This window comes from Rhinoraja longicauda, chromosome 14 (genome assembly GCF_053455715.1).
Source record: "Rhinoraja longicauda isolate Sanriku21f chromosome 14, sRhiLon1.1, whole genome shotgun sequence".
Classification (NCBI taxonomy): Eukaryota; Metazoa; Chordata; class Chondrichthyes; order Rajiformes; family Arhynchobatidae; genus Rhinoraja; species Rhinoraja longicauda.
Window position 1 is genome coordinate 14,126,280 of NC_135966.1, and position 134,243 is coordinate 14,260,522.

Genomic DNA, 134,243 nt, shown 5'->3' on the forward strand with positions numbered 1-134,243 from the left:
TTGACAATTCCACCACTTCCTCCAGTCTGGACTTAACTTGAGGAGACATGGCGTCCACTATAGTGGTCTGAAACAAAGCGGTCATCAACTCGTTACCGTCTATTTTTTGTTCGGTTTCGAGTCTCCACTTTTTCAGTTGGTCCTCCAGATAAGCCGCTGGGTTCTCCGTGTCCCCCAGCGGGTCTCCTTTCAATGTCTTTAGGTCCACCTTCAGCGGGTAACAGTCTCTGAGGGCCTGCCATACTCTCTGCCTGACTTGATCAAATGGCTGGCCATCAATCATTGGGTTATTTGCCACGTTTTTTATCCCGGCCATTTCAAATAGTCCTGTTAATTTCGTGGTTCCTATTAATTTCACCAGTAGTGCCTTCAAATCTCCCATAGCCAATAATCGTCCTGTAGCTTCCTCCTCAAAGGCCCTAATCCATTTTCCTGCCCCGTTATATATGTTGGGCAAGGCGTTTTTCAGCCCTTCTAGGTCTCGGGTCGCCCAAGGAATATACTGGGTTTGTCCTGTCTTTTTCAAAAGTAACGGCATCATTCCACCCCTCAGCTCCTGTATCCCGTTTGCCATCTCTTGTTGTGGTTCTATCTGTATACTTTCCCACCTCATTCCTTCCTGGGCGTACCCCTGGCTTTCCTTTCTTTTTCTTTCCATATCTTTTTCCATCTCCCTCATCTCTATCTCTAAGCGCTTTATGGATGCCTCTATTTCCCTTCTACACTTCCTTGTTCTTTCCCCATCACTTTCTAAGTCTGCTTTATTATAATAATAATAATAATAATAATCATTTATTTTATATAGCGCCTTATCAGGTGCTCAAAGCGCTTTACATAAACAATCAACATAAAAACAAACGCTTTGCCCTCTCTCTGATGCCTGCTGATTACTTGCCTGTGTTTCTGTGTTGCTGACTTAGATGAAGGGATTAAAAGTACCATTAGCAAATTTGCAGATGATACTAAGCTGGGGGATAATGTGAATTGTGAGGAAGATGCAATAAGGCTGCAGGGTGACTTGGACAGGTTGTGTGAGTGGGCGGATACATGGCAGATGCAGTTTAATGTAGATAAGTGTGAGGTTATTCACTTTGGAAGTAAGAATAGAAAGGCAGATTATTATCTGAATGGTGTCAAGTTAGGAAGAGGGGATGTTCAACGAGATCTGGGTGTCCTAGTGCATCAGTCACTGAAAGGAAGCATGCAGGTACAACAGGCAGTGAAGAAAGCCAATGGAATGTTGGCCTTCATAACAAGAGGCGTTGAGTATAGGAGCAAAGAGGTCCTTCTACAGTTGTACCGAGCCCTGGTGAGACCGCACCTGGAGTACTGTGTGCAGTTTTGGTCTCCAAATTTGAGGAAGGATATTCTTGCTATTGAGGGCGTGCAGCGTAGGTTCACTAGGTTAATTCCCGGAATGACGGGACTGTCGTATGTTGAAAGGCTGGAGCAATTAGGCTTGTATACACTGGAATTTAGAAGGATGAGGGGGGATCTTATTGAAACATATAAGATAATTAGGGGATTGGACACATTAGAGGCAGGAAACATGTTCCCAATGTTGGGGGAGTCCAGAACAAGGGGCCACAGTTTAAGAATAAGGGGTAGGCCATTTAGAACGGAGATGAGGAAGAACTTTTTCAGTCAGAGAGTGGTGAAGGTGTGGAATTCACTGCCTCAGAAGGCAGTGGAGGCCAGTTCGTTGGATGCTTTCAAGAGAGAGCTGGATAGAGCTCTTAAGGATAGCGGAGTGAGGGGGTATGGGGAGAAGGCAGGAACGGGGTACTGATTAAGAGTGATCAGCCAAAAACGCATTGAATGGCGGTGCTGGCTCGAAGGGCTGAATGGCCTACTCCTGCACCTATTGTCTATTGTCTATTGCTGTCTCCCTCATACTCCTCATTTGCTGCCTGACGGGTCTCATAAATCTTTCTGTCCCTGAGGTCCTGCAGCCTTTTGATGTCTGCTTCTAGTTCCCGTGCTTCTTGCTTCATCCTTTCCTTCTCTTGCTGCCCCCTTCTCTGTCTATATTCCTTTATGTCTTGCTCATCCTTCCAAACTGCGACTTCTCCCTCTATCTCCACTATCCCTTTCACCAAAGGACACTGCTTTATTCCGTCCTGGCCGGAATAGGGAGGGGGATACCCGGGGTCCCTTAGGCTGGGGTACAGAGTTGATTTTTTTCTCCTGAAGCTCCTGACTTTCATGCTGTTTTTCGGGTTTTTCACCCTTGTTTGGGGTGGTATTCTTTTCCTGGTCTGCTTTCCTCAGCCTTTCTCCTTCTATTCTAAACAATTTAAGCACGTCTAGTTCTTTTTCCTTTTTCGTTACTCGGGTTTCTGATTTATCCTTAGGCCTATAGTTCTTAATTAACACTTCCATTTCATCACACATGTTTATATCAAACGTGCCTTCCTTGGGCCATTTCGTGACCAATTTTTTCGTCCTTTTTTCCCATTTTTCAGAATTTTTTTAATATCCTCTTTGGATACGGGGAATTTCTTACTTAGTAGTTCAACTGCAGTTATTTTATTCATTGTACTCATCTTATTTTAGTGCACTTGGTCAGTCAGTTTAAATGCAGTCCTTGTTCTCACTCCGTTCCGTCTCTATGGTCACTATACTACCTACTACGCTATTTCTATCTTCTACAGTTCTACTATATTCCTTTAATATTTTGCAATTTTATTTTTTATGTTATCCAATTATTCCAATTCTTGTTCTGCCCGTACAGACCCCTACTTACTTAGGGCGGTATCCACAGATCCTCTGATCCTGCCCGTACAGACCCCTAGCTAACCAAAATGGTATCCACAGGACGCCTTATCTTACCTGTGCAGATCCCTAGTTAACTAGAGCGGTATCCACAGGACGTTTTATCCTGCCCGTCCAGACCCCCAGCTAACCAGAGTGATCCCTAGTTAACTGGAGCGGTATCCACAGGACGTTTTATCCTGCCCGTCCAGACCCCTAGCCAACCAGAGTGGTATCCACAGGACGTCTTATCTTGCCCATGCAGATCCCTAGTTGACTAGAGCGGTATCCACAGGACGCCTCGTCTATCCAGTCCCCTATCCTCTTAGGGCGGTATCCACAAGGTCTTATTGACGTCACACAATCTTACTGGACTATTATCCACTTACCCCATTGCGCAGCCTTCTCCAGCAATCCTCCGGGTCTCCTTTTTTTTAAAGAGTAATTTAACGATAGGTTCTGTTGGATCGGAGAGGCCCTTGGACCGCCTAGGCACTCCTGTGCCACCAGTGGTCCCCGTTTTCAACAGGCTATTAGTCCAAATAAAGCGGAAAACCGCCTACCTTTTTTTTGTCCTGATGTCCCGGGGAGCCCCTGACAGGCTTGGAAGCGCCTTTAGCTTGTCGTCCGTTATTGAACGGGCCTCTTTCCGATCCTGCCGACTACGCCAATTTTGTCGTGGTTACCGGTATTCAAAATGAAGCAGATGACACGGAGAATTCTTCAAGAAGTTAAAAGCCTTTATTTGCAAACAACGGCTGGAACAATCAGGATGTCAACCATCTGACTGCCCACTTAGTACATCGGGCAATCTATGTTTATAGGATTATTCCAAACCTTATCTTCTTTACATTACCTCATACCCACACTCCTTTCTTCAGTCATTCATTTCTTTGCAGTCACCCATCTGTCCCGCCACCATTAAATCCCATTCAGTAATTTATCCTTATCTCAATGCTCACATCCCTTCATACTTCGCCTCCCTTATTTCCCTGCTATCCCTCACATCCATTCATCACCCCAAGGCCTATGTCTTTCTTTATCTGCCACCATTATCTTCTATTCTGGTTCATATGTTTCTCCTCCTCACTCCACCATTAATTATCCACCTGAGCAGAGCAGTTACAGACACGTGTCAAGGGTAAGGAATGTCTAGAGCGCCTTAATTAGTTACAGAGAGGCGCCTAATGCCTAAGTAGTTACAAACCTTAAACAACAATGTCTAATGTATAAAATAATATCGTAACAATGTTTAATGTATAAAATAATATCGTATTATCTCCCATAGTAGCAGCAATAACAAATAAAAATGTGATATGTTATTTATCAGATACAAGTTGAAACAGTTTCCTAAAATCCTAGAAAAACCTGAGGAGTGAGGGACTAATTCTATGAGAAATGCAAGTTAGATGAAGCACTCCTCTTTTGCTATTCAGGTCTTGTGCAAAAACATCACCATGGGGGATGCATATAACATGTCAGTAATACTTGTGAATTGGAAATTTAAAGGGATGGAGGAATCAGGAAAATCACAATTACTAGGGCTCGGGTAGTAAGCAATTGTTGGAGTGACAGGCTGACAATTGACTACATCCAGACAGATACATTCCTACGCTCTTAAAATAAGTGACTGCTAAAAATCACACTTAATCTGGATTTGGTGGTGCCAGACCAACAGATTTTCAGGATTGTTAAATGTGTTTCAATTAACACACCTAAACACATCTTGATCACCTGTTTTAACATGTTGCAGGATAGTAGAATACTTTTTTTCAGTGGACCCAGTGAATTTAAAGGGAGAGTGGGAAACAGAGCCCAAGTAAATTTAAAGGGAGCAGGGTAAATGGAACTTAGTAAGTTTAAAAGGCTTGTGGGGAAAGGCAGCTCCGTGAGTCAGATGCTGGAGCATTGGGATTTCTGAAAAAATGGATACCAGATACTGGAGTTTTAATGTAATGAGATAGTTGATGGGTTAATTCTAATCTTTCAAATTTCACTAGATTTGGGGAAGATTCTCTTAGGAAAAAAATAAGCCAAACTTTATTCAAAAACAGGAAGATTGAAAATAGGAAAAAATACACCAATTAGCTTGGTATCTTCCACTGGGAAAATGTTAGAAGTTATTATAGATGCTATAGCAGGGTACTAACAAAAGTCCAACATAATAGGTAAAATCAATATAGTTTTGTGAAGGGTAAATCATGCTTCATTAATTTATTTAAAGTCTTTGAAGAAGTAACATGTGTTGCAGATAAAGGCAAACTTGTGGATGCAGTGTATTAAGATTTCTAGAAGGCATGTGATAAGTTATTGTGAAAATTTAAAGTTCATTATGTAGGAAGTAAGACTTTGGCATGTCTGTAAGATTGGAAGACTGACAGGAAAAGAACCTGAAATAAATGGGACGTTTTTGGTGGCATAATGCAAAGTATGCCAATTGTTGCTCGGGCCACAACTTTTTACAATTTATATAATTGTACTAGACCAAGTGGACCCATTGAGCCCAAACCTCTCCTGCATTGGTGCAGCACCCTCTCCTCCCCCACTCCCCTCTTTCCCCTCCCTCCTTCCTCCCCTCTCCCCCTCGTGCCCCCCCCTCCTCCCCCTCCCCCCAACCCTCTTCCCCTCCCCCCACTCCATCCCCCTCCCTCCCTCCTCCCTCCCTAGGAGATAGATTTAAACTTTAAAATGTGAATAACTTTAAAAATATAACTCCGATGTCAATGAAACCTCTCCCATTAGCACCAAAGGGATGATGGTGAATAAGGTGGGCCTAAAATTGTCACGCTATTGTGTACCGTTTTGGTTGTAGTTCAGGAACAAACAAACAAACAAACGAGAGTTTTAGTATATAGATGTAAGCATTGAAGGTATGGTTGCTAAATTTGCCGATGACACAGAGTTGGGTAGAAAAGTTAGTTATGAGAAGACATAAACTACACGCTGATATAGATAGGACATGAATGGGAAAAGATCTAACAAATAGAGCATTAGTGAAACAGTCCAAAATTACCAATTTTGTCAGTAAAAATTAAAATAACATTTTATTTAAATGTTAAGAGATCACTAAGTACTGAGATGTAGAGGATCTGGGTATCCTAATACACATTTGCAGAAAACTACCACGCAGATACTAAAGTAAATGTGAAAGTGAACAGAATGTTCTTGTTTATTGCTGAGGAAATTGATATGAAAGTAAGAAGATAAAGGGGATTTATGAAAGTACATTTGAAATGATGTGAGTAGTATTGGTTTTCTTATTTAAAGATGGATTTAAATGTGCAGGAAGCTGCTAGGAGGAGGTGAACTAGACTGACACATGGGATGGGCGGGTATTCTTGCAAGGAACCATTGGATAGGCTAAGTTTGTGCACATGAGGTTAAGAAAGATGACTTAATTTAAGCATATCAGATCCTAAGAGGAGTTGATAGAGTAAATTTGCAGCGGATGTTGAGGATGTTAGATTCACTCTTGTGAGTGAATCTAAAAACTAGGGTTCATTGACAGTAAGGTATTTCCCATTTAAAACAGATGAGGTGATTTTTTCTCCTCCAAATATGTCCTTAGTCTTTTGAGCTCTGGTCCTTGAAGGATGGTGGAAGAAGGGTCTTCAATATTTTTGAGATGTCTTGATAAGTAACTAGGTTATTGTTAATTGGGGATAAGCAAGAATGCAGAATTGAGGTTATAATTTGATTTGACATCATCTTACCGATGCCGAATATCCTTCTACTGTTTCTCACCCTTTGTACTTTCAATAGAATAATTTTGGGGGACATAGGCACTGAATGAAGACAAAGAACAGAGAATCACGTACAGGGTCAGAGAATTAGAGCAAAGACCATTAAACTATACACAATGGGACAGAAAAAGCAATTACCTGAAAATTCTGCCACAACAGCCTAATTTTCTTCCTCCCTGTCTGTGAACAACATTGACGGCTTGCTGCCTTGAGTGTTGATCTGCATGCTTGACTTCTGGCGTTTTGAACTCCACTGTTTCCTCGCTACAATTAACAGGCTTAGACAATATTTCTTTCTCATGAAGAAATAAGCCTTTTATTAAAATCCTGTCCTTACTCCAGTATGTGGCTTGCTGCTGCTGAGTGGTGCAGTGCTGCAGCCAGTAGAGTGGATACTTTACATTTCCGGTGATCCAGGTTCAATCCTGACCTGTGTGGAGTTTGCACATTCTCCCTGTGACCATTTGGGTTTCCTCTGGGTGCTTTGGTTTACTGTCACATCTAAAAATGTGGAGTGGTAGGTTAATTGTCCACAGTAAATTCCCTTCAATATGGATATGGTGGGGGGAAACTATGGAATGTGGGAGAATAGGTTACAGGGCCTATGGTGAGCCAGCATAACAATAGGCCGAAATGTCTGTCTTCAATATTGTAAAGAAATATAGAAATGTAGTATCAGCTCCAATTCAAGCAGCCTACTGCAAGAATATCTCAATATAGTAATACTGAGGTTGCAGCCTTTCATGAAGAAGCCATATTATATGTTTAAAGATAATCAACCACCATGTCTTCAAGGTTGTTGCCTCCCAAAATCTGTTTTATGTGGATCCCCAGAAACTTCGGAGAATGAGGAATACATGTCGGTTCAACTGACACTCTTTTGAATAACTACACTGTCAGTAATGGGCAAGTTGGACAAGATTTTTTCTCCATATAATTTGAAGTTCTGTGCATTGAGGACAGTTTTGTCAACTCAGTAAGTTTTGTCTCCTTTTGGCAAAAGGGTGCAATGCAATTAAATAGAAGAAACATTTGTGTTGAGATAATTGGTGTGATGCAAGTGTCAAAACAAGTCAAGGACGTCATGCAGTAATGGTGGATGAATTGCTGAGAGTCACAATCTCTTAATCTCTAATAGCTTCAAACTTTATTTCTAGTACACTATCTTCTGTGGATTTAGCATGGGCCACATCTGGTTTCTCCGTGTCCCTTCTATTTTACGCCCTCTTATGCGATGAGGAACAGTACAGATCTAGGTGCTTACAACTACAATTAGAGCAACAAAACTGCAGATGCTGGAAAACCGGAACAAGAACAAAAAAGTTGTAAGCACCTAGCAGGTTACGCAGTATGAGTGAAGAAATCCAGGACAAAAACTATTCATCAGAACTGGAAAAGTGGTAAGTGTGTTTTAAGTTGCAGAGGAGGTGAAGAAAATAGAGAGAATATCTATTGAAAGGGTATAGAACAGTTATCCAGTAATAATTTTTTCAAAACCTGGCAGCTGGAACTAAATGATTATCCAAAAGATCAAAATATAAATCAATTGAAACAAAGATACAGTCATAGCTGTGGAATAAAAGGAGTGGGGGTTAACTGAAATTGTTACATTCAATATTAAGTCCCCAGGATTCCAACATGACTATTTGGAAGATAAGATATTGTTCCTTGAATTTACATTGGCTGTCCTTGGAGCAATAAAGGAGACCAAAGACAGAAAGGTCAGAGTGGGAGTGGAGAATTAAAGAAACAGGCAATTGGACGTTCAGTCACCTTTGTAGAGTACATTTAATGTCTCTAATGTTGAAGAGACCATATCAAGAGTACCCATTGCAACAAACTAAATAATAAGAAGTTCAAATGAATTGTTGCTGCACCTGGAAGGACTGCTTGGGTCTCTAATTAATAGGAAAGGAAGAAGTAAAAGGGTCGGCGTTGCACCTCCCATAGTTGCATGGAAAAGTGCTAGAAATGAAGTATTTGATGGAGATGTGAGAATGGACCAGAGCCCCACAGTGTGAACAGTCTCTTTGAAATAGTGAATAGAAAGTGGAGGGGAAGATGCAGCGAATGGCAAATCATTTTGGCAGACATCATGGAGGTTGGGGGGTGGAAAATAAAGATAAGGGGAATCATAATCCTTCTTAATCTTCTTGTGGTGGACAAAGTATACAGAAAATGCAGATCTCTAAATTTTTTTGGTAAATATTTGTTTTGATGAGCCAATTTAGTGTAAGTTTAGTACCAAATCAATATTGAATGAAGAGGGTCTGGAATGCACTAATGGGAAAGAAGTGAGACATTGTGGCAGACACGGAGCTGTCCGTCAAAGAATGAGGCAGCACACGAAGTTCATCCAACACCACTTTAATTCCCTACACCACTCCTCTCTCCTGCGCGCCAGCTTCCCATACTCCTCCGGGGCACCTCGTGACCTCTCCTGAGCCAAAGGTTATGTACTGCGCGTGGTTCACCACCAGGGGCCACTACAACATACCCAATAGTATTCAAAAGGGAACTGGATAAGTATTTGAAAATATATAATTTTCAGGTTAAGCCCCTGTCCCACTAAGGCGATTGTTTAGGCAACTAAGGTGACTAGGCTGTCGCCACACGGTCGCCAGGGTGTTGCCTGTATGGTCGTGAGTAGTCTCCAAAGAGTCGTAGCGTTTTTCTGGTCGCCGCTGGATTTTGAAATGTTTAAAAAATTTCGGCGATCGTAGCTTGACGTCTCCTGACGTAGGTGCTGTCGTAGGTTGTCGCCAGGTTGTCGTCAGGTGAAGTAGGTTGTCGCCGGTGCTGACTTCAGTGAATTCCATTGGCGACTATCTACGTCAACCTACGTCAACCGGCGACAGGCACTGGCGTCAAAACTGGAGGCCAAAATGATGTGAATTGTCTTCAGTTGTCGCCGACAACTTAGCTTGTTACGGGTGGACATAGGTTGACTTCAGTTGTCGTAGGTTGTCACCTGCGTGGTTGTAGGTTGTCATAGGTGCGGTCGTAGGTGGACGTCCTAAGTCGTGAAGATTGGGTCGCTGGTTGTTGGTAGCTTGCCATTGCTTGATGTCGACCAAGTGGTAGGTTGTTGTAGCTTATCGTAGACATTGTCGTAGGGGGGGTCCAGTCTCTGGTTTTTCTGTGACCTGCTACGACTATGACAGTCGCCGGCGATTGCCAAAAAAATCGCCTAAGTGACACAGGCCCTTTACCAGGAAATAACAGAAGAACGTGACCAGCTCAATTGCTCCTATATGGAGCCATTATGAATTCAACCAGCAGAGTGGCATACGTCAATGCTGAAACCATTCCATAATTGTAGAATCATATAGTGCCAAAGGACAAAAATTAGGTCATCATACTTGTATCAGTCAATTAAAACCACTTGTGTCAGTCAATTAAAACCTTCCCAGCCTTATAAACTTCTTCCCTTTAAGAATTTCTCCATATTTCATTTGAATGATATTATTTAATCTGTTCTCACCATTCCTTTCAGGCAGTGCATTCCACAGCAAAGCAACATATATCATAAGAATATTGTTTCCCCATGACATCTCTGTTTCTTTAGTCCAAATTCACATTTTAATTGTTCTGAACGCTGACCCTGCCTTTCTAAATTAGCATAATTTCTATTTCTTAAACAAAATCTGGTGAAAGAACCATTATCTAGGGTTAATGAGGAATAATTCTTCTAGATAAAATAAGGATATTATTTAATGGCATTTCTAAATAGATGATATAATTATGACAAATATAAACAAAACAAAATTTGGTTTCAAGAAAATTAAAGTATAAACGAATAATTTATTACAATATGACAATTAGTTAATAACACCTGCTTAGACTTTAGTGCACCGAGAATAACCTAAAAATATAAATAGCTGTATTTGAATTTTGGCTTGTGATTATATCTATGAAATGTTGATCGCATTGGTGACTTTAAAATAACTAAGATTTCATGAAGATGATACAAGGAGCTGCAGATGCTGGTTCACAAAAAATCTTTTAGAAAAAGACACAAAGTGCTGGAGTAATGCAGCAGGTTAGGCAGCATCTCTGGAGAACATAAATAAGTGATGTTTTGGGTCAGGATCCTTCTTCAGATTGAATGACATGTAACAAAAGTCTTTAACTGTCAATTTGTTTTCAGTTTTGAATATATATTGGTTTAGATTGGGGCAGACAAGGTAGGCGCAGGAAGGAACTGCAGATGCTGGTTTACATCGAAGACACAAAATGCTGGAGTAACGGCATGGTGGCGCAGCGGTAGAGTTGCTGCCTTACAGCGAATACTGAGACTCAGGTTACAGCGAAACCTGAGACTCAGGTTCGATCCTGGCTACGGGCGCCGTCTGTACGGAGTTTGTACGTTCTCCCCGTGACCTGCGTGGGTTTTCTCCGAGATCTTCGGTTTTGGTATCCTCCCACACTCCAAAGACGTACAGGTATGTAGATTAATTGACTGGGTAAAATGTAAAAATTGTCCCTAGTGTGTGTAGGATAGTGTTAATGTGCGGGGATCGCTGGGCGGCGCGGACTCGGTGGGCCGAAGGGCCTGTTTCTGCGCTGTATCTCAATCTAAAAAAAAAAAAATCAGCGGGACAGGCGGCATCTCTGGAAAGAAGGAATGGGTGACGTTTTGGGTCACCTTCAGACTGAGCTACTAAAGAAGTAGATATGCATATAAAAATTCAAGCATGGTTTTAATGGATGATAACATAGAGGCAGAATAAAAATGTGTCATTGAACACTAGGTTTTCGGCATTTCTCTTTCCCTGAAGGGATTTTGTTGTTTATTTAAACTGAGCACAGAGCCACCTGCTGGTTTACTTCGGCTCTTAAGAATCATAGCGCACAGAACTGATCCTTCAGTTCACCATCAATTACTCTGTGCTATTCCCATTTCCCAACATTCGGCTTGTGGCCTTCAATGCCACACAATTTCAACTGCTCATGTAATATTTTGATGGTGTGAGGATACCTATCCCCACTAACCCTCAAGCAGTGAGTTCCAGTTTTCAATCCCCTTTAGGTAATAATATTCTTCCTCAAATCCTCTCTCAACCTCCTATATCTTATCTTCAACTTATGTCCTTTGATGGACACCTGCTAAGTTTCTTAATGTTTCCTAATATCTACACTATCCAAGCCCTTCTTAATCTTGTGCACATCAGTCAGGTCTTCCCTCAGCTTGCTCTGCTCCAAGGAAAATAAACCGGGTCTATCCATTCCCTCCTCATTTGTATTTACCCCCCAGATGTTGCCTGAAATACCACCACACCACCAGAATCAGGGACAGTTTCTTCCCATCTGTTTTCTATACACTGAAAATGGATCGATTTTATTCATGTTTTGTCTTTCTGCTGACTGGTTAGCATGCAACAAAAGCTTTTCACTGTACACATGACAATAAATGAAACTGAAGTTCCTCCAGAAGTTTGTTTTTTGTTCCAGATTCCAGCCTCTGCAGTCTCCATACTGCTGAATTTCCTCTGCACCCTCTCCAATATAATCTCATCCTTCCTATCAGGTAATGACAGGAACCATGCACTGTACTCTAGTTGTGGCTGAACTAAATATTTATATGGTTGTTTCCTAATAACCCAAGTTTTATATTCTAAGCCCTAGCTACGGCAAGTAACCCCGATGCCTTCTTAATCACCTTATCCATCTGTGCTACTCCTTTCACGGATCCTTGGATAGGTACACCTAGGTCCCTATGTTCCTCCAGGTGCTCTGCTTTCCTCCCTCATCCTATAAATGCATGAGTTTGTAAGTCTCTGTAAATTGTGTAAATAGCTAATCTAGTTCAGTTTCTGGTTAATGATAATCCCCAGATATCTATATTGCGGATTCGGTTAAGTAAATTCCAGTGAATGTCAGGAGATGATTGTTCGATTTTCTCATTTGTTATTGTCACAGCCTGGCACTTGTGCGGGTGAATCTTACTTGCTGCCTATCAGCCTATTGTTAGACATATTTCAGGTCTTTCGGCATTTGGACGTAGAATGGGTTCAGTATCTGTGGAGTCATAAATGGTACTGAACGTTGTGCAATCATCAGCGCACATCCCTCCTTCTGACCTTATGACTGAAGAAAGGTAATTGATGAAACAGCTGAATGTGGCTGAGCCCTGGACACGAAGCTGAGGAACTCCTGAAGAGATGTTCTGTGGCTGAGATGACCTCCAGTCACCACAACCATCTTCCTTTGTGTAGGAAGGAACTGCAGATGCTGGTTTAAACCGAAGATAGAAGAAATACTCTCCACCATGATCCCAGTGGGCTCCCTGCCTAGCTAGCCTGAAACAAAGCGCATGATTGGTCAATTGGCGTCCGACTCAATGACAAACGTGCTTTGATTGGACAATGACTACTCGGAAAATTGACAAGAGTTTGGAGGGTTTTTCCATATTTTAAAAATATGTGCAGGTTTTGTTCTTGACGAGTTTCAGATATAATTTCTATAATATTTTTACACAATCTGTTATAAATACGGGCAGATATGGGATATGGGTCATGACATGAAACAAAAAGGCACCTCGGCCCACGGTTTATTACCGTGGACATTTTAACAAGTTAACACTCTACATATACACAAGAGGTGGTTCCTATGCACTTAGCAATAATCCAAATTGACGATTTTGAGATAAAACATGGTGGACCAAAGGACCCATTTTTGTGCTGCATTATTAAGACTCTTTAATGAATAGCTGATGTTCTAGTTGACAGCTTATTCAAATTAAATTTGTTGGAGAGGAATAGGTTTTGCAATTTTAAGTTAAATGTGAGGTGATTCCTTTCTCTGACCAAAGAGTACTTTTGGAACAGTCTATTTTTCATGGGGTGAACATTAATGACAGAGAAAAGATAAATTTCCCCAGTGTGGGACGTATAAAGGAATATATTATTATTATTAAAAAGACCTGTTTGTGGTACTGGGGGAAGAGGGAATATTATTCTGTGACAAAAATAAGTACCTCAACGAATTTAGAACCAGGTGATCTATCGGACAGGTTTTGATTGCCTCTATGCAAAAGTTATAAATTGCTCAGAATCTCCAACACTCGACCACAATTTCAAACATTTAAATATAAATATTAAACCAAGTGGACCCGTTGGGCCCAAACCTCTCCTGCATTCGTGCAGCACCCTCTCCTCCCTCCTTCCCTCCCCAGTTTCCAGGTCTCCATTCCCTCATCTTTACTATGGATGTCCAGTCACTCTACACCTCCATCCCCCACCCAGACGATCTTAAAGCCCTCCGTTTCTTCCTCGACTGCAGAACCAGCCAATTTCCATCTACCAATACTTTCCTCCGCCTAGCAGAGTTGGTCCTTACCCTCAACAACTTCTCCTTTGACTCCTCCCACTTCCTCCAAACCCAAGGCGCAGCTATGGGCACTCGCATGGGCCCTCGCTATGCCTGCCTCTTTGTAGGGTACGTCGAACAATCCCTGTTCCAGGAGTACACTGGCCCTATCCCCGAACTCTACCTCCGCTACTTTGACGACTACATTGGTGCTACCTCTTGTACCCATGCAGACCTTAATGACTTCATCAATTTCACCACTAATTTCCATCCTGCTCTTAAATATACTTGGACCATCTCCGACATCTCCCTACCGTTTCTGGATCTCACCATCTCCATCACAGGAAATAGTGACTGACATCTACTACAAACCCACTGACTCCCATAGGTATCTTGACTACACTTCTTCCCACCCTGTTTCCTGTAAAAACTCTATCCCCTACTCCCAATTCCTCCATCTACGCCGCATCTGCGCCCAGGATGAGGTGTTCCATACTAGGGCATCGCAGATGTCCTCATTCTTTAGGAAATAGGGGAATCCCCTCTTCCATTATAGATGAGGCTCTCACTAGGGTCTCCTCAATATCCTGCAGCTCCGGTATTGCTCCCCCTCCCCCTATTCGTAACAAGGATAGAGTCCTCCTTGTCCTCACCTTCCACCCTATCAGCCGTCGCATACAACAAATTATCCTCCAACATTTCCACCACCTCCAACGGGATCCCACTACTGGCCACATCTTCCCATCTCCATCCCTTTCTGCTTTCCGCAGAGACCGTTCCCTCCGAAACTCCCTGGTCTACTCATCCCTTCCCACCCAAACCGCCCCCTTCCCAGGTACTTTTCCCTGCAACCGCAGGAGATGCAACAACTGTCCCTTTACCTCCCCCCTCAACTCCATCCAAGGACCCAAACAGTCTTTCCATGTGAGGCAGAGGTTCACCTGCACATCCTCCAACCTCATCTATTGTATCCGCTGTTCCAGATGTCAACTTCTCTACAATAGACAATAGACAATAGGTGCAGGAGTAGGCCATTCAGCCCTTCGAGGCAGCACCGCCATTCAATGCGATCATGGCTGATCACTCTCAATCAGTACCCCGTTCCTGCCTTCTCCCCATATCCCCTCACTCCGCTATCCTTAAGAGCTCTATCCAGCTCTCTTGAAAGCATCCAACGAACTGGCCTCCACTGCCTTCTGAGGCAGAGAATTCCACAACTTCACCACCCTCTGACTGAAAAAGTTCTTCCTCATCTCCGTTCTAAATGGCCTACCCCTTATTCTTAAACTGTGGCCCCTTGTTCTGGACTCCCCCAACATTGGGAACATGTTATCTGCCTCTAATGTGTCCAATCCCCTAATTATCTTACATGTTTCAATAAGATCCCCCCTCATCCTTCTAAATTCCAGTGTATACAAGCCCAATCGCTCCAGCCTTTCAACATACGACAGTCCCGCCATTCCGGGAATTAACCTGCATCGGCGAGACCAAGTGCAGGCTCGGCGATCGTTTCGCTGAACACCTCCAAGCTGTCCGTCTCAACCAACCTGATCTTCCGGTGGCTCAGCACTTCAAGTCCCCCTCCCATTCCCAATCTGACCTTTCTGTCCTGGGCCTCCTCCATTGTCAGAGTGAGGCCCAGCGCAAATTGGAGGAATAGCACCTCATATTTCGCTTGGGCAGTTTACACCCCAGCGGTTTGAACATTGACTTCTCCCACTTCAGGTGGTCCCTGCTTCCCCTTTCTATCCCCTCCCCCTGCCCAGTTCTCCTACTCGTCTTCCTGTCTCCGACTACATCCTATCTTTGTCCCGCCTCCTGCCCTGACATCAGTCTGAAGAAGGGTCTCGACCCGAAACGTCACCCATTCCTTCTCTCTTGAGATGCTGCCTGACCCGCTGAGTTATTCCAGCATTTTGTGTCTACCGCTGATTTCAATTAAACTTCTTCCATTAGCATCAAAGGGCCGGCAGCGAGTAAGGTGGGCCTAAAATTGTCACGCTATTGTGTAACGTTTTGGCTGTAGTTCAGGAACAAACAAACAAACAAACGAGAGTTTTAGTATATAGATATATAGATATAAAATGAATGAATTATGAATAAATATTACAAATAAATATTATGAAAAAAATGCCACAATAAGGAAAAACCAAACCAGGTAAACAGAATCTTTACCTGTTCACCATTACATTGTGGAAGAATAAAATATATAAAAATAAATAGTAAGTTTTTCCATGCTATCAGATGTAGATCTTCATTTTACTTTTTAAAGCAGTTATCCAGTTGAATGTGATAGCAGTTAAAATGGAGAGAAATAATCATCTCCAAATATTTCATAATAATTTTGAAGTGGATTAATCAGTCCTTTGAATGATTAATGATGTCACTAAACAAGGAAATTAGAACCTGAGAGGAAGGTTCTGGAATACATTTCCAAGAGAATAAGACCATGGCCATGAGTTGTTTAGTTTTTTGTTCAATCTGGGTGTCCAAGCTTGTGGTTTTATGACCTGCATATGTGCATAGGGCTTGATTGCTACAGAAATAATTCTTCCTACTAATTTGTAATCATCTCAATTTACTGACATTAACAGATCTTCTCCAGAGATATCAGACTTTGACACAGCTGCACTGCAACTAGAGGAGCAGAAACTCATCCTCCATCACCAAACATCATAGGCCAGATCATACTGGTAGTGGCCAGTGGTTCTGAATGGAACAGCTGGCATCATCCACGCAAACAGTAACAGTTAAGGAATACACAGTAGATTGATGACAATTTATCCGTCTTTACTTTTATTTATAATGAATGATCTTTTGCTATCCACTTTGCTGCTGTAACACTGTAAATTTCCCCGGTGTGGGACAAATAAAGGAATATATTATTATTAAACAGAAAACACCCTTGACCTACTAATGTGCACAGAATCCAATCCCTACTGAAAGATTTGAAATAATATGTGTGGTAGGCAGGATTATGATGGATAAAATATAAAGCATTTGGATGGACAGAGGCTGGTTTTGTAAGTGAGAGATCATGTCTTATGAATTTGATTGAGTTTTGCGAAGAACTAACCAAGAAGACTGAAGATGGACATAAAATGCTAAACGCAGTCAGATGGGACTAGCTTAAATGGGTCATCCTGTCGGCATGGTCAAGTTGGGTGGAAGGACCTGTTTCCTTGCTGTGTGACTCTATGAATCTAAATATGGGGCATTTCTGTATGAGACATGATTCTGAAATGTGGGTGTGAGCCATGCAAAGGAGAATGGTAATAGCATCAGCTAGAAATTCTTGTGTCACAAAGGAAAGACGTGGAAAACTATTCTGGGGCCAAGGAGGGTTGCTGAACATACTGGACACACACATTAGGCAGAGTTGGAAATTAATGGTATTCTTTACAATGGTGGATAAAAGTCTGTGGTACAACAGCACCTATAAGATCACTTAAAAAAAAATTATTATCAAAAAAATACTTTATTCAAGAAATAAATATAGACAATAGACAATAGGTGCAGGAGTAAACATGTTCCTTCCAAAACTCCATCCTACAGTCTCGGAGGCTATACATATGTTCAATACATACATTCATTACAGCAATTACACAAAATTACCCCCCGCCCTTGGCGTGGAATCCCATCCCTTATTTTGAGGGGCGTCTCCACCACACCCTGTCCCCCATGTCCAGCAGTGGAAGGACCCTAGACTGTGGTCCTTCCCCACAGAGCCTTGGCGTGGGCTGCACCAAGCTTCAGCACGTACTCCTGCAGTCTGCAGCGGGCCAGTCGGCAACATTCCCCGACGGACATCTTGCTCTGCTGGGAGGTCAACAAAGCTTGGGCAGACCAAAGAGCGTCTTTCACCGAGATGATGACCTTCCAGCAGCACTCGATGTCAGTCTTCTAATGCGTCCCTGGGAACAGTCCATAAATCACAGAGTCTTCTGTGACGGAACTGTTCAAAATAAATCGTGACAGGGATCCTTGCAAGCCTCTCTAGACTCTCTTTGCAAATCCACACTCTGTGAAGAGGTGGGCACCAATAAGATTATTGTTATAATGAATGGTATTCCTGTGAGGATGTTCTTTGTCTCATTTGTGGGTGATTTGTTGCTGAACACTTGGTCAATGCCACACCTTTGGGGAAGCTGCAGAACTGCTTTACGGGTGTAGTCCAGTGAGGTTCTGCAAATCTTGAGGGAGGTGTCATGAACAAGGACATAACAGAAACTGAAATAACCAACTATTCTAGATGGTCAACATTGATTGGTAAGGGGTGATTTGAGGAACTTGGTACTGGCTGAGCAGAGATCCCTAACACTGACACAATGTTAATGGGTCTGGAGAAACATTTAGTGCAGCACAAGCACTAATTTTACTGATTTGACCAGTGGCGCTCCTACATACAAGGCTACATTCACATTAATTCAGTGACCAAGTTCTTATTTTCAGTTGGGACCAGTTCCTGTAAGTCACAGGTGGAGGTAGAACCGTGAAAGGTACAGATGTGCAAGTTTCTGTTCAATATAGCGAGTCACCACTCTAGCAGTGCTCCGATTAGCAGAAAAAATGTGATTATTTGGCTTTGACATGATTACTAAGAACAGAACCGTTGTGGATGAGCTGCATCCAATGCCTCCTGCCAAAGCCTGTTCATGGAACTGGGAAGATGCCAAAGTCAGGCAGGCAGTGACTAGTGGGGTGCCGCAAATCTCAGTGCTGGGACCCCAGTTATTTACAATCTATATCTATATACTAAAACTCTCGTTTGTTTGTTTGTTTGTTCCTGAACTACATCCATAACGGTACACGACAGCGCAACAATTTTAGGCCCACCTTACGCACCGTTGTCCCTTTGGTGCAAAGAAGTTTCATTGAAATTGGTGTTATATTTTTTTAATTATTCACATTTTAAAGTTTAAATCTATCTCCTAGGGAGGGAGGGAGTGGGGGAGGGAGGATAAAGGGGTAGGGGGAGGATGGAGGGGAGGGGGGTGGAGGGAAGGGGGGAGGAGGATGGGGGGAGGGGGTAAGGGGAGGGGGAGGGGGGGAGGAGAGGATGCTGCACCAATGCAGGAGAGGTTTGTGCCCAACAGGTCCACTTGGTCTAGTATATATAATACTAAATCTCTCATCTTGTTTGTTCCCCTGTTTGTTTGTTCCAGTTTGTTTGTCCCGTATGTTTGTTCCTCGTTGTTCCCCCGTTTGTTTGTCCCGTATGTTTGTTCTCCGTTGATCTCACTGCCAAAACAGTACGCGATAGCACGACAATTTTAGGCCCTCCTTACTCGCCATTGTCCTGGAGTCTGTATTACCCAAGTTTCATTCAAATTGGTCTTATATTTATAAAGTTATTGACATTTTAAAGTTAAAAAATTAACTTTTCAACTTATCCTGGCCGTCTTCAGCGTTCGAAGTCACCATGGGACCCGCCCGAGTGACGGGAGGGGCGGCCAATGAGGGAGGGGGGTACGATGGCTGCCGGGGGCAGGACACTCCAGTGATGGTAGTGGCGGCTAATGAGGGGGGTTGCTGGGCTGTCCAGCTGCCGCTGCTGCTGAATAAACTTTAATAAATGCGCTCCCCCCACCCCCCCCCCGCCGAGAGGACTGGCGCCCATCCCGGCATGCCCTGCACCTGACCTTACTCCCGTGGTGCAGCGCAGGGGCAGAGGATCAAACAAGATGGCCGTTGCCGCCGAGCTGCCTTTTCGACATCAGTCCGCGTGTGCGCAATTGGGGCCCGTCGATCTAATACAGATCTAATCCCCGACTTACGATGCTTCGACCTACAATATTACGACTTTGCGATGGTTCAAACAGCAGCGACCCATAGTGAGCCGCAGCTCACTTCCGGCCACGTGAGGGGAGATGCACTGGTTGAGTGGGTGAGGGGGGCAGGGGGAGGCGGGGATAAGGAGGGATGGAGTGGGTGAGTGGGGGGGGGGGGGGAAGGGTGCTAGACCAATGCAGGAGAGGTTTGGGGGATTGAGGGGGATGGAGTGGTTGAGTGGCTGAGGGGGGGGGAAACATAGAAAATAGGCGCAGGAGTAGGCCATTCGGCCCTTCGAGCCCGCACCGCCATTCAATATGATCATGGCTGATCATCCAGCTCAGTAACCTGTACCTGCCTTGTCTCTATACCCCCTGATCCCTTTAGCCACAAGGGCCACATCTAACTCCCTCTTAAATATAGCCAATGAACTGGCCTCAACTACCTTCTTTGGCAGAGAATTCCACAGACTCACCACTCTCTGTGTGAAGAAATGTTTTCTCATCTCGGTCCAAAAAGACTTCCCCCTTATCCTTAAGCTTTGACCCCTGGTTCTGGACTTCCCCAACATCGGGAACAATCTTCCCGCATCTAGCCTCTCCAACCCCTTAAGAATTTTATATGTTTCTATAAGATCCCCCCTCAGTCTTCTAAATTCCAGCGAGTATAAGCCTAGTCTATCCAGTCTTTCTTCATATGAAAGTTCTGCCATCCCAGGGATCAATCTGGTGAACCTTCTCTGTACTCCCTCTAAGGCTAGAATGTCCTTCCTCAGATTAGGAGACCAAAACTGTACACAATATTCCAGGTGCGGTCTCACCAAGGCCCTGTACAACTGCAGCAGAACCTCCCTGCCCCTATACTCAAATCCTCTTGCTATGAATGCTAACATACCATTCGCTTTCTTCACTGCCTGCTGCACCTGCACGCTTGCTTTCAATGACTGGTGCATCATGACACCCAGGTCACGTTGCATCTCCCCTTTTCCTAATTGGCCACCATTCAGGTAATACTCTGCTTTCCTGTTCTTGCCGCCAAAGTGGATAACCTCACATTTATCCACATTATATTGCATCTGCCATGCATTTGCCCACTCTCCTATCTATCCAAGTCACTCTGCAGCCTCCTAGCATCCTCCTTGCAGCTAACACTGCCACCCAGCTTCGTGTCATCCGCAAACTTAGAGATGTTGCATTCAATTCCCTCGTCCAAATCATTAATATATATTGTAAATAGCTGGGGTCCCAGCACTGAGCCTTGCGGTACCCCACTAGTCACTGCCTACCATTCCGAAAAGGACCCGTTTATTCCTACTCTTTGCTTCCTGTCCGCCAACCAATTCTCTATCCACCTCAACACTGAACCCCCAATACCGTGTGCTTTAAGTTTGTACACCAATCTCCTATGTGGGACCTTGTCGAAGGCCTTCTGAAAGTCCAGATATAACACATCGACTGGTTCTCCCTTATCCACTCTTACTAGTTACATCCTCGAAAAATTCTATAAGATTCGTCAGGCATGATTTGCCTTTCATAAATCCATGCTGACATGGCCGATGATTTCACCACTTTCCAAATGTGATGCTATCACATCTTTAATAACTGACTCTAGCATTTTCCCCACTACCGATGTTAGGCTAACTGGTCTATAATTCCCTGTTTTCTCTCTCCCTCCCTTTTTAAAAAGTGGGGTTACATTAGCTACCCTCCAATCCTCAGGAACTACTCCAGAATCTAAAGAGTTTTGAAAAATTATCACTGATGCATCCACTATTTCTGGGGTTACTTCCTTAAGCACTCTGGGATGCAGCCTATCTGGCCCGGGGGATTTATCGGACTTTAATCCATTTAATTTACCTAACACCACTTCCCGACTAACCTGGATTACCCTCAGTTCCTCCATCTCATTAGACCCCCGGTCCCCTGCTATTTCCGGCAGATTGTTTATGTCTTCCTTAGTGAAGACAGAACCAAAGTAGTTGTTCAATTGGTCTGCCATCTCCTTGTTCCCTATGATCAATTCACTTGTTTCCGACTGCAAGGGACCTACATTTGTCTTAACTAGTCTTTTTCTCTTCACATATCTATAAAAGCTTTTGCAGTCAGTTTTTATGTTCCTTGCCAGTTTTCTCTCATAATCTATTTTCCCTTTCCTAATTAAGCCCTTTGTCCTCCTCTGCTGGACTCTGAATTTCTCCCAGTCCTCTGGTATGATACTTTTTCTGGCTAATTTATATGCTTCATCATTTGTTTTAATACTATCCTTGATTTCCCTTGTTAGCCACGGATGCACTACCTTTCCTGGTTTGTTCTTTTGCCAAACTGGGATGAACAATTGTTGTAGTTCATCCATGCAATCTTTAAATGCCTTCCATTGCATGTCCACCGTCAACCCTTTAAGTATAAATTGCCAGTCTATCTTGGACAATTCACGCCTCATACCCTCAAAGTTACCTTTCTTTAAGTTCAGAACACTTGTTTCTGAATTGACTTCGTCACTCTCCATCCTAATGAAGAACTCCACCATATTATGGTCACTCTTGCCCAAGGGGCCTCGCACAACAAGACTGCTAACTAACCCTTCCTCATTACTCAATACCCAGTCTAGAATGGCCTGCTCTCTCGTTGGTTCCTCGACACGTTAGTTTAGAAAACCATCTCGCAAACATTCCAAGAAATCCTCTTCCTCAGCACCCCTGCCAATTTGGTTCACCCAATCTATTTCCTGTTTGATGCCATCCCCAACCTAATTCTAATTTCTAATTTCCTGTTTGATGCCATCCCCAACCTCACTACTGCTGTTAGGTGGCATGTACACAACTCCCACTAGTGTTTTCTGCCCCTTAGTGTTTCGCAGCTCTACCCATATCGATTCCACATCCTCCGAGCTAATGTCCTTCCTTTCCACTGCGTTAATCTCCTCTCTAACCAGCAACGCTACCCCACCTCCTTTTCCTTTCTGTCTATCCCGCCTGAATATAGAATATCCCTGGATATTGAGCTCCCAGCCTTTCAGCCTTGGTCACCCTGGAGCCATGTCTCCGTAATCCCAACTAAATTATATCATAATCATTAATAACTATCTCCACATTTAATTCATCCACCTTATTACGTATACTCCTTGCATTGAGACACAAAGCCTTCAGGCTTATTTTTATAACACTCTTGCCCCTTATATGATTATGTTGCAAAGTGGTCCTTTTTGATTTTTGCCCTGGATTTGTCTGCCTGCCACTTTTACTTTTCACCTTGTTACCTATTGTTTCTACCCTCATTTTATACCCCTCTGTCTCTCTGCTCTAGTTCCCATCCCCCTGCCACATTAGTTTAAATCCTCCCCGACAGCGCTAGCAAACACTCCCCCAAGGACATTGGTTCCATTCCAGCACAGATGCAGACCGTCCTGCTTGTAACGGTCCCACCTCCCCCAGAACTGGTTCCAATGTCCCAGAAATTCAACAAATTCGACAAAGGAGGGCGGGATAAGGGAGGCTGGAGTGGGGAGTTGGGGAGGAGAGGGTGCTGGATCAATGCAGGAGAGGTTTGGGCCCAACGGGTCCACTCGGTCTAGTAAATATTAACGATTTAGACAAAGGATGACACAAAGCTGGGAGGCAGTGTGAGCTGCGAGGAGGATGTTATGAAGCTGGGTGACGGGTAGGTTGGGTGGGTGGGCAGATGCAGTATAATGTGGATAAATGTGAGGTTATCCCTTCTGGTGGCAAGAACAAGGAGGCAGATTATTATCTGAATGGTGTCAGATTAGGAAAAGGGAAAGTGCAATGAGACCTGGGTGTGCTTGTACTTCAGTCACTGAAAGTAAGCATGCAGGTACAACAGGCAGTGAAGAAAGCTAATGGCATGTTGGCCTTCATTGCGAGAGGATTTGAGTTTAGGAGCAAGGAGGTCCTACTGCAGTTGTACAGGCCCCGGGGGGGCCACACCTGGAGTATTGTGTGCAGTTTTAGTCTCCTAATTTGAGGAAGGACATTATTACTATTGAGGGAGTGCAGCGTAGGTTCACCAGGTTAATTCCTGGGATGGCGGGACTGACATATGATGATGGAATGGGTTGACTGGGCTTGTATTCACTGGAATTCAGAAGGATGAGAGGGGATCTTATAGAAACATATAAAATATTTAAAGGTTTGGACAGGCTGGATGCATGAAAAATGTTCTCGATGTTGGGGGAGTCCAGAACAAGGAGTCACAGTTTAAGAAAAAGGGGTAGGCCATTTAGGACTGAGATGAGGAAAAACTTCTTCACCCAGAGTTGTGAATCTGTTGAATTCTCTGCCACAGAAGGCAGTGGAGGCCAATTCAGTGGATGTTTTCAAATGATTTAGATTTAGCTCTTAGGGCTAATGGAATCAAGGGAGATGGGGGAAAAGGCTCAAAGGGCCGAATGGCCTACTCCTGCACCTATTTTCGATCTTTCTATGAGACATTGGATTAGGATTCCTTATAGAGGTGTGTAAAATCATGATTGGGAGGGAGGGAAGGAGGCACACCACTGGTCACAGCCCCAGTCCACAAAACAACCTACCACGACCACCCTCATGAATGGAATTGATAGAGATGTATAAAATCTTGAGGGAAATTGATAGGGTGAATGAACATGGTCTTTTACCCAGGGTAGGGGAATTAAGAACAAGAGGGCATTGGTTTAAGGTTAGAGGTGGAAGATTTAATAGGAACCTGAGGGGCAACTTATTCACTCTGAGGTTGGTGGGTATATGGAATGAGCTGCCAGAGGAGACAGATACAATAACATTTAAAAGACACCTGGACAGTTACATGGATAGAAAAGGTTTGGAGGGATACTAGACAAAGTTGGGCCCAAACCTCTCCTGCATTGATGCAGCACCCTCTCCTCTCCCCCCTCCCTCCCTCCTCCCCCCTTATCCTCCCTCCCTCCACCCTCTCCCCTCCTTAGGAGATAGATTTAAACTTTAAAATGTGAATAACTTTAAAAATATTACACCGATTTCAATGAAACTTCTTCCATTAGCACCAAAGGGACGACGGTGAGTAAGGTGGGCCTAAAATTGTTGCGCTAACGTGCACCGTTTTGGCTGTAGTTCAGGAACAAACAAATAACAAACAAAAAATTTAGTATATAGATGGATCAAATGCAGGCAAATGGAACTAGCTTAAATGAGGCATCTTGGTCAGATTGGACAAGTTGGGCCGAAGTGCCTAATGCTCTATGAATATTCAAAACTTGGTATAATTTACCCTGCAGTGCAAAAATATCTGACAAACATCATCAATATTTTCTTCCGAAATTAATTACTGAAAAAGTGAACGACTTAATAGCCGAGTGTTGTTCTTTACACACATGTATTGGAAAACCTTGACCTCTCTCCCTCCCCTCCCCTCCTCCTTTGTACCATTCCCATTCTCCCTCCTTCCATCCCCCCTTATTCCCTTCCTTACTCCACTCTCTTCTTCCCACCCCTCCTTCTTTTCCTCCACCTCTCCCTTCCCTCTCCCTGCTTCCACTCCCTACCCTTCCCTTGTTAACCCACCCCCTCACCACCCCCTCCTCCCCTCTCCATCCATCCGCACTCCCCCTCTCTATCTTCTACCTCGTCCCCTCTCCCTCTCATCCCTCCATCCTGTCTCTCCCTCCACACCTCCGTCCTATCCCCACCCACCCCCCCTCCCCTATCAAGCCTTCCCTCCCCTATCACTCCTTCCCTCCACTGACTCTCCTTCCCACCTCCCTCCGTCATCCTTCTGTCACTCCACTCCGTCCTGTCACTCGTCTCCTCCCTTCCAGTCACTCCTCTGTTCCCTCTCCTCCCTCCCGTCACTTCTCCCTCCCTCAGCACTCCCTCAGCACTTCCCCACCTCTCCCGACACTCCTACCCTCCCTCCCCTACTTCCTTCACTCACTACATGCCTCCCTCTCCTCTGTCACTCCTTCCCTCGCTCCCCACTCAACTCCTCCCGACACTCCCTCTCTTCACCTTCTCCTGTCACTCCTTGGCTGCCACTCTCTCACCCACATCACTGTCCTTCCTCCCTCATTACTACCTTCCTCATCACTGTCCTTCCTTCCCTCGTCACTCCTTTCCTCCCTCCCCTTCATGCTCTCTTCCCACCATTCCTCTCCTCCCTCCCATCACTTCTCTCTTCCCTCCCCATCATTCCTCTCCTCCCTCCCCGTCACTTCTCTTCTCCCTTCTCTCATCATTCATTACCACCCTCAGCACTCCTTCCTTCCCCTCCTCTCAACTTCCCATCACTCCTTCCTTCTCTCTCTCCCTCATCATTCCATCCCTCATCACTTGGTCCTTCCATCCCTCATCACTTGGTCCTTCCTTCACTCTCTGTCATTCCTTCCCTCGTCACTCCCTTCCTCCCCTATCACCCACCCTTCCCATCACTCCCTCCCTCATCACTCCCTTCCTTCCCATCACTCCCTCCCTCATTACTCCCTTCCTCCTCCATTACTACTTCCCTCCCTCATCAGGGTCCTTCCTTCCCTCCCTCCCTCCCTCATCAGGGTCCTTCCTTCCCTCCCTCCCTCCCTCATCAGGGTCCTTCCTTCCCTCCCTCCCTCCCTCCCTCCCTCATCAGGGTCCTTCCTTCCCTCCCTCCCTCATCAGGGTCCTTCCTTCCCTCCCTCCCTCATCAGGGTCCTTCCTTCCCTCCCTCCCTCATCAGGGTCCTTCCTTCCCTCCCTCCCTGTCGGTTACTTGCGCCGGGCCACGCGCCGCCAACAGCCGCGCCTCCCGCCACCGCCGCCGCGCGCTCGCTCGCGCTCCCTCCGTTTGTTGTTGTTCTCCGCGCGAGGCCCAATGGTACGGTCCGCGCGCGCGGCCAATCAGCGCGCCTCGAGGTGGGGAAAAGTCTCCGGGAAATAATGGAAAGCGGGCGCCATGATGATTGTTTGCTTTTAGATCGGGCTCGCTGGCTTTATAGGCGAAAGCAAGAAAGCTCTAGAACTTTTGTTATGTGTTCGCAGGTACAAAAATAATGTTTTCTCACTTGCAGCCTATTGGATTAAGGTCTCATTAATTCCCCGCTTTGCTTAATCAGACGGTATTTATTGTAAGACGTGTAAACAAATGAGCTCTGGACCGAGCGGGGTTTATATATTTAAATTCAGAACTTCCAACTCAAGTTTTTTTTTAAAGATAACTTAGCTCTTTTTTTCAAGCTCGTCGTCATCATTCGTTTTGTGAGAGTGTTGTGTTTCTTTAAAAGTCTACGTGGTCTGGGTTGAATGGAAAAACTAAGTCGCTTCTTTTATGTAGTAAACGTGAGGCCTACACGTTGTTGGTACGGGGGAGGGGGGAGCTTTTATTTGAACGACAGAGTGACCTAGCTTTATGGCGGAAGTGTGTGGTTCATCTGATTGACAGGCGGGCTTGCCACTCAAAGGCAGCGGCGGGGATTTTCCGACCAATGGGCGCTGCGTTGGGGCGGGACATCCGCAATGAAGGTAGGTTGATTTCGAACGTAGTTTTTTTGTTGCGTCCCAGTTTAATAATGGTAGTACTAGGGATGCGAGATTTGGAGGCAATCAGCCAGTCAGCAAATTGCAGTATCTTTTTGTGTATTGTATTGTATTTGATATCTTCGGTTGGTAAGTGAATGTAATTAGACTTAGAAATGAAAAGGAAATGAAAATGATTGTATCTGGTTGGAAAAATAATAGTTTCCCTGTGCAATTCCCCAGCCTTTGACTTTGGCACCACGTTTTCATTATATTGCATTTGTTTTAACTTGATCTGATGTTACAGTTAAGTTTTCAAGACTACGTGTCCGCTCCATTGATGCGGGCTTCGAATGAGATAAACAACAGAAAGAAGAACTCGAGCTATATGTGTATTTTGCAGTCATACATTTTAATTGTAACTCACAATAGTCCCAAGGAACACCATACCCCCCAATGTTTATTTACCACGTGTAGTTGCTCAATATTCTTTTGAACCACCCTCACAATGTGAATTACAGTTGGAAGCAATGCTTTAGACATTAAGAATTGTACTGTGCAGGAACCCGATGAGGTGTAAACATAAAGTGACATATTTTTAAGTGATTATATCTGAAGAAGGGTCTCGACCCGAAACGTCACCCATTCCTTCTCTTCAGAGATACTGCCTGTCCCGCTGAGTTACTCCAGCATTTTGTGTCCTCCCTATCTTTTTCAGGGATTTGCTTTATAGATTGGACATTTTAGTGAAATGTTTTCTACTTCTCCATATGTATTTATAAAAGTTGAAGTTGTAGTCAGAAGTGTAGGATTTTTCACCAATCCAAATATGACATTTGAATTGTGCCTTCTCGCAAATAAACGTATTTTATTATCTCCAAGGCCCAAGAAATTTGCTGTGACACTTGTGGTTGGTGGGGAGGGGAATGGGAGCTCTACATCCAAATGTGATTTTTCTGCATGTATTGTTTTATATATTTTAGCACCATTGTTTTATTTTGCAAAGAGGCTATTTTCTTTTATCTCCACTGCATTGCTTTGCAACTTCGTAAATTTCATTTGCAATTTTTTCTGTCTGGATTATTTTACTGGGAAATATTCCTTGTTTATGAAACAGCAAGTTTTGTATGGCTGACAGAGTAAATGTCAATTTTATGCTTCCATGATCTCAATAACTTGTGTTTGGTGGAAAGCAAAAATTTGCAGATGTAAGAAATCTAGATTCACAACCAAATAGGAAATTCTAGAGGGGCAAGACCAGGAGAGAATTTTAAAATCATATTTAGTTTATCCAATAATCTGTAAGTATATGGATGATGGGATTTGGTGTGATTTAGGAAACAAGTAGTAGTGTATTTGACAACGTTCTGGTGAAATGAGCGGCGGTGAATCAAATGAGTTCGATCCACAGTTTAATAGAGTTGATTGGAAAAGTGATAGAGTTGGTTAGAGATCAGTTATGACCGATGTAGATGGTGAGATCTATAATCACAATATATAATTAGTTTATCCAGTGCTTAATTTTTGGAGACATGTTCCAGCAATTTTGGGGTATTGGAAATGGTAGAGCTTAATGCCATTGGTGTACATATGGAAATGGAAATTGTATTTTTTGGATAACTCTCGAGCAGCACACGGATGGGAAATTGGGAGCAAGGATCGGGGGAGTGGAGTTATTGGATGTAACACGTGTGAGAAGAGAACCCATTGGCTGTACCTGGCGACTCTTGTATACTGTGTCAGTGTACTACTACTATACACTTGTACTGTATCTCAGATGCTTATCTATCATGTATCTAAGTGATTATGTATCGTTGTGCTGTACTGAACTATACAAAAATGAATTTCACTGTACCTCTGTACATGTGACAATAAATAATCATTTATTACACAAATAGTACACTGATTTTTATGCATAAATAAGAGTGGAATCAGATGAAAGGTTTTGCCCAATAAGATAATAGCATTGAGGTGATGTAGGATGTCGGTGTGATCAAACAAATCGGAAGTTGCAGACAAATCATGATTGGGAATTTGTAACCTTTTCTACACTTGAAATAGGATTGAATTAGTAATTCCAAACATGATTTCAAAAGCAAAATGATGTGGATGCTGAAACTGAAATAAAAGTAGAAATTGCTATAAGTTTAAGCTTTGTTAGTATTGTGAACATAGGACTAAAAAGGAGTAGAAGTAGATTATTCAGAAATAGACACAAAATGCTGGAGTAACTTATTAACAGGCAGCATCTCTGGAGAGAAGGAATGGGTGACATTTCAGGTTGAAGCCCTTCTTCAGACTATTACTCAGGTTATTCCGCCCCTCTTGGAGGTTATATCTGATCTTTTGCCTCGTACTTTCCTGCATTTAACTTCATTTCTTGATTTCTTTAAAACTAATTGGTAGTCAAATAAATTTGAAGCTGAAATCTGATGAACATGTATAGAAAGGGAACGATGGTTGGTTGCAAGTAGGGAGATATATTTTGGGATTAGGGGTTGTGATGGTAAACATGAAGGAAAGGTGACTCGTAAAAAGAGTTAATGCTGCCTGTTACGGTGTAAACCTGGAAGGGCAGTTGAGTGGTTAACATGTTGGCGTATAAAGGCTACCAGATGAGATTTGAGAGCGTATCAAAGAAAACAGAAAGAACCCGTGCCAATGTTGGGATGATGGGGTGGTAAAGGCCTTTGGATATCATGAGCTCCTTAGACTACTTGATGTTGGGTTTGTTATCATCTGTATCAAGATATCGTGAAAAGCTTTAATTTGCATGCTTTCCAGGCATATACCAAACATGAGTACATCAAGTTCTGCAAAAGAGAAGATAAACAGAATATGGTCTTTTAGTGTTATAGCTGCAGAGAAAGTGCAGATTTTGTTTTTGGAAGTGCAAGGGCTACAACAAGGTAGATTGTAAATCGGGAATTTGTCCTAGCATTTGAGAGGTCCATTCAAGAATCTGATAACACAGGGACGAAACTGATCTTGAATCTGGTGGTATGTGCTTTGAAGCTTTTGTATCTGTCACTGATTGAAGTGGGAAGAAGAGAGAATGACTGGGATGTGAGGGGTCCTTGGTTATATTGGCTGATTTCCTGAGGCATTGCAAGGTTTTGATGGAGTGGAGGGGGAGACTGGTTTATTTGAAGGCCTGGGCTATGTTCACAGCTCTGCAAACTCTTGCAATCTTGGACAGTGCAGTTGCTGGATATATCTGAATATGTTTTCAGTGGCGCAACACTAGAAATTGGTAAGAGACATTGGACTTCTGCTGAATTTCTTTAGCCTTCTGAAGAAGTCAAGACATTGGTGTGCTTTTTTTTGCCATATCACCAAAGGGTTGGACTAAGTCAAATTGTTGGTGATAGTTAAATTTTGAAATTCTTGACAATCTCCCTTTCCCTGTTTGCTTTTGTGCAGTTAGTTATATTTTGAAATCTTGGTTATGCATGAAGCAATTTTATTTTCTCTCGCCTTTTTTTCCTTTCTCATTCCTTTCTTTCATCTCAACTGTATGTTTTCTGGTCTACAACCGGCTTCCTTTGTGTTTCTTGAAGATGCTGCAAATGAGTCTTTATGAGAAAATCTTCTGAAAAGCTGTCTATTTACTTCAACATAGTTTTGACTTGTGAAGTTTCAGCCATTTAATTGACTGAACCTAAAGGCAGGTCTGCCCTTCGATTCTGGAGAATCGGCATTCCAGGTGTGGTTTTCACAAAGCCCTGTACAAATACAGAAAGGCTATCTCACTCAGATCACTTTAAATAAAGCCTAAGGTATCATTTAGCATCCTAATTGTTTGCCATTCTCATGCTAATTAAACGGAACACCATTTTGTTTCTTGCTATTTAAAAATACTTTTTCCTATCCTTTCTAATAAAGTAAATAGTGTCACATTTTCCTACTGCGCTCCAACTGCCACCACTTGTCATGGTTCAGACTGTCTTCCTCTATCTATGACTCTCAATTTTATGCTATTGGGTCACCCTCAACCTCCATGTTCCAGGGAACTATACTCATGCTTTATTAATCTCCTCTCAAATTATACATCATATGAATAGATGATTCTTGTGATCTTTTGGTTGACTTGTATTTCTTTGGGGGTCTCAATAGGTCCCATTCTGCATCTTTGTTTTGAGCCACTGCATAACTCTTGCCGCTGACTAGACTACATTTATCAGATTATTTTGGATAACCCATCCTTGTTGCACAGCTTTTCTTTATCCTACTGTGGCCTGGTTCAATTAAGCAGAATCAATATCTTTTTAACTCTTGAAACTTGCTATGTTTTCTAATTTCTCAAATTTGATAATTTGGATCACTTGCCTTAGATTTTATCTGTCCACCTTAATATTTAATAATTTTTAAACTTGAATGGCATTTCGTTTTGATTGTTGATGTTGCTTCCAAGGAGTTTGGTTACCTCCCCTTGTGCCAAAAACTTCTTCAGACTCAATTTGATAAAGCACAGTTTCTATCCAACATTTGATTAATAATGACAGCTGCAAAGTTTTTTCCAAAATCAAATTTATAATTCTGGCCAGTAAATTATGCATAATTCAAATAATGTGTTGACTTTATAATGTTAGGCCTTGATTCACCATATTCATTACTTTGTCCTGTGTTCTGTATCAGTTATATTATTGAGTTCAGAGGATCTAAGGCAGTTAAGGACATGGTATGTGTGAAGACTTTTATCTTTCTTGCAAACCTTAATATTTTTGGAATGTTATTTGCATATCTTTATACATAGGAAACGCATGCATTTAATTTACTGCCATTTTGTTGTTTATCCTATTTTTACATATCTGTTGTACTGCTGCAAGTAAGAATTTCATTGTTCTGTTTTCTGATGTGAAAATAAAACTCTTGACTCTATTTGATGGCCTTCTAGGCTACAGCACAGCAATTTCAAAATTACCATTCTTGTGCTCAAATCCCTCTGCTTTGTGAGCCTTCTCTGTCGCTGGAACTTCCTCCAGTCTTTTGAACATTGAAGTTTCCCATTACCAGTGCTGTCAAGACCAGATTCTACCTGTTTCTCAACTTCTCTCTTATGCATGTTCCCTATTTCTTTAGCTTTGTTAGTTAGCTGAGCCATCAGCTCCATTGGCTCTGGAATTTCTCAAACTCTTCAACTCATTCCTCTTTTTAAGATTCTCCACTAAACTTATCTTTCTCACTGGATTTGTGGGCATTTGTCCTAATGTTGCTACATTTTGTTGCCTGTAGAACTTCTGAGCCACTAGTCTTTACTCTTGATCTCTGTGATCAGCTTGAATCTCCTGGTATTACCATCCTAATATTTGCTATGTGCCCAAGTTTCTTTCTATCTTTTTTCTTTTCCGAAGCCATCCAGGTGCTCTCATTTTGAATTATCATTCATTACTCCCTTGTAAGAATGTATCGAGGCTGTATGTGAATCTTCTCCTTAAAAGGCCTCAAATTTTCAATTAGTTTTATCTGTCAATTTTTATCTTTAGTTTACCTGTCCAGATCCATTATCCAGTTAGTTTTTTTAACCATAGCTGTTGAAACACTGTGTTGATTTCGGTGTGGCGATGAAAGGATATCCTGGGATCAGTGATTCAACCCGAGACCATTGATGTGCATAAAAATATCAAGAATCTATGATTTTGCTGGAAATGAATCCTAAAACCTGACTAGAATAGCTGAGTGTGAATCATTTCTTTCTCCCCGCGAAAATTATCAATTTAATCTGATGACTCCTGTCAATTCTTTTTCACAGATGAAGAAAAAAACATAATGTTCCTATGATTGACTTCTCACCTGGAAGTATTATTTTATCTGCTGATGACCAATGACAACTTTCTCTTGGCATGGGTGCCAAAATGTCATCATTTTAACTTGACTTTTCTATTAGATTGTTTTCCCAGCAAACTATTTTATGTGAACAAGGCTTTACTTTGTGCATGCATTCTTACAAATGTTTATGAATAATTTGTAAATTGGAGGAGCAGAATTGATGATAATCTGTCTCAAACTGTGGGATTTGTGAAAGCAGTGGAATCAGGGAAAATTAGAGTACATGAAATTGGAGATCTTGTACTGGCATTGTTTGAAGTTTGTTTAATGGATGGAAAAGAATAAGAATGAACACGTTTTCTGATTAGTGGGCGCCACGGGGATCGGTGCTGGGAGTCCATGTGATCAGCTTAAATTATTTGGACAAACAGACCAAGTATGACATATCCAAGTTTTGCTAAAGTACAACGATGAGTGGCAGTGTGGATCAGGAGGAGAATGCACAGAGGCTTCAAGGAATATACAGCTATGTGAATGGACAAGGACATGGCAGACTGAATGTAGTGTGGAATGTGGTAAAGTGAAAGAATTATATTTGTACCTCCCCAAAATACTAACTTTCTACTTTTTTTCTAATTTAGTGTATAATCTTATTTATAATTATATAGATTATACACCAAGTTAGAAAAAAAAAAATAGGTCAGTATTTTGGGGTAGAGGCAACACATGTCTAGGTGGTTATAGATTTGAGAATGTTGATGGTTGAAAAAATAATGGAATCCTTCCTCTAGAGAAGATTAAAGAATACCAAGAAAGGAATAATATTGAATAGTCAATATAGGCAAAACCTTGCTTGACCAATTTTGGACTTTTGAAGAGGGAACAGATAGAGCTGACAGCATGGATGTAGTTTAAATGTGCAGGGAGGAACTGCAGATACTGGTTTAAACCAAAGACAGATACAAAAGGCTGGAGTAACTCAGCAGGTCAGGCAGCATCTCTGGAGAAAAGGAAAGGTGATCCAAGTTTTCATAAAAGATACCATGACAAACTAATTATCAAGCTGGGGAATGTAAAGTAAGGGACAAGCAGCAGAAGGGATTTCTGGTGACTTCAGGGCAGAGGGAATAGTATGGGAAGAAAACATAGTTATTTCTAGTGGAAGAAATTAGTTTTCCATAAAAATCAGTTTTGGGACTATGACGTCACAATTTACATTCAACTATTTAGACTGGAATCAAAAGCAATTTCTTGAGGATAATATTGAATTTATGGGCATAGTGAACACTGAGCTGGTTTGCAGCAAATTACAATACAGCATTAATAAAAGCAGACATGAAAAATAATTGATAAGAGGTTCAACACAATCGTGATATGCAGTTGACTTGGTTATCTAGAAGGAAGGAGCAGGTCGCCTTTGTGGATATAACAGTGCACAAAGACAAAGTATTGCCCTGCACTTTCTTATGGTTATTGCTTGCTTCAATGATAGCTTGTTTTTTTCTTAATATTTATCTATTTAGCTTGCTAAAGTAGATATTTGATTGATGACATGGCATCTTGCTAACAAAGCTCTGTCTTGGTGAAGATGAAGCCTGCCTTGAGAAATCCAATAATGTTGAATCAGATCTTCATCCTCTTCAGTTACATTAGATACTGTGGTATGTCCTTGGATAATATTGAAGACTATAGGAGCAGAAGTCGGCCACCTGGCTCTTCAAGCATGTTCTGCTGTTCAATATGATTATGGCAGATTTGCCTCATGCAGATTCCCTTTCTCTGCTATTTCTCATTACCTTCAATTCCCTGATCTTTCTTTCAAAAATGTATCTACTTTCTCTTTAAATCACCTCTGGAGTGGAGAATTCTAGAAATTCAAAGGTCATTAGAATACTGATCAATTTCTTTAGCTGCTCACAATAGGATAAAAAGCACCACTTATGTTTCGTGCTAATAAATATCCAGCGCCACTGCAATATTTTCTGCATCAATGTTTTTGTATCTCGTGTGATTGCTGCACAATTTCTGCAAGGCATGCCTGACGAATCTTATAGAATTTTTCGAGGATGTAACTAGTAGAGTGGATAAGGGAGAACCAGTCGATGTGTTATATCTGGACTTTCAGAAGGCCTTCGAAAAGGTCCCACGTAGGAGATTGGGGTACAAACTTAAAGCACACGGTATTGGGCGTTCAGTGTTAGGTGGATAGAGAATTGGTTGGCGGACAGGAAGCAAAGAGTAGGAATAAACGGGTCCTTTTCGGAATGGCAGGCAGTGACTAGTGGGGTACCGCAAGGCTCAGTGCTGGGACCCCAGTTATTTACAATATATATTAATGATTTGGACGAGGGAATTGAATGCAATATCTCTAAGTTTGCGGATGACACGAAGCTGGGTGGCAGTGTTAGCTGCGAGGAGGATGCTAGGAGGCTGCAGAGTGACTTGGATAGATTAGGCGAGTGGGCGAATGCATGGCAGATGCAATATAATGTGGATAAATGTGAGGTTATCCAATTTGGTGGCAAGAACAGGAAAGCAGAGTATTACCTGAATGGTGACCGATTAGGAGAAGGGGAGATGCAACGTGACCTGGGTGCCATGGTGCACCAGTCATTGAAAGCAAGCGTGCAGGTGCAGCAGGCAGTGAAGAAAGCGAATGGTATGTTGGCATTCATAGCAAGAGGATTTGAGTTTAGGAGCAGGGAGGTTCTACTGCAGTTGTACAGGGCCTTGGTGAGACCGCACCTGGAGTATTGTGTGCAGTTTTGGTCTCCTAATCTGAGGAAAGACGTTCTTGCCTTAGAGGGAGTACAGAGAAGGTTCACCAGATTGATCCCTGGGATGGCGGGACTTTCATATGAAGAAAGACTGGATAGACTGGGCTTGTACTCGCTGGAATTTAGAAGACTGAGGGGGATCTTATAGAAACATATAAAATTCTTAAGGGGTTTGAGAGGCTAGATGCGGGAAGATTGTTCCCGATGTTGGTTGAGTCCAGAACCAGGGGTCACAGCTTAAGGATAAGGGGGAAGTCTTTTGGGACCGAGATGAGAAAACATTTCTTCGTGGTGAGTCTGTGGAATTCTCTGCCACAGAAGGTAGTTGAGGCCAGTTCATTGGCTATATTTAAGAGGGAGTTAGATGTGGCCCTTTTTGCTAAAGGGATCAGGGGGTATGGATAGAAGGCAGGTACGGGATACTGCGCTGGACGATCAGCCATGATCATATTGAATGGCGGTGCGGGCTCGAAGGGCCGAATGGCCTACTCCTGCACCTATTTTCTATGTTTCTATGCTGAAATGTCTTCCTCATTCAAGTTATTATCTTTGCTTATCTGGTGAGGTTCTGGTCCTGAATCTGGTCAGCAAGAATGATTTCACTGCATTTCAGTATTCTGGCCAGTTCAGAAATGGCTTTCAAAGTGGCCGAGTTCTTCCAAAACATTTGAAATCTATTTCTAAGCATGTTTTTGTAGCAATCTATCCTTTTAATTACTTTCCATATATTGGATTACAGAAGTCACATATGGTGACTAAATATTTAACAAATTTATTATTGTCTCTAAATGTGAGAAGGCATTTGTGAAGACAATTTGTACAGATGCACCATAAAAAGCATCCTATTGGGATGCATCACAGCTTTGTTTGCCAACAGCTCTTGTTTGCAAGAAAATGCAGAGAGTTGTTGCCCAGTCCATCTTGCAACTCAGACCCTCCACCCTTCCCATCTACTCCATCTGTACACCATATTGCCTTAGAAATGTAGCCAACATAATCAAAGAGAATTTGCAAGCCGATTGAAGGCACATACCATCAGATTTTGGAACAACTCTGCTGCCATCTTCAGTATCTGTTAACAGACTACTGAGCAGTCCTCTCAAGCTGGGTATAGTTCCATTCTCCCTACCAGCCTCATTGCAGACTGTACACTATTTTTAATCTACACTTTCTCTGTAAATGTAATAAAACTGTGACACTAAAGTCTGCACTCTGATATTTTTATTTTTGTTTTACCTGTTGTACTTGCGTATGGATTGATTGTACTGAAGATTAGTATGATTTGAATGGATAGCATGCAAAACAGGTTGCTACTGTATCTCAGTACATGTGATGACAATAAACTAATACCAAGATGCCATTCCTTGCAAGCCTTGTAAGTTGTACATAAGGTGCAATTTTGTTAAAATATGTTAAACCTCTATTTTCGATTGGCTGCTCTATTTTCAATTTTTATTTGTGGCACTCTATTGCTACGTTCATAGTTTCTGTTACTTTTATGTTTTGTTTTTACTTTGAAAATGTTACCAAGTTTGGGCTTGAGTGAGCTGCGTCTGTAAGTATAGCACATGAGCTTCAGCCTTCGTTTGCTACTCCTGCAGCTTGGAGCTCGTATGGTATCGGATATCAAAATCTTTGTCAGTAAGCATTTCCAGTAAAGTCCGATGTAGAGAACTTGGCCTGTTTAGCACTGTTAACTTAGAGATATGGTGTACTTTCCCTCTCCAGTAATTGCACCATTCCCACTTTGCACTATCCAGATCCTCCTGTATATGGTCTAATGTATTTATTTTCTCGTGGACACACCATTTAAAGAGTAAATATAGAAATTATTAGCTCCTTGCTTATTTAAATCAAATAAACTGATTCCATATTCCACTAAGAATTGTTTTAGTAGTACCTTCCAGTCCTCTCCAGTTCTTTTCAATGCTCAAAGCCACGCACTGTACAAGTTTTAACAAAAACATGCCTCCATTATATTGCAGTTTCGGCGGGTATTGTCACATTTCACAGAAGGAAATTGGGTAAATATTTGTTTCACTTGCAGAGCAGGTGATTGAGCATAACTAATGTGTTATCTTGAGATGGCACTATTTCCATTTTTAGGCGTTTACAATTATTTCCAGAATTTAAAAAAAAGATATGGTACCAAAATTGTTTAAGCACCAGGTTTATGTGCACTTGCTGTTTGCACATTGTAATCTGACAGATTGTCTAGAGTCAAGCGTTTTCAGTGACAGCACAGGCTTTGAAAACCACTTGTTAACCTGCAAACTGGTCTATCTTGATTTAATTAAGCCATACAAATTTTACGAACTATTTTCATAGAGGATGCAGAATTTCTCCACTTGTGGAGAAGAGCATGACCAGACGCCATGAGTACACAAGTCGTATGAAATCTAGTGGGGAATTCTGCAGACAATTTTGTCCTTGGAGTGGTACCAATATAGAACTTGCAAATGAAAGGAGTGCCTGAAACAATACTACAGATATATTTGGTGTGGGGTGAGGGTGGAACAAACATATGGGAAAGAAACTGAGGCTCCTCTGATGGATTTTGATGGAAGATGGAGGGAGTTCAATGGGCACCAGTTGGTTATTATGAATAAAGTCTGAAGAAGGGTCTCGACCCGAAGCGTCACCCATTGCTTCTCTCCAGAGATGTTGCCGGCCCTGCTGAGTTACTCCAGCATTTTGTGTCTATCTTAGGTTATCATGAATAACCTTTTTCTGTGCTGCATATCTTACTTAGTCCTGTGAAAGCAAAAAAAGTATTTTTGTAATCTCAAACCAATGAAATAAATAACTATTGATTTGATTGGGAACAATCTATCTATCTATATACTAAAACTCTTGTTTGTTTGTTCCTGAACTACAGCCAAAACGGTACATGATAGTGCGACAATTTTAGGCCCACCTTACTCACCGCCATCCCTTTGGTGCTAATGGAAGAAGTTTAATTGAAATCGGTGTTATATATTTAAAGTTATTCACATTTTAAAGTTTAAATCTATCTCCGAGGGAAGGACTGAGGATAGGGGGGGGGGGTTGAGGGGAGGGGGGGTTGGAGGGAGGGGAGTGGGATGGGGCAGGAAGGGTGCTGCACCAATGCAGGAGAGGCTTGGGCCCAACGGGTCCACTTGGTCTAGTATATTAATAAAAATCTTTAAAAAGTAGATTTTCTCCCTACTGAGGTGAACATTTCTTTCATCAGAGACGAAGGTGTGAGGAGATTTAATCTAGAGTTTGCTTAAAGTTGCGAACCTTGTGTCACCAGGTTGGCCTCTTATGGGTATGGAGCTATGAATGTTTATTTGTATAACCATTGTTACATGCAAGAAGTGTAACAGTGAATACTGGTGGTTTACAGCTGGCCAAGGAAATTGGATGGAATCGCCTCGTTCAGAGTTTGCTCATGGATTTCAATGTCGAACAAACATTTTGCTTGAAGAGAAATGGACAATTGATATGTTGAGTCGAGACTCTTTAATGATGGGTCCTGAGCCGAAATGTTGATCGAGTTCCTCTAGCAGATTGTTTGTGCGCAAGCATTTGAATGTTGTGCACGGTAGCGCAGCGGTAGAGTTGCTGCTTTACAGCGAATGCAGCGCCGGAGACTCAGGTTCGATCCTGACTACGGGTGCTGCACTGTAAGGAGTTTGTACGTTCTCCCCGTGACCTGCGTGGGTTTTCTCCGAGATCTTCGGTTTCCTCCCACACTCCAAAGACGTACAGGTATGTAGGTTAATTGGCTGGGTAAATGTAAAAATTGTCCCTAGTGGGTGTAGGATAGTGTTAATGTACGGGGATCGCTGGGCGGCACGGACTTGGAGGGCCGAAAAGGCCTGTTTCCGGCTGTATATATATGATATGATATGATATGATGATAATGGCAAAGATGATTTATTTGCTTTCATGAATTGGAATATGTATGAGTCTGTTAGCTTCATGGCATACTTTTACTGATATCAAGCTAATTTTAAAAGGATCATTTTAGATTTGTGAAATTTGTCAAATTGCTAAGGACAATAGACAATAGGTGCAGGCGTAGGCCATTCAGCCCTTCGAGCCAGCACCGCCATTCAATGTGATCATAGCTGATCATTCACGATCAGTGAATATCTTACCTAGGCCAGGCCTAACCTTTTCTGGGGCATTAGATCAACAGCACAACTAGTGTAATGGAATGGAATACCTTATTGTCACATGTGACCAGGCGCAGTGAAATTCTTTGCTGTATACCCAATGTATACAAATAGTAGCCACCTACAAAGCACTATGGCTTCTCTTGTTATCCACCCCCCCCCCCCCCGCCAGGCGAAACAGATAAATTGCTGTTGACCAGAAAGTTTGCAATATTTATGAAGTTAGAAACAAGGTCATGTACAGAATATTGTTGACCATCCTTTTTTTTTGTACAAAGTATCTTGATTTGCAGTCTAATCAGAAATTAGTTATAATTTTGATTGTAGGAGTGTATCAATTTACATTATTAATTTGGGATAACTTGTTGAATTCAATGTACCTTTACTGTTTACCCTTAGTTTTGGAACCAGAACTCGCCTCATCAGTAACCTATCACCTAACAGACCCATGCCACATGGGTAACTGTAGAATGTGGTATATTTAATTTCCTTTAAATTTTTACATTGGGTGACGCTGTCAGTCACGAGGGAAATTTGGCCAATTTCCTGGGATAAATAGTTCTATTTTATTGTATCACAGTGGTAGAGTTGCTGCCTTTCATTGCCAGAGACTCTGGTTCAATCCTGATTACAGGTGCTGTCTGTACGGAGTTTGTATGTTCTTGCTGTGACTGTGTTGGTATTCTCTGGGTGCTCCAGTTTGCTCCACATTCCAAAGTTGTGCCGGTTTGTTGGCTTCTGAATTGCCCCTTGTGTGTAGTATGCGAAACTGGAATAACAGAACTAGTGTGCCGGAGGTAGACACAAAATGCTGGAGTAACTCAGCGGGCGGGACAGGCAGCATCTCTGGAGAGAAGGAATGAATGATGTTTCGGGTTGAGATCCTTCTTCAGACATAATGTGCCGGAGGATGGGTTGTAGAGCATGTTTCTAAGCTGTACCTCAACTAAACTAACATTGACTCTACATGGTCTCGAAGGTTATCAGTTTTGATAAATTAGTATAATTGTATTAATCATTACATTCAGTTTTTAACTTGTGTTGCAATACCAGTAAATAAATCCAGACTAAATAGATAAAGAACTGATCCTGTTTAAAATGAGTTTACACTTGATTAGGATACATAGGTTATATAAAGCAGCAAATTGTCTTAGAGCCTACCTTGATGTTGGCTCCTGCTGGCTGCAGTGCCTGTCCATTGAGATGTTTCCTGAATTCACTGAACCAAGTGAGTTAATATTCTGCCCCAACATCTGGTAAAGTAATGAAACAAACTTTTTTGAAAAAAAGTGACTTTTTAACTGCATTTGAATGTAACATTATATAAATCATTTTTCACTTTGGGTTGGGTAACCCTATTCATATGAAAGATCTTGCTGTGCCAGCAATCCTTCTTTTCCCGTCCTATCTCATAACCTGGTATCGGGCAGAAAGGTAGATGCACAGTACATCCCAATCCTTTACTTAGTCATTACTCCACTGCTGAACTTGTCATTGAGCAATGACTATGGTATTGGTTTGAAGCATCCAGATGTGTTAGCATCTTGTCTTCATATTGTCTTGGATTTTTATGTTTGGCCACCCATGTGTCAACTGCTGGCTGTCAATCTTGTGATTTAGACCACTGTGCCTCTGGAATTATTTAGGATGAGGAAGCGGGAAGAAATGTGTTAAATATAGTGTAACAGCTTGCACGTGTTATATTTTGAAGTCCCAATATTCTCATTGTAATTGGGTTTTGTGTGTTGTATAAATTTGGAATGATACTTTTTATTTATTGGATGAAAAAATTAAAAGCAAAATGAATTTACTCTGCAGAAAGCTTCATTTTAGTTTATAGATTTATTCTTTGTATTTCGATAAAGTATGAATTGGGTTTTGAAGTCAATTACTTTTATAGCAATTGACCTAATAGTGAGTTCAATGCAGCGCAAAGACATTTTTATAGTTTACATTGTTGCACAATGTTAATTGTTGCCTCTAATTAAAGATTTGGGATAACGCAGCAACTTTTTTGCATTTTATAATGCTATTCTGCAGTATATTTGCATTCATTTAGAGGCAGGAAGATAAAATTAAAATGGATATAGGAACAAGTGTCATGCAATGGAACAATGGAGCATTAGACGAAAATGTTTCATTCAAATTGTATCATTGAAAAATTTTAAATGTGGAGAAAAGGACACCCTAGTTTAGAGGCATTTTTCAATGGAATACCCAGAACTCGACGATTTAAAAATGAGGGGTTAAGAATCTGTCGTAAGCAGCAAATGAATGATTGATGCCAACGAGGAATTTGCTGATGATGCTTTCACATTTACTTTGTTGATCAGTTTGATGTGCTATGGTAAGTTTTGTATGGTGTAAAGGTTTATATAATTCACTAGGAGTCAGTGTCAGCAAATGAAACTTTAAAGGAATCTCTCAATATGACAAAGTCACTGATCTTTGGTTTGTGCAGGAGCTGAAGTTGGAAGGAGGAAAGCATATGTAGCGAGAAGTGCGTTCAGTTTAGAGGTTGGTTCAGAATCAAACAGATTTTGGATGTTCTGGTGCTGCCTCTACATGTCTGTACTTTGGAGTAAGGGGCAAAAGATCAAATGCCTTTGGATATCCTGGTGATTAATTTTAAAGCCTTTTTTAGATATTAGTGTACACTGCAATTATCTGGCTACTGTATAGGATTTTGATTAGCAGCTACATGTGTATTTGTCAGAATTTATTTGCATTGTTGTTTCAGTGTAACCGGAATGCCCAAGGAAAAATATGATCCACCTGATCCACGGAGAATGTATACAATTATGTCTTCAGAAGAAGCTGCAAATGGAAAGAAGTCGTACTGGGCAGAGTTGGAGATTAGTGGTAAGTAATGTGCTTGAAACTAAAATCATTAGAATGGTAGTGCTTCTGTTTTTGAAATTGCATCAAAACGATTAATATCTATATACTAAAACTCGTTTGTTTGTTTGTGATCAAACTTCAGCCAAAATGGTACACGATAGTGCGACAATTTTAGGCCCACCTTACTCACCATTGTCACTTTAGTGATAATGCAAGCAGTTTTATTGAAATTGCTGTTATATCTTTAGTTATTCACATTTTAAAGTTTAAATCTATCTCCTAGGAAGGGAGGGAGAGGGGTGAAGGAGGGAGGATAAGGGGGGTTGAGGGGGATGGAGTGGGGGGAGGGCAAGAGGGGGGGGGAGGAGGTAGGGGTGGAGGGAGAGGGGGAGAGGGGACAGGGGAGGGGGGGGAGGAGGACAGGGTGCTGCACCAATGCAGGAGAGGTTCAGGCCCACTTGGTCTAGTAATTAATAACATTTTAAAACCCTTATTCAACTGAAGAGGATTTCAAGAAACATAAATTGGAATTCATGAAAGATTTTATTTGGACTGACTGAAAGATATTCCCGACAATGAAACATTAAAACTTGTGTTGCAGACTCCAACAAATGGAGAAGCATCCATTCTATTTTGCTTATTTAATTGCATTATTAATTAATTTTTATGTTTGATAATCTTGACTTCTGGCTTGATGTATTTTTGATCATGTTAAATGTCAGGAAATCTGATGTCCTGTACCTTTCACTTACGGTTTCACTTGAATACTCTGAAAGCCGACACATTGATTGCATGAATGCGCTTTGGGATCGTAGAATTTATGAAAGATGCTACATAAAGACATGTGTCTGATGTATGTAGTCAAAATGATCAGATTAAACTGTCCAATGTTGAGAAGGGTCAGAAATTAGTGAGTTTGCTTAACTGGTATCCTTATAGCTAGATTTCATATGCACTCCATCCATTGCTGGTAGCCTTTAGTGGCAGTATATAACATTTAAAAGATGCATTGGAGTAGATTGCCACAATTATGTGATAGTCCTTTGTAATGTGATTGTAATGGATTGAGTTGAGTAAAATAGTGCTCTCCTATCTGGAATCGCTGTTTATCTGCTTCTTAAACCAATATCCAAGTTCAGCTCCATCTTCCTCTGTCTATTAACTCAGGTTCATCTTAAACCGTGCTGTAACTTAATTCATGCTACCTTTCACTAGTTCTATGTTATTCCATCTCTGCCTACTGACATTCTGTGGATGCTGGTTTCCAAAAAGCATAATATTCTTATTATATTCAATTCCCACATGGCCTACTTTTATAATTTCATTCTATCACTCTATTTATGCATTCCTGCAGTTCTGGCCTTCGTTGCAACTTTGAAATCCTTAAGGATTGGACGCAGAACTACCAATGCTTTTAAAATTATTTCATGATGTTTTTATTTTCTGTTTATGGCACATGGTCTAGATTTTATTTTATATCAAGTATTATTTGATTATAATGGTGTGAAACACCTGGCATATTTCACCAAATCGAGTGCATTATTTTAGCTTGATGTTCTCCCCTGTTTTCTTTTGATAATTATCAACACAGACAAATGCACTTCACTGTCTAATTCATAAATGAAGACCTTGCTTTCAAATTTTGGATGATTTTTTGTGGTGTGCATCTTGCCGTCATTTGAATTAGTTAAAGATAGTTGTTGAGCAGTTAAGTATTGCATATAGTGTATGATAGCAACAGAATTAAATGTTTATCAAGTTAGTTACATCTTGCATTTCTTTTGTTGAGGACAGAAGAAAATCGGTATGTAGTTTTAACATTCCTTTATTTGTGTGCAGGGAGAGTTCGAAGTTTGAGTTCATCCTTGTGGTCACTAACGCACTTGACTGCCTTGCATCTTGGTGACAATTCCCTTTCACGTATTCCTCCTGATATCGCCAAACTGCATAATTTGGTTTACTTGGACCTATCCTGTAACAAAATACGAAGTTTACCGTCAGAGCTTGGAAATATCGTATCACTCAGGTAGATGTTCATTTGAGGATTTTGTTCATTTTGTTAATAAAAGATTGCATGTAAACAAGTGCTTTGTAATTTATGGATATAATAAGAATAGTTTAAAAAAGAGACACAAAATGGTGGATTAATTCTGCAGGTGAGGCAGCATCTCCGGAGAACACGGATATCTGACATTTTGGGTCAGGACCATTCTTCAGACTGATTGTAGGAGAGCATACTAGAAGTGAGGTGGGGTAGGACAAACAAGGGTTCCTACCCAAAATGTCACCTATCCATGTTCACCAGAGCTGTTGCCTGACCTGCTGAGTTACTCCAGCGCTCTTTCTTTGTAAACCAGCATCTGCAGTTCCTTGCTGCTTCAAATAAAAATAATTTGATTACATTCATGGTTCGGTTCAACTTCAGCCCTCTTTATTATGATTAAGAATATAATTAATCTCAAAATCGATATGCCACTTTAGATAATTTGGTTTGATAATATTCTACTTGGGTCTAACAAATGTTTTTTGAGCTTGGCTGCTTGATATGTCATGGAAAACCTGATTTTCTGACCTATCATTCCTGTAATGCAGTAGGCTAAAACTTAGTTATGCTTTTAGAATGCATTCTCAACTATTTTTACAATTTGGAAGATGTGGGTTCCATCTCTAATACCACTTCTATCCGATGCTTGTTGGAGCAGTCAGCCAACCTAAGTAGAGGGGATCCCGGTGTAAACATCATCACAGGTAGCTCATAGATTAAAAGAGGTGATAGTGGTTTGCTGTTTTACCTGAAAGCATTGTATTGGCTCCTGAATGATGGGAAGAGGAAATAAGATGTGGTTAAGTCGGAAAGTGCCATAAAAAAGGAGAGTGGTTGGTGAAAATTGAAATGTAATAGGGATTGACAAAGGAACTGTTACTCAAATGCTGAGTCTGTTAGAAAGTACATGTTGTTTCCTCAGTGATTGGGCCATTGCTAATGGAATACACCATTAGCAGGACTCAAGAAATTGAAATGACATATTGGAAGGAAGATGAACAGTATTAACAGTAATAACTAAATACATTTTTAATGAGTATGGAGGATAATTTATAGGAGAACTTTTCCTTTATTGAGAAGGCGATTGCAAAGAAGTTAGGGTTAACTTTTATAAAGCACTTGGTAGGTCCCATCGGGGTGCTGCAGCGACTTCTGGTCATAACTCTTGAGAGGTGTTAATTCTCTTGAAGACCTTGCAGAAGAGATTTGCTCGACCAATACAAATGAAAGGAACAAGTATATTGAGAAATTTGAGAAGAAAGCGTTCATCTTTAAAGTTGAGTGTACTGATTGACAGGCTGAAAATTATGAAGGCAATGCATGGAGACAATCACGAGAGAGTCAGTAACCAGAAGATGCATTAAAACAGTTATCAAATGTAGAATTGACATGAAGGAACGTTATTTTGCACTGAGTTATTTAAACATGGATTGTGGTGACTAGAATGGTGTTAACTAGTTTTCTGAGTAATTTTTGGAAGAGAATTTGAAAGACTTGAAATGAAATGGATTTACAAGCTTTGAGGAAAGAGTAAATGAAGGATACTAATTTTAATGGGTATCTCAAAGAGCTGGCATAAGAATCAAGGATCCTCTGGTTTTCATGCGATTACTACAGCAGCATTTTGTACAAAGTTGCAATCGTGAAAATTGCATCCAGATCCTTGTGGCTCAACAGAGTGTAAAATTGTGCCATCCACATAGAAATGTTCCAATTGTTGATCTCAATCAGCAATGTTTAGAATGCAGCAGAGTGGGATATGGGGGTAGAGCAAAATTTAAAAACCTATGCTGAATCTCAGTTCCTGAAAAAGCAGTTAGATAGAAGGTCAGTGTGACAAATGCAAAATTGTGCAAAATCAATGTTGAGTAACAGATTGTGGTCAGTTAAAGTCTGGTGAATAGATGTGCTTGTTACAGTTGATTAACTATTGCAAAAATCTTCTCAATATGATGGCAACACTTCTGCATATTTTTTACATTATTTACACATCCTCAAAATCTGTTCTCCAAGGAGTTAAGTCAAGCTAATTTGTTAACGAGTTCAAACTAAAGTTATTTTTTGTTTTTAATATATTTGCTGCATTTGATGTGCTAGCAAATCCTGAAGTCAATCTGCAAATTTAATTGAAAACCTTTACAATGCCTTGCAGTCTCTTTTTTGTGCGATTAAACAAACTGCTCAAGTTGCAAATAAGTAATATACATTCCACAATTTGAGAATAATTCACAATCTGAATAATCCAATGGTAGTTGAAAATATATTCAACCTGGTAACTTTTAGACCAGTTTCAATTTTTTTCCGCCTTGGGGTGGGGGGGGGGGGGGGGGGGGTGTAGCATCCTCAGAGAACACAAATATCTGACATGGTTCCTGAAAAAGCAGGATTTGCCAATTGCAAATATTTAAAGCAATCATTTGTTCAATTATAGAATCTGGCATTAAATTACATTATATTTTAAATAGCAAAGAATCCAAAGTGTTGTGCTCTAATTGGCAATTTGATTCATTGGATAGTTCTGCAGTTATGCAGGGAATGGAGGGATTAGATTATGCACAGGCAGATAAGATTTGTTGGCATCATGTGTGGCACATAAATTGTGGACCAAAGGGCCTGTTCCTGCACTGTGTTCTATGTTTAAAAATGTTTGGGTACATGACTGTAAATGATTGGCTCTTGTATTTAAGTGTTCATTGTTTTCCTCAGACCTATATGTTCCTCATAAAGAAAATCATCTTTTTACTTTCTCTTCCCAACGCACCTTTCGAAAATGTGGTAGTGAGTCATATTCTTGGACCACTGCTGTCCTGGGGAATGTTGTCAGGTAGAAAGTTCCAGGATTTAAACTCAACAGCACTGAAGGAACAGCATACATGGCAAAAATTTACTTGGATTTTCATCCTGCAGTCAAATTTACTTGGACCATCGACACCTCCCTCCCCTTTCTTGATCTCACAGTCTCCATCACAGGAAATAGACTGTTGACTGGCATCTATTACAAACACACTGACTCTCACAACTATGTCAACTCCACTTCTTCCGACCCTGCTTCCTGCAAAGACTCTATCCAATAATCCCAATTCCTCCATCTACGCCACATCTGCGCCCAAGGTGAGGTGTTCCACACTAGGACATCCAAGATGTCCTCATTCTTTAGGGAACGGGGATCCCCTCTCCCATCTTAGATGAGGCCCTCGCTTGTGTCTCCTCGGTACCCCACAGCTCCTCCTCCCCCTAGTTGCAACAGTCCCCCCCGTCCTTACCTTCCACCCCATCAGCCGTTGCATACAACACCTAATCCTCTGAAATTTCCGCCGCCTCCAACGGGATCTCTAGTCAACCTCTAGTCAAATTTTCCCATCCCTATCCGCCTTCCGCAGAGACCATTCCCTCTGCAACTCCCTGGTTAATTCTTCCCTTTCCACCCAAACCACCCCTCCCCAGTACCTTCCCCTGCAACCACAGAAGATGTAACACCTGTCGCTATACTTCCTCCCTCGACTCTGTCCAGGGACCTCAACAGTCCTTTCAGGTTAGGCAGAGGTTCACTTGCACATCCTCCAACCTCATCTACTGAATCCGTTGTTCAAGATGTGGACTCTTATACATCGGCGAGACCAAACGCAGACTGGGCAATCATTTCGCGGAACACCTTCACTCAGCTCTGCGTGAACCTACCTGATCTCCCGGTTGCTGGATGCTTTAATTCTTCCCATTCCTCCACAGACCTTTCGGTCCTAGGTTTCCTCCATTGTCAGAGTGAGGCTAAATGCAAATTGGAGGAACAGCATCTTATATTTCACTTGGACAGCTTACAGCCCAGTAGTATGAATATTGATTTCTCTCACTTCAGGTAGCCCTGGCATTCCCTCTCTCTCTATTGTTCCCCCATCCAAGTCGCACTAGCTTCTCATTTTCAACCTACAAACAGCTAGCAATGGCCTGTTTCCTTTATCATTGTTACTTTTTTGCATATCTTTCATTCATTGTTCTTTATCTCTGTCTATAATCTCTTGTTTCCCTTATCCCTGTCCAGTCTGAAGAAGGGTCTCGACCCGAAACGTCACCCATTCTCTCCAGAGATTCTGCCTGTCCCGCTGAGTTATTCCAGCTTTTTGTGTCTATCTTTGATGTCATGAACCTGTCCCGATTGTTATTCTTGTTAGTATAGGTCACAGGTTTGATGGATGCTGCTGCAGTAACCTTGTCAAAAAGCAGAAATACATTTGTAGGTTGTACACCCTGCAGGCCTGGTGCTTCTATGTTGAAATAATGCATTTGGCTAAAAGCTATTTTCATAGTTGTAATGGAACAGCTTGATTGGAAGTTGTGGTTATTTCATGACCATAGGTTTTTACTACTGTAATCTGAATGTTGTCTGGTCTTAAAACTTTTGCCTAGTACTCTTAACCTTTATTTTATATCACCTGAAGTGAATTGAATTAGCTGCAGACTGACTTCCATGATGGTGGAGATAGTGAGGAAGCCAAGGTGGTTTATCAGCAAAGTGCATCTGGTTTAAAATGGTGAATGTTTCAGCCAGTGTTAAGATGAAGACGTTTGTTGAACTTGCTTGTTTAATTATGTATCACCTGGGACTGGATGAGATGGTGGCTTGTGAATCAAAGTGTTTAGAGGTAGGGAGCGCATGGAAGAATTTTAAAATGAATGAATTAAAACAAACGTATTAGAGCCAGTATAGATCGGTGAATTGGGATTCATAGTTTAGATGAGGGTTCTTAAAATTTAGTCGTGAGCAAATTTTCTCTGTTTCATGTTTTGCAAAAATTGAAACCATCATTCATATTTCAATACTTTACTCAACTTCTTCCTGTCCTCCATTGAATGTTAATGGCAAATTTGTCTAAAATCATGCTGCTTTAACTCTGTCATGTACTTTCCAAATGGATTGGTAATCAAACAATATATTGATTTACACTGCCCTGTCTGCTTCCAGATAGCAGATTGAAAATCTATGTCTGTGTCTCTTGTTTTTTCCACCTGTACACCCTCTTTTTGTCTTTCTTTTTTTTTGTGGTGATTTCAACTGCTTTCTTGAAACTGAAGAAATCCATGGTCAAGGATACTTATCTCCCTTGCTACCTTGCTACTTTGATAAGCCCTATGATAGCCTTCTTTTTTTCTGTTGCTGTTCTGCATAATTATTGGCAAGTTTTGGGGTTGTTTCTTCACTGTGCAGGCAGTATGAACCAGGTGATTGTTGCACTTCATATTCACCTTTTCAGCAAGTAGCAACTGAGGATTGCAACTTGAACACAAAGTAGCAATTGTTATTTATATAAACTTGCACAATAATGATTGAACAGTGGTAGCATTTTCTTCAATTATTTAATTTGAGTTGATTGCCAACAATTGCTGCCAAAACTAAAGGTACAGGCATCTAATATGTTGGGAAAATTATGGAATTGAATGAAAACAGAAAACATATGAAACAGCCATTATGTAATGTCAGTCACTGAGTTGAGGGTAGAGCTCTGGTGAAATATTATTGTCCTGAAACACAAATGTTTTTCTTTCCATGAATGTGGTATGAATATTGTCTATTTTTCTCAATCTCCAACATTTAATATTTTGTTTTTGTGGGAGAATAGCTTATAGAAAAATGAGTGGAGAACTGGGATTGCTTAGAGCGGGTGTGGACAAGATGGGCCAAATGACCACTACTTCTGCAATAAGAAAATATGAAGTTGTAAATAAAGTTTGAGAGAATCAGAAGTTCAATGGAGGTGTTATTTGGTGTAATGATGAAGAATGAAAGATTGGATTGGATTGGATTAAAGTAAAGGAGAGAGCAAAAATACATTAAAAAAACTCTTGAGATAAATTAAAAATGTTAAATAGTTCTTGCTAAATGTTAAAATAAAACATGAACACTTCAATTGTTGCCGTTTGAGGTCTGGAAGATTGCTTGGCATGGGCTTAACAATTATATAGTTTTTAAAGGTATTGGTGATTTTAATTACTGACTAACCTTTTGTGATAATATTCGGGGGTCATTATTATGCAACTCGGGAAGTTCTTAATTGAGGATGGGGCTGTTTCTGAAGGGAAATTGTCCCAGTCCTAGATGTATGCCATGCAATAGCATGTTTTAATTCTATGCACTGAGTGATTTGTACATTTAATAACTATGCCTCTTCTCTAATCTAATGCAAAATTATTATGCTTTTAACTAGTAATCTGGCACATTCAGAAACTCATTAATAGATGTTTACCTTCCACAAGTAGATGAGAAATAGCTTTCATAACATCTTTTGTTGTTCATGTATTGAAAACTGTTGTAATCTTCTTTATTAATTCAGGGAATTGCTTTTGAACAATAACCTGTTACGGGTTCTACCATTTGAACTTGGAAAGTTGTTTCAATTACAGACCCTGGGTTTGAAAGGTAAGAAGTCCATCATTAAATTAATTAGATTTTATCCTTTTCATAAATGCATTACAATATATATTACAATTATTACAAATATTGTATTACAATATATATGTTTTGTTTTCTTCATTCTGGATATCATCGATTGCCAGTGAAGTATAATTTTACCATTGTTATTTGGCTTCTGGAATCTGTGAAATGGTTGCTTTGAAAGTGTGAGCAGTATGATTGTTGGTAGGCTACTTGATTGTATGTGTGTGTGTGTGTGGGTGGACATGATGGAGTGGCAGGAAAAGGCTGCCAAACCTGTTCTTGTAAGTGTAGAAATATAAGCACCTACCCATAGACCTACATAGTTTAATGGATTGTAAATTGAAGCTTTACTCTACTGGTTTCTATGACTCTACAACTTGATGACTTAATTGATAATTAAGTATTCATCTCACTTTTAAAACTCTATGTTTGTAAATTCTCTCAAGTAGTTTGGTTGTAAGATTGCTGTTGTTGTTTGTCACTTGTTGTCGAGTAAGACCAAGCCTTCTAGTTTAGTGTTGTGATGCAAGATTGCTAATTATAGAAGTGATGGCAAATAAGGGAACAGACCCTGAAGGTAATGATGTTTAGATTGGAAGGAGATGAAAACTTTATTTACCGCTGATTGTTAAAGATGGTAATTATTACATAATATAAGCAGAATACTGAGCAGCACAAATACATGTAAAATGAATTGCCCGATTGTATTTGAATGCATAGCTTAGAGGGATAATGACTAAGAAAATTGTGCTATATTCATTACGTTGAGTAAATTCCCAGTTAATAAAGATTTGGGAAATTAATTGATGCTGATCAGTTAAAGTTTGAAAGGAAATTTGATAGAGGTTTGCAAGATTATGATCGGTTTAGATAAGTTAAATAGAGACATTTTTTAACAGTCCTATATTAATCCTATTGACAAATGGTTCAACATCTTGGAGGCACAGTGCAACAAAGCTTCCCTATTGCCTATTTCCCTATAGTCTAAAATATAATCTGCTATTATTCTTAGCTGTTATTCAATTTGATCTAAAACAACCCTATTAGTGAAGACAAGGATGGAGTAAATCAGTGGATCGGGCAACATGGATAGATGACATTTTGGGTTGGAACCCTTCTTCAATATTCCTTGCTATTCTAGCTGCTTTTAAACAACGTCTGCATACATTTACTTGAACCTGCTTTTAAAAGTCAGTAGCAGCATTGTAATTGGACTGGAGAATTCTAGTTAAATATGTTGGAGGATCAGATTGCCCAAACTGAATTGTTGTTGTCTGCTCTTCCCTCAGTTTCCTTATTTTGATTCTTTAAACAGCAAGGAGCTGTCCTTAATTGAATGTTGTAGATAGACAAATTCCAAGGTCCAAGACTATGTGCTGAAACTTGCTGCTGCAAAGGTCCCAGAGAGAAAGGTCGCAGTTTGGCTTCCTCTTGTACACTGAGGATAGAGTCTGTAGGCAAGAGGTTGAGAAACAAAAAATGTAGATACCATGCTGAAAAGTTAATCCTGTGAATGAATGAAATCTCAAATGAAATGAGACTTGCAGTGTGAAGGGTTCCATATGCTTAAATCTTCCAAAATTTTATGAAGTAATATTTTGGGGAAACTGCCTGTTTAATCCTGAGAAAATTGCAAGATTGTCATAATTTGTGAATGTTAATTGTTAGGATCCTTCAAGTTCCACGCCACATTTTTCATTATCAAACAAATTGGCTTAAAATTGATGTTTAAACTTTAGCCTAATAATCCTTAAAACGGGCCTTCAAATTGTTTCACTGATATTCCACTGTTTTTATTAGATGAAGTACAATAGCACTCCAATATGTGGTTCTTCAGCCCACCGAGTTAATTCATTACTGAGAGAGTTTTTAAGTTTAAGTTACTTTCGAGTCCGAGTGCTTACATTTACCACAACTCTTTTAATTATTAGGGGCTATTTGGAACCGTGATAGATTTGATGAAATAGAAATAAAGTAAAAGGTGTTGTGGTTGCCTGAACTAAAGTAGCATTGATTAAATATGTATTTTGTTTAAGTGAAGAGCCTGCAAGTATATGTGGTTAAAATATTACTTGTAATGATAGCAAATAAAGTTGCTGTCCATAATTGATTTGCAAACTGGTTAGCTGAAACTTTAATATGATTTGTAGGCAACCCTCTGCAACAAGAAATCCTTAGCCTCCATCAGGAACCAGATGGAACACGTAGGCTGCTGAATTTCCTGCTTGATAATTTGGCAGGTACTTCAAAAAGAAGTAAGTAACACAACCTAGTTTTTTATTTAATTTTACAAATGACATTGAATTAATGAGATGTTTGGTTTTTGTTAATAGTTCAGTCAGACCAGCCACCACCTCGATCATGGGTTGTCATACAAGAACCGGAGAAGGCACATCCCTCAGGTGAAGTAAATTGTCTTGTCTTGATGTAAAATATTGAATTTCAGTGCAGTAAAAGCTAGCAATTGCAATACAATTAGAACCTTTTCAAAGTGGATCTTGAGATCAGAAGGTCATGAATTTAATCCTCATTATTTTAGTAATTGGTAAAATTAACATATATATATATATTTCTCTTTGCCTTCTATTTTGCAAGCAGAAAATCTGCATTGAATCGGTTGTTTTTTTCACCTCAAGATCTGGGTGTCACTGGTGAGACTAGTATGTACTGCCTTTAAGAAGGTGGTGATAAACTACCACCTTGAACTGCAGCAGTGTCTCTGGCGGAGTAACTCCCACTGTTCCTCTGGGCAGGGTTTCCAAGACTTGGACTCAATTATGATGAAGCATTAGCAATATATTTTGTTAGAATAATGCATAACTTGGAGGGGATGTGCAGCTGGCGGTTTTCAGGTACCCTAGCTGCACTTGGCCATCTTGAAGTTATATGTTGTTGTCCAGGTGAGTAACTGCTGTGCGTGTTGTGAATCGTGCACATTGTCAGCACTAAGCACCAATTGTGAAGGTATACTAGTTGAGTATTCTGCATTGTCCTGATTGGTGATGAGCTTCTTGAGTTGGTGAGCTGCACCCTTCCAGGTTATGGGGAATATTTCATCGTGCTCTTGACAGGGTGGTAGAGATGGTTTGTGGTGATGGATCTGGCTTTATTTTTTAATGTAATTGTGGAAAGTCCAATCAAGAGCAAATTTCACTGATGGTCTCATGGGGAGATGAGCAGGATGAATGGATTTCTAAAGATGGCTAGGCATTGTGTGAGTTAATTATTATTTATTATCATAACTTCGTGCTGTGATGATTATTTCAGCTGGTAATGTTGCAGCCTCCTACGCCGGAGACCTGAGTTCGATCCTGACCTCAGGTGCTGTCTGTGTGGTTTGCATGTTCTTGTGACTGGGTGGGTTTTCTCCAACTCTCCAAAGGCACATGATTTTAGTTAATTGGCTCCTGTAAAATTCCTGCTAATGTGTAGTGAGTGGATGAGAAAGTGGAAAACCGATTGATGGTCAACTTGGACTTACTGGGCCAAAGGCCATGTTGTATTGTTAAACTAAACTAAACTTGTGTTCAAATGATTGAATACCCACCGTTCACTTCAGAACCACTGGCTATTGGCAGCAAAATTTGTCCAAAAAAGTAAATAAAATGACATAGGAAATGATTGGTACATTAAAGCTAGTGTAGAACAAAAAGGTATTGTGTGGGGTTCTCGGGGATAAAATGGACATTACTAGATTGAATGCCGTCTGATGAATAAGTAATCGGTTGAAGGTAGATGCTCGTTTGATCCTAAAGGAGCCAGAGGCATGGTTGAAATGCCACACTTTCACCTCGCCTTGTTAAGCTGTGATAGCAGACATGGTGAAACAAATTAATCCCTTGTTAGATAGGATAGTGCAATATAATTACTTGTAATTTTATGACGTGGGTAGTGAGAGATGAAGAAGAATACATTTTGGACTTGATGGATAAACCAGTTCTATTGAGATCCATTTTCATAAATGAAGACCAACGAAATCAACACTTATGGGGATAATTTTATATATAGGAATGGAATACATTATTGACAAAGCTGCTGTGTCAGAAACCTGACATGAACCCCTTATTTCCCTGCTGCTGTGCTGGGAACCCAAGACCATAAGAAGTAAGAACAAGAGTAGCCTATCTGCCGGAAAAGAAAAAGGAGAGCAGCTAAAGAAACTCGTTGGGGCAGGCAGCATCTGTGGAAAGATATGGATGGTCGGCGTTTTGGATGAAGATTCTTGCAGACCGCAGGAGAAGGGGAAATATGCAATTTCAAGAGTTGAGGGAGTGGGGGCTAGAAGGTGGAGCAAGAGATAGCAAGCAATGGGTGGATACATGTGAAAGAAAGGTTAATTGGCAAGTATGGCTGGTGGGGGAGGGAAGGTGGGGGTGGCGACAGAGGGGTTATGATGAGTGAAGAACGAGATTGCAAATTCTGAAATCTAGTAGAGTTAAGGTATTCCGTGAAATTTAACAATAGATGGAGCGGTGAGCAGTCGTTTGGGAGAGGGGATACAGTGGGAGGAGTGTGTAGGGCGGGGAAAGAAATAAGGTGCTGGGCGGATAGAAGGGAAAGGTGGGAAGAAGGTGGTGGGAGTGGAGATGGGTAGAAGGGAAAAGGACAGAGGGAGCATGGATTATTTTAAATGTGAAAATTCCATGTTCGTGGTGTGGGCTTTGAGACTGTTCAGGTTGAATGAGGTGCTGTTCCACTGGTTTGAAATTGGCTACTACCTGGCTGTTGAGGAGACTGAAGATTGGCAAGTTGGTTTGGGAGGGGGAAGAATTGAATTAAAATGGCTGGCATTCGGGAGTTCCAGATAGTCACAACATGGTGCTCAGCAAAGTGATTGCCTATGTCTGTTTTATTTCATCCAATGTGGAGCAGGGCAAAACCAGATAGGAGTTGGAAGGGAATCTCTGACCCGAAAAGCTATTTAGGTCCCTGGATGGAGGTTGCAGAGGAGAGTACCTGGAGAGGCAAGGGAATGGGGTGGGGTAGGGAGGGGATGGTTGTGGGGTCGGGGGGATGTGAACCAGGAAGTCACCGAATGCAGTTCCTGCAGAAGGTGGGGGGATGGGGGGGGGGGGGGAGGGCCTGTCTCATGAAAATTGACATTTCATATGTCCTGGAGTGGAAAGTCTTATCTTGAGAATAGTTGCAATAGACGATAGGTGCAGGAGGGGGCCATTCGGCCTGTCGAGCCAGCACCGCCATTCAATGTGATCATGGCTGATCATTCTCAATCAGTACCCCGTTCCTGCCTTCTCCCCATACCCCCTGACTCCGCTATCCTTAAGAGCTCTATCTAGCTCTCTCTTGAATGCATTCAGAGAATTGGCCTCCACTGCCTTCTGAGGCAGAGAATTCCACAGATTCATAACTCTGACTGAAAAAGTTTTTCCTCGTCTCAGTTCTAAATGGCCTACCCCTTATTCTTAAACTATGGCCCCTTGTTCTGGACTCCCCCAACATTGGGAACACGTTTCCTGCCTCTAACGTGTCCAACCCCTTAATAATCTATAGTTGCAATAGTGGGAGGAACTGAGAGAATAGTATGGTGCCCTTGCAGGAGTGAGGGTGGGAAGAAGTGTAATCTAGGTAGCTGTGGGAGTTGGTGGGTTTGCAGTAGATATCAGTGGATATAATTTTAGTTCCAAAATGAATAATTTCTCATTCTCTTGGGATGTGCTCCATTTTCTGGATTTTTACCCACACACTAAACTTATCAATATTTCTATCTTCTGGTTATGCATCCTCTTTTATCCATATTACTATAATATTGTAAACAGTTGTGTTCTCAATAATGATCTCTGAGCCATCCTCTGGTCACAGGTTATCAACCTGAAAAGAGCACTTTTGTCTCCACTCACTGCTTACTGTCTGTGGACCTATCCTCTGTCGATATAATATATTACCTTTAACTAAGGGCTTTTGTAACCTAACCTTTTCTGATACACTTTGTTGAAACTCACCAGGAATTCCAAATACAGATCCATCACTGATTTGTCCGGCACCTCCTTTTAATCTGGACAAAATTACAAAAGCACACTTAAGATCTCTTTATCCTCCCCCCACCCCCAACTCCAGCCCGGCCGGAGCCAGCAGATCCGTTCCCTTAGCCAACTTCCGTGGCCGATCGGCGGGTCAAATTTGTCCACTGCGGCTGGGGCTCTGGAACTCTCCAAAAAATTGGCCCCGCTGATTCTCCAGATATGCCATTTTTACTTAATAATGGACACTAACATATTTTCAACAACAGATGTTGGGCTAATCGGCCTATGGCTACTCACCTTTGGCTAGTTCCCCTTTTGATTACAGCCAATGCATCTACCATCTTGATGACTAATCAAACTTTTGCCCCATTAATTTGCCAGATATTGTTTCTCTTGCGATGGTATTTAAATGTCCATGGTATTTTTCAGTTTTAATGGGAAGTGTAGTATTCTTCACTGTAAAGACTGAATCGAATGCCATTTCCATGTCCCTTAACAATTTCCTTAATCTCATTCTTTAAGTCTAAGTTGGCTTGGATCTCTTTTTTATATGTCCTTGTCATTACTGTTTATATTTCTTACTAGTTTGCTCTCGGTTTTGCTGCTTCAATCATCTTTTGTGTTTGGATTCTGATTTCCCCCCCCCCCCCCCCCCCCCCGTTTATCAGGTCTGTCACTAACTTTACCCTCCATTTTGAATTATTTGATACTCTCCTTGGATTCCATGGTTGGTCATAGTCGGCTTCTCAGAAGCAGCATACTAAATTGCAGCAGATTAAATTCTATCGTGTTGTGATCACTACTTCCTAGTAGATCTTTTACTCTGCAGTAAATTAATAAACATCCTCATTAGCCATGACCAGATCCAAGCTGAGTGGTTGGTCTCATGATATATCGTTCGAGGAAGCAACCCTAAGTGCACTCTTTGTTCTCTTAGCTTCTTGATTAATCTTAACTAAATGAAAGTTAATGACCTAGTCTATGTGGCCCTATTATTTATTGATTATTCCCTTTTCTACAATGTGGCTACTATTTGGTGCCTATAAACTTCCATCTAATCTTCTCCCTTGCTATTTTCACTTCTATTCCTTCTATTTCCCTGCTTGGATTCCCACCCCCATTGTTCTAGCTTAAAATGTGCCCTAACAGGGCTTGCAAACTCCTCTGTCATACTATTCTTGCTGGCTGTAAGCTGAACTGCTGCCAAATCAAAACTGCAGTAAATCTCCAGCTTGCAACAACCAATAATCTTGTTAAAATATCAAAATACTGGGACTTGCTTTGTAGCCAAGCAAAGAGGGTACCACAGCAACGTCCAACACATCCAACTATGTTAAATCCCGATGGTTTTATTGGTGTGTTCTTAATGTTGGATTAAATATCTATTGTTTCTGGTAGTTGATGAGCCATCTTTTGGAATTGCTTAAGTCAAAACAGAAAAAGCTGGAGGAAACAATGGAAAAGTTAGAAATCCAATGATGTTTTAACTTCGAGAAATAAGAGTGAGTGAAGCTCCCTGAGAGAATGTCTACAATAGAAATACACTTGGTTCTGTATTATAGAAAGCTTAATAGACAGAATATCGAGTAATGATGGTACTGGCAGATTGGATGTGATGAAGGCGCATTCAAACCTTCTGTCTGGATATATATAAAGACATCAAAGAGAATAGAGAGAGAACAAGAAAAACAAGGTTGGAACTGTGAGATATAAAAAGGCACAATTGTTAGAAATATGAAATAAAGGTATGCTATAATGTCCAGCCTAGTCAAGCAGCATCTGCGGAGAGGAAATTGAAGTTGTTGACTTTTCACTCAAACCAGCCTGTTCTGACAAAGACTGGTTAACAGAAGTTGAATTCATTTTTGTAAGATGAGATCCTGTTCCTCAAGCTTTTGTTATTTTTTAAAATTGGAACAATGTAAGAATGAAACTGGTATTGTTAATTGAAAGGAGAGGTTACTGGAAACCCTGCTAGTGGACTGAAGAGCACACGTGCATTTGGCATTTGACTTCCCTGTTGGTAATGGGAATCGCATTATGAGCATCGAATACCATAAAAATTGAAAGACATCCTTTATCTAGAAGGAATGTTAGGGTCCATGAAAGATGGGTAAAGAAGGTGTAAAAGAGTAGGTTTAGCATATTCTGTAGTTGCCCAGGAAGTAGAATAAGTTTTGCTCAAAGAATAAATCAGAGAATCAGGGGGCAAGTCCACGAGTGCTGCCTGACCAGTGTGTTTCCAGCATGCTTTCAAAATTTTCCAGCATCTATAATGTTTTGTGTCCCACAGCTTCAGCCATGTTATTTTTTGTTTTCATTCATCTCCCATTTGGATCTAGAAGATTGAGGGGGGATCTTATAGTAACTTACAAAATTCTTAAGGGGTTGGACAGGCTAGATGCAGGAAGATTGTTCCCGATGTTGGGGAAGTCCAGAACAAGGGGTCACAGTTTAAGGATAAGGGGGAGGTCTTTTAGGACCGAGATGAGAAAGTTTTTTTTCACACAGAGTGGTGAATCTGTGGAATTCTCTGCCGCAGAAGGTAGTTGAGGCCAGTTCATGGGCTATATTTAAGAGGGAGTTAGATGTGGCCCTTGTGGCTAAAGGGATCAGGGGGTATGGAGAGAAGGTAGGTACGGGATACTGCGTTGGATGATCAGCCATGATCATATTGAATGGTGGTGCAGGCTCGAAGGGCGGAATGGCCTACTCCTGCACCTATTTTCTATGTTTCTATGATCTCTGAACAAATTATTTTAATTAACAGGTCTTTCGCCTCTCGTCTGGTTTCATCATCACTTTATTTCAGTTTCTCGCCAACCCTCCCTCTGCAATTAAAACCTGTTATTTTGTACTTTTCATCAAATGTTGCCACATAGGCTGAGTTATTCTACCCTTTTTTAAATAGCATTTTTAAAATTACTTTGAAATTATTGATTGGTTTATTGTTTTTGCAGCTTTATTCTCGGTCATGTGCTACAACGTGTTATGTGACAAGTATGCCACAAGGCAGCTGTATGGATACTGTCCGCCATGGGCGTTGAGCTGGGAATATAGGAAAAAATCTATTATGCAAGAAATTTTGAACTGCAATGCAGATATCATCAGTCTTCAGGTGAGGCACTTTATGGCAAAAGCTTATGATGTTAAAGCTGCAAAAACTTTATTTGTAAATGGGTACCATACTCACTAAACCTGTTTATTAAAAAAATCTGCAAGTGATCAATGTAACTTCCTTCATTTCGATTTTTCCCTCCAATTTTGCAGATGCATTGAGATTGAATAGGATTAGTTTAAATTACGTTAATATCCTCTGAATTATTATTCAGTGGTATTGTGATTGTGGAATCATTTCCATACAAATTTTACAGGCCATCTGCCACAGGGCACTAACTTTGGTACAGAGAAGGCAGATGATGCAGCTTTCTTGTAGTTCCATTTACTCTGGTTTAATTTTAACATTCTATGTGACCTGTGTGGACTTTGCACATTATCCCTTTAACTGTATCTTCCCTGAATGCATCCGCATCTTCCATGTCCCAAATATGTGCTGGTTGTTGGGTGAATTGGGGTACTGTAAATTACTCCGAATAAGGAGGGAATAAGGAGGGAAGTGTGGTAAAATATGTGGAAAGAGGGGGTGGGAATGTAAATCAGCTTGTAAGAGAACAAGTTGCAGGGAAACTGGTAGAGGAATGAGATGCACAGGATTGCTCAGAGAGTTAGTATACATTCAATAGGCCGCATGTCCATCTCCTTTGCCATAAGGAAAATTGGTGAAAAAAACAAAAAACTTGTTATCTCAATCCCTTTGTGTTATTTTTGTGCAGGAGGTTGAGACTGAACAGTACTTTGCCTTTTTCCTGGTTGAACTTAAAACGCATGGATATGAAGGTTTCTTCAGTCCTAAATCTCGAGCTAGGACAATGTCAGAATCTGATCGGAAGCATGTAGATGGTTGTGCAATATTCTATAAGACTGAAAAGTAAGTTGGCTAAAGACATCTTTATAGCTTTCTAAATTTTTATCCTAATAAACCAGTTCGAGAATACTTTAAACCAGTTAAAGTAATCAAAGTACATTTTGAGATGGACTAAAATAGTCAGAATTTGATTATACAGTATAGAAGACATTTAGTGATATTGTCTAGCCATGCTAATCCAGCATTACTTTAATGTTTAAAAAAAGACAAAGTAATAGAGTAACTCAGCTGGTCAGGGAGCATCTCTGGAGAACTTGGATAGGTGACGCTTTGAGTCGAAACTGAAAAAAGGTCCCAACCCGAAATGTCACCACCGATCCATGTTCTCCAGAGGTGCTGCTTGATCTATCGAGTTACTCTAGCACTTACTGTCCATTTGTGTAAACTAGCATCAGCAGTCCCTTGTTTCTTCACTGTAATGTTACTTGTCAAGTGCTGATCTAATTTATTTTAATTTCTGTAAACAATCTTTTGTGGTATTCCATGTTGTCCTAGTCATAGATGAAGAGTCTTTCTAACTTACCATATTCATTTTGTAGTTGTATGTAAATCTGTGAATAGTTGATTCCAATTTGATGACTAAGGATTAGAATGAAATCATCCATTCTTTGACTTGCTGCTGTAGAAAGTTGGTTATTTGGGATAACCTTTTTCTACCTATAAAAATTATTTTTACTGTATTGTATTATTTCTGTTTTAGATTTTCTCTGATTCAGAACCATACAGTTGAATTCAACCAGTTGGCCATGGCAAACTCTGATGGCTCAGAAGCTATGTTGAACAGAGTTATGACGAAAGACAATATTGGCGTTGCTGTACTCTTGGAGTTGCAGAAGGATTCTTTTGAACTAGCCCGTAAGTATTTCTCTCGTCTAATTATCGTGTGTTTCTAGAGTAACTTCTGAAATATTAGTTTGGTTCTTCCTCCTCTCCAGCACATTTAAATTATTTCCCCCATGAGGATGCAGAATCAAGATTCCTCAAGCATTCTCTTATTTCAAAAATACACGCTGTTTTCTCTTGTTCTCCACTTTCCCTTAATGTTGCTTTTACTTTGCTGTGTTATTGATCCTTGACACTTTTACTCCTTCCTCAAACGAATCTGGTGTAATTACTTTTCGATCACATCTGAAAATGACTAATGTGGTTGGGGTTTTTGACAGTTAATTAATTATATGTATTTTCTTTAGTATATTTTTGTCCTCTTCGTGCAGCTTTGATTCTAATGGAACAGAACTCTTGTATTCTTGAAATAATTGGTTGCAATGATAGTGCTTTTAATCAAATGAGGTATCACTATCCTTGAAGAATGAATGACAACATTAAGCATTCATTTAATGTGCTGGCGTGGATGCAGGGATTGCTTGTTACGTACAAACCATTGCGTTTTACTGCCTCTGATTTTGAATGAGGATTTGTGGTAGCCGAGTTATCTAATTTGATCTTTCATGGATTAATTTGTTCTGTGTACAGTGCTTATAAATGTATGCTGAAGCACTGCATGTCAAAGGTTTAAACTTGCTTTTGTAGTGCCTTGTTGAGTTTCCTGGCTGCATGAACAGATAACAAGAGTGGTACAGCATAGATACAAATCCTATAGCCCAATTTGTCCATGCTAACCAATATAACTAGTTACACTAATCCCATTTTTCGGCTTTTGGCCCAAATCCTTGTATTGCAATTTATTTGGCATACAACTGAGTAACATAGAAAGTAAAGCTAAGGTGGTGCTTCACCACTGTTCTTGGTGGAGCTTGAATGTATGTAGTATAAGAAAATAACTGCAGATGCTGGTACAAATCGATTTATTCACAAAATGCTGGAGTATCATATCATATCATATATCTACAGCCGGAAACAGGCCTTTTCGGCCCTCCAAGTCCGTGCCGCCCAGTGATCCCCGTACATTAACACTATCCTACACCCACTAGGGACAATTTTTACATTTACCCAGCCAATTAACCTACATACCTGTACGTCTTTGGAGTGTGGGAGGAAACCGAAGATCTCGGAGAAAACCCACGCAGGTCACGGGGAGAACGTACAAACTCCTTACAGTGCAGCACCCGTAGTCAGGATCGAACCTGTGTCTCCGGCGCTGCATTCGCTGTAAAGCAGCAACTCTACCGCTGCGCTACCGTGACCCGAAACGTCACCCATTCCTTCTCTCCCGAGATGCTGCCTGACCTGCTGAGTTACTCCAGCATTTTGTGAATAAATTGAATGTATGTAGAGTGTGCAGGATATTTGCGAATGTGGACATTGAGATAAAATTAGTTTAGTTTCGAGATATGGTGCGGAAACAGGCCCTTTGGCCCATCAAATCCACGCCGACCAGCAATCCCTGTATATTAGCACTATCCTACTCTAGGGACAATTTACAATTTTACTGAAGTCAATTAACCCACAAGCCTATACATCCTATACACACATACAGCGTGGGAGGAAACCGGAACACCCGGCGAAACCCAAAGCAGTCATGGGGAGAATGTACAAACTCCGTACAGACAGCTCCCATATTCAGGATCAAACTCTGGTGTCTGGTGCTTTAAGGCAGTAACTCTACCGCTGTGTTACCGTGCCATCCTTCAAATTGGCAAAGCTAAACAGAAAACTGGTAAAAAGCTTTTTGTCAACTGGAAAAGTGCAGATGTAACATCTCTGTATTCCAGATATCCAAGTCTGAGAAATCCATCAATATCTCAAATAAGTTTTTACTTTTTTTGATTTAGATATATCCTGAAAGTGTACTGTTATTTTTGAATCATAGCAGGGAAGTCATTTCATGGGATGGAAAAGCAGCTCATTCTTGTTGCAAATGCACATATGCATTGGGATCCTGAGTATTCTGATGTAAAGCTGATACAAACCATGATGTTCCTGTCTGAAGTGAAGAACATAATTGACAAGGCTTCTCGAACACTCAGACCAGGTGCTGTCTCAGGAGATCTTAATGTCATTCCACTAGTACTTTGTGCAGATCTCAATTCACTGCCAGATTCGGGTAAGAATTGGTTATCTACCTTTTAGTTTTAATATACCTTCCCCTCTAATTCTTTGTGTTTAATTAAAATCAGGATACTTCTCATCCTGAAATTTTAAACTTCGTGAATTCATCATGAAAATAATTTGAAATTATAGTTTAGTGTTGTTAAATTCAAGGCCACATCTGAAAGTGTGGCTTCAAGTGTGTTGTTTACCCAAATCAAGTTTAAAAAAAAAGGAAATGGCTTGACAAAAGAACTGTTTAATATGTTTCTGCCTTAACCTACTTGTATGGTTCTTTATTCGGTTTCACTTCTCTGCACTTTCTGTGCTTAACTGAAAATTTAAGGTGGTATTTTCAAGATGCCGAGCAGTTGTTAATTGTGATTTGTAAAGAAGCTTCTGGCCAATGGAGGGTCTTCCTTTCTCTAATTTTTATAATATACTGCTGTTAATGTTCTTTAATGTCTCATATTCTGGATCAATTCTTTCTGTGTATACTTTTATTGGAAATAACCTTGGTAACTCTGTAGGTCTTCTACATTGGTAGGCAAATTCAGGCTACTGGGGCATATGCTTGCAATCTGTGATCAAATACTGGTTAAACTTAATTGCACATTATTTTTGAACAGCAAGAAGCAGTTTTGCTTCATCAAATGATACTTATCTGGTTAGAGTGGGCATATACTATCTCAAACACAATCAATTGTTCTTCTGGGACAGGCATGTCTCTTTGAGGCCAGAAAGGGAAGTTTAAATAATTGTGGCAGTGAAGTACAATTTTAGAAATGTACATCTCTCTTGTCAGGTTTTTTGACACTTAATGGTCTGATTTGATTTTAGTACAAAATGGTAATGGTTTCAGTATAATTTTTTTTGTCAGGTGTTGTGGAATACTTGGCCACTGGAGGAGTTGATACAAACCACAAGGATTTCAAGGAGCTGCGATATAGTGAATGTCTAATGAAATTCAGTAATATTGGAAAAAATGGAACTCCAGCCGCAAGGATCACTCATGGCTTTAACCTGAAGAGTGCCTATGAGAATGGTCTGATGCCTTATACAAACTACACCTTGGATTTCAAAGTATGTATGCTATTGTTAAATGTTTAACTATGCCATCAATGAATTTGTTGTTCATTATTCGGATATCTATTAAAATTTTATATTGTATAAGAAAATAACTGCAGATGCTGGTACAAATCGATTTATTCACAAAATGCTGGAGTAACTCAGCAGGTCAGGCAGCATCTCGGGAGAGAAGGAATGGGTGACGTTTCGGGTCGAGACCCTTCTTCAGTCTGAAGAAGGGTCTCGACCCGAAACGTCACCCATTCCTTCTCTCCCGAGATGCTGCCTGACCTGCTGAGTTACTCCAGCATTTTGTGAATAATTTTTTTTAATATTGTATTCACTTGATAGTTCAGGGGGCAATCTTTTTAGTTTTCATCTGTGTGAAGCAAATTGCTATTTCAGTTGTTTCACACTTTTAATTTTTTCTTTTAAAATGTTTTTTTCCTGTCCCTGCATATAAATGTTATACTGCTGATTTTGGTTTTGCAATATTGTATATCCTAGCTTTCGCGTTAGATTTTGAAGACCTGTTTTTTTTGTCTTCCTGTAATTAAGATTTACAGTTGAGAAATATTCAGTTTAATTGGGAGGAGGAATGAGAAACATAGAAAATAGGTGCAGGAGGTGGCCATTTGGCCCTTCGAGCCAGCACCACCATTTATTGTGATCGTGGCTGATCATCCACAATCAGTAGCCCATGCCTGCCTTTTCCCTATATCCCTTGATTCCACTAGCCCCTAGAGCTCTATCTAACTCTCTTTTAAATTCATCCAGTGAATTGGCCTCCACTGCCTTCTGTGGCAGAGAATTCCACAAATTCAACTCTCTGGGTGAAAAAGTTTCTTCTCACCTCAGTTTTAAATGGCCTCCAATGTGGCCCCTAGTTCTGGGAACATTTTTCCTGCATCTTGCTTGTCCAGTCCTTTTATAATTTTATACGTCTCTATAACGTCCCCTCTCATTCTTCTAAACTCTAGTGACTACAAGCCCAGTCTTTCCAATCTTTCCTCAGATGACAATCCCTCCATCCCAGTGATTAACCTCGTGAACCTACGCTGTATTGCCTCACTAACAAGGATGTCCTTCCTCGAATTAGGAGACCAAAACTGCACAAAATACTCCAGATGTGGTCTCACTAGGGCCTTATACAACTGCAGAAGGACCTCTTTGCTCCTATACTCAAATCCTTTCAGGATTTGAGGTCATAACATTTTCTATTTCCTTTCCTGATGTTTTTGTTAGGGAGTCATAGAGTTGGACAACATAGAAATTGGTGTACTGCTTCTATGCTGACTATCATGCCTACCTGTACTAATCTTACTACCCTCTATTAATTTCTTCCCATCAATGCCCTACTTGTTCAAGTACTTATCCAGATGCCTTTTAAATATTCCTACTGATCTCTTCTTTCACCACCATCTCTGGCAGCTCAAATTTAACACTTGGATCTGCTTTGAACCTTCTCCCTCTTGCAGTGAACATGTATATATCCTATAGTTTTAGACATCCCTATAATGGGAAACAGACATTGGTTTTCAATGTTATATATGCCATAATTTTCCATACCTTTTGTGTCACTTCTCGGTCGCCTGGAAAAACAGTTCTAACCAAACCCATCTCTTCTGATAACTCGAGCAACTATAAACTTCACCCCAAGTTCTCTCTGAGCAACATTTGTCAATGCCCTTCCATTTAATATGTACTAGACCAAGTGGACCCGTTGGGTCCAAACCTCTCCTGCATTGGTGCAGTACCCTCTCCTCGAACGAAATTGCGGAGCATTTGGATAGTAGTAACAGGATTGTTCCGAGTTAGCATGGATTTACGAAGGGGAAATCATGCTTGACTAATCTTCTGGAGTCCTTTGAGGATGTAACTAGGAAAATTGACATGGGGAGAGCCGGTGGATGTGGTGTACCTTGACTTTCAGAAAGCCTTAGACAAGGTTACACATAGGAGATTAGTGGGCAAAATTAGAGCACATGGTATTGGAGGTCGGGTACAGACATGGATAGAAAATTGGTTGACAGACAGAAAGCAAAGAGTGGGGATAAATGGGTCCCTTTCAGAATGGCAGTCAGTAACTAGTGGGGTACTGCAAGGCTCGGTGCTGGGACCGCAGCTATTTACAATATACATTAATGACTTGGATGAAAGGATTATAAGTACCATTAGCAAATTTGCAGATGATACAAAGCTGGGTGGTAGTGTGAACTGTGACGAATATGCTATGAGGTTGCAGGGTGACTTGGACAGGTTGTGTGAGTGGGCGGATGCATGAGTGGGCGGATGCATGGCAGATGCAGTTTAATGTAGAAAAGTGTGAGGTTATCCACTTTGGTGGTAAGAATAGGAAGGCAGAGTATTGTCTGAATGGTGTCAAGTTAGGAACAGGGGACGTACAACGAGATCTGGGTGTCCTAATGCATCAGTCACTGATAGGAAGCATGCAGGTACAGCAGGCAGTGAAGAAAGCCAATGGAATGTTGGCCTTCATAACAAGAAGAGTTGAGTATAGGAGCAAAGAGGTCCTTCTGCAGTTGTACAGGGCCCTAGTGAGACCGCACCTGGAGTACTGTGCAGTTTTGGTCTACAAATTTGAGGAAGGATATTCTTGCTATTGAGGGCGTGCAGCATAGGTTTACTAGGTTAATTCCCGGAATGGCGGGACTGTCATATGTTGAAAGACTGGAGCGACTAGGCTTGTATACACTGGAATTTAGAAGGATGAGAGGAGATCTTATCGAAATGTATAAGATTATTAAGGGGTTGGACACGTTAGAGGCAGGAAACATGTTCCCAATGTTGGGGGAGTCCAGAACAAGGGGCCACAGTTTAAGAATAAGGGGTAGGCCATTTAGAACAGAGATGAGGAAAAACTTTTTCAGTCAGAGAGTTGTGAATCTATGGAATTCTCTGCCTCAGAAGACAGTGGAGGCCAATTCTCTGAATGCATTCAAGAGAGAGCTAGATAGAGCTCTTAAGGATAGCGGAGTCAGGGGGTATGGGGAAAAGGCAGGAACGGGATACTGATTGAGAATGATCAGCCATGATCACATTGAATTGCGGTGCTGGCTCGAAGAGCTGAATGGCCTCCTCCTGCACCTATCGTTTATTGTCTATGATTATTTCGATTAAAATCTAAACAAATCTGAGCAAGATTAAATATTTCATTCACCTCCTAACAAAACCAGTCGCAATGGGAATCTGGCCACATTCTATGGGATATGTGGAAACTTTTTCTATCCTATTTCATGCCTCTTTTAGACAATAGACAATAGGTGCAGGAGTAGGCCATTCGGCCCTTCGGCCCAGCACCGCCATTCACCGTAATCTTGGCTGATCATCCACACTCAGTACCCCGTTCCTGCCTTCTCCCCATATCTCTTGAGTCCGCTATCATTAAGAGCTCTATCTAACTCTCTTGAAAGCAGCCAGGGAATTGGCCTCCACTGCCTTCTGAGGCAGAGAGTTTCACAGCTTCACAAATCTCTGAGTGAAAACATTTTTCCTCATCTCTGTTCTAAATGGCCTACCCCTTATTCTTAAACAGTGGCCCCTGGTTTGGGATTCCCCCAACATCGGGAACATGTTTCCTGCCTCTAGCGTGTCCAATCCCTTAATCTTATGTTTCAATAAGATTCCCTCTCACCCGTCTAAATTCCAGAGTATACAAGCCCAGTCGCTCCAGTCTTTCAGCATACGACAACCCCGCCATTCCGGGAATTAACCTTGTGAACCTACGCTGCACTCCCTCAATAGTAAGAATGTCCTTCCTTAAATTTGGAGACCAAAACTGCACACAATATACTCCAGGTGTGGTCTCACTAGGGCCCTGTACAACTGCAGAAGGACCTCTTTGTTCCTATACTCAACTCCTCTTGTTATGAAGGTAAACATTCCATTGGCTTTCTTCACTGCCTGCTGTACGTGCATGCTTACTTTCAGTGACTGATGAACAATGACACCCAGATCTCGTTGTACTTCCCCTTTTCCTAACTTGACACCATTCAGATAATAATCTGCCTTCCTGTTCTTACTACCAAACTGGATAACCTCACATTTATCCACATTAAACTGCATCTGCCCACTCACACAACTTGTCCAAGTCACCCTGCATCCTCATAGCATCCTCCTCATACTTCACACTGCCACCCAGCTTTGTGTCATCTGCAAATTTGCTAATGTTACTTTTAATCCCTTCATCTAAGTCATTAATGTATATTGTAAATAGCTGCGGTCCCAACACTGAGCCTTGCGGTACCCCACTAGTCACTGCCTGCCATTCTGAAAGGGATTCATTTATCCCTACTCTTTGTTTCCTGTCTGCCAACCAATTTTCTATCCATGTCAATACCCTATACCATGTGCTCTAATTTTGCCCGCTAATCTCCTATGTGGGACCTTATCGAATGCTTTCTGAAAGTCCAGGTACACTACATCCACTGGCTCTCCCTTGTCCATTTTCCTAGTTACATCCTCAAAAACTCCAGAAGGTTAGTCAAACGTGATTTCACCTTCATGAATCCATGCTGACTTGGAACGATCCTGTTACTGCTATCCAAATGTGCCGCAATTTCTTCTTTTATAATTGAATCCAGCATCTTCCCCAGCACTGATGTCAGGCTAACTGGTCTATAATTTCCTGTTTTCTCTCTCCCTCCTTTCTTAAAAAGTGTTTCTTAAGTTTTCAAGTACATTGACATGATGTTGCTTCCTCATCTCTCATTGTATTAGAAAGTATTATCATTCTTCCAGTTGTCACCTTTATATGTTCTACTTCCAATTCCCACTTTCCCTAACTTTACTTACTCACGGTCCTGACCTCTTTCAGATGAAAGACTAATAGCCAGTATACATACAATTCCATGGATTGCCATAGCAGTTTTGACTGCACTTCCTTTTGCCCTGCTTGCTGTATACACTCAATCATACAGCGTGGAAGCAGGCCCTTTGGATCAACGCCCATGCCAATCAACACGTCCCATCTGAACTAACCCCACCTGCCTGCATTTGGCCTATATCCTTCTAAACCTATCCTATTCATGTACCTGTCCAAATGCTATCTAGATGCATTAATAACTGAAACATTTAGCTGCAATTGCTATTGCTTCCATTTTGAAATTTAATTTGGGTGTAGTTGCTTCTAAGTGGTATCAGGACTTAAAATATGAAGCTGGTAATTTAGTGTATGCATTTATGGATAACTTTTAAGATTGAAAGTTCATTTAATTTTTTTCATTTGACTGCAGGGTATTATTGACTACATCTTCTATTCGAAGCCTCACATTAACATACTGGGTGTTCTTGGACCTTTGGATTGTAATTGGCTGTCAGAAAACAGGATACGTGGCTGCCCGCATTCACACATCCCATCAGATCATTTCTCACTTTTTGCACAACTAGAGCTTTTACTGCCTTTTGTGTCGCCAGTAAATGGTATCCATCTGCCAGGCAGAAGGTAGTTGTGTGTGTACTCTGGAGGGAAGCCTCTGAAACAATCTTGTAAAATTGTAAAATCAAAGTTCTGAGGAGTGAAGTATGGCCAATAGGATTGTTGTCAAAATTATGTTCTTAATCAGTTTTAAATTTGTTTCTTGAATAGCTTGTCTAATTTAAAAAAAACAATAGTAGTCTGGTGCTATTTACAATAATGAAATCGAGCCCTGTTTCCTACTTTGTATTCTGTAGACATGCTGAAAATAAGTCTCCTTACAAAGCCTGTACTGCTTTATGCTTCATTTTTAGTGGAAAATGAAGCAAGATTTCTGGTCTCATCATAAGTGTAAACAGTTGATTCCTTTTAGAATTGGAATGGGGAGGAGGGAGGAGGTGAAATTCACTGTTTTGTTGTGTAGGAACATTCGCAGAACGGCAGCTCACACTTCAAAATCCAACAGTGCACTTTGAAATATAACCAAGAATTATACATTTCAGATTGAAAAGGTGGCAATGTGAACTTTTTCTGACACAATGGGAAGTTTTTACAAGTAGCTACATAAGGCTAGAAAGCAGTACGGATGGAAATCTGAAGGAGAAAATTATAATCTGACCAAGAGCATTTAAAGAACTAAAGGAATTTTCATTGGTTATTTTGGCATATCAAATATAAATCAACAGGTTTCATTTCCACTTGCTCCCTGAATTTATTTTAAATATAGTTTTAAACTCATCTTGCAATATATAATGTATTGATGTGGGTACAAAAATATTGATTCTTTCCCATCCCACCCCTTTGTTAAGAAACACATCTCTGCCTCAATGCCTGTAGCCTTCAATTATTTGCCCTTTCAGTAGCAATGAGAGCATATCAAGCCAAAGTTAAAGAAAGATATTAGAAGCCTATGAAAATCCCTGGAAAATATCAAAATTTGGTAGTACTGTGTAGTCTAACCCCAGAGTGTTTTACTGCATGTTCATCAAAGCAAAATATACAAGTGCAAATAGGTTGTGAGTTTTTAAAATTACCTACTTGACAAAACAATTTACTAAAGTGGAACCAACTGTGTATTGTTGCACAAAATATCTGTATAGCACCACCTTTTCAGGCCAGTAGTAGCCATTGAGGACCTTTCTTTCCATACTTCACTCCCAAACTTTTGAGAAGTGTTTGTATAAATTTGAATTTGAATTTAGCCTTTAATGATTGTATATGAACCATAGAAGACCTGATTTAAGGTGTTTTGTACTAAAAGATTTAAAACAGATTTGGAAAAATGATTGTATTGTAAACTAAGGCTAAATTTTTATCTGTTTCATGCTTTAAAAAAACATTTGTAAAAAAAGAAGTTGCAACAGGTTTCCTCTGCTATTATTTGCACTGTTCTGGGTTTGTAACTCGTGTACTACTTTTACAGTTGAGGACACAGTTGATTTAAATTCAAGTATTTCACTCCTCAGGATTTGGTATCAACATTTGAACCTTACGATCTATGAATTACCCAATTTCCTCGGATTTTTTTTTTTTACATGATGTGCCTCATCGACTTTTTTATTTTTGAGGGGATTTTTGGAACCAGCACTGCCTGTGCACGCGGAGAAATCCTGAGCATCTTCTTTGAGATTTTTAAAAAAAATAAAAACTGTTAAAGATTTGTGAGATTTTATGAAGACACTTTTGTATAAGCTCTGTGGCATTTTTTTCTTGTGGAGCAATGAACACCACATATGTTGATCAGGTTGGGTACAGTTGGGTACAAAGTGTGACTTTAACCCTTTGTATCCTGGCACTGCTTCTGTCTCTTTGCACAGTGCTATTTTTCCACCAAGGAAAGCTGCATCATGTGAGACCATACACCATTGATGTGTGCTTTGATCTTGTAAAGAAGTAGCATTCCTTGGTAGGAATTTTAATGTTCTGAAGCAGTGTAAACTAGAACTGAGCTATGTTTTCCATGCAGGTCTTCCAGACAAAGTTTCAAATCCATTAATTTTTAAATGGTCATGGTTTTGTGTTTTTCAGCTGGACCAGTGCTATATCTCTCCTCTCTGTTCATTGTGCCATTGGTAGCATATTCTTAAAGCCAAGTGTGCAAGCTTTAGTAGGTTAGCTTTTGCTATGCTTTTGTTTAAGGTGTTAGGGGGAAGAAGGGGGAGCCTTTGGAATTAGCTTGTACTATATTATCCATTGAATGAGCCAGAGGTATAGTTTGATCTAGCGCTTTAGTTTCGACTGCAGGCAGGGAGACAAAAAGAACACAACATGGCGCTCAAAAAATTGGACCAGTCTTCATTCCGGTTTACAGTTAATGTGGAATGCAGCTAAGTTGATTGTGACAAATTTTAACTCTTTTAAGACATTTAATTAAAGACAAAGCACTTAATGAACAATTGGTGCAGACAAAACCAGGATGCAATGCGCAATTTGAGGTCAACTTGGTAAGTTGAAAACGTAATAAACATCCATAATAAACTTATGATGAACCTTTGTCTGGGACCTGCAGTCATTTTTGTTTGTACTATTAGCAAACATGTCCGATTTATAATCAGTAAACTAATTATTGGTAGTATTGTTTGTAGTAGATTTAATGAGTAGCTTTTTGTAAAGTGTGAATAAAAGGTGTTTGCTCATGTTTTCCTTGCTTTACCATTTTATTAATGTACATCATGAAACCCCAATCTAAAGTAAATTAGGCAAAAAGTGACCTATCAGTATTGATCTCATTGTTTCAGCTTTGTGGTCACTTGGGATGGGTATATATATTACACAATTATAAGAGGCTGTTACTTCACAGACCAAATCCAAATGCTATTGTATACTTCATTTCTGTGATTAAAATGTGGTGTCTTATTTAAATGCTGTACTGAATATACATTTTATCTCTTTGGTAGGATATTTGTAGGAATTTTTATATGCAGTAATTTTTTGCATAATCCTACAAATGTAGAAATGTTTGATTTTTACATAATGCAAAAAAGTGTACATTTTATGTAAGATTAAGATGCCCCTTTTTACATCTATTCAGGAAATTAATAAACCAGTTTACTTTCTGTGTACAGTCACATCCACTCTCCTGTCCAAATTGAGTGTATTCCAATGAGTCCTTGATGGTAACTTGTAGGCTACATGAATCTGAACCTTCTCCACATTTTCGCTAGTGATTACTACTCAGGATAGAAGGACATTTTCAGTTCTGTGCTAAACCTATTTCTACAGATTTTCATTATATAATGCACTGCAGCAACTCTTGTTTACCATTCTTCATGGGTGCACTGATCAAACCAGCAATTACATCTGCACTAAGTAATTCAAAAAATAATTACAGCTACCTAGGCAGCTCTAAAGTTAAATTTGGGATGGTAAACGAGGGTTTTTTAATGTTATGTGAACTTTTTGGCTTGAATAGCAGTTGATAGCACGATGTATTTCCCATAAACAGGGTCTGCTTGTTCCCGTGCACAGGTGTATTTTTCCTACTCACAGCTTGGACAATAAATTGTATATCTATTTCAAACTTTGTTTGTATTTATTTATTCACTCTAGACGTGTGGTAGCAACAGTCCTTGACTAAATGTGCACCACATCTGGAATTTTGAAACTTTTAGGGGTAGAGAAAAAGTAGAGACAATCACATCAATGTAGATTTTCAAAAACGATCCCCTTATCTACTGTATCCATTGTTCAAGATGTGGACTCTTATACATCGGCGAGACCAAACGTAGACTGGGCGATCGTTTCGCTGAACACCTTTGCTCAGTCTGCCTGGACCTACCTGATCTCCCGGTTGCTAAACATTTTAATTTCCCTTCCCATTCCCCCACTGACTTTCCTGTGCTAGCCCCCCCCCCCCCCCCCCCCCATTGTCAGAGTGAGGCTAAATACAGCGTCTCATCTTTCGCTTAAGCAGCTTACAACCCAGGGGATTGAATATTGATTTCTCCAACTTCAAGTAACCCCTGCATCCCTTCCCCACCCAAGTCACACCAGCTTTTCGTTCTCACCTCGCAATGACCTGTTTCCATTATCATTGTTTTGTTTTTACATATCTTTCATTCATTTGTTCTCTATCTCTCTACATCATTGTCTTTATCTCTCATTTCCCTTTCCAATGAATTTCAGTCTGAAGAAGGATTTGTGTCTATCTTTGATTTAAACCAGCATCTATAGTTCCTTCCAACACGTAAAAATGATCTATCTCCATTTGTGAGATAAAAGGGACTGATTAGAGGCCATGCGGTGAGAAAGATTTGATTAATAGTTCTTAAAGCTATTGTGTTTTATTAATTCCCATGTTTTTGGTTTCTGCTTGAGATTTAAAATGGAAGAGTATACAGTAGCAGAGTATTGACCTAGTTAGTTTATTCAAGGAGATGAAAGATGAATCAATGAGGATATCATAATAATTGAGTCTACGAATAACTTAAACTGCTTCATAAAAGTGGTTGCAGCAAAAGCCGAGGCAAGTGAATGTTCATGATAAAAGGATGGAGTAGATTAGGGTTAAATGTTGATTCTGCAATTTAACAATTTTGCAAATGGTTTGGTCTTTGTGTAAGAACTAGAGGGAAGGAAACAGATTTTTAGTCTCAATGTCTGCATAAAGTTTCAGATAAACATTGAAAGGTAAACTTATGCCATTGCCATACCAGTAGTGTTGCCTTCAGATCAAATGTTAGATGCAAAATGTGCAAGAGTTCCCTGGATCTGGTTTCTGAGCATTGAAGGATTACTGTATGATTAACTTTTCAAGTGCAACAAAAAGATAAGCGTAAGTTTCATGTAGAACACAAGGTGCTGGAGTAACTCTGGGTCGGGACCAGATGGACGTCTGAAGAAAGAATCTGACCCGAAATGTCGCCAATGAATGTGCTGTCTAACTGAGTTAGTCCAGCACTTTGTGTTCTGCGCAAAATTACAGCATCTGCAGTTCCTTGTATATCGTGTAAGTTTAATAAAGGGCCAAATTAAGTGTTAGAAAAACTGGGAGGCAACATATCTGACAACATTGACAGAAAAAGTGATGTCGAGATTGCTTATGAACCTTTAAAGGTTCAAACAAGTTAATTTGTTACAAATTATTTATTGGCAGCATGGATGGTTTTAACAATGCATATAGGAATTTTTAATTGAAGACCAGGGAGAAAATCATTTAGTTTACTCAGAAGGTGCCAATTTATGTATTCAACTATTTTCCTTTTCCCCAAAAATCCTCCGCAATTGTATCTGTAAAACCTTATTTAACAGCTAGTTGGAAAGACCTATTGCAGTATCAGTGGTGTTTTTAATGTTGGTCCATAGATTCTAGTCCAACTTTTGATCTTTTGCCATACCACAGCCATGTCTGTCTATATTGATGGGTAGCACCACGTTTGTCAGCTCAGGATGGCAGAACCAAGGTTGGAGTGCAGCTAGAAACCACCAACAGAACTCTGCTAGCAAATCAGGGCTTCTATATCCATGTCCTTAAAATGCTGTCAAAGTCTATAAGCAAATCATTAGTGCTGGAGGAACTCAATGGGTTAGGCAGCATCTGTGGAGCCTAACCCATTGATGCTGTTTAGAGTTTAGAGTCTGGTCTCTTTCAGACTCCATTCTCCACTGCAGATGCTGACCTGCTGAGTTCCTCCCGCACTTTGTTTTTCTCAGGATTGCATCTTGCACAGAATGGAGGAATCTGGATTGTGTGCAGACAGATAAGGGAGTTTTGGCATCATGTTCTGTTCCAGTGCTGTACTGTTCCTGTGCTGTTCCATGTTCTATTTATAAAGTGGACTTACTTGGAGATTTAAATTGTTTTTTAAAATAGATTTTTTTTGATGTTTAGAGCTTAAAATTAAAACATTTGGCAAGTTAGAAGTTATCGTCTTAAGTTTTTGCAGCAATGCAACAATTAAAAAGCAAAATAAATATATTGGTAATCTCATGTTAAAAACAGAAAATGCTACATATTTGTTCAGGCAACCTCTGCAGAGTGAGATAAAGTGCTCATGTTTCAGGATAATGATCTTAGAATTATGAAAATTTAAGAAAATGGGCATGTTTTTATTTAGAATGGGGGAGGGTGGAGGACACAAGGGTATGTCTGGTGAAGTTGAGTCCAAGAAAAAGTAATGTTGGCTAGAGGGTGGTCATGGGTTGTTAATGGCAGCCAATCTATTTCAGGAGGTGTAAATAGATAGAGGTGAAACAAGAGGAAAGAAACAATTGCCATACATACCATAACGGAACAATGAAATTCTTATTTGCAGCCGCATAATTGGTTTGCAAACGTAGTACTCGATAGATAACATAATATACAAACAAAGTCCAATAAATTAAAAATAATCTAAATAAATGTAAAATAAAACCAAGCCTGAACTCCCTAGTGCATCCATGATAGTTTGTCATTCGAAGGGTTCAAAGGGGTCAGTTTATTGTCACATGTGCCAATTAAGGTACATGTGACACTCGAATTACTATGCAACCATACTAAAAAAAAAGCAACAAGACACATAACTACATATAAGTTAACATAAACATCCACCACAGCAGATTCCCCACGTTCTTCACTGTGATGGAAGGCAATAAAGTCCAATCTCCTTCCTCTATTCTCCCACGGTCGGGGCAGTTGAACTACCCGCAGTCAGGGCGATTGAAGCCCCCGCAGCTGGCGATTGAAGCCCCCACAGCGGGGTGATCGAAGCTCCTGCAGTTGGAGCTCCTGAAGTCTGTCTCTAACAGGGATCGCGAGCTCCACAATGTTAAAGACTGCAGGCTCCCGCCGTTGGAGCTCCGAGGTCGATCCCTGGCAAAGGGATTACCAGCTCCATGATCGTAAGTCCTGCAGGCTCCTGCAATTGGAGCTCCCGAAGTCGGTCTCCAGCAGAGGCCGCCAGCTCCTCGATGTTAGGCCGCCGTGCGGATGGAGATATGATACTGAAAACAAAATCGCATCTCTAGCGAGATGAGATCAGAAAACTGTTTCCCCTACTCCCCCCCCCCTCCCCCCTTGCATATAAAACAAGCGAAAGAACACTAAAACATTTAATACATACTTTTAAAAAAACAAAGGAAGGGACAGACAGACTGTTGGCTAGGCAGCTAACTCCAACTAGTTAAGAGTTTAGTTGCAGTTCCTACTGTTGAATAACCTGATGGTTGTTGGGAAGAAGCTGCTTTGAACCTGGATGTCACACTTTTCAAATTCCTATACTTTCTTCCCAATGACAAGAGTGAAATGAGAGCACAGCCAGGATGATGTGGGTCCTTATTGATGCTTGCTGTCTTTTTGAGGCAGCGGCTCCTAAAGATCCCCTCGATGATGAAGTCAGTAACTGATGGACTGGGCAGTGTTCACCACTCTTTGAAATCATCTTTGTTCCTGGGCACTCGAGTTGCTGAACCAGGCTGTCATACAACCAGTCAATATGGTCTATCGTATACCTGTAGAAGTTCAAGAGAGAATTCGTCAATACACCGAATCTCCTCAATCTTCTTAGGAAGTAGAGGCTTCGATGGGTGTTCTTTACGATTGCATCAATGTGCTAGGTCCAGGACTGATCTTCAGAGATATGCATGTCCAGGATGAAGAAGTTATTGACTCCACCACCAATCAGTCAATGAAGACAGGTTTGTGGATCAACAATTAGCTCCTTGGTTTTATTGACATTGAGAGCAAGGTTGTTCTGGCACCATTCACGATTGAACTCCATCCTCTACTCTGATTCATTATTATCTGTAATTTGTCCAACAGTAGTAGTAGTGTTGGCAAATTTGTAGATGAGTTGGAAGTTTTTCCGGCAACACTATCATGGGTATAGAGTGAGTAGAGCAGAGAGGACTGAGCACACAGCATTGAGATGCCCCTGTGCTGATGGTTATCGAGGAGGAAGTGTTGTTGCCAATTCGTACTGATTGTGTTCTGTTGCTGATGCTGGAGATACTGAACACTGCAGTTGAAGTGCACTGCAGAACACCTGAAAATATGAAACAAAAGAATGCTGAAAGATCTGTGCTGAGGAGGTCATATCAGGTACTCATTGTTTTGGGGGAACAATAGTTAAAATCTCGGGTGGTTGACCTTCCATTAGAGTGGTCAGTTGTGACACAAGCTGAAATTGTTGATGATCTGAAATAGTTTTGAATGGATTCTTAGTACATTCAGTGTTAACTACCCTTCACTATTCTCTCAGCTGACATTAATCTGTGTCATCATCTTGACTTAATTTCCAATCTACACAAGCATCCTCTTTGTTCTACCCATCCTTTCCTGTAATCTGAAACTTTTCTGTTCTCTATTTCTAGTTATGGTGAAAGGTTATGAACCTTAAATGTTAACTCTGTTTTTGTCCCCATAGAAAGTTGACCAGCTGAGTATTTCCAATGTTTTCTGTTTTTATTTAAATTAACATGTTTATTGTGTTTTACCTGCAAGAACCTATGTGGCTTAAATCTTCTGGATGTCAGAGTAAGCCATATAATTTAGCCATAACACTGTTTTTCCGTTGAATAAAGTAATTGAATGAATTCCTCGAGCACTAATTGAACATGATCACATAAGCATGTTAATAATCCTTTCTCTTGTACAGCAAGGAGCTCTTGTAAAATCTTCATATATTCACAATATGGAAACGAGCTATTCTTGACAATAACAAACTAAACCTAAACTAAACTAAACTAAAACTAAACCAACCATGTGAAAATTATTATCCACACAAGCCGTCTCTGAATAAAATCTTTATTCAAATCCACCAACGTATTTTATTCCTTCCTCCCTTGGCTCATGTAAATTCTAACACAGTGAATCTAGTACAGATGAGTCAGTGTCAGTCACTTCTCCCAGGTGTTCTGGTGAATTTTGGAAACTATTTGGAATTTTCTGCATACTGGAGACTAGAACAGATTAAAATACTTAAGTTCTGGGGTCCATTTTATAGGAAATATGTTGTCAGTTCTGGGCACCATGTTATAGGAAAGGTGTTGTTCAGGTGGAAAGGATGCAGAAAGGATTTACAAGGATATTGCCAAGACTCGAGGGCCTGAGCTATAAGGAGAGGTTGAGCAGGCTAGGAGTCTATTCCTTGGAGCGCAAGAGGATGAGGGGTGATCTTATAGAGGTTTGTAAAATCATGAAGGGAATATATTGTCTCCTCTGATTTTCTTCTCTGCCAGACAAGTAAACAATCATGTACTGATCACAAAATACTAGCTTTTGTAATTAACACATAAGTAGAATAATATTATTTAACTTTCATTAAGTTTGCCAATACTGTCAAGTCAGATAATTTCTTTCAATATTTTGTAAAAATAATGTTACCATCTGCAAACTAGTCAAAATTACTGTAGACAATTTAGTAGAAACAGAAAGTTACAATTTATACAAGACCCTTAAAGAAGCTTTAAAGTGTTAATAGCAGACTGGGTATTATACTTGCCTCTCTGTAAAGTTAATATTCTTTACAGTTTCAAAGTTGGGGGTTCAAATACTTCACAAGGTGACACTGTACTGAAGGAAAGTTGACATTTTCTTTCCATATTTCCTTATAACATGGAAGGAGGCCACCTCAGCCGATCAATTGTTAACCAGTTCACAGAGCAATCCCAGTCCCCACTAATACCTATATACTTTCCTCTCTACATTGCCATTCACTCCCCAAACTTCTGCTATTCGTCGCACACAAAATCAAAATTAACAATGTTGAAACTGAAACTTTGTGCAAATGGCAAGATTATGTCAGTCATTACATAATTTATTTGAGATAAAAGACACTGTGATGAATCTAGTGGAGCTGCTGCCTCACAGTTCCAAAGACACAGACTCAATTCTGACTTTGTGAAGGATTGAATCTGGGTTCTTTGCAACTGTGATCTGCTCCAGTGCAAATCCTGTTTCCACGTAAAGTTTGCATGTTCTCCCTATGACCACATGGATTTCAGATGCTCCAGTTTCCTCCCACATTCCAACGAATGGATTGGTAGTTTAATTACCCACTCTAAATTATCCCAAGTGTGTTGGTGAGGACAAGAGGTTACAGGGGAAATCAATGGAGAATTGGATTGCTCTGTGAGCCAGTATATCCTCAATCAGGAAAAATGGCACCCTTCTCTATCAGAAGGAAATATGGGTGTATCAAATACATTGTTCTGTAGAGGATACCAAATGAAAACAATATTTGCAGATTAGTTACGAGTTTAGTTTATAAAGGTATACATTTCAACCTAAGAATTAAATTGATATTCATAATAGATACATTTGATTTATAAATGTTGCTTTAAGTTTATCATTATTTTGAAAATATATTGTCACAGTAATGCCTTTGACTGATAACATATTGCAAAGCAATATAATGTATATCTGCTGACTTAAGTTTCATTTTCTTTGAAAAGCAGTTTTGTACAAAACTTTGAACTAAAACATCAAATGCAGGATTTTAACCAAAAAGTGCATGACCCTAATTATTGAAAGAACATTACATACATTTTAAGATTTGCTGTATATAACCTTTAATATTTGGTTAGCATTAATTTCTTGGTTAACATTGTGGTTAAGCAAAAAGAGAAGTTAATGAAATGTTGACCATGTTTAAATTGTAAAATTGTAAATGTTGACAGCCAGGGGGCAATGGTGATCTGCTGCACAGACTCGTGGAGTTAAAAACCAAACTGAATACAATTAAACATCCTTTTTATTGGTTATATATAAATGGTAGTAAAAGTGATTTTCGGTGTTATAAATTATAATATATAAAATTAAAAAATAAGAACATTAAATATTGAAATGCTGTTTAAGTACTTGCCTTAACTATGTTCTCTGACAGCTCTTTCCATACACTCACCACGCTGAGTAAAAACGATGACTGCCCTTGGGGGCGGCACAGTGGTGCAGCGGTAGAGTTGCTGCCTTACAGTGCCAGTGACCTGGGTTCGATCTTGACTACGGGTGCTTTCTGTATGGAGTTTTTACATTCTCCCCGGGACCTGCGTGGGTTTTCATACTAATATATATTTATATTAGTTCTATGATTATATTTAAACATATTGCTGGGCAATCAATCGGCTTTTCTAACTGAAGGTATTACAAAATGCTGGAGTAACTCAGCGGGTCAGGCAGCATCTCAGTCTGAAGAAGCGTCTCGACCCGAAACGTCACTCATTCCTTCTCTCCTGAGATGCTGCCTGACCCGCTGAGTTACTCCAGCATTTTGTGATACCTTGGATTTGAACCAGCATTGCGTACATTAGCTTGCGTACATTTCTCAGGGTAGGACCTGTGTTAAGAACATAAGGAGCAGGCTACATAGCCTCTTAAGAATGCTCCTCTATACATTGCAATCATGATGGATCCTATGTCTCGGGTTCCCTTCCCATCCACCTCTGAATTGTCGTATTCCCTCAGTGTCCAAAAATCTTTCAATCTCAGTCATGAAATATGTGCATTGAATCCTCTGAAGAAGTCCATAGGCTTACAGCCCATTACACAATTAAATTTCCACTCATCTCAATTCCAAATAGCGCTCGAGGTGTGAGCTTAAAAACCCGTATAAAATCAGGAGGGGAATAGATAGGGTGAATGCATAGAGTCTTCTACCAGGGGAGGGAAATTTAAAACCTGACGATTTTGGTTTAAGGTGAGAGAGGCAAGATTTAATACAAACCTGAGGGGTATCCATTTTTACTCAGAGTGGTGGGTATTTGGAATGAGCTGCTAGAGGACATAGTTGATGCAAGTTCTTAAACAACATTTCAAAGATACTTGGACAGGTAAATGGCCACGAGGGGTTCAAGAGTCAAGTGTGTTTTATTGTCATGTCCCAAAATGGAACAATGAAATTCTTACTTGCAGCACCACAACAGATACAGTATATACACATAATACTCAGTCAACACCGTAATAGGGAGATATGCAGGCAAATGGGACTAGCTTAGAAGGGGTATCTTGGTCAGCATGGATGAGTTGGCAGAAGGGCCTGTTTCTGAGCTGGATGACTGTGATTCCATTTATTGCTGTACTCTGGCCCAAGGAAACAGCCTTGTATTCTTGTCAATCCCTTTAGGAATTTTGCATGTCTCAACAGGTTCACCTCTCCTAAATTCCCAGTAAATACAGGCTAAACTTACTCAGCCTCTTCCGATATCCTCCTTGCAGAAATCAACCTTAAGAATCCAAATTCCAGTGACTCTAGGCGCAGAGGCTGCATACATTATTCGTAATGAGGTATTGCTGACACGCTAATACAATCTCACTGAGCCTTACAATTGCAATAAAGGCTAACGTACCATCTGCCTTCCCAACATACTCCACAGATATTTGTTAACTGTGATAAGGCCCTGCCACAGCTTGCATGTACTGTATGTGTCATACCTGCTATTTAAATTGGTTGTTTTGGTTTTCTGAAATGTCACTCTGGATGTTGCAAAATTGTGCAAAGCCCCTTCGGCAACAGTGACCATAATATGGTGGAATTCAGCATTGGGATGGAGAGTGACACGGTTAATTCAGAGACTAGGGTACTGAACTTAAAGAAAGGAGACTTTGAAGGTATGAGACGGGGAATTGATTAGGATAGACTGGCAAATTATATGTAAAGGGTTGACGGTGGAGATGCAATGGCAAAGATTTAAAGATCGCATGGATGAACTCCAAAAATTGTTTCCAAACCGATGCCCCCCCTCCGCCATCGGAGGGCGACGGCTCAGTTGTGAGAGCGGCTGGCCCTTGCCCCATACCACCAGTTGTCGGGAGACTCGAGTGTGTGAAGTTCTTGTGGCTGAGCAAACCCCAGCAGCCAGAAGGACTCTTCAGACCGAAGCATCGTAATCCTTCTCGGGAGCCGGCCCCACACAACCTGAGCCGCCTTTCCTCGATACCCTTCATCTCCCTCCGAGACGCAGGGAGGCGTCTTCTGAACTGGCTCCTCCTCCACACCCTGCACTTCCTTGCTCTCTTCCAGTCTCCGGACACAAAGTGGCGGGCGGTGTTGCCTTTTGATCGCGAGTGCCCCCCAGTGGGGGTCCCTCTACGCAGGAATTCTCCCCCTCTACATCGGTGACCTGGGGTGGAGGTACTTCACCGAGGAGTCCCATGCAACCTGATTCTATCCCGGTTCACAGACTCGCCAGCCGCCTGCCACTTTTGTGGGTGGGATGAGTCTGTGTTCCACATCTACAAGGAGCGTGTGAGGTTGCAGCCCCTGCCCCTATATTTACAGGGGCTGCTCCTTGCCTTCTGGCTGCACTTCACACCCACCATCCTCATCTTTGAACACCCTGTGCGTAGGGGAGAGGGTAGAGATGTCCTGGTTGGGTTGCTCCTAGGCCTGGCCAAGCTGGCCATCCATGAGTCGCGGCGCCAGGCGGAAGAGGGCTCCGCTTGAGCTGGCTGCCTGTCCCTTTTCCGGATATACGTTCGCGCCCGGCTGGTTTTCGAGAGTGTCTACGCGCTGTTGATGAGCACCCTGGGGGATTTCCAGGACCGCTGGGCACCGCGGGGGGGGTGGAATGTATCCTTGACAAGGATTGTAACATAAATGTTTAATTCTCAGTATATTTAATATTTAAGAATATCTGATTTACTTTGTACTATGGTGGTGGGTTTGTTAGTATTGTTTTGTATTCTACATATTATTGATTAAATTTATTTTTGGTTAAAAAAAATGCACAGAGCAAGCTTCACAACAGCAGGGTAATAATGAACAGATGATTCGATGATCTTGATTGAGGGATAGATATTGGACAGAACACCAGGTATAACTGGCCTATCACTCAATGAAATAGTGCCACAAGATCTTGTACCCCATTTTAGGTGACAAAAGGCCTCAATTTAATGCTTTGCTTGGAAAATGTTATTTCCAGTAGTGAAGCACACCATCTGGAGGCACTGGAATATTAGCCTCTATTTTTGTATTTGCGTTAATTGGTCCGATTCACATTAATTCTTATGATACTCTTTGAATGCAACTCTTAGATCAATTCTGAAAGACTTTATTGTGTTCTATGTACTCATTTATAAAATTAGCCTTTTTGGTGACGCAGAATGAGGCTGCTATACTGATCACAATCCGCTATTACAGCTGAACTCTGTTTAGAACCTCTTATTTACTCATTAGTTTGCCATCTATGGAAAAAATGTTTCATTGGCAATTTGTTTGTAGTCCCACAGTAGATTTTATTTCTTAAAATTCAATTGTAAATCTACCAGACCTTTCCATCAGTAATCTGCAAGATTCCCCCCTTTAATCTATTTACTTATTGTGTTGATTCAAATGATGCCCAATATGTTCTGTAAAGAGCAAAACACAACGTGCTAGAAAAACTCAGCAGGTCAGGCAGCATCGGTGGAGTGAATGGACAAATGATATTTCGGTTTGGAATCCTCCACAACTTGATGTTTTGCTCAAAATGCCAGCATCTGCAGTTCCTTCTCTCTCCATAGAGTTATAAAATCATAGTCATACAGTGCAGAAACAGGCCGTTCAGCCCAAATTGCCCACGCCGACCAACATGTCCCATCTACACTAGTCCCACTTGCCTGCGTTTTGCCCATATCCCTTTAAACCTATCCTATCCAAGTACCTGTCTAATTGCTTCTTAAACATTGCGATAGTCCCTGCCTCCTCTGGCAGCTCATTCGATATACCCACTACTTTGTGTGAAAACGTTATCCCTCAGATTCCTTAAAATCTTCCCCCCCTCACCTTAAACCTATGCCCTCTGGTTCTTGATTCCCCTTCTCTGGGCAAGAGACTCTGTGCGTTTACCCGATCTATTCCTCTCATGATTTTAGACACCTCTAGAAGATCATTCCTCCTCCATGTTCTAAATAGAACTCTGGGATATAGTCACATCATTCTATTTTAATTGCTAAGAACCTTAATGAATCCTGCACTTGTTATCTTTGGCTGGCTGTGTACTAAATAAAAGAAGGCAACACAAACAATTATCAATATTATAATTGCGACTTTTATTACAAATAAACATTACAACAATTTTGAAAATTGCACAGTCGTAGGCTTACATAAATTCCAAATGTAATTGACGTAATATAAAAGTATTACCGGTTGTCGTAGACATTGAAATATAAAAGCAGAAAAAAAATCAAATTGATAGAAAATCAACAATAAACTGAAAATTTGTTGATTAGCCTTATAACAGGAACAAGTAATTTTATTGTATCTCATTATCAAAAATAGCTTATTTGCATTAGAATCAATGTTGATTTAATTATGAAACCAAAATGATAAATTAAAATAAATCAAACATTGGGACTTGTGACTGCCTTAATGTCCAGGTAATCCTTATTACAATTGCACATAAAGAATACTAAGCTGACAGTATTTATTCCTGTTACAGACATGTCACTTTACAAAATGCATAAAGAAGAATTGAAAGCAGATATTAAAGCTTTATTTCACCAAAGATCAAATACTGTAATTTGCAGTTCCGTGAAACATAGTCCTGTTCAGACAGCAGGACAATCCATTGTTTCGTACAACTGTTTGCTTAAGCATTCATTTTGCTGCAAAAGAACACATTTATATTAATCCTTGTTCTGAGAAGAGGTAAAGCATTTTAACGTCTGACTTTTTCAGCTGAAAGGATAGAGGCAAGCAAATTTTACAAATGAAATTCCAATCTGTGAGTTACTCAATTTAAAATTCATTGAAAAAGACTTGATGAGCTGGTTCTGACCCATTTCACAACTCCGCCATAGCCATACAGCATGAAAACTGGCCATTCGGCCCACTACATCCATTCCAATGAGTGGATACCTACCCATATTAATCCTATTCTCCAGCCCCTGGCCATAGTCCAGGCCATTCAAGTATTCTTCTTAAAATCTCTCAGTGACTCTGCTTCCACCACTCTCTCTGGCTGTGTTTAGTTTAGAGATGCCTTGGAAACAGGCCATTTAACCCACTGAATCCACGCCGACCATCAATCACCCATTCACACCATTTTTTAGTTATCCCAAGTTCTCATCCACTCGCTAGACGTTAGAGGGGAATTTAGAGGCAGCACTGTGAGTGTATTCCAGATGCTCATCGCCCTCAGATTAAAACCCCTCTAAATCTTTATTTCTGTATGCTTTTTGGTGAATTTCTGAGCATAAACAATGGACAATAGGTGCAGGAGTAGGCCATTCAGCCCTTCGAGCCAGCACCGCCATTCAATGCGATCATGGCTGATCACTCTCAATCAGTACCCCGTTCCTGCCTTCTCCCCATACCCCCTCACTCCGCTATCCTTCAGAGCTCTATCCAGCTCTCTCTTGAAAGCATCCAACGAACTGGCCTCCACTGCCTTCTGAGGCAGAGAATTCCACACCTTCACCACTCTCTGACTGAAAAAGTTCTTCCTCATCTCCGTTCTAAATGACCTACCCCTTATTCTTAAACTGTGGCCCCTTATTTTGGACTCCCCCAACATTGGGAACATGTTTCCTGCCTCTAATGTGTCCAATCCCCTAATTATCTTATATGTTTCAATAAGATCCCCCCTCATCCTTCTAAATTCCAGTGTATACAAGCTTAATCGCTCCAGCCTTTCAAACAAACAATTTTTATCAATGTGGCCTAATTTAAGTGAATGATGAATAAATGGAAATAGCTGTGGAAAACATGAACATGTTATAGGAATATTAGGATGGACAGTTCTTAGATAGATGAGGCAGAGAGGAGTACGGATCTAATGCAGGCCAAATGGATTAGAGTAGATAGGTGTTAAAGTTGGCATGCGTTGGGCTGAAAGTACAATTCCATGATTCTACAATTGGTTGTGGAAATAAATCACGTTAAAAATTACATGTTCTTCCGTAGACAGACACAAAAAGCTTCAGTCTGAAGAAGGGTCTCGACCCAAAACATCACCCATTCCTTCTCTCCAGAGATGCTGCCTGCCCTGCTGAGTTACTCCAACCTTTTGTGTCTATCTTCGGTTTAAACCAGCATCTGCAGTTCCTTCCTAGACATATTCTCCTTTATCATTGTTACTTTTTTTCATATCTTTCATTCATTGTTCTTTATCTCTCAATATCACCGTCTATATCTCTCGTTTCCCTTATCCCTAACCAGCCTGAAGAAGGGTCTCGACCCGAAACGTCACCCATTCCTTCTCTCCAGAAATACTGCCTGTCCCGCTGAGTTACTCTAGCTTTTTGTGTCTATTTTCGGTTTAAACCAGCATCTGCAGTTCCTTCTTACACATGATCTTCTGTGTTGGTTTAGCTTATTTCACCTAGATGGTTCTGACATAATTGACCTAAGTGTCCCCATTTTGTACAAAACTTTTGCATAGCAAGGCTACTCTTCAAGTGTTTAACTTGGCGCATATTTACCTTTTCATAGAAGCAATCAATTTTCTCCCTCTTGCTGCATTAGGGTTCAAGCAAACTCTTTCCCCAGTTTGCAAGTTGACACTAAGAGGAAATGAAATACAATTAAAATCAAAGCTAATTTCACCTTAATCTCTGATCAGAAATATTAGGATGTAATAGAAAGATTTTAACTTACATGATTTCATTGTTTTCACAATAAGGTTGCTTGAAGAAAATTTTAATATTGTTGATTTTCATGGACGGTTGCAATCTGTCTATTAGGTTAATACATCTGCAACGTTTCCGTGGAGTCATGCGACTTAGAGCTACAACAGGAAAGAATAATATGTCAATCTTCTAACAATAATGTAAAAATTGACATTCAGTTAAACAGCATCTGTATAATAGTCCATGTGATAGCATAGTTTGGGTTAAGTGCAGGATGTCAAACATTAGAACAATGAAAAAAAGATCTTACCCTCTGTAAGTACAAGGCACAGAACAATGACTGAGAACACCGTGAGAGAAGCTTTGCTAAACATTTTGCTATCAACGCTGTTACTTCCCCTTTGGTGTGAGATGCTTCTAATGTGTGGAAGCAAAATGCAAGAGAATTTATACAATGTGGTAAGGGGCTGTCGTGACATCAGAGAAATTCATGGGAGGAAATGGCTAAGGTTCTGACCATATTTTTCCATTTCCCTTTGAGCTGGTGCTCAGAGAAGATGTGATGCGAGTTGACCAGAACAATGACGATGAAAAAGTAGAAACAAAGATCTGCAGAAGTGGGTTTACACTGAAGGTAGACACAAAATGCTGGAGTAACACAGCAGGTCAGGCAGTATCGCTGGAGAAAAACGACGAGTGACTTTTCAGATTGCAAATTCTCTTCAAGAAAGGTCCCAACCCTAAACGTCACCCATCCATTTTGTCCACAGATGCTGCCTGACACTCTGAGTTACTCCAGCACTTTGTGTCTATCTTTGACAATATATAGTATTATTGTCAAAAATAAAATATGTTATATTTTTAAGAAGCAAGTTTTAGTCAAGGATAGTCAACATTCACTTCTCATGAATCATCACGTTTAATTTCCCTGAATGAAAATTTTGAGGAGGTAACAAGAATTGTCGCTGGGATAATATATTAATTCTACTCTACTTGAAATTTAACAAAGCAAACCATGAAGTCTCACAGTACACAAAAAAAAATCAATGTGAAAATGATGATTAATTTAGTGCCAGAAAGCCAAGAACGATAGTTAACAATGATTTTGTTATCGGAAAACTATTGTCATCGGCCCTTTGGGACTTGGGGATATGTCCATTGCTTTTTGTGGTGTATATAGTCATGGGTTTTATATAGCAGCCATGTTTAAGATATTGAGGAAGAAATTGGAGGACTTCGGAATGATGGTGATGTGCTGGCAGCTGGGCAGAAAAGTGACATTAGTTGTGTGTTTGTCTCCACTGATTTCAGTGCGCTCCTCTAATCTGCTGTTTCTAAAACTGAACTTCCCCAGGGATTCTTAATACTGTGCATCATCTACCATCTCTGGGAATTACAGAAGCTCTAATCTCATAAATATGACTTATAAATAAAATTGTCGGTAAATATTTTCAGCAGCTTTAAGCGTTTGAAAAGTCACGAATAAGTATTCAAGTCTACATTAACATCTATATACTAAAACTCTCGTTTGTTTCTTTGTTTGTTCCTGAATTACAGCCAAAACAATACACGATAGTGTGACAATTTTAGGCCCACCTTACTCACCATAACTAATGGTGCTATTGGAAGATGTTTCATTGAAATCGGGGTTATATTTTTTAAGTTATTCACATTTTAAAGTTTAAATCTATCTCCGAAGGAGGGAGGGGGGAGGGGGGTGGAAGGGGGGTGGAGAGAGGGGGGAGGAGGGAGAGGGGAGTGGAGAAGAGAGGGGGGAGTGGAGAAGAGAGGGGGGAAGGTGGGAGAGGGGAGGGGGGGGAGGGGAGGGTGCTGCACCAACGGGTCCACTTGATCTAGTGATATTATAAAGATGACTTTTGCCACTATAAAGATTCACAGAGACATTTTTCATGCACACAATCTGTATTGTGCTGACGTTTCCTGGGGATAGCGTGACTGGCCGCAAAAATACTAACCTCAAATAAACACCGTCACTTTTTTCTCCTCTCTCCTTCAATCATGGCAAATGTTTTTATAGGGTTGAAATGGCTTCTCATCCTTTTAGATGTTTAAAAAGGATTTCAAAGGTTCAGAGTTTCAAAGGTCAGTTTATTGTCACATGTACCAATTAAGGTACAGTGAAACATTTTCTGGTATTCTGATGCATATAGTCTTGAACAAACAAATATATTACGCCACATAAACATGGGGTAAGATTGACTCTGTCCAGAAAATACCCAAGTGCCTGCTATTACATTCAGTGATGCTTTCATGAGAAATCCTACATTATCAATATCTTTCATGTCATACATCTACTTTCCCTCTCCCTGACTCTCAGTCTGATATAGGGTCTCGACACCAAAACATCATCTATTCCTTTTCTCCAGAGGTGCTGCCTGACCCACTGACCAGAATTTTAACTAGGACAAATAAATCACCAAACATGAAAACAGAACATAGGTTTTACGGTGAGGGGTGGCAAGATTTAATAGGAACCTGAGGGTCCACGTTTTTAGAAGAGCTGGATTCCGTGCTGTTTGATTCTTTGACAACGAAAACTCAGGCAAACACCTCACCTCAAGTCTGAAGAGTGCAGAATATTTCCAAATGGAAGTTTGGGTTCAACTCTGACAACACGTAGGAAAGTTGAAGTTAAATTTAAGGTAGACAAATGGAAAGTAAAATAATTTTGTTCAGATGTTGTGGTAAACATTACCACGGAACATGCATTCATTAGTATCTAAGTATTTCCTTTTCTAGATGCCCTGCAAAAAAAGGTGTGAAAAGCACTTTGGTATCAGTTGCTGCACATCGCTGCCATTTTTTGGAAAAAAAAGCCACCTTGGTTTAAAAACAATTACATTTAAAAATTATTGCAGTGAATGATGCTGGTCCAGAAATCTACGAATCAAACTGTATATGTGATGTTACAAAAAATAATTTACATTGTGCAAGTTACTTGACTCTTTTGAAGCAAATGGGAGACAGTTTTACAACATAACAAATAGCACAAACAATTGATAAATAAGACAGTTACAAAAACTCTTTTGCTCTTCCTTCAGTTTGCGCGTGGACTCACAGTATCATTTTGCTGAAAGAACCACCTTAAATTTTGTTCCCCAGCTGCAAAAGGCTTTGTAAAATCACCACAACTCTGTCTCTAAAGTTTTATTAAGTGTATCATTTATGGAATGGGCGATGATTTCAGAGTTAGCGACTTGTAGAATCATAGTCACACAGCATGGAAACAGGCTCTTCAGGCCACAGAATCTGCACTAACAATCAGCCACCCGTTTACACTAATCCCACATTAATCCCACGCTTTATTCTTCCCACACACTCATCAACTCCCCACAGATTCGACCATTAGCTGATAGACTAGGTGCAATTTACAGTGGCCAATTAACCTCCCAACCAATGTGTCTTTGCTCTGGAAGCAAACCAGAGTGCCCAGAGGAAACCTACACTTTCACAAGGAGAATGTGCAAACTCCACACATCCAGCACTGGAGAATCCTGTTCTCTGGTGCTTGGAGGCAGTATATGTTGTATAGTGGTTATGTATGTTACTAACTAGAAGAAATCTATACAAATAACCTGGAGGCTGAGTTCAAGTCCCATCACAGCCGATAGGGAAATTAAATTAAATGAGTATGAGATTAAAATAAATCAAAAGATGCTTTTCATACTTCACCACATGGACAGGATCTGGGATGAGAGATACTATTAAGTATGGTCAAGATGGCCTTCATCAGTCAGAGTATTCAGTATCCCGACACATAGTGTTGCAATCCATTCCCTCCACGGATGCTGCCTGACCCATTAACTTCCTTCAGGACTTTGTATTTCCTCTTACTTCATGCCTGTCACAAGGCAATAGTCAGAAATGCTGCTGCACTAATCAATGTTTAAAAATGTAAGATAATTTCCTACTTTATAGAGAGGAACACTGATACATTGGCCTAGATGTTGCTGTAATGGCTTAAGTAATGGTGTCAACTTCCTCTTGCATGTTTAGGTTGTTCAGTTGCGCTTGGCAAGTTGCTGGAAGTGCAAACTGATAATGTTATTTCAGAGTCAGACAGCATGGGAACCTGGCCCTTTGTCCCATTTTGACTAAGATAGCCCATCTAAGCTAGTCCCATTTGCTCACATTTGGTCCATATCCCTCTAAACTTTTTCTATCCATGTACCTGTCCAATTGTCTTTTAAATGTTGTTATAGTACCTGCCTCAACTACCTCCTCTGACAGCTCGTTCCATATACCCACCATTCTCTTTATGAAAAACTAGCCGATTCACAATTTCACTGAGTTTTGTGGCTGAATGCATTGACATTCTGCATTGTGTTATTATGTATGACCATTTCCTTTATTTTTTAATCATAATTGCTTCAAAAATTGCCTTAAATTCTTATTTCCATCGCATTTCTTTTCTGTATAAGCAAGTAAATAGTTCAAGCATGTAATTAACTATCTCAACCTATAAAAGTGACATTTGGTTTAAATGTTTGAGGTTCAGGTAACAAAATTATGTATTTCCGTAAAGTAACCGAAAGACTGGCCAGAAATGACCATAATTTCCTAGATGTTCCACACTAGAAAGGTCCCATCCCATTTCCAGCAGTGCCAAGAATGATAACGTTCAGTTTACGATAGTTAACTTCCAATAAAACTGCTGGTAAAGGTTTGTGTAAGTGCGTGAAGACCAGCTGTCAGGTCTCTGTATTTACCACATCAATAGCCAACTGCAGATTGAAGGGGTTTATACAATACAATACAATACAATACAAACTTTATTGTCATTGTGCAGTGTACAAGTACAGAGACAACGAAATGCAGTTAGCATCTTAACCAGAGTGCATGCGATGGAATAGTAAAACATATAATATATACAGTAATTCAGTAGCAGTAGTGGAAATTCCGGTGAGCGAGATCAGTCACTGATGGGAGGAGTGCCCGAGGGGGGGTGTGGGGGTGGGGGGGGGAGGATGGCAGCAATCACCAAAGCGCAGAGTTAAGTAAGGTAAGACCGCAGGAAAGAAGCTGTTCCTGAACCTGCAGGTCCGGGAACGGAGAGACCTGTAGCGCCTCCCAGATGGGAGGAGGGTAAACAATCTGTGGTTGGGGTGAGAGCTGTCCTTGACGATGCAGCCATCGCCTACTCTGGATAGACTGTGCATGACTTCGCAGACATCGCCTACTCTGGATAGACTCAATGGAGGGGAGTGAGGAACCGGTGATGCGTTGGGCAGTTTTCACCACCCTCTGCAGTGCTTTCCGGTCGGAGACAGAGCAGTTGCCATACCATACTGTGATACAGTTAGTAAGGATGCTCTCGATAATGCAGCGGTAGAAGTTCACCAGAATCTGAGGAGACAGATGGACCTTCTTTAGTCTCCTCAGGAAGAAGAGATGCTGGTGAGCCTTCTTGATCAGTGTTGAGGTATTGTGGGTCCAAGATAGGTCATCAGAAATGTTGACACCCAAGAACCTGAAACTGGAAACACGCTCCACCTCCGTCCCGTTAATATGGATGGGGGTGTGCGTACCACCCCTAGTCCTTCTGTAGTCCACAATGAGCTCCTTGGTCTTCTTGGTGTTAAGGACCAGGTTGTTGTCAGCGCACCACGTTGCAAGTAGCTGGACCTCCTCCCTATAGGCCGACTCATCGTTGTCACTGATGAGGCCAATCACCGTTGTATCATCTGCAAACTTAATAATGGTGTTAGAACCATGTACAGGTGTGCAGTTGTAGGTGAAAAGGGAGTAGAGGAGAGGGCTCAGCACACAGCCCTGTGGAACGCCAGTGTTCAGGGTGATGGTTGAGGAGGTGTCGTTGTCTAATCTAACAGACTGGGGTCTGTTGGTTAGAAAGTCCAATATCCAATTGCAGAGGCAGGGGTTGATGCTCAGGTCGTTGAGTTTGGCAATCAGTTTGGCAGGGATGATGGTGTTGAATGCTGAGCTGAAATCGATAAACAGCATTCTCACGTAGGTGTCTCTGTTGTCAAGGTGGGAGAGGGCGGAGTGAAGTGCCGTGGAGATGGCATCCTCCGTACTCCTGTTCTGGTGGTAGGTGAACTGATAGGGGTCCAGTGTGGGAGGTAGGCAGCCTTTGAGGTGTGCCAAGACCAGCCTCTCGAAGCACTTAGTGATAATGGGAGTAAGTGTAACTGGGCGGAAGTCGTTGAGGCTCGCTGCAGTGGAGTGTTTTGGCACCGGCACGATGGAGGTGGTTTTAAGACTCGTAGGGACAGCTGCTTGGGCAAGTGACAAGTTGAAGATGTCAGTCCAAACATCTGTCAGCTGCGCAGCAGAGACCCTGAGGACACGCCCGGGGATACCATCAGGGCCAGCAGCCTTCCGTGCATCAATCCTGCTTAATGCCGTACACACGTCGGTGGGGGTGAGTGTGAGGTGCTGATGGTCAGCAGGGAGCACAGCCTTGATGGCCACCTCTTGATTGTCCCTGTCAAAGCAGCCATAAAAGTGATTAAGCTCCTCAAGGAAGGAGGCGTCGCTGGATGTGGGGATCGAGTTGGTGAGTTTGTAATCCGTGATGGCCTGGATGCCTTGCCACGGGAGTCGGAGTTGTTCTTGAAGTGCTCCTCGATCTTTAGCTTGTAGCTGTGCTTGGCCTTCTTGATGCCCCTCTTCAGGTTAGCCCTGGAAGAACTGTAGGCCCGAGCCTCACCTGACCTGAAAGCGGTGTCACGTGCTTTCAGCAGTAGTCTGACCTTTAACTGCCTTCCCGCAACTCAGATAGTCCAAGAACAAAAGAATAAGGAGTAAAGGAGCAGGGGATAGCCCACCAGGCCACTCAAGCTTGCCCACCATTCAACATGATCATGGCTGATCTACACTGGCCTCACCTCCTCTTTTATGCCAGTTCCCAGTAGTTCTCAAAAAATCTCGATCTTCATATAGTTCTCTATCTCCAGATTAAATATATCTAATGATCTAACCTCCACCACCTTTAGGGAAAGAGAATTCCAAAGATTAACCAATCTTTGTTTCAAATGACTAGTCTGGTATTTTGTAGCTGTGTTCCCCTGTCTGCTTCACTCCCACTTGTGAAAACAGCTTTTCTCAGTCAAGCCCCCTGGGATGTTATACGTTTAAATTCGGTCACCTCTCCTTCTTCTGAACTAAAGGAATGCAAACTGTGCAGCCTCTCTTGATAGGAAAACCTAATAGTTTATCTCTTAGTTTAGTTTAGTTTAGTTTAGAGATACAGCATGGAAGCTAGTCCTTCGGCCCAGATGACCATACAGTTAGCGATCACCCATACACCAATTCTATCCTACACAATAGGGATAGGTTACAGAAGCCAAATGACCTGGGCACCTGCAAGTCTTTGGAATATATGGGGCCTGTTCCACTTAGGCGTTTTTTTAGGCGACTACCGGGGACTGCAATAGTTGTAACAGTTCGCCAAAAAAACAGCAACTGGACCCCCCTACGACAATGTCTACGACAAGCTACAACAACCTACCACCTAGTCGACGTCAAGCTACGTCAAGCTACCGACAACCGGTGACCCAATCGTCCCGATTTAGGACGTCCACCTACGACCGCACCTACGACAACCTACGACCACACAGGCAGAAACCTACAACAACCGAAGTCAACCTACTTCTATCCACGACAAGCTATGACATGCTACGACCGTGTCGCCGACAATTCACGTCATTTTGGCTTCCGGTTTTGACGCCTGTACCTGTCGCCGGTTGACGTAGGTAGTCGCCAATGGAATTCAACGAAGTCAGCACCGGAGACAACCTACGTCACCTAGCGACAACTAGGCGACAACCTACAACAGCGCCTACGTCAGGAGACGTCAAGCTACGATCATTGGCGTCAAACCAACAGTCGCCAAAAATTCAAGGTATGATTCTTTGGAGACTACTCACGGCCATACAGGCGACACCCCGGCGACCGTGTGGTGACAGCCTAGTCGCCAGTAGTCGCCTAAAAGATCGCCTAAGTGGGACAAGGGATTTATGGGAGGAAACTGGAGCACCCAGAGAAAACCCACGCGGTCACAGGGAGAACGTACAAACTGGTCAGGATCTAAATCGGGTGTCTGACGTTGTCTAGCTGTACCATGGTGCCACCCTTTTGATTAGGGTTTTTTTTTACGTCCTCTCTTTCATTTGAAATTAGCGCCTTTGGTATTGTGGGGCCGTATAGGTTTGTATACACTGGAATTTAGAAGGATGAGAGGGGATCTTATCGAAACGTATAAGATTATTAAGGGGTTGGACATGTTAGAGGCAGGAAACATGTTCCCAATGTTGGGGGAGTGCAGAACCAGGGGCCAGAGTTTAAGAATAAGGGGTAGGCCATTTAGAACAGAGATGAGGAAAAACTTTTTTAGTCAGAGAGTTGTGAATCTGTGGAATTCTCTGCCTCAGAGGGCAGTGGAAGCCAATTCTCTGAATACATTCAAGAGAGAGCTAGATAGAGCTCTTAAGGATAGCGGAGTCAGGGGGTATGGGGAGAAAGTAGGAACGGGGTACTGATTGAGAATGATCAGCCATGATCACATTGAATGGCGGTGCTGGCTCGAAGGGCCGAATGGCCTACTCCTGCACCTATTGTCTATTGTCTATTGTCTATTGACTTTTGGATGTTTTGGACCCACTTCATTTTGCATCCTGTGAGTCGTGCCCTGTTCTGCTCGTCTTTCTCAGCTGTAGTCCTGTTTAGCAAGTGCCGCCTGGCATCTCTGGCAATAAATGAATCAAATTTTAAAAAGTGATTTCAAAGAAATTGATTTTTGCAAATGTCAGCAGCTGTGGTTTACAGCATTGTCTTACGGGGTTCTCACCACTTATGATTCACAAGGAACCTACCAACTTTGTACTGCAATCGGTTGTGAGCAATAATTGTTCTTAAGGCTGGTATTGCTTTCAAGATTGTGCCTCATGCCTAACTATCCTCTGGCTGCAACAATGTTTATGGGACGTTTCAGAGAAGCATCATGAAAATAAATTTGTAAGACAGAAAATAATAAGACTGACTAGAGATACATGCATTCATGAACGGGAACTCACATTTGACAAAACCATTGGAATTCTTATGAATATTGGTTCAGATTCTGTTTCCTTTAGTTTTAGATTTTTAATTTCCAGCATGGAAAGTCTCTTTGACCCACCAAATTCACGCCGACCATCGATTACCCATTCACAGTAGTTCTATGTAATCTCACTTTCGCATCCACTCCCTGCACACGAGGGGCAATTTACAGAGGCCAATTAACCTATACTTCACAATCTTTGTGGGAGGAAACTGGAGCACCTGGAGAAAACCGACGTGCTCACAGGGAGAACGTGCAAACTCCACACAGACAGCACCCAAGGTCTGGATTGAACCTAGGTCTCTGGCACTTTTAGGCAACGGCTCTTTCAGCTGTGCCACTTTTGTTTTCACTTAGACCATCAAAAAAAATGCTGTCTATGTGGCCAGCTGTCTGGGTTAACATTACACTGCAATAACATATCTGAGGTTACAGTGACAGGATATTTTCCACCTGGTCCGGTAGCCCTGGCGACAATGCTGGTGTCTCATCATATGCTGCATAAAACTCTAGCTTGTGCTATAAATTTCACACAATGACTGCAAGTGTGAAATCATGGGAAGGTGTGTCCTCATTATCGTTCACTTTTTCCCCGGTCTGGACAGATTAGACTTCTCGAAGGATAAAAAAGGATCCAAACGAAAAAGTTGTGTTCAAGTGTGGGTGGGGAAAATAAGAGATGCATCTTACACCATCTGCAAACAGTCAATCATTGGTCTGAGGCAATCTGGAATGTGGGGAAGGATTAGGCAGTGGCATTCCATCGGATTCAATGTCTTCAGACTTGCCATCAGTCGTGGGTTCATCAACGACTGTCCCAGTGTTTGCCAGCACCATCTCCTCCATGGCAGTTAGAGGCAAAGCACATTTGCCTGTCCTCTGATTATCTGTTGCACCCAGTTCTCCAGCACCTTGTCCTGCTAACCACAGTGAGGTTCATTACAGAGCATTGCACAAAGTACGTGAGTGGAGTGTACATCCTGTCTGAACAACATATGCAGGCTGTGTGTGACTTAAGGAGGAGCTCAGTGTTTGAAGATGTGGTGGAGAATACGACCGGTACTTGTGCTGACTAATAGAGACTCTTTTCAGGGTGAATTCATGAACTGAGTTGTTGCTGAGGTTGATGGTGCAATGAGTTGAATATAACAATTGAACCTGGTTTTTACTACCCTTGACACTTTGGTGAGATCATTGAACATTTTCCTTCTTTGAACATTGCATCCATCCTCAGGTTTGGACCTGGCATTGACTTTGAAAGGCATCGACTCCCATTCAGCAGCACAGTGGCACAATGACAGAATTGCTGCCTTTCAGTAAGGTTCGATCCTGACTACAGGTGCTGCCTGTACGGAGTCTGTATGTCCTCCCATATTCCAAAAATTTTGCAGGTGCATAGGCCAATAGGCTTCTGTAAATTGTTCCTGTTTAAAGCCCGTAGCGCTGTGACCATAGCGCTATGTTTAAAGCCCATAGCCAGGAAGCCAGAAGTTAGTTCAAGTTCATGTACGGGGCACAGGGGTAGAGTTGCTGCCTTACAACGAATGCAGTGCCAGAGACCCGGATTCGATCTCGACCACGGGTGCTGTCTGCACATCTTCCCCGTGACCTGCGTGGGTTTCTCCGAGATCTTCGGTTTCCTCCCACACTCCAAAGACGTACAGATTTGTAGGTTAATTGGCTTGGTAAATGTCAAAATTGTCCCTAGTGGGTATAGGATAGTGTTAATGTGCGGGGATCGCTGGTCGGTGCGGACCCGGTGGGCCGAAAGGGCCTGTTTCCATGTTGTATCTCTAAACTCTAAACTAAAGGTGTTCACCGACGGGCTAAGTTGCGATCAGCACCGCGGATGGAGGCAGAGAGAGAGAGAGAGAGAGAGAGAGAGAGAGGTGTGCTGCTGTAAAACTGGACCCCGAGCATACCCAGACGAGTATTGTTTTTGTCCTCTCTTGCCAATGAAACTGATTTGCAACTAAACAGACGAGTGAGCATTTTTCTGTTCTACTAGTCAGATCCTTGAACCTGTTCCCTTGTAACACATGGAGAGGTAATGTTTCAGGTCGGGATCTTTCTTCTTGGCTCCTGACCCAAAACATCACTTATGCATGAACTTTTATGCATGAACTATCGTTGCCTAACTGTATTTATTAGAATGGTTGATAGTGTTTTCAGATGCCTAATGTGATTACAGCTTAATTTTCAGATCAAAGAAACTGCATTCTGCATTCAACAACAAATGCTTTACATGACTCTGCTATCTAAATTACAGCCCTTTTTTCCATGACTGTATTTTATCGTGAGAGGTTTAGCAAAGTGAGGACAACCTCACCTTAAATAAGTAGCGACACAAAATGCTGGTAAGGGGGTCAGGCAGCATCTCAGAAGAATGTAGGTAGGCTTCTTCAGACTTAAACAAGGGGAGTTCTGCCAGGGACCCTGGATCCCTATCTAGGTAGCTCCTGAAGCCAAGTTAACAACAATGTGAACATTAAAAAAAATCCTGCTGCCTAATAAATAACTCCTAAATCCCAACTGTCTAGGAGCTAATACCAGGGGCAACCTGTGATCACGAGATGTTTATAGATGAAGTTGACCACCCTGCCCATCTTACTTCAACACTCCAGATCTATCCTAACATTATCCCTCCATTCCTACATCTAGTTTGTTCTTAAAATTCCAGGAAAACTACCCCTTCCTCTCTCCCTGGAAGTCCGATCCCTCGGCATGTGGGGAAGATCACCTGTGAGAGCATTCCTGCCACGTTTCGATCTGAAGCAAGATTTTATATTGGTGTTATTGATGTTGTGTGCACATAGTCCATGTGCTCAGGCAGGAGATGAGCTTATTCTTGTAAGGTTAATTTGGACAGCTAGTTTAGTATTGGTGTAAAAAAAACACCAAAGTGCTGGTGTAACTCAGCGGGTCAGGCGGCATCTCTGGAGAACATGGATAGGTTCCATGGATGGTGTTGGTGTAAACTGATCACAGTATAAACCAAGGTTAGAGCTGAATCCAGTTGAGCAGGAAGTAAGATGCCCTGGAGTAAGAATTCCATCACATGAGACATTATGTGGTGTAAATCTAATAGTGTTAAATATGTTTACAGAATACTAAAGACATGTGGAAAGTCTTGAACAGTCATTGAATATAACTAATATTTATGGGGCAGGCAGCATCTCTGGAGTAAAGGAATGGGTGCCATTTCAGGTCGAGACCCTTCTACTAGTCTGAAGAAAGGTCTTGACCTGAAACGTCACCTATTCCTTCTCTCCAGAGATGCTGTCTGCCCCGCTGAGTTACTCCAGCATTTTATGTCTATCTTTGGTTTTAACCAGCCTCTGCAGTTCCTTCCTACACCAATATTTATGGGTTCTCCAGTTCTAGCACCTGATCATTCTGCATTTAATTGCTTCACCTCTGGTGGTTATGCATTCATCTGCCAAGCTCCAGTGCTCTGGAAATTTCCTCTACAACTCTCTGCCTCACTATTCCCCTTCTCTTATAAGTTGACCTCATGTGGGTTTCCTCCAGGTGCTCCAGTTTCCTCTCACATCCCAAAGACGTGTGGGCTTGTTGATTCATTGGCCTCTAGTAAATTGCCCTTAATGTCGTGAGTGAATAAGAAAGTTGGATAGCATCAGAACTAGTGTGAACGGTCGATCGATGGACTCAGTGGGCCGAAGGGCCTGTCTCAATGCTGTATCTCTGAACCAAAACTAAAGACTTCCGAAAGTAGATCTCTTCAACTAAGTTTCTGTTGATTTGCACAATTAATTGGCTTGATGTCTAATTATGTTTAAAACATGCCTGTGGAGCACCTTGGGAAGTTTTGCTATGTCAACAACTCTAAAGGGCTAAGAGAATCAAGGAATATGGGGGGAAAAGCCGGAACCGGGTACTGATTTTGGATGATCAGCCATGATCATATTGAATAGCGGTGCTGGCTCGAAGGGCCGAATGGCCTACTCCTGCAGCTATTTTCTATGTTTCTATATAAATACAGGCTGTGTAACTGTTGTGCATTGAAGTGTTTAGCTGTGTAGTTGGAATATTTACCACATAATATGTGAAAAATTGAGTGTCTGCTTGTGTTGGCGGTAACAATGTATGGAGTTTTTAATGAGCTGCTCTCTTTGGTGATGCCTAAATAGATTCCAACGGAAAAATAATTCAGATCCTTTGACAAGTGTGGTTTTACCTGTAATAAAAAGCAAAAATGCTCTAAGTACATGGTAGGTCAGGCAACATCTGTGGAGAGAGAAAGAGAATTAATTTTTCAAGTCGACCTGCATGCCTATTTATTTGTCCTCATCATAAATGTTGCAGACACTGTGATAAGGAGGCGTGCTCTGTCAACTGGAAACCCGAAGGCCTGCCAAGACAAATACTGAAGCAGAGTGACACACAGCAGATTTGGGCAAAGCTGAGGACCTTGGTGCAGTCTCACTAAAACGTTCAACGACTCCATGTATGTGGTCAAGGTCAGTGAAAGCCTCTTCAAATGCCATTGTCATTGGCTGCACAACAGCCTCAGCAGCTGGTCGATGTACCACCACCCCCATGATTTACCCACCCACAATATCAACCAATCAAGACCCATCCCAAATATTCGTACCTTCTGATACACACCATGTACTGACATACCTCAGTCGGCATTTCATCCAAACCTACACCAAACAAATTGGCACAGTGGCGCAGCGGTAGAGTTGCTGCCTTACAGCGCCAGAGACCCGGGTTCGAGCCTGACTATGGGTGCTGTCTGTACGGATTTTTGTACGTTTTCCCTGTGACCTGCGTGGATTTTCTCCAGGTGCTCCGGTTTCCTCTCACACTCCAAAGACGTACAGGTTTGTAGGTTCATTGACTTGGTAAAATTGTAAATTGTCCCAAGTGTGTATAGGATAGTGTTAGTGTGCGAGGATCACTGGTCGGCATGGATTTGGTGGGCTGAAGGGCCTGTTTCCATGCTGCATCTCTAAACTAAACGAAACTAATTTCCAGCTCAGTGTTTTGTCCTAGTTATAGCCACAGATAAGGTGGACAGAACCAACAAACTGGTGGGAACGGATATGGCTGTGCAATGTCAGCCCTATGGAGAAGAAAGTATTTTGACCACCAGCATGGCTGAAACAATTGAAGATGATTGTACCTCTTGAGATAATTCTCCCTTGCACTTTCCATGCCTCTTCACAAAGCCTCTTCTGATTTCAAACTCCAGTGTTAACAAGAATTTGAAAAACATTTTTTTTAAATCTTGCTGCCTAATAAATAACTCCTAACTCTGACCAAGGGCTAATACTATCAGTAGCTTCATGAGACTACAAAACATTTAACTACCCTTCACTACCTGTTGACTACCCTTCACTACCTGTGTACAAGACATGTTGACTGTCTTACTTCAACATTCAATATCAGCCCTGGCATTATCCCTCCATTCCTGCATCTAGTTTGTTCTTAAAAATCCAAAATATTCACCCTCTCCTCTCTCCCTGGAAGTACAATCACTCTGCGCATGGGGAGCTTCAGTTCTGGGAGCATTCCTGCCACATTTTTATCTGAAGCAAGATTTTGTTTACTTGAGAGATACTGCTCGGAAACGGGCCCTTCGGCCGCTGAGTCCACACCGACCAATGATCACCCTGTACACTAGCACTATCTTTCACCCTGGGAACAATTTTGCCAAAGCCAATTAACCTACAAACCTGTACATCTTTGGAATGTGGGAGGAAACCGGAGCACCTGGAGAAAACCAACGTGGTCACAGGGAGAACGTACAAACTCTGTACAGACAGCACCTGTAGTCAGGATTGAACCCGGGTCTCTGGCATTGTCAGGCCGCCCAATTTTGTATTGATGCTATTGATGTTGTGTGCACATGGTCCATTTGCTCAGGCAGGAAATGATCATGCGTGAACACTGATTCCTCTAAGGTTAATTTAGACAGAGAGTTTAGTGTTGCTGCAAACTGATCACAGTATAAACCAAGGCTCAAGCTGATTCAAGTTCAACAGGAAATACGATGCCCTGGAGGAAGAATGACATCACATGTGACACCATGTGGAGCGCAAATCTAATTGTGTTAAATATGCTTATTAAATACCAAAGACATGTTGAAAGTCTTGAACAGTCATAACCTCTCATATTTATGACCTCCACTTCTCGCACCTTATCATTCTGCGTGTACGTTGTAGTTTCCACCATTTCTTCCCCACTATCTGCCGCTTTTCAGAACAATTTTCCTTCCGTGCCCTGCGTTGTACTCTGGCTGTGATGCGCCGGCACCAGTAGGCCCTCGCTCTGACTCTCCCGCAACTCCGGGCCTCACTCACCCTCACCTGCAACGGGCCCCAACTATAAACACCTTCACTCAGTCCACCTTAACCAACCTGATCTCCCGGTGGCTGAGCACTTCAACTCACCCTCCCACTTCCAGTCTGACCTTTCTGTCATGGGCCTCCTCCAGTGCCATAGTGAGGCCCACCGGAAATTGGAGGAACAGCACCTCATATTTCGCCTGGGCAGCTTGCAGCCCAGCGGTATGAACATTGACTTCTCCAACTTTAGATAGTTCCTCTGTCCCTCTCTTCCCCTCCCCCTTCCCAGATCTCCCACTGTCTTCCTGCCTCCACCTATATTCTTCCTCTGTCCCGCCCCCCTGACATCAGTCTGAAGAAGGGTCTCGACCCGAAACGTCACCCATTCCTTCTCTCCTGAGATGCTGCCTGACCTGCTGAGTTACTCCAGCATTTTTGTGAATAAATACCTTCGATTTGTACCAGCATCTGCAGTTATTTTCTTACTCTTCCCCACAGTCTCTGCTTTAGGCTTTCCCCCTTTCAGATGGCCAAGGACTGAAACCTCTTGAGACACAAGACTGCATTGAATTATTGTAGTTCCGACGATCATATATCATCAAATATTTTTGGTGAAACTTGGAAAGAACACATTGAATAATATTTTGAGAGTTTCTCTTTAACGAATATAAGATAATATAAAAGTACGTTTTTCTTTACATTTGTGTTGCTGGTTGATAAATGATTAAATTGGGACAAGACTAGATGTAGAATTCTTTGATTAGAGGGTATTGCCTTTAAAGCGAGACATAGTATGCTAGAGTAACTCAGCGGGTCAGGCAGCATCTCTGGAGAAAAGGAATAGGCAATGTTTCAAAATATCACCTATTCCTTTTCTTCAGAGATGCTGCCTGACCTGCTGAGTTCCTCCAGCATTTTGGGCCTATTTTCAGTGTAAACCTTCATCTGCAGTTTCCTCCTGCACCTTTAAAGAGAAGTTGATACACTTGGATTTTTTTCTCTGGAATGCTGGAGGTTGAGGGGGAGACCCGATAGAAATAAATAAAATTATGAGCAGCCTAGATAGGGTAGACAGTCAGAGTCTTTTTCCTAGGTTGGGAAAGTCAAGGACGAGAGGGCATAGTTTTAAGATGAGAGGGGCAAAGTTTAAAGGAAATGTGCAGGACAAGTGGTGGGGGCATGGAACATACTGCCAGGGGTGGTTGTGGCGGCAGATATGACAGTGGCATTTAAGAGACTTTTTGATAGGCACATGGGTATCAGGGAATTGAGGGATATCAATCATGTGCAGGCAGAGGAGATCAGTTTAACTTGGGATTATGCTCAGCATGGACTTTGAGGGGTGAAGGGCCTGTTCCTGTGCCGTGCTGTTCTATGTTCTAGAAATTCTTTGATGTTGAACAATATTTCTTCAGCCAGTGATGTGAGGTGGCATGGTGCTTGTGCCAAGTTTGTGCTTGTTATTTGAAAGCACATTTCCGATTACCGTGAAACACAGGTTTCCTATCTCCTATCTTCTTCCCCTCCCCTACTGACCCTCCCCCTCCCCCACCCCTTCTCTCCCCCTCCCCCTCTACCTCTCCTACCCCTCCCCCTCCTGGTTGGGGTAGAGATATCATTTATTGTATATGAGGTTTTCAAGAAAATAATCCATGTAATTTGTTCACCATAGCAGAATTAATATTACATTATTAATGGAAATTTTATGAAAATTATGGTAATTTATGGTAATTAAGCTCTTGGTACAATGACATTATGTCATACTTGATCCACCAAAGCTGGTATGTATATCGCTCTCCACACAATAGGCTGACTTTTACATGAAGGTTAAAGTAATTACCATCAGTGAGTGCCATTGAAAAATAATGGAGCCAATCCAATCATACCTTTGGAATTAAATAGAGAAATTGTGGGATATCTGTTGGTTGTACCTCCAGATGCTTTGGTATAATGTTATCTCTGTGGCAATCTTAGCACTGAAACACAAAGGCGTGAACGTGCTTCTTATTCATATGCTGCCCCAAAACACACTAGCAAAGGTTTGGCTTGTCCTTTTCAGTGTGTCCAAACTGCTGCCAAATAGCCTCTCTGGAATTGACATCTCCCTTTCCTAAGTGCGGAGTCTTGTTTTTTCAAATTTTGATGGGCGGCACGGTGGCGCAGCGGGATAGTTGCTGCCTCACAGTGCCAGAGACCCTGGTCCGATCCCGACTATAGGTGCTGTTTGTATGGAGTTTATACTTTCTCCCCATGACCTGTGTGGGTTTTATCCGGGAGTTCCAGTTTCCCCCCACACTCCAAAGACGTACAGGTTTGTCAGTTAATTAGCTTGGTATAATTGTAAGCTGTCCCTAGTGTGTGTAGGATAGTGTAAGTGTTTGGAGATCGCTGGTCCATGTGGACTCTGGGCCAAAGGGCCTGTTTCTGCGCTGTATCTCTCTAAACTAAACTAAATTATTATTTTTTGAAGATTAAAAGAAAATATGATATTACTATTTACTGTTGTCTCTTTTATTTCACTTTCTGAATTCCATTTTTCTTTCCCCTTTGTATTAATATGATAATGTCTTCTCTAAGGTAAAGTAAAAATAGTCAGGACCTGTGGTAATATCATTTCTAAGATCACTTCCTCAATATACTTAATTCACATCTTTACTCAATTACCTATTTATTTCCCTTCACAACAGCATTCAAGGTGAACAAAAATAGAATCTCATGTAAAGTCTGCCCACTCCAACACCCACAATGAAGTCTTGCTACTTTTTTTTGTTGATGGACTTTTTGTGACACTTTTCCTGTATAATGCATTACAGATTTTGCCACCAGAATAATTTAACTCCTTCTCTAAAACCTCTAAATCAATGGCATTGTCTGCTTCGGTACATGTTTTTCCTTTAATCAGTGAAGTTGTGAAATTTGACCTGCGGTTGGCATCTATTCATATTAATTTGTCCCTAGCAGCTGCGGCTTGCCTGCAGTCTGTTTGTCTTTTGTGTGTTTTGTTGTTTTTTTGTCTTAGTGTATGATGTAGAGTTTTTTTGTGGTTGTGTGTTATGTGAGGGGGGGGGGCTGTAAAATTGTCTCTTCCGAACGGAGACGCGATCTTTGTTCTGGGTGGTGTCTCCGTTCCCGCTGCGGCCTACCATCGGCCAAACACCTGGAGCTGGCGGCCTCCACCTGGGACCACCTGGGGCTCTGGTTCGCAGAGCCATCGGACTGGACTTACCATCTGCGGAGCTGGCAGCCTTCGGAGGTTGTGGTGGCGTTGCGGGAGCGGTTGCGACTCGTCTCCGGAGGTTACTTCGGATGCGGGCCGCGGGCCGCGTGGACGTCGGAAGCTCGCAGTTGGGGTTGGGTTGGGGCTGACATCGGGAGCTCCAGCAGCGGCAGCGTCTTTGCCCGTCCCGAATCGCGGGGCTTGGGTCGGCCCGCCGCGGACCTTTCACCGTCCAGCGTGGCCTGAAATAGGCCGCGGGATTTTCTCTGCCCGGCAGGGGCTTCAATGTCGGGAGCCATGACCGCCCTGACATGGCAACTTCAACAGCCTGACCGCGGGAGAAGACAGCAGGGGAAGAGAAAAGACATTCTGGCCTTCCATCACAGTGAGGAGGTGACTGGAGGAGACTCACTGTGATGGATGTTTCTTGCTTATTTTTACTGCTTATTTTTATTGGTCTTATTGTTGGAATGTGGGTAATCTTTCATTTCACTGCACATTTATGTGTATGTGACAAATAAATTGACTATTGACTATTGAGGAGGATTACAAGAATGATTCCAAGAATGAGTGGGTTAGCATATGATGAGCATTTGATAGCACGGGGCCTCTACTCGCTGGAGTTTAGAAGGTTAAGGGGGGACCTGATTGAAACTTACAGGATAATGAAAGGCATAGATAGAGTAGATGTGGAAAGGATGTATCCACTGGTGGGAGAATCTAAGACCAGAGGTCAGAGCCACAGAATTAAAAGGTGCTCTTTTAGAAAGGAGGTAAGGAGGAACCTCTTTAGTCAGAAGGTAGTTCATCTGTGAAACTTATTGCCACAGAGGGCTGTGGACGCCAAGTCAGTGGATATTTTAAAGGCAGAGATAGACAAATTCTTCATAAGAACGGGTGTCAAGGGTTATGGGGAGAAAGCAGGAAAATGGGAATGAGATCAGCCATGATTGAATGGCGGTGTAGACTCGATGGGCCGAATGGCCTAATTCTACACCTATATCTTGTGAGCTTGTGAACTGATCACTTGCCTTACTCTGCACCAAAGCATTCACCATAGTAATGGGAAACAAAATATTATTTATATTTTAAATTTGTTCTTCCGGCAAATTCAAGTGATTTGGGGTATTGAACACTGAATATTTGTTTCTATTAATTGTTCCCGTAATTGAGTTTAATCCAAGTATTGGGTGAAAGTTGTCAATCATTCATCAATTATTATGTTTCACAAAAACAATTGTATTAGTGTTTCAGTGATGAAATTATTGATGTTAAAGATGTAAACAAGTATTTTTTACTTTAATGGACAGTTTAAAAAATGCATCACGTACAGTACTTTTTTATGACATTCCATTTTATAAAAAACATTGTTTTTACAAATGTTTTTACAAATGATTTCTGCAAAGTTACATTCAATGTGGATTCCAAACAGTTTAGTTCACATCGTATAATAGATATATGGTCTGTAGGATAGATGTCCTCATAGATACACATCTAGTGGTAGCAGATAAAGAAGCGTTTGAAAATGAACATATCTGCAGAGCAACAAATGGTGGCATTTTGTGGTCAAATTTCAGCAATGGAGGGGAGGTGGCAAACTCCCTTTGGGATACCTCCCCAGCTACTCCTGCAGTCAAACAAACTATTAGTGATCCAGAATTTTTTGTCTGCTGTACTATTTCTTTGGAAAATTGGTGTCTTTAAGGCATCTTCATAATGGTCCAGAGACTGCAACTGTTTGATTACCACATCCCCAGTTACCAAAGCTGATGATGTGTGCAAATTGTAATCTGCAGTTTGGACGGATTTCCTTCAATGGCTGAGACCTGGGTTTATTGAGAACAAGAAAATCCATTGTAGTGTTTGACATCCTCTTTGACTCTGCTCTTGGATTCATGCTCTGCTTTCTTGAGCTTGATTTGTGTGTGCTAATATGTCTGTGGAAAAAGTCCAGAGAGGAAACTTGTGGGTAACCAACTAACTTTGTTGAGTGGTTTTCTTTCACCAATTTTTTAACATCTTAGCAATGCATTGGATGGTTGTTGCAACATTGTATCTTTGCTTTGCTGGAGATAGGAAGGATTTGTTTTGGAAATATTCGGAAAATTCCCTTCCCAAATTTCTTTCCGGCCATATAGATTTTCCAGTGGATCGGACTTGGCAAGAAAAGAGGTATTCCGTCTGTTTTTCAATTTGATGCTATCATTGCCCGAGGTAATTCTGTCAGCTGCACAATATTTTGTAGTATTCTTGGAATATATTTTGGAGTAGTGAGGATCCATTTGAGAAATCAGTCTTGGGTGTTGCTGGAGATTAGGCTTGTCCATGCAGTGGATTTCGTCTGACCAGTTCTGAGGTGCAAGAAAAGTTGGTTTTGCTAAGTGGCAGATAGATTGCAGATAGACATCTACCGATGTAGAATCAGAATTAGTATCATGTTTGGCAGAACATTCAGTACTGATATCCTGCAGCATTTCTTCACAGGCTTCACTGATTGTTGGGAGCGGCTGTGCCAAAGTCAGCTGGGATCTCGGCCTCATGGCTGGGGACAAAAGCAAATTTGTTAATGTGCACACGCACACGCGCACACGCAAACGCGCACACGCAAATGTGCACACACACACACACACACACGCCCACACAGAGTTAAAATGACAAAATTCAAATAAGTTCATTTTGAATGAACATTGGCAATCTTTCCTTTTCAGGTGGAAGGTTGTCTTTCGTTTAGTTTGGTTTAGTTTAGAGGTACAGCCTAGAAACAGGCCCTTCAGCCCACCGAGTCTGCGTCGACCAGCAATCCCCACACATCAACACTATCCTACACACACAAGGGACAATCTACAATGTTACCAAGCCAATTAGCCCACAAACCTGTACGTCTTTGCAGTGTGTTGGGAAACCGGACTTCCCGGAGAAAACCGACGTAGGTCACGGGGAGAACGTACAAACTTCGTACAGACAGCAGCCTTGGTCAGGATGAACCCGGGTCTCTGCGCTATCAGGTAGCAACCCTACCACTGCACCACCGTGCCACCTCTGTTGCAATTATTTTAAATTTAGATACGTTTCTGTCAGCTTAATCCTTCCTTCCCCATCTTTAAAACATCCTTTCGGATTCATTATTACAAACTTCTTTCATGCTTGTTGGTGGTTATGGTTGTGATCATCTGCATGTAGGAAGCTCCAGCACCTGAGCAGCAGACTATAGGAGGTGTCCTGTGCATTGCACAAAGTAACACAAAGGAAGGTGAGTTTCTACTTTAGTCTGTAGCTTCATTTCACAGGGGATTTAGGATTCAGCAAAATGGCAGCTGTCAAGATTAACAGAGGTCTGCTGTAGATGCCACCAAGTAGCAAAGTGGTGAGGTTTGGATATAGATTTGTGGGAATGATAGGCTTGTGAAATGAAGAGGGGCAGGAGACGAGGAATTACCAGCCCAGATCTAGATACTGTGGCCAAAGGAAATAGCCGCAACATCAATCCTCAAAGAATATTACACAGATAGTGAGGTATTTTACAAAAGTCAAATCTTAAGGTAATGCCATAATGGGGCTTAAAATCACTTTAAAAAGAGTTTGTAGGTGACACAGTGGTGCAGTGGTAGGGTTGCTGCCTTACAATGCCAGAGACCCGGGTTTGATACTGACTACGGGTGCTGTCTGTACGGAGTTTGTACGTTCTCCCCGTGACCGCGTGTGTTTTCCCCGGGAGCCCCAGTTTCCTTTCACACTCCAGATGTAAAGATTTGTAGGCTAATTGGCTTGGGAAAATTGTAAATTGTCCCTGGTGTGTGTAGGGTAGTGTTAGTGTGTGGGGATCATTGGTTGGCGCGGACTCAGTGGGCCGAAGGGCCTGTTTCTGCGCTATAACTCTAAAATAAAATAAACTAAACTAAACTAAGTTATCATTTTGAATGGCTGCAAGATATTTTTTTTCATTTCATCATTTTTGTTTTTACCCTGAAGTGTTTAAAAACAAATTAATACCTCAGTTTCATTACAGAGCTTTACCTGCATCTGTTAACCTAGCCCGGTTTTGTAGTTTCTCAGTAAACATTGATCTGTGAGGGATATTGATTTAGGAAGAACCTCAAACAAGACTTTGTTCAGTTCAGAAAAGCCTGCAGTGATTGTTGAAATTAAATGTTTTGCTGCTGCTAAATATAGATTTCTGCCACTTCTGTTCTCAGAGTATACTGTGGATCTTTGAAGAATGAGTTGTGGTGATGGTGAGAGATAGTAAAAGGCAAATGTCCAATAATTTCACGCATTGCTTGGTATTCTCAGTTCAGAAAAGGCAAAATGCTAGGAAAGGTTTAAAGGGAAATGGGTGTATAGTGGGCAAATGCGACTGGCGTCTTGGTTGGCATGGACGAGTTGGGCTGAGGGGCCTGTTTCCAAGCTGTGTGACTCTGACTCCATTAAAAATCATCATTATGCCCATGTGTAATGTTGGCAAATGATATCTATAAGCTTTGAACTGCACTTATTACGTTGTTTTGCAAGTTATTCTGTTATGAGACCCAAAAAGCTCATCATATAAAAATCTTTTTAAACAGTGAATTCAATATTTAATATTAACAACACAGTATTTTGAAGTGGATTTTCGGATTGTACAGGTAGAAGCTGCCACTGAACTGTACCACACCCCATGGGTCACCGACGGGTCTGGCAATGTGCAGCACGGTGGCGCAGCGGTAGAGTTACTGCCTTACTGCGCTAGAGACCCGGGTTCGATCCTAACTACGGGTGCTTGTCTGTATGGCGTGTGTACGTTCTCTCCGTGACCTGCGTGGGTTTTCTCCATGATCTTCGGTTTCCTCCCACACTCCAAAGACGTACAGATTTATAGGTTAATTGGCTTGGTATAAATGTGATTTGTCACCCTTCTATGTTATCCCACTAACTCCTCCACTCCCTACACACTAGAGGCAATTTACAGAGGCCAATTAACCTACAAAGCCATGCATCTTTGGGATGTGGGAGGAAACTGGAGCACCCGAGTGAAACCCATGCTGCTACAGGGAGAACATACAAACTCCACGCAGACAGCACCCAAGGTCAGGTTCGAACCCGGGTGTCTGGCGCCTTGAGGGAGCAGCTCTACCAGTTGTGCCCCTGTGCTGAAGTGAAGGAAAGCGGCTGCTTTCCTTTATTTTAATCTATTTACGTCGGTTAATATTTTAAAAGTGAATTACTATTATTTTTTCATTATGTAGTTTTGTTGTCTAACTTTTTCCAAATGTCTTTTATCATCAGTGACATTTGGAAGTGGAGGGAAAGCCTCTGCCCACCATGGCCTGGAGACATCATGGTTGCTGCAGAGCTGCAGAGGTTAGTATGGTCATGGGACTCATTGAAAGGATGACTTCAAGGTGCTGGTCGGCTTTCTGACAATCGGCCCATTGTTAGTTGTTCACATTAACCATGCTACTTCCACCACATTCCTGTATTTTTCTTTAGTCGTTCAGTCAGTGGCTGGTAGTATTTTCAGATGTTAATCTTTTACGTATTTGTAGAAAGAAAATCTTCAAAATGCTATCAAAAGATCTCCAAGATGTCAGTCGTGCTAAACGTTATTACGATCAATTATTTCTATCTCTCCAAATTGAGGTGTTGCTGGCAAACACGGTTGCAGCAAAAATAAAAAATATGTAAACACATCTAACCGTAGTCTACATTGCAACTAAAAATAGCTGAGTACTAATCTTCCCACATGACTGATAATTTGCACAGAAGCTTTACAGAATCACAACAACAGAATGTAATAAAGTGCATTATGAAGAGAGGGAGCATTATTTACAGAGGGAAGTGAGTCACAAATAAACACTCTGTTTCAGAAATCAAACAGTGGCCTTTAAAGCCAAAATTGTCAATATCTTTTGTAAATTGTTTGTCTGCAGTTAAAAAAAAATCTTACAATTTTGTTGATGGAAGGACTACAACAAATTTATATTTCTGGGGCGATTCAAATTCCAATCATGTTATTTCCTACTTAATTAAAAACAAGTTGATTATGTCCTTTGAATTATTATATACATTAAGTTAAAATTGAAACTTAGGAGGAGATTGATGTGTTATTGAACTCCAGGGTAAATGATCACTTTATTATTTTTACCATATTTGGCAGTGTTTTGAAGCCCAGGAAACTGAGAGGTGCCTTTATGGTAAAGCATACATGCACACTAACCTGTTGAGGCATATGGGTGGAAGATGCACCACAAACTACTTCCCTTTCCTGTGGTCAAATGGATCAGTATCTTACTACTAATATTCAATGCAAGTATCTATTAATATGGTTTGCAGCCAGAGTTAGAATTCTGTATTATATATTAATGTTTAACGACTGAGAAACATATTAGTATAAGACAGTTTTTCAGAAATGGAGACAACTCAAAAAAAAACCTCTCTTTTTGTGAAGAGATTTTCTTTATATGTCAACGTGGTGTTTCGGGCAAACAAAGAATTCAAAGTAGAATCAGAAATATATCTAATCAGAACTATCTCTAATCTGACAATGGAATTGGTTTAAACATACTTTAATTAAACACGCAATGGTGAAGGTGCTCAACAAGTCAGGCAGCATCTGTACAGAGAGAAACAGCTCATTTTCAGTCATTAAATGCCTTCAGAACTGAGAAAAGAGTTATAAATGTACTTTAAGACACAGGGGAAGGGGAGTAAAAGTCAAAGGGAAGGTTTAGGACAGGGTGCATATCAGGAAAGATATGTGTTTTAAAAGTTAATGGTAATCAGTGGTAATGAAAAGTTAATCAGATCAAATACCTGTACATAATTTATTATTCAGTTATAAGTCAAATTATTTACGTTTAATGAATTACAATGAATTATTTAATCATATTTTCTTTTGATAAGCTTTGATTTAAGCTTTGCTTAGGGAGGCCTAAAATTTAGAAGTAACTTTACTTAAGAGATTAAAATCTTAAGAGCACAACAATGGAACATAAGAAATGAAATCAGGATTAGGACATTAGCCCCAAAGTATAAGAAGTGGTTGGACAAACTTGGACTGTTTTCTGGAACATCAGAGGCTGAATTGAGATCTGATGGCATTGACAGGATGGACAGCCAGAATCATCTTGACGGGATGGAAATGTCAAAGACGAGAGGCACAGCTTTAATGTGAGAGGGGCAAAGCTTAAAAGAAATGTGCAGAGTGTGGTAAGGTGCCTGGAATGCACTGCCAGTGGTGGTGGTGGAGGCTAATAGAACAGAGGCCTTTAAAAAGCTTTTGTATAGGCACATGGATATGCACGGAATGGAGGGATATGGATCACATGCAGGCAAAGGAGCTCAGTTTAACGGCATCATGCTCAACGTGGACATTGTGGGCCAAAGGGACTGTTCCTGGGCTGCACTGTTCTGTGTTCCAGTGTTTGCCCTGTCATTAAATAAGATCAGACCTCAGCGCCACTTTCCTGCATTAACCCCCTATCTCACGCTTCCCTTACTATCAAAATATCTAAGTATGTTTTAATGAGATTACTCCTTATTCTTCTAAATTCTAGGGACTATAGGCCCAGTGTGTTTAATCCCTTCTCGTATGTCAACCTTTCCACCTTAGGAACCAGTGAGGTATTTGCCTATCTTTAGATTTTAGATTTTAAACTTTAGAGATACAGCATGGAAACAGGCCCTTCGGCCCACCGAATCTGAGCCGACCAGCGATCAAACTGTATTCTATCACTATCCTACTCACGAGGGGCAATTTTACTATATACCAAAGCCAATTAACCTACAAACATGTGCATCTTTATAGTGCCATAGGAAACTGAAGTACCCGGAGAAAACCCAAGATTCTCTAGAAACCCAAGACCCAAGATAGGACGGCACGGTGGCGCAGTGGTAGAGTTGCTGCCTTACAGCGAATGCAGCGCTGGAGACTCAGGTTCGATCCTGAGTACGGGCGCTGTCTGCGTGGGTTTTCTCCGAGATCGGTTTCCTCCCACACTCCAAAGACGTGGAGGTAAATTGGCTGGGCAAATGTTAAAAAAAATTGTCCCTAGTGGGTGTAGGATAGTGTTAGTGTGCGGGGATCGCTGGGCGGCGTGGACCCGGTGGGCCGAAGGGCCTGTTTCTGCGCTGTATCTCTAAATCTAAAAAAAATCTAAGAATGTACAAATCCCGCACAGACAGTCCCTGTAGTCAGGAATGGACCTGGGTCTCCTCTATGTCACCCCAAGATCTTTTCAAGAGGATAGAACAATTTGCTAAACATGTCTGCAAGAGGAGGAAGGGGCTGGCCGTGTGAAGTAAAGGCTAACATTTAAACAGAGATTCTGTACCTGCATTTGAAACAGTTGTGGATTTGATTTGTTTATTTTTAAGCCTGTGCAAAAAACCTGGTGCTAACATTCAAGAACTGAAGTGAAGCAGAGAAAATTAAATGGACTTCCATAAGGCAAATAACTGAAAACATAGTCATAAATGCAAATAGGGAAAGCTGTATAGTGTAATTTAACTCTTATTGACTGTTTTATATAAACAGAAAAATCTAAATGATTGCTTTGCATTGTGATTATAGAATTGGCAAGTGTACTGGGCCAAAATGAACAGAGATCGGAAACAGCCAGGTTTTCACAAAACTGAAAATAGAAAACCATGACAAATATGCAACCCCAACTATTTCTACAAATATCTGACGTTTAAATCTGCTCCATATTGATCCCTGTGACTTAATTCATGCAATAAAAATACTTCTCTCGTCTTTTCTCAATGAGGCTGCTTCACCTCATGTTGAAAGCAGAAGGCTGAATTTCTACAGTCTACACAGAATGCAGAACTGAAGCAGCTACAGTATTGCAAACATACAAACCTCTCTTAAGAAAGTCAACACTGTGGCGCAGCGGTAGAGTACCTGTCTTACAGCGCCATAAACCCGGGTTCGATCCTGACCACGGGTACTTGTCTGCACGGAGTTTGTACATTTTCCCCATGACCTGTGTGGATTTTCTCCAAGATCTTCGGTTTCCTCCCACTCGCCAAAGATGTACAGGTTTGTAGGTTAATTGGCTTGGTAAAATTGTGAATTGTCCCTCGTGTGTAGGATAGCGTTAATGTGTGTGGGATCGCTGGTTGGTGCGGACTCAGTGGGCCAAAAGGACCTGTTTCCACACAGTATCTCTAAACTAAACTAAAGAACTAAACAAGCAGGATAAATTATCAAATGTAAATTGGGACTTAAAGATGTTATAGCCCTGTCACTGCATAATTAGAGAGATAATGGGATTTAAATCTCTTTATTCGTCTGTTGTTCATTGAACACAGCTCGCCGTTCAACACCATCACCCCTCTAAGCATCATCACACACGGAAAATTGGGTGTCTGCTCAACCCTAAGCAATTGGATCCTCGATTCCTCATCGGCAGACTCCCATCAATTCAAATTGGCAACAACATCTGTCCCCTGCTCTATTCACTCTATACCATGACTGTCCACACCCCACTCCAACGGCATCTTTAAATTTGCCGGTGAAAGTACTGCTGTTGGACGAGCATGAGTCAGAGTATAAGAGGGAGATCATTCATCTGATTGAGTGGTGCCAGAGCTACAATCTTGCCCGCAATGATAGTAAGAGCAAAGAGCTGATTCCCCTTCAGCTGGGGAAAGCTGAGGATCCATGAACCAGTCTTCATCAGCGGTGTAGCGGTGGAGAGAGTCAACAGCTTCTAGTTCCTAAGCGTGCATATCTTAATTTTTTTAATGACATAGCATGGAAGTAGCCTTTCAGCCATCAAATCCACGCTGACCATCGACTACCTGTTCACACTACTTCTATGTAATCCCACTTTCTCATCTACTCTATACACTAGAGGCAATTTACAGAGGCCAATTCACCTACAAAACCACATGTCTTTGGATGTGGGTGGAAACTGGAGCACCCATAGGAAACGTACACAAACAGCTCCTGAGATCAGAATCAAACCCGGAGGCAGCAGTTCTACCACCTGTTCCACTGTGCAACAGGTTCTGTCCTGGGCCCAGCAGTTTGATGTAATTGCAAAGAAAGCCCGTCAATGCCATTACAGTTACTGAAGATTGAGAAGATTTGGCACGTCGCCAAACCTCTAGAGAAGTACCATAGCGAGCATACTGACTGGTTGCATCATGGCCTGGTCAGCTAATTTGAATGCCCAAGAGTGAAGGAGTGTGCCGAATATATTGGACATTGCCTGGTCCATCACTGGTATTTGCCTCACCACCATTGAAGGGATTTCCAGCAAGCACTGTGTAAAAAAGGCGGCTAATATCATCAAAGATCCAAATCACCCTGGCCACACTCTCATCTTGTTGTCACCTTTGGGGAGAAAGTACAGGAGCCTGTGAACAATGACCTCCAGTTCCCAGAACAACTTCTCAACAACCATGGGCAGCCATGGTGGTGCAGCGGTAGAGTTGCTGCCTTACAGCGTTTGCAACGCTGGAGACCCGGGTTCAATCCCGACTACAGGTGCTGACCTTACGGAGTTTATATGTTCTCCCCTTGTTTATATGTTCTCCGCGTAGGCTTTCTCCGAGATCTTTGGTTTCCTCCCACACTCCATAGATGTACAGATATCTAGGTTAATTGGCTTGTTGAATGTGTAAATTGTCCCTAGTGTGTTTAGGATAATGTTAATGTCCGTAGATAGCTGGTCGGTGCAGACACATTGGGCTGAAGGGCCTGTTTCCGCGCTATATCTCTAAACTAAACTAACCTATCAGGCTCTTGAGCCACTCTGCACAAACTTCGCTGCACCTCTATATATAGCAGCGATCTACTATAAACTTTGTTTAGGTTGCACTATGTACTTCGAGTTGCACTGTTTAGTTTAGAGATACAGCGCATAACCGGCCCTTCGGCCCACCAAGTCTGGCGATCCTTGTACACTAACACTATCCTACACACACTAGGGATGATTTACAATTTTCCCGAAGCCTATAAACCTGTACGTCTTTAGAGTGTGGGAGAAAACTAGAGCACTAAGAGAAATCCCACGCGGTCAAGGGGAGAATGTACAAATTCCGTCCAGACAGCGCCCGTAGTCAGGATCGAACCCGGGTCTCTGGCGCTGTTAGACAGTAACTCCACTATGCTGCCCATACATATTATTCTTTGGTATCCTAATTTAATTGATAATTTATTGTACTATTGATTATTGTATAAATATTTGTTGTGTTATTGCATCAAGTAAACTGCAGCCAATAAGAAATTTCATTGTTCTGTTCCCGATACTTATGATAATTAAACACTCTTGACTCTTGTTACAGAGACTTGAGTACAAATAATCAGGACCACCAGCGTATTACCAAGGGAGAACACCTGTTGGAGGTGCTAGCTATTACTTACAATGTTAATTGTAGGGGTATCTGTTCTTTCTGATGGACATATGCAATACCACCATGCAAAAGAGAACAAGGGATGAATAATAATTCCAGGCCAATATTACCTGTTCAACCGTCGCATAAAACTGATCATTGTTTTGTGGGACCATGCTGTGTGCAAATTGTCTGGTTTATTTCCTCTATTATGGCATGGTAACACCATACCCCAGGGGCTGTAAAGTATTCTGATTCATCTTGAAACTATGGTAACGCAGCGTTTAAGAAAATGTAGACAGGTACATGGATAGAACAGGTTTAGAGGGATATGGGCCAAATGCGGGGCAGGGGGGACTAGTGTAGATGTGACATGCTAGTCCGTGTGGGCAATTTGGGCCGAAGGGTCTGTTTCCACGCTGTATGACTCTATGACTATATTAATGAGAAACAGCATGCAGCCTGGAGCTGAAATCTCCGACCAAAGGATCAGATCAAGGCTGTAGGGTCCTGCCATATCTTGTGAGGAATAGCAACGATTGGAGGCAGATTATCCTGGACCCCAGGTGAGTCCGTGGGATAAAGGAGTATCTCATTGAAATAACATTGATGAAGAGTTGCTCTTTAATTTGCGTGCAGAAATCCAAAACAAATGTCTTTTGTTCTAAATCTCTTGTATATTTTTCCCTGCTGAAAGCTTGGAAAGTACTTGGTAATACTTGCAACATGGGCACAGTATGGGTTTGGGCACTTTGTTTACTTATTTACAGAAGTATAATACCTGCAGCAAAATAGCATGTTGGCAAGCTTCTCATGCTGAGATCTAATCTGCATCTTGTGGTAATCCTCTACTCCACTATGAAGAAGTCAGATACCACAGGATGTAAAGGTTTAGGTGCAGTTTCAATCATTCGCTTAAGACGTTCATGCAGAAAAGGAAGTGCAATACGAGACAATTTTTGGATTTTGAAGCAAAAGTTAGCACTTACCTTGTTGATATTGATGTGTGTTGCCTGGTTAACGCAATTCAGAACCTGAGAGGCTCTTAGTTTAAATGTTGCTAATTATACTTTATGTACTCTGGGAGCTGGTGTGCGACTTTGCACAGACACTGCAGCAGAAATCTGTACTGTGAGTTCAGTGTCTATCCATGAATTTCTATCCTGCTAATCAAGGGGAAAGTTGGCATGGAGACAACAGCGGCAGGCGTTTAGAAAATCTGAACTGGATCAGTTGCAGCTTCCATGACTTTTCACTGCAAATAATAATTACTGCTATGAATAATTCCCTTCTGTCTACTGACTCGCAAATCTGCAAACTTTTATTACATAGTTCAGGGGTAGCTAAACCATGGCTCGCGAGCTACATGCGGCTCTTTGACCCTTAATATGCGGCTCGTGGAAATATGTTGGCTGAGCTCGTTTTTTCATCACAGTTAATATAAAAGGTAAATAAGAACAAATTTCAAGCTTTATAATTATTTACTGGGTATGAATTGAGACCCCATTGGAATAAAACGTAAGTTTAATGTTCATGGTTAGTAAAAATATTTAAGTTCATGTCTTGCGGCTCTCAAACATCTGAACTTTATCGTATGTGGCTCTTACATTAAGCAAGTTTGGCCACCCCTGACATAGTTGGACGAATAAATACATTGAAATGTGAACAATAGTTGCATTTTTAAAAATGACTAATATTACACCAGTATGGGCAGCATTATTTTTTAGTTATTTATTTTGGGGGCTTGAGTGTCATTGGTGAGGCCAGTAATATTCATCTCAATACCATTTTATGTGGTCTGGGGAAGGTCAGGTCTGATGAATCCAAAACATCAACTGTACTTTTCGCCTCCTGCTATGGATTAATGTGATGATTTGTGTGCATTGCCTCTACTATTCTTACACTTGTGTACTTAAGTATGATTGTGCCTATGTACAGTAAGATTTTTACAGCACTTTGTGCAAAAATTGAATTTCACTGTACCTAGGTACATGTGACAAAATGTACCATTGAACCATTGATGCTGGTTTGCTAGGGTTGAGGGGAGGTAAAGGAGACTGCAGTCACGTGGGTACGTGGATCCCAATGGCAGGCACCATATAATCAGCAGTGTGGAGAGTGCTGAGACCATGTATTGTAGGTCAATTCAAGACTCTGTGTGGGTGAATAGACATCCGATCAGAAATATGTTTGTAAAAGGCTGATGAAATTACAAGACTGAGGCAAGTTGACCTGAAGATAGACACAAAAAGCTGGAGTAACTGAGCAGGATAGGCAGCATCTCTGGAGAGATGGAATGGGTGACGTTTCATGTCGAGATCCTTCTTCTGAAGAAGGGTCGACAATAGACAATAGGTGCAGGAGTAGGCCATTCGGCCCTTCGAGCCAGCACCGCCATTCAATGTGATCATGGCTTATCATTCACAATCAGTACCCCGTTCCTGCCCTCTCCCCATACCCCCGACTCCGCTATCATTAAGAGCTCTATCTAACTCTCTCTTGAAAGCATCCAGAAATTGGCCTCCACTGCCTTCTGAGGCAGAGAATTCCACAGATTTACAACTCTCTGAGTGAAAAAGTTTTTCCTCATCTCTGTTCTAAATGGCCTACCCCTTATTCTTAAACTGCAGCCCCTGGTTCTGGATCCCCCAACATTGGGAACATGTTTCCTGCCTCTAACGTGTCCAACCCCTTAATAATCTTATATGTTTCAATAAGATCCCATCTCATTCTTCTAAATTCCAGTGTGTACAAGCCCAGTCGCTCCAGTCTTTCAACATACGACAGTCCCGCCATTTCAGGAATTAACCTAGTGAACTACGCTGCACGCCCTCAATAGCAAGAATTTCCTTCCTCAAATTTGGAGACCAAAACTGCACACAGCACTCCAGGTGTGGTCTCATTAGGGCCTTGTACAACTGCAGAAGGACCTCTTTGCTCCTATACTCAACTCCTCTTGTCATGAAGGCCAACATGCCATTGGCTTTCTTCGCTGCCTGCTGTACCTGCATGCTTACTTTCAGTGACTGATGAACAAGGACACCCAGATCTCATTGTACCCCCATTTCCTAACTTGACACCATTCAGATAATAATCTGCTTCCTGTTCTTACAACCAAAGTGGATAACCTCACATTTATCCACATTAAACTGCATCTGTCCACTCACACAACCTGTCCAAGTCACCCTGCATCCTCATAGCATGCTCCTCACAGTTCACACTGCCACCCTGCTTTGTGTCATCTGCAAATTTGCTAATGTTACTTTTAATCCCTTCATCGAAGTCATTAATGTATATTGTAAATAGCTGCGGTCCCAGCACCAAACCTTGCGGTACCCCACTAGTCACTGCCTGCCATTCTGAAAGAGACACATTTATCCCTACTCTTTGTTTCCTGTCTGCCAACCAATTTTCTATCCATGTCAGTACCCTACCCCCAATACCATGTGCTCTAATTTTGCCCACTAATCTCCTATGTAACCTTATTACAGGTTTTCTGAAAGTCCAGGTACATTACATCCACTGGCTCTCCCTTGTCCATTTTCCTAGTTACATCCTCAAAAAATTCTAGGAAATTAGTCAAGCATGATTTCCCCATCGTAAATCTATGCTGACTCGGAACGATCATGTTACTGCTATCCAAATGTTCCGCAATTTCTTCTTTTATAATTGACTCCAGCATCTTCCCCACCACTGATGTCAGGCTAACTGGTCTATAATTTCCCATTTTCTCTCTCCCTCCTTTCTTAAAAAGTGGGATAACATTAGCTATCCTCCAATCCACGGGAACTGATCCTGAATCTATCGAACATTGGAAAATGATCACCAATGCATCCATGATTTCTAGAGCCACTTCCTTAAGTACCCTGGGATGCAGACCATCAGACCCTGGGGATTTATCAGCCTTCAGTCCCATCAGTCTACCCAACACTATTTCCTGCCTAATGTGAATTTCCTTCAATTCCTCCGTCACCCTTGGACCTCTGTCCACTAGTACATCTGGGAGATTGTTGGTGTCTTCCTTCGTGAAGACAGATCCATAGTACCTGTTCAACTCGTCTTCCAGTTCCTTGTTCCCCATAATAATATTCGTCACCCGATTTCGTCACCCGAAACGTCACCCATTCCTTCTCTCAAGAGATGTAGCTTCTCCCGCTGAGTTACTCCAGCTTTTAGTGTCTATCTTCAGTTTAAACCAGCATCTGCAGTTCCTTCCTAAGCAAGTTGACCTGAGTCAGTTAGTGGAAACTAGTTTGTTGCTAAGCTCGTTGATCATTGAGTTGGGCAAAGGGACAGGGCAATGTTCGATGCCTGATTATAGAGTAGATTTCTCCAGAAATGTGAAATTGTGTTAGGTTAATCAATGACTTAAATTAATCAATGACTTAAATGGGAGGAGAATGTAACTCTCTGCTGTGTATAAGACAGATTCCAGGGGGAAGTGATCTGGTGGATACATATTAACCAGCTGAAACCATGTCCCTAAAGGACGTAGATAATCTAAAGATTAACATGCAAAGTCATGCTGATGACTATAGGCCAAACCTTGATAGGGAGTTTCAGCCTTAGGCAAAACATCAGCATGAGTGGGTATAAAGTGATGAATCTGTCTCATTATACTTACATTAGCCAAAGTAAGGTATAGAGTAGAAAAAGCAACAAACTGATGAGTAACCCAATACAAGTTTGACCACTTGCTCGGAACAGCGGGAATTGTTGGGCGGTTCTGTTTGCTGATCCAGTTGAGTCTCTTTCATGTATCAGTGATGATTAAGATGGTTTACGTCATAGACAAGTAAAAGAGATATCAGAATGCTCAAACACCAAAATGGATGTGGATCTGAGTCAGTTAGTGGAATCCATAACCAACAAAATGATCATAAATACTTCAAATGAAAACCGAATCTTTGGGTTATGGAAGGTTACTGTTCTTGAGAACTGATAATCTAACCAATAATGTTGATGAGGGCAGAGCTGTTGATGTAGTCTACATGGATTTCAGCAAGGCATTTGATGAGGTTCCACATGGTAGGTTCCACTGGGTCAGATCATGTGGGATCCAGGGAGAGCCAGGGACTAGATAGAAAATTGGCTTCAAGGAAGGAAACAATGAGTGATGGTGAAAGGTTCTTTTTCAGGCTGGAGGCCTGTGATAAGTGGTGTGCCTCCAAGATCTGTGCTGAGCCCATTGCTGTTTGTGGTTCATATAATGATTTGGATGAGAAATGGATTAGTAAGTTTGCAGATGACACCAAAGTGGATAATATTGTAGCTATCAAAGATTACAGCAGGATTTTGATCAGTTGGGCAAGTGGGATGAGGAATTGTTAATAAAGTTTAATGCAGGTAAGTGCAAGTTGTTGCATTTTGAGACGTCAAACCAGGGCAGGACATTCACAGTGAATGGCAGGACTTTGGGAAGTGTTGTAGAGCATAGGGGTCTACGAGTACAGGCACGTTGTTTCTTGAAAGTGGCATCACACGTAGATACGTTAGATAGGTTTTCGGCACATTGGCCTTCATCGTTCAGGGTATTGAGTATAGAAATTTGAATATTATGTTATAGTTGTAAAAAGACATTGGTGCGGCCTCATTTGTAGTATAATGTTCAGTTTTGGTCACTCTGCTACAGCAAAGATGTTGTTAAGTTGGAAAGAATGCAGATTTGCAAGGATTTTGCCAGGACTTGAGGGCCTGACAGGGAGTCTTTTACCCAGAGTAGGGGAATCAAGAACCAGAGGACATAGGTTTAAGGTGAGAGGGGCAAGATTTAATAGGAATCTGATGGGTATTTGGAATGAGCCGTCAAAGAAGGTAGATGAGGCAGATACTATATTAGCATTTAAAAGACATTGGACTGGTAAATGGACATGGAAGTTTTAGAGGGATGTGGGCCAAACACGGCAGGTGGGACTGGTGCAAATGGAACAGCATAGTTGACATGGGCAGGTTGGGCCGAAGGGCCTGTTTCCATGCTCTTTGACTCTATGATTCTATGCTTCAACTGTAAGTCAGAAATATCTGTTTTCTATGGTAATTTATTGTGTCATACCGACACATACATTTGCTGTAATTCTGTGATTTCATTGAATAATCACATTAACACTATCCTAACACTATATGTATAATTTCCAGTCATTAATGAATGCCACAAAACTTACTTTGTTATTATTATTACTAGGAAAAACGTTTTTAAAAATGTACGAGAGAATTTGCATATGCAGTTTTTTTAATGTCAAGTCAATAGACAATAGACAATAGACAATAGGTGCAGGAGTAGGCCATTCAGCCCTTCGAGCCAGCACCGCCATTCAATGCGATCATGGCTGATCACTCTCAATCAGTACCCCGTTCCTGCCTTCTCCCCATACCCCCTCACTCCGCTATCCTTCAGAGCTCTATCCAGCTGTCTCTTGAAAGCATCCAACGAACTGGCCTCCACTGCCTTCTGAGGCAGAGAATTCCACACCTTCACCTCTCTCTGACTGAAAAAGTTCTTCCTCATCTCCGTTCTAAATGGCCTACCCCTTATTCTTAAACTGTGGCCCCTTGTTCTGGACTCCCCCAACATTGGGAACATGTTTCCTGCCTCTAATGTGTCCAATCCCCTAATTATCTTATATGTTTCAATAAGATCCCCCCTCATCCTTCTAAATTCCAGTGTGTACAAGTCATTTGTGATCTGAGGATCCCCTGTACAGTGGTCTACTGTTCAAACTCATAATGCCAGATATTTCCAATTGAAACTCAGAGAAAAATGAACTCAGTTCATAAGAGCACTCAACACATTTTAACCTTTAAATTTTAAACATGCAATTCATCAGACTCTAGATCCTGTGACTGCCCAATTTTCCTTCTACATAAAGAAACCATAATGTCATTTGGTTACAATCACACATCCAAACTGCTGGCCACATCAATGTGCTACTGTACTCTAATGAGGTCTGCGTAGAAGCATTGCGAATGAGCAGACGAGATTTTTTAAAGGCAGTCTTAGGAAGTGGAAGTGGAAATGTTAAATATCCACATGCATGTGAAAAAAGGAAAACCACAATTAAAGTTAACATTTTAAGGTAAGTTGCAAAAAAGGACTTACAATTTTATTTGATCTAAACCACTGCCAACAGAACAAAGCGGTCATGTTTATAAAGATTCATAACCGTGTTGTCATAGTGGGTAACTTTAACTTTTCCAATATTGACTAGGATTTCCTTAAAGCAAGCGTCTTAGACAAAGCAGAGTTTGATAGGTGTATCCAGGAGGGTTAGTTGAAACAGTATGTGGATGATCCATCTCAAGGAGAGGCCTTGATGTGCCTTGTTTTGGAAAATGGACCCAGCGTTTCAGTGGGAGAACATTTTGGGAACAGTTATCCTTAGGTTTTGAGATTGTTATGAATAAAAATAAGTCTGGACTATGAGGGACAATACTAAACTGGGGGAGGGAAAATGACACAATCCTTAGACAGGAGATAGGGAGAATAAATGGGGAGCAGCTGACATTGGGTGATATCTGCCATATCATCTTCAGAATCAGTTTGATTCAGTTGAAGGCTTTATCATCTCTGGATCAGCTGTTTGTGGATTTACGCACTTAAAATAATTGCAATGCCAAAAATAGAATAAAGCCTTCATTTTCCAGGAAATAGGGCATTGCAAGGAATTTAAGACGATGAAGGATGTCTGATTTTAATTTAATCTGACAATGACGTTCGCACCATTGTCTCTGGATAGAGCTCTTAATGATAGCGGAGTCAGGGGGTATGGGGAGAAGGCAGGAACGGGGTACTGATTGAGAGTGATCAGCCATGATCGCATTGAATGGCGGTGCTGGCTCGAAGGGCTGAATGGCCTACTCCTGCACCTATTGTCTATTGTCTATTGTCTATTGTAATTGCGCAATACTCAGACACATTTGCAACTCCACAGATAATGAATGAGTCATGCAGCAAGAGTTGGACATCATCCAAGATATCAGTTGATAAAGTGGTAAGTACAATTTGTACCACCCAAGAGCTAGGTTTCCAATGAGAGAGAAAGACCCATGCTTGAAATTAATGGGCTTACTGTTAGGTAATCCCCCACTATCAACATTCAAAGGTAATCGTTGCCAGAAACCCAACTTGATCAGTTATAAATATACAATAGATGTGATCATTGATTCAATTCTTGGTTCTCCAAATGTTTTTCCCACCATTTGCAAGATATAAATCAGCAGTAAGATGGAATAGTATTCAGTGTCCGGTTGGGTCCAGCAACACCTACACTCATGGAGCTTAATGCCATTCAGAACAAAGCTGTCTACCTGATTGCTGACATACTAAATCCATAACACATCACATATCACCATCACCATCACACAAACCAACCTGCCTTCAAATGACCCCACAGACGAGCACCAGGCCTTAATCTCAAACACCATTACTGATTTCATCACTTCCGGCTCTCTGCCCTCTAAAGCATCCGACCTTATCATTCCCCAGCCCCGCACGGCTCGATTTTATCTTCTCCCCAAAATCCACAAACAGAACTGTCCTGGCAGACCCATTGTTTCTGCTTGTTCATGTCCCACCAAATTAATTTCCACATACCTCGACTCCATCCTATCCCCCCTGGTCCAATCCCTCCCTACCTATGTCCAAGACACCTCACACGCTCTTCGTCTCCTCAATGACTTCCATTTTCCAGGCCCCCACTCCCTCATCTTTACTATGGATGTCCAGTCACTCTACATCTCCATCCCCCACAAGGAAGGTCTTAAAGCCCTCAATTTCTTCCTCAACCAGCCAATTTCCATCTACCAATACTCTGCTCCGCCTAGCAGAGCTGGTCCTTACCCTCACTAACTTCTCCTTTGACTCCTCCCACTTCCTCCCAATCCAAGGCGTATCCATGGCCACTCGATGCCCTGACATCAGTCTGAAAAAGGGCCTCAACCCGAAACGTCACCCATTCCTTCTCTCCAGAGATGCTGCCTGTCCCGCTGAGTTACTCCAGCATTTTGTGTCTCCCTTCAAATGACTCCATTTACACCTCATGCTGCCTCAGCAAGGCCACCGGCATAATCAAGGACGAGTCTCACTCTCTCTTCTCCCCTCTCCCATCAGGCAATAGGTATAGGTGTCAAAACGCACACCTCCAGATTCAGGGACAGTTTCTTCCCAGCTGTTATCAGGCAACTGAACCATGCCACTGACAACTGGAGAGCAGTCCTGAGCTGCTATGTACCTCATTGGAGATCCCCAAACTATGTTTAATTAGACTTTACTGGACTTTATCACGCAGGATCGTCATTCACGTTATTCCCTTTATCATGTTTCTGTACACTGTGGATAGCTTAATTTTAATCACGTATTGTCTTTTCACTGGCTGGTTAGTACACGTCACTTATTAAAAGCTTTGAACATAAAGGTGCAGATGGTAGTTTTGAAAAGTGCTGAGGTATTAAATGCATTGCTCTTTTAGTAATTCCACAAGTGGAAAAAGATTTCTCTGAGAGTTGAGTTGGGTGTTGATGGGGGAAATTTACAACAATTCAGTCACTTCCGCACTTTTTCCTATGAAACCAGTACATTCATGTTGACACCACCCAACACCCACCTACCCCTCCCACCATCTCTGTGTCTTCCACGTGCATTCTTTCTCCTACCTGATAAGGTAGTCCTATAATTCTGGACTGGGAGAATTTGCATGAATTAGCTCCACTAATGATCATTATGGTGCAGGGTCAGTATTGCTACTGAAGGTGAAGAGCGTTGGTGCGGTGATGGCTCATTGATGTTGATCTCATTTCACACTGATATTCTCCCCTCCTCTCTGCTTGTGTTGGCGTTTTTTTTACACCTTCCACCAAATTGAATCTGACAATCATGTTTCCACCGAGAAGGTTTGATTCACTGCTCTTCTTCCCCCATCTGTTGTGAGTTCCCCATTAGATGACCATCCAAATTCAACGTTAAAGCACAACGTTAACCTGGTGTTCTGTGCAAACTTCAACTCAGGCGACAGCTTCTGGCTTATCTTTACCTCTGAGTTCATGCATTATTTCACATTAATACTCTCATGCTTGTGGTAAACAGCAAAGTGAGAAGATGGCTCATTTATATTTGATTTTGCAGTTGATTGAACTGCTACATTTTATTTTCTCATTGGTTTGCCATAGTGCGGTTTTTCATTCCCGTGGCACTTTTATTTCAGATTGCTCATGTTTGCCAAATCATGTGAAATGGACCAAAAAAAGAAAGATTTCTCTAGGAAACCATGTGTGCCATTGCATGGGCAAGGTTTTTCATTGCAATGACATACATGAATGTATGTACAAACACTTCAATAAGAAAAGACCAGTTAGCCCACGTAACACGTCCATATTGTTGCAATACCGTGTGCATCATGGAACAAAATTACAGGGTGTTAATGAAGACCAATGGTAATTCAATACTTTGAGAGTATTCTGTGGCACGAGCACACTGAGGATCTAATGGTATTAAATATGCTTTAAGTTCCCTAAGCTGTAGAAGGAAAGCTCCACAACTGCTAGGATTCTCCATTGTTGACTTTTATACATTCGTAATGGCTCAATTCTAATATCTAATTCTGAGCTAATTTCTTAATACATTCTTTATTCCACTACCTTGGAGATGCTGATTTCAAGTCATTTCTTATCAAATGAAACGAATAAGTCTGGGAAATTTATGTTGTTAAATCTCAAATCTCAGACTGGTTAATTCTGTATTGGAAATGGAATGTTTAATTTGAGGGAGATTGATTTAGTGCTCTACCATCTGATTGAAAGTGGATGCAAAAGAGATTTTCCAAAATGATTCCAGGGTAAGAGACTTTAAAAGTGAAAAAGTCGCAATTCCAAGTTAAAGGTTAGCAAGGCAAACTGATATTCCGTGCAAACGTTAGCTCTTCCAACTCAGATGTGGAGAGAGCTTTCATCTTATCTTCATCTCTGAGTTCATGCCATTGTTTCATACCAATATGTTCACAATGGTGATAATCAGCAAAGTGAGAAGATGGCTCACTTATATTTTTGTGCTTGATAGAATTTGACATTATCATTGGATTGCCACATTGACAGAGGTATTTAAAATCATGAAGGATATAGGGCAGATAAAGAGTTGACTGAAGAAGTGTCTCAACCCAAAACGTCACCCATTCCTTTTCTCCAGAGATAGAGTCATCGAGTCATAGAGTGATACAGTGTGGAAAAAGGGCCTTTGGGCCCAACTTGTCCACACTGGCCAACAATGTCCCAGCTACACGAGTCCCACTTGCCTGCGTTTGGAACATATCCCTCCAAACCTGTCCTGTCCATGTACCTGTCTGTTCCTTAAATGATGGGATAGTCCCAGCCTCAACTACCTCCTCTGGCAGCTTGTTCCATACACCCACCACCCTTTGTGTAAAAACATTATCCCTCGGACTCCTATTAAATCTTTTCTCCTTCAACTTGAACCTACGTCCTTTGGTCCTCAATTCCCCTACACTGGGCAAAAGATTCTGTGCATTTACCCGATTTATCCTCTCATGGTTTTGTGCACCTATATAAGATCCCCCCTCATCCTCCTGCGCTCCATGGAATAGAAACCCAGCCTACTCAACCTCTCCCTGTAGCTCACACCCTCTAGTCCTGGCAACATCCTCGTAAATCTTTTCTGAACCCTTTCAAGCTTGACAATATCTTTCCTATAACATGATGCGCAGAACTGAACACAATATTCTAAATGTGGTCTCACCAACATCTTACACAAGTGCAACATGACCTTCCAACTTCTATACTCAATACTCTGACTGATGAACGCCAAAGTGACAAAAGCCTTTTTAACCACCTTATCTACCTGCGACTTGACCTTCAAGGAACCATGCACCAGTACTCCTAGATCCCTCTGCTCTACAAACACTACCCAGAGGCCTACCATTTACTGTGTACTGTGCCTGCCCTTGTTCGACGTCCCAAAATGCAACACCTCACACTTCTCTGTATTAAATTCTATAAAACCATTCCTTTGCCCACCTGGCCAATTGATCCAGATCCTGCTGCAATCTTTCACAACCATCTTCACTATCTGCAAAATCACTCACTTTTGTATCATCAGCAAACTTGCTAATCTTGCCCTGTATGTTCTCATCCAAATCATTGATGTAGATTACAAACCGTAACGAGCCCAGCACTGAACTCTGAGGCACACCACTAGTCACAGACCTCCATTCTGAGAAGCAACCTTCCACCATCACCCTCTGCTTCCTTCCATGGAGCCAATTTGCTATCCATTCAGCTACCTCTCCTTGGATCCCATGCGATCCAGAGCATCCTACCATGTGGAACCGTGTCAAATGCCTTACTGAAATCCATGTACACAACATCTACAGTTCTGTCCTCATCAACCTTTTTGGTCATGTCTTCAAAAAAATTAATGAGATTTGTGAGACATGACCTCCCATGTACAAATCCACGCTGACTATCCCAAATCAGCCCTTGCCCATCCAAATGCCTGTATAACCTCTTCCTCAGAATACTCTCTAGTAACTTTCCAACTAGAGATGTTAAGCTCACCAGCCTATAGTTCCCAGCAATTTCCCTGCAGCTCTTCTTGAAAAGAGGCACAACATTTGCCACCTCCAGTCTTCCAGCATCGCTCCTGTATTTAAGGACGACTCATAAATTTCAACCAGGGCTCCTGCAATTTCCTCTGGGCCTCTGCAATTTCCCGCAATGTCCTCGAATATATCTGATCTGGCCCAGGAGATTTGTTCACCTTCAGACACCACAGTACCTTTAGTACTTCTTCGACAGTAATACTGACTGCTCTCAAGACACTTCCATTGACTGCCCCAAGTTCCTCCGTCCTATTATCTTTCTCCTCGGTAACAACAGTAAATACTGTTACTCCAGCATTTAGTGTCGATCTACACAGTTGACATTGTTTGCATTGGCAGAGAAACCAAGAAATTAGAGATGAAAAGATGGCAATTGATAAAAGGGTAAAGAGACATGAGGAAATAAAAACAAAAAATGCTCAATACCATCAACAAACAGCAGCTGTGGAAAGAGAAATGTTGGTAATGTTTCGGGTCAAAGATTCCTCGGACTTGCTTAATATCACGTCGCGCCTTGGTGAATGTTGCCATTACATGTCTCTCGACAATGGTTTGATCGTCTGCCCTGTTCCAACTGTTTAACATTCATAAACCGGTGCCATTCAACTTCAAGGCAATTGTCCCAGACTTGTTCATATTGACATTAAAAATGTCAAACACAAAGAAAAATCCCAACCCCATCTTCACACATCCAAAAGAAAATTGTGCACTCGACAAAATCAGACTAATGTAAGTGGGTAGGAGTATATTTGTAGTACTTCACAATACAAAATGAGCATACCACCTCGTCATGGTTTTCCATTTCAAATGTCGATGGGATGAAATGTGAGCTGCTCTGGGTGTTCCCCCAGTCACAGAGATGTTGTTTCACACAATGTTCACTTCCTTATGAGAAAGGGGCTAGGATTGCTATTGCTTATCTTATTTTTGTTAATCCACTCCAAGGAAGGAAGAATTTTGAATATACCCATAAATAAACAATTTATTTCAAAAGGGAACTGGGCGAGCACTTGAGAGAGTAAAATTATCAGGAACATGTGGAAGGAATGTAGCATAAGGACTGAGATTATTTCTTCACCAGTTGCTGGCAGACTTTACAGGCCAAGAGGCCATCTTCTGTTCCCCAACAATCCTATAATTCTAAGCATTTAAGTTCATTTCCTTCTACCATTGAAAAAAAAGACCATTCTCTACAAATTTTGCAAATTTCAACTTCAGTACAAAAGTTGCAGAAGAATGTAAGTGATCACCGAACAACCTTTCATTCTTAATAATACTTCTATACTATTAATGTATTAATATAGAAGCATTATGTATTTGATATCTCATCATGTTTTCCTGGCAGGGCAGTTTAACAAAGCAACAAATAAAGCATTTGGGATCCTAAACTTTGTAAATTAAGCAGAACATATTGTCAAACATGTGTGAAACTTAGGTTTAATCCCTTCCGGTGTGCAGTTCTGGGCCCTAGATTTCCAGGAAAAATATGGACGCATTGCAGAGAATCCATTGGAGATTAATGGGAATGATTCCAGAGATAATTGGGAAAAGATGGGACTCTTCTGTTTTGGGCAGTGAAAACTAGAATGGGGTACAATTGAAAGAGAAGTCAAAGTCTTGAGAAATTGGATACCCACCTTTGTGCTAGAAACATAGAAACATAGAAACATAGAAAATAGGTGCAGGAGTAGGCCATTCGGCCCTTCGAGCCTGCACCGCCATTCAATATGATCATGGCTGATCATTCAGCTCAGTAGCCTGTACCTGCCTTCTCTCCATACCCCCTGATCCCTTTAGCAAAAAGGGCCACATCTAACTCCCTCTTAAATATAGCCAATGAACTGGCCTCAACTACCTTCTGTGGCAGAGAATTCCACAGACTCACCACTCTCTGTGTGAAGAAATGTTTTTTCATCTCGGTCCTAAAAGACTTCCCCCTTATCCTTGAGCTGTGACCCCTGGTGCTGGACTCCCCCAACATCGGGAACAATCTTCCCGCATCTAGCCTCTCCAACCCCTTAAGAATTTTATATGTTTCTATAAGATCCCCCCTCAGTCTTCTAAATTCCAGCGAGTACAAGCCCAGTCTATCTAGTCTTTCCTCATATGTAAGTCCCGCCATCCCAGGGACCAATCTGGTGAACCTTCTCTGTACTCCCTCTAAGGCAAGAACGTCTTTCCTCAGGTTAGGAGACCAAAACTGCACACAATACTCCAGGTGCGGTCTCACCAAGGCCCTGTACAACTGCAGCAGAACCTCCCTGCTCCTAAACTCAAATCCTCTTGCTATGAATGCCAACATACCATTCGCTTTCTTCACTGCCTGCTGCACCTGCATGCTTGCTTTCAATGACTGGTGCACCATGACACCCAGGTCACGTTGCATCTCCCCTTCTCCCAATCGGTCACCATTCAGGTAATACTCTGCTTTCCTGTTCTTGCCGCCAAAGTGGATAACCTCACATTTATCCACATTATATTGCATCTGCCATGCATTTGCCCACTCGCCTAATCTATCCAAGTCACTCTGCAGCCTCCTAGCATCCTCCTCGCAGCTACCACTGCCACCCAGCTTCGTGTCATCCGCAAACTTAGAGATGTTGCATTCAATTCCCTCGTCCAAATCATTAATATACACTGTAAATAACTGGGGTCCCAGCACTGAGCCTTGCGGTACCCCACTAGTCACTGCCTGCCATTCCGAAAAGGACCCGTTTATTCCTACTCTTTGCTTCCTGTCCGCCAACCAATTTTCTATCCACCTCAACACTAAACCCTCAATACCGTGTGCTTTAAGTTTGTACACCAATCTCCTATGTGGGACCTTGTCGAAGGCCTTCTGAAAGTCCAGATATAACACATCGACTGGTTCTCCCTTATCTACTCTACTAGTTACATCCTCGAAAAATTCTATAAGATTCGTCAGACATGATTTGCCTTTGGTAAATCCATGCTGACTTTGCCCGATGATTTCACCACTTTCCAAATGTAATGCTATCACATCTTTAATAACTGACTCTAGCATTTTCCCCACTACCGATGTTAGGCTAACTGGTCTATAATTCCCCGTTTTCTCTCTCCCTCCCTTTTTAAAAAGTGGGATTACATTAGCTACCCTCCAGTCCTCAGGAACTACTCCAGAATCTAAAGAGTTTTGAAAAATTATCACTAATGCATCCACTATTTCTGAGGCTACTTCCTTAAGCACTCTGGGATGCAGCCTATCTGGCCCTGGGGATTTATCTGCCTTTAATCCATTTAATTTACCTAACACCACTTCCCGACTAACCTGGATTTCCCTCAGTTCCTCCATCTCTTTAGACCCCCGGTCCCCCGCTATTTCCGGCAGACGGTTTATGTCTTCCTTAGTGAAGACAGAACCAAAGTATTTGTTCAATTGGTCTGCCATCTCCTTGTTCCCTATGATCAATTCACCTGTTTCCGACTGCAAGGGACCTACATTTGCCTTAACTAATCTTTTTCTCTTGACATATCTATAAAAACTTTTGCAGTCTGTTTTTATGTTCCTTGCCAGTTTTCCCTCATAATCTATTTTCCCTTTCCTAATTAAGCCCTTTGTCCTCCTCTGCTGGACTCTGAATTTCTCCCAGTCCTCTGGTATGCTACTTTTTCTGGCTAATCTGTATGCTTCATCTTTTGTTTTAATACTATCCTTGATTTCCCTTGTTAGCCACGGATGCACTACCTTTCCTGGTTTGTTCTTTTGCCAAACTGGGATGAACACTTGTTG

General features: G+C 41.4%; 2 protein-coding genes and 1 long non-coding RNA gene across 7 annotated transcripts; 2 read left to right on the top strand and 1 right to left on the bottom strand.

Annotated features, from left to right (window-relative positions):
- The first annotated feature begins 26,324 nt into the window (after positions 1-26,324).
- LOC144600079 (CCR4-NOT transcription complex subunit 6-like) lies at positions 26,325-74,011 on the top strand. 3 transcript variants are annotated; one of them, XM_078411467.1, is made up of 13 exons: positions 26,325-26,555; positions 26,956-27,035; positions 42,461-42,582; positions 44,401-44,587; positions 50,929-51,014; positions 53,183-53,287; positions 53,366-53,434; positions 59,974-60,131; positions 60,847-61,001; positions 61,699-61,853; positions 63,769-64,002; positions 64,867-65,069; positions 70,310-74,011. In XM_078411467.1, the coding sequence occupies exons 3-13, from the start codon at positions 42,471-42,473 to the stop codon at positions 70,520-70,522; spliced, it is 1,677 nt and encodes a 558-aa protein (XP_078267593.1). In that variant the 5' UTR covers positions 26,325-26,555; positions 26,956-27,035; positions 42,461-42,470; the 3' UTR covers positions 70,523-74,011. The 3 variants fall into 3 exon arrangements, with proteins under 3 accessions (XP_078267593.1, XP_078267591.1, XP_078267592.1); XM_078411465.1 differs by lacking the exon at positions 26,956-27,035; XM_078411466.1 differs by lacking the exons at positions 26,325-26,555; positions 26,956-27,035 and adding an exon at positions 27,081-27,179.
- A 9,417-nt stretch (positions 74,012-83,428) lies between these two features.
- On the top strand, positions 83,429-115,517 carry LOC144600081 (uncharacterized). Of its 3 annotated transcripts, XR_013548073.1 has the most exons (5): positions 83,429-83,537; positions 84,137-84,219; positions 101,364-101,518; positions 111,831-111,905; positions 115,117-115,517. It is a non-coding gene; the product is annotated as an uncharacterized LOC144600081 (long non-coding RNA). The 3 variants fall into 3 exon arrangements; XR_013548074.1 differs by lacking the exon at positions 84,137-84,219 and having other exon boundaries at positions 83,433-83,537; XR_013548075.1 differs by lacking the exons at positions 83,429-83,537; positions 84,137-84,219 and adding an exon at positions 88,485-88,572.
- Positions 85,533-88,543, bottom strand: LOC144600080 (interleukin-8-like). Its single transcript, XM_078411468.1, has 4 exons — positions 88,266-88,543; positions 87,984-88,113; positions 87,809-87,889; positions 85,533-85,990 (listed from the first exon to the last, which is right to left on the bottom strand). Exons 1-4 carry the CDS (start codon positions 88,432-88,434, stop codon positions 85,975-85,977), a joined length of 396 nt encoding a protein of 131 aa, XP_078267594.1. The 5' UTR covers positions 88,435-88,543; the 3' UTR covers positions 85,533-85,974.
- Positions 115,518-134,243: the final 18,726 nt, after the last annotated feature.

What these genes read in the sequence shown, in the direction of transcription:
- LOC144600079 (XM_078411467.1), top strand. Translation starts at nt 42,471, where the DNA reads ATGCCCAAGGAAAAATATGATCCACCTGATCCACGGAGAATGTATACA. An exon ending in GGAGAAGGCACATCCCTCAG is followed by an intron (nt 53,435 to 59,973) that starts GTGAAGTAAATT and finishes TTGTTTTTGCAG; the next exon opens with CTTTATTCTCGGTCATGTGC. An exon ending in CAATTCACTGCCAGATTCGG is followed by an intron (nt 64,003 to 64,866) that starts GTAAGAATTGGT and finishes TTTTTTTGTCAG; the next exon opens with GTGTTGTGGAATACTTGGCC.
- LOC144600080 (XM_078411468.1), bottom strand. Translation starts at nt 88,434, where the DNA reads ATGTCACGACAGCCCCTTACCACATTGTATAAATTCTCTTGCATTTTG. An exon ending in GTGCCTTGTACTTACAGAGG is followed by an intron (nt 88,114 to 88,265) that starts GTAAGATCTTTT and finishes TTCCTGTTGTAG; the next exon opens with CTCTAAGTCGCATGACTCCA. An exon ending in TGTGAAAACAATGAAATCAT is followed by an intron (nt 87,890 to 87,983) that starts GTAAGTTAAAAT and finishes ATTTCCTCTTAG; the next exon opens with TGTCAACTTGCAAACTGGGG.